Genomic DNA, 117303 nt, shown 5'->3' with positions numbered 1-117303 from the left:
TCAACCTCTCCTGGAAGTTATGTAAACATGATGCTCTGCTCCCTCTGCCACCTCCCTTCCCTGAGGACACCTGTGGACCTGCTCAGAACTTTGTGGCCGGTTGATGTACATTCCAACGTACCATCAAGGACAGTGGTCTCTGGGACAGTGCTTCATGGACTTACTTGAACACACTCACTTGCACACACACATGCTCAAGATAAACATGTGCACCCCTCACACCACCTTCACCGTTCCCGGCATGATGTTGTTTTGTCAACTTGTTGCTTCTTTGTACAGAGGTTTTTTGCAATCTCAAACTGTATCCTGCGAAGGATAAAGTGTGAAATATGATTTATTCCCTCTACTTACCTAATGTGGCCTCTTTTCTCATCTAACAAGGGCAGCGCCTGTGAGTGGGCAGCAAAGCCTCGGTGACCCGTCCCCCCCTTGTCTTGTGTCATGATGTATGTTTGGATGGGTTGTACAGGAATTCTAATTTCCCCTCGGGGATCAATAAAGTATCTTTGAATTGAATTGAATTGAAGTCAAAATGCCCAAATTGCGCCCAAATAGTCATTTTCCCTCCCTGGTGTCATGTGATTTGCTAGTGTTACAACGTCTAAGGTGTGAATGGGGAGTAGAAGTGTTAGCTTTGGTGTTATTGCTCTTTTACTCTCTTATTCTGGTCCCTGGACGTTCATCATGCCACCTCTTGGCAAAACAACGGTGCTGGACTGGCCAAGAATGTCTCCAGACCTAAACCCTGTTAAGCATCTGTGAGGCATCCTCAAATCAAACCTGGAGGAGCGCAATATCTCTAACATGCACCAGCTTCATGATGTCATCATGAAGGGTTGAAAGATGATTTCTGTGGAAACCTGTGAAGCTCTAGTGAACTCCATGCACAAGACAGTGAAAGCAGTGCTGGGAAATAATGGTGGCCACACAAAATATTGACACTTTGGACACAATTTGGGCATTTTTTACTAAGGGGTGTACTCACTTTTGTTGTCAGTGGTTTAGGCAATGACTGTGTTATTTTGAGGGCACAGGCGATTTTTATTGTTATTCAAGCTGTACACTGACTGCTTTACACTGTATCAAAGTGTTATATTTTCAGTGTTGTCCCACAGAGATAATACATTTGTGCTTAGTAAAATATTTACAAACATATGAGGGGTGCACTCACTTTTGTGAGATACTGTAAATGCAAAAACATAAACGATCTTGACTTTATTAGGTTCTTAAATTATTACATTTTGCCTTCAACGGCAAGGAAAGGCAAGGCAAGTTTATTTATATAGCACATTTCAGCAATAAGACAATTCAAAGTGTTTTACATGTTGAAAAAAAGTACATTGCAGTGACAAGAAAACATAAAAAATACATTACAGTGGCATGATAAAGGAAAGTGAGAATAGTAAAGAAACATTGGACTCGTACTCGTACTTGTCGTCTTCCGCTTTATCCGGGACCGGGTTGCGGGGGCAGCAGACTCAGCAGAGACGCCCAGACGTCCCTCTCCCCAGACACCTCCTCCAGCTCCTCCGGGGGGAGCCCACCTCAACTGGCTCCTCTCGATGTGGAGGAGCAGCGGCTCTACTCCGAGCCCCTCCCGGATGGCCGAGCTCCTCACCCTATCTCTAAGGCCACTCTACGGAGAAAGCTCATTTCAGCCGCTTGTATCCGGGATCTCGTTCTTTCGGTCATGACCCAAAGTTCATGGCCATAGGTGAGGGTAGGAACGTAGACCGACCGGTAAATCGAGAGCTTCGCTTTTCGGCTCAGCTCTCTCTTCACCACAACGGAGCGGCACAGCGCCCCCATTACTGTGGCAGCCACACCGATCCGTCTGTCGATCTCTCGCTCCATTCTTCCCTCCCTCGTGAACAAGACCCCGAGATACTTAAACTCCTCCACTTGAGGCAGGAACTTCCCTCCAACCTGAAGAGGACAAGCCACCCTTTTTCGGCCGAGAACCATGGAAGAGACGAAATCCTCTGGTCCCCAAACCAGACCCCCTCCGGCCCTTGGCTGCGCCTAGAAATCCTGTCCATAAAAGTTATGAACAGGACCGGTGACAAAGGGCAGCCCTGCCGGAGTCCAACATGCACCTGGAACAGGTCCAACTTAGTGCCGGCAATGCGAACCAAACTCCTGCTCCGCTTGTACAGAGACCGGAGGGCCCCTTCTAAAGGGCCCCCGATTCCATACTCCTGGAGCACCCCCAACACGGCATCACGAGGGACACAGTCGAATGCCTTCTGCAGGTCCACAAAACACATGTGAACCGGTTGGGCAAACTCCCATGAACCCTAGAGGGTATAGAGCTGGTCCAGTGTTCCACGGCCGGGACGAAAACCACACTGCTCCTCCTGAAGCTGGGGTTTGACTATCGGCCGGACTCTCCTCTCCAATACCCTGGCGTAGGCTTTACCAGGGAGGCTGAGGAGTGTGATCCCCTGTAGTTGGAACACACCCTCCGGTCCCCCTTCTTATGCAGGGGGACCACCACCCCAGTCTGCCAATCCAGAGGCACTGTCCCCATCCGCCACGCAATGTTGAAGAAGCGTGTCAACCATGACAGCCCCACAACATCCAAAGACTTGAGGTACTCAGGGCGGATCTCATCCACCCCCAAAGCCCTGCCACCGCGGAGCTTTTTAACCACCTCGGTGACTTCAGCCTGGGTGATGAAAGAGTCCAACCCCGAGTCCCCAGCCTCTGTTTCCACCAGGGAATGCGTGATGGCAGGATTGAGGAGATCCTCATAGTACTCCTTCCACCGCCCGATAATGTCCCCGGTCGAGGTCAGCAGCTCCCCACCCCCACTGTAAACAGTGTTGACGAAGCACTGCTTCCCCCTCCTGAGGCGGTTTGCCAGAATCGCTTCAGGGCCAACCGGTAGTCCTTCTCCATGGCCTCACCGAACTCTTCCCAGGTCCGAGTTTTTGTTTCTGCCACCGCCCAGGCTGCGGCAGGCTTGGCCCCACGGTACCCGTCAGCCGCCTCAGGAGTCCCACAAGCCACCCAAAGCTGATAGGACTCCTTCTTCAGCTTGACAGCGTCCCTTACTGCCGGTGTCCACCACCGGGTTCGGGGATTGCCGCTGCGACAGGCACCGCAGACCTTACGGCCGCAGCTACGGGTGGCAGCATCAACAATAGATGCGGAGAACATGGTCCACTCGGACTCTATGTCTCCAACATCCCTCGGAATGTGGTCAACGCTCTCCCAGAGGTGAGAGTTGAATACATCCCTGGCCAAGGGCTTTGCCAGACGTTCCCAGCAGACCCTCACTATGCGCTTGGGCCTGCCAAGTCTGTCCGGCTTTCTCCTCCCCCAGTGGATCCAACTCACCACCAGGTGGTGATCAGTGGACAGCTCAGCCCCTCTCTTCACCCGAGTGTCCAAAACATGCGGCCGAAGGTCTGATGATATGACAACAAAGTCAATCATTGACCTCCTGCCTAGGATGTCCTGGTGCCAAGTGCACTGATGGACACCCTTATGTTTGAACATGGTGTTCATTATGGACAATCTGTGACTAGCACAGAAGTCCAATAATAAAACACTGCTCGGATTCAGATCGGGGAGGCCATTCCTCCCGAACACGCCTCTCCAGGTGTCACTGTCGTTTCCCACGTGGGCGTTGAAGTCCCCCAGCAGAATAATGGAGTCCCCGGGAGGGGCACTATCCAGCACCCCCGACAGGGACGCCAAGAAGGCCGGGTACTCCGAACTACCACTCAGCCCATAGGCTGAAATGATAATGAGAGACCTCTCCCCAACCCAAAGGCGCAGGGATGCAACCCTCTCATCCATTGGGGTAAACCACAACACTAGATGGCTGAGCTGGGGGGGCGACAAGCAAACCCACCCCAGCCCGCCACCTCTCCCCGTGGGCCACTCCAGAGGAGAGAGTCCAGCCCCTCTCAAGGAGATGGGTTCCAGAGCCCACGCTGTGCGTGGAGGTGATCCTGACTATTTCTTGTCGATATCTCTCGACCTCCCGCACAAGCTCAGGCTCCTTCTCCCCCAGCGAGGTGACATTCTACAACCCAGCCACCAGGCGCTCTCCAACGAGTCCCGACCCCAGGCCTGGCTCCAGGGTGGGACCCTGTCTCTGCCGTACCGGGCGACGTCACGTGCCTTACTGACGTTGGACTACAGATTGAAATTAATTAATTTTAAATTTTTTTGGGGGGGTGGGAATATTCCTTTTAAAACTTGTCCATGTCTGGAACAAGAGTCAGATATCTTCTGGTGCTCTATACCTTCCTCCTAACTTGTTCTAGGTGAGCCCAGCTCAGCCATGGTCTGTTGGGGAAGGGTCTTTTACAGTGAACTGCTTCTCATTGCGACAGCGAGGTCCTTGTCACCGTCTATTCCAAGGGGAAAATCCTAATTAACCTTTATCTCCTGTATAATCTTTTACCAACATGTTTTATTAAATAGTTTAAATAGAACAATCAAAAGTAAAAATCAAACAAATCTAAACAAATGAGTTTTTAACCTTGATTTAAAAGAACTAAAGTATTCAGCCTATATGCAGCTTTCTGGTAGTTTGCTCCAGATTAGTGGAGCGTAACTCAATGCAGCTTCTCCATGTTTGGTTCTGATTCTGGGGATGTATCGTAGACTTGAACCAGAAGACCTGAGTGGACTGAAAGTTGATACAACAAATCTTTAATGTACTTTGGTGCTAAGCCACGCAGTAATTTATAAACTAACAGAATTATTTTAAAATCTATTCTCTGTGATACACCCCCCCCCCCACCCCCCCCCCCCCCCCCCCCCCCCCCCCCCCCCCCCCAACTGTTACTTTTTATGAAAGCACTTTCAAATATTTTAATTTACAATGAAGTGCAGACGCCCAGGACCTGTGGTTGCAAAACAAGTCCAAACCACTGACCCCCCCACCTCTGTGCTCTATATAGTTGTATGTAGTGTTGATACCCCATGTTTGTTTTCATTTTAGCTAAACATGGAGCTGTGCACCCAGTCCGGATGTAGTGAGAAAGAACAGATGAAGAGCAGGAAATTAAGATTAACACAAGTTTAAGTTGGAAGATAATAAGTCCAATGATTTCCAATGCAAAATGAAAATATACAGAATAACACACAGAAAGAAAATTACGTAAGGCCTTACGGAGAGATTGCAGGTTTCAGCAAAGCATGGCTGTCTCTACCCAGATGTCTCTCTCATCACAGTTGCAAGAACATTTTTATACCATCTACCTCAAAGCTTACTGACTTGTGCCTTCCCCTTATGCAGTCTGGTGTTGTAAATCAGCCCCTTGTGGTATCTATACCATGCCCAAAAGTTGACATTTATTGCTTTATTGTCCCTACAGCCAACTTTTACTGCTTGCAGCTGTTGAGAAGTTCCTAACTCTGTTTCAACCTTGTTCCATCCTGACTCCTGCTGTGATCTCTCCTCAAGGCTCACTCGTGTTAAATCTCAGTTTAATGTTCCCACATGCAAACTAAACTAATAGCATGAAAGTACATGATTTTAATTCTCAACACTTCCAAACAAGCCACACTAGTTAATTTTTTTTAAACTGTGATGTCATGAACTTCAACATTTACCATTCTAGCTGAGGCTCACAGTCTGAGAAAGATCTCTGGTGTATTTTGCAATCTCTCAAAGCACTGCATGGTCAGACCTTGTGATTTCCCCTTCTGGAATGAATGACAACACTCTTAAATATTTTAAACTTGTGTTTAATCTTTCTCAGTGCAGAAAGATGGACTTCAAATAGTTTAGTAATGGAATGGCTTTATAGATTGATAGGCAGTAACAAAATCACTGGTGATATCTACAGGTCCTTCTCAAAATATTAGCATATTGTGATAAAGTTCATTATTTTCCATAATGTCATGATGAAAATTTAACATTCATATATTTTAGATTCATTGCACACTAACTGAAATATTTCAGGTCTTTTATTGTCTTAATACGGATGATTGTGGCATACAGCTCATGAAAACCCAAAATTCATATCTCACAACATTAGCATATCATTAAAAGGGTCTCTAAACGAGCTATGAACCTAATCATCTGAATCAACGAGTTAACTCTAAACACCTGCAAAAGATTCCTGAGGCCTTTAAAACTCCCAGCCTGGTTCATCACTCAAAACCCCAATCACGGGTAAGACTGCCGACCTGACTGCTGTCCAGAAGGCCACTATTGACACCCTCAAGCAAGAGGGTAAGACACAGAAAGAAATTTCTGTATGAATAGGCTGTTCCCAGAGTGCTGTATCAAGGCACCTCAGTGGGAAGTCTGTGGGAAGGAAAAAGTGTGGCAGAAAACGCTGCACAACGAGAAGAGGTGACCGGACCCTGAGGAAGATTGTGGTGAAGGGCCGATTCCAGACCTTGGGGGACCTGCGGAAGCAGTGGACTGAGTCTGGAGTAGAAACATCCAGAGCCACCGTGCACAGGCGTGTGCAGGAAATGGGCTACAGGTGCCGCATTCCCCAGACCTGGGCTACAGAGAAGCAGCACTGGACTGTTGCTCAGTGGTCCAAAGTACTTTTTTCGGATGAAAGCAAATTCTGCATGTCATTCGGAAATCAAGGTGCCAGAGTCTGGAGGAAGACTGGGGAAAAGGAAATGCCAAAATGCCAGAAGTCCAGTGTCAAGTACCCACAGTCAGTGATGGTCTGGGTGCCGTGTCAGCTGCTGCTGTTGGTCCACTGTGTTTTATCAAGGGCAGGGTCAATGCAGCTAGCTATCAGGAGATTTTGGAGAACTTCATGCTTCAATCGGCTGAAAAGCTTTATGGAGATGAAGATTTCATTTTTCAGCACGACCTGGCACCTGCTCACAGTGCCAAAACCACTGGTAAATGGTTTACTGACCATGGTATCACTGTGCTCAATTGGCCTGCCAACTCTCCTGACCTGAACCCCATAGAGAATCTGTGGGATATTGTGAAGAGAACCTTGAGAGACTCAAGACCCAACACTCTGGATGAGCTAAAGGCCGCTATCGAAGCATCCTGGGCCTCCATAAGACCTCAGCAGTGCCACAGGCTGATTGCCTCCATGCCACGCCGCATTGAAGCAGTCATTTCTGCAAAAGGATTCCCGACCAAGTATTGAGTGCATAACTGTACATGATTATTTGAAGGTTGACGTTTTTTGTATTAAAAACACTTTTCTTTTATTGGTCGGATGAAATATGCTAATTTTGTGAAATAGGAATTTTGGGTTTTCATGAGCTGTATGCCACAATCATCCGCATTAAGACAATAAAAGACCTGAAATATTTCAGTTAGTGTGCAATGAATCTAAAATATATGAATGTTAAATTTTCATCATGACATTATGGAAAATAATGAACTTTATCACAATATGCTAATATTTTGAGAAGGACCTGTATCCTCCTTGACATTGTGTTACACATGTCTGAACAGCAAACTGACAGAAGTGCAGCTTTTAATGAGGTGCTTTCACTTGTTGATGATAAGTTAACCGAATGTATTTGATCAGCAGGACCTAGATGCTGCTTCCTCTCTAAAATCCAAAAAAAGGCAGCAAGGAGATACTTTTTATACAGTTTTTGCACATACCTGAACTGAACTGCTTAGTTACTTCGACACTTCAGTTTTGCTACAGTTTGACTGTTCATGCATTTTTTTAAAGTCATCCATTGATTACCTGAAAATTATTCTATGCCAACAAAAAATATCAAGCTAAGACTTGAATGTTATTATTAAAAATTTATTTCAAAACTGTGGCCAGCAGAGTAGACATTTTGTGTTTAATTTGTAACCAAAATTGTCTTATTTTAAGATACTTTAAAAAGTACTGGAAACTTTATTAATCATTTGCACAAAATACATGAGGCAGTGTTTCATCAGAACAGCTGTTTTAAGTAGGGCGATCCTGCCCATCAGGCACCCACTGTCTCCATCATAAACTTGCGGCTGAACTCATAAGCTAGGAAGAGCGCTCCGTTGGCAGGGAAGGTGCGTATCATGGTAGGAGTCAAACCAGAGTATAGAGCAGTGAACCCTGTGGGGAAGACACAGTCAAACAGTTACACAGGCCATTCCCTAAAGATGAGTAGGTCTTCTCCTTGGGTCACTTGCAAACAACATGTATCCACAATGTGCGTCACAATCACGAGGTATATCAAGTCAAGTTCTGCTGTTAAGTTCAGCTAACATAGTGGCAGGGTAAACATTGGATTCATCAATTACATTAACTCTATCGGGGATCTGGTTTGTTGATTGGGTAAACTTTGACAGTGGTTCAGTAGACTACAAAAGAAGTATTTGGGAAATACTTAACATCCATGTGTTTTAGATTATTCTTGGTATTTTCAAACATTCATTTGACGCTACATAAGCGTAGCCAACATTAGACAGGTTATGCTGAAATTCAAAACTGTCTGACCAACAATGCAACCTATAGTAGTATCCCTATGACTCCAGTAAAAGTGCAGGAAGATGTTTGAAATGAGCTCTATCAGTTATTTGGTCTGCAGGTTAACTTTGCAGTGGGATAGAAAAACATTGATACAGTTGTATGTTTGCGATTGAGGACAACATGCCTATATGACATTTTGCACATGCAAATGTTTGACATTTTTCTTTTTATTCTCAAACATTCATTAAAACTAACATAAGCTAGGCCAACATTAGCGAGGTTATGCATAAATGCTAAATGATTAGCATTGATGCTAAGAGTTTAACAGTTTTATTTCTTATTCTTCTGTGTTACAGCAACTGAATGCATTTTTCATATCTCCACAATTCCAGTAAAAGAGCAAGATAGCGTGTGACATTGGCTCTATCGGAGATTAGCTCTGAGAGTTACTGGTACCCATGGTTCAGTAAGCTACAACTGGTAAATTGATTGGTATGAAATAATGCATCTGAAGAGGCTGTAGATTGTTTGGATATTCAAACATATGACTACACTGACATCACTTAACAATATTATCAGTGTTACTGCTAAGAGTTTTTGGTTATGTCAATAATGCGTTGTGACCAAATGTGTCGGTTTATGGATACAGAAGGCTAGAACAGCTAAATGCATTCGTCTGGCACCAGTTCATCCTGAATATCTTTATTTTTTTTTCAAAGATATTTTTTCAGCACTAGAGGCCTTTATTTTTGAGAGTAGGTAGTCAGGAAAGAGGGGGAGACATTCGGCAAAGGTCGCCAGGTCCAGGACTCGAACCGGGGACGCCCGCTTCGAGGACTATAGCCTCTATATGTGGTTGTGCGCTTAACCCCTACACCAGTGTGACGCCCTGAATATCATATTTGAGTTATTGAAATCTAACATATTTAAACCCCCCTTGATTATAAGGAGTATTAAGTACAGATCAATAATAAATAATAAGATTTATTTTTCCAGACAAAGAAAGTGCAGAATCTACTTTTTTCAATGATTTAGGAACATCTGTTACTTTAAAGAACATACCAACTGAGATAATCTCTCGGTTTTGGATAAAAGGATTCTACATTTCAGCAATAGATCTCTTTTTATTTTTTAATGTTTAAAGTAAAAAAAAAGCCTTAATACAGTTTGTCTTTTTTATTTGAAGCTCATCTTTCAATAAGATGTTTTATCTGCGAGTTCACTGCATTTATGGTGAACTTTTCAAATGAGTCATTTTGTAAATGCAGCACTAATAATTGCATCACTAATAAAAAAGGAAATTGACATTAAGATCTTCTTGTTTGTTACCCTGAGAAATAAGAAATCTCTATATCGTTCCCCGCAGCCGTTTAACCGTGCTGTTACAATTATTACATAATATTTTAATAGTTTTTTTGAAGAATTGACCAAAATCTAGTAATAAGTCAGTGATGTGATCCTGAAAAATGTTCTATAATTCAGCAGTAAGGTCATCATTACCTAGGGCATTATTATTCTTTAGTTAACTGAGACAACGTTGTTCTGAAAGCAAACTCACGTAGTTCCAGAGCCTCCACGGGCCGCTGACCCGGTAGGGGTAATTCCTGAACACTGACATTAACATGATTTGTTTTGCATTTAAGTACAGCCTGGATAATGTTAGCTTAGCATAGATTAAGTCTGATAAACATTTGATAATACAAAGAAGATGTAAGACATCTTCATGGCTAATATTTTGGAAATCCAGTTCATCTTAAAAAGGTACCATCAAAGCAGTTGTAGCCTACTCAACAGTTCATGAAACTAACCCCTGAGCCAATTCCCAGATAGAGATTATATCACAAACTTGTTCTGCAGTTGTGGCGATAAGAGATTCCTGAAACATGATTGGATAGTTGCAAAACTGATAAAGAAGAAAAAAAAAAATAAAAGCTCAAACCAATTTGGCAATCATAGAGTGCACAATACAGAAACAGCTTGAATTTTTTTAATTAACAATGCATATTGTAAACTTACCCTCAGTACGTATAATACCCAAGAAGGTCTTCATGAAACCCTCCTGCCTCCCAGCTAAAGAGTAGACCTGAATCCTAGACTTCACACAGTCTATTGGATAGACCACCAGCCAAAGACAAGCTCCTCCAAATCCACCGCTGAACATAAGTGGAAGAATGCCTGCAAACAAAGATGTAAGATTGCTTAAAGGTAGCTTAAAAGACAGACATGAACATCAAAATTTTATGAACATACCTATACCGTCTTTGTCCGTGTCCATATGGTGTGCAAAGGTTGTTCGACACAGTTCATAGGCACCAAAGAAGCAGAAGTAACCTGGTATCTCCCTCACAATGGTTGAGGTTAGTCCCTGGTAGAATCCCAAAGGACCATTTGTCCTTAGCACAGTCTTAACCACAGACCAGACAGTGCTGATGTCCCACAACAAATACAAAAACAAAAGGCGAAGTCAGATGGAACCGAGGATGCTTTGTTTAGACCAACAACTCTGGTGAAGCTGACCTTCTCTGTCCTTTTGCTACCTTGCCCGCTGCCTCCATTTCATGCATGGCCTGCAGGCGACATTTCACCAGCTCTGTGGGGCACAAGGCCATGGAGGAGAAGATGGAGGCTAAAGACCCTGCAGATGCTTTCTGTATATCACTGAACACAAATGACATAAGGTTAAATGAAACATTTGAAAATGGGAAACTGGTTTCAACGTGTATACAGACAAGTAACAATCTTTAGACTTCATCACCCAAATAATAAAAGAATAAAACAGCAACTTCACATCAACCTACTCAGGTATCATCTAATGTGCTTTAAGTCTTGCTCTCTCTCGTTTTGTAGCAGCCAGTATGATCTGCAGACATTTTTCAACATCTTGCAGAAAATAGCTTCCTTGGTTTCTGTGCTTCTTCTGACTTATTTTAAACACTTTAGTGCTACTGAAAACAGCTAACTTTAATTCCTTTTCTCTTTAGCATCAGTAATTATCAGCTAAGCTGGTAGTGTTTACGTATGGTGCATTCACTAATTCAAAATCTAATTTTTGAGTGAATCGCCAGTTATTTACAGTCACCTTTCTAATAAAAACTAGTCAATTATTTTTCCAAAGTACATTACAATTCAGATGGGTTCTTTAGCAAAAAAAAACCCCACTTTTTAGCTAATTTAGCTTCTTTTCCAAAACTAATTTCTGGAAATATAACGTCAAGATTTTGGTGATGTTTGGTGATAAACACAGCTAGAGAAGGCTTGCAGTCACAGCGTTCAAGCTAAATTCACACAAAAATTATTATTAGCTTTTATTATGTAGTAAATACACGGTTTTGAGGACATTAGTGTTTTTTAAAGACATGAAGACAGCAGGAAGAAGAGGATGGAGAGGAGCAGAGTGAATCCTCTTCTATAAGCTCAGACTGAGATAAGAATCCCATTAGCTTGTCTATGCTTCATGAGGCAGAAGTGCAGAGTGAAAATGACTTACAGATGAGAGGAGTGCCATAATGCCTGATATAAGATGAGGGCATCAGGCAATGAGATCCTCTAAAAGGCACATTTTATGCAATGCAGTTCTATCCTCTTGCTCAAATACATAGGTTTTAATTTCCTCCTTATCCTTCAAATTCCTTCTTAATGATTTGTTTTTAGGTTCAATTTAGAGAAAAAATGAAGTGAAGATTAAATGGTGCTTTAGTTCTGTGATGGTTCTGTTAGAAAAGTTGGGATGTTTCTGCATCATATCAGAGTCAAGATAGAACATCTGTTAAAACCTTAAGTACAAGTCAGTGAAAACCTCAGAGGGACCATCTTTATTTTTGTTGGTAAAGAAATATGAACAGTAAATGAACAGTGTGTTCTGGATATAAAATGCATTAGACGTTTTAGTTAAGGTACCCTCCTATGATTTTTCAAGAGGTGCTCACCCAGTTAAATATATAGCCAAACTGTGGACTTCACAACTGTTCAAAAAAGACCATTTGAAGGGGTTTTGTATATATTACATGGAAAAGGAAACTTCGGGAGCAGCCCTTTACTTCAGCTGCTACTAGCTGCCAGCGACTAATGTTGTGTAAATAAACATTTAGCTGGATAGTCTGGTTTGTCCTTTTACTGGTTACCAGGTCATCAGATATACTGGACTGCCATAATTGTCTCTAAGGGTCTGATTAAACTCTGCAGAGTAGCCAAAAACAATAACACGAAGGTCTATGCCTCTATTTATATAGTCGATACTGCAAACCTTCACAATAAAAGCTTAATTAAAGTAGAAAGCACTCTGAACTTCAAATACAATAAAGTTAATTTAAACCGCTTACAGTATCCTCTGTGCTGATAAAAACACAACCGTCTGAATGCTGGGTCGCTCTATGTTCAGGATGCAGGCTGTAATATATCCCTGACAGATACATTTATAACAGAGGACTACGACTACTGAGATTAATAATGGTGCCACAGCTGATAAAGTTAAACTGATAACTGTTAAGAATTTGCACACAATGATCAAGATACAATATGTTTATACAGTTATATGTTTAGCAGGCAGCATGAGTGAACTTTATCCAGCTGGCAAAACTTCACTCAGTTGGTAGCACTGTTGCCTTTCACCAAGAAGGTCCAGGGTACGACTCCCGACCGGGGGTCTTTCCGCATGGAGTTTGCATGTTCTCCCCGTGCATGCGTGGGTTCTCACCGGGTACTCTGGCTTCCTCCCACAGTCCAAAGACATGCCTGTTAGGTTAATTGGTCTCTCTAAATTGCCCTTAGGTGTGAATGAGTGTGTGTCATATTGCCAACTAGGGTTATGGGAAAAACATCCCAAAATTATGGAGCAAACAAAAAAACATCATAATAATAAATAATAAAAATCATAATTAGATGGCCTTACAGTTCAGTTTCAGTGTAAAATATCATTTCTTTTAAAAATACATACCTTCTGTTATTACTGAGGTAATTATTTAGTCCGACATTTCCATAAAAACAGAGCACTTCTCTCTCAGACTGCAGATTTGCTGGTGGTTCCTAGAGGTTCTAAAAGTAGAATGGGAGGCCGGTCCTTTATTTATCAGGCTCCTCTCCTGTAGAACCGGCTCCTAGTTTTAGTCTGTGAGGCAGACATACTGTCTACTTTCAAGACAGAGTGGCTTACATTATACTGAGCTATCTCGGTAGTCATGCTGCTAAATGCTTAGGCTGCTGGGGGACATAATGACCACTTTTCCTCACTCTGCTACACTCTCCTACTACTCTCTAATTTTGCATTATTTGTTGTTATTTTAGCTTTAACTTTATGTACACTCTGTTTTTTCGCTTCATGAAAGCTACATTCGGGGTTCTGTTTAGCTGTGATCTTACTGGAGGGGTCATCGGCTGAGCTACTTTTTAAGCTGTAACTGTTTTTTTTTAACCCTTTTAAAAACAGTAATATCGATGGCCTGATTGATGAATTGACTGACTGATGAATGAACTGTTTTTGGTCCAGGATGAAACTTTTCGTTGTAACAACTCAAATAGAAATCTTCATCAGCATCAAACCTGAGCTCTTTTCCTTTATCCATCCTTAACAAAAGGCGGACAGTGTCCTGGCACAGGCCGTAACTCAAGAAGAGAACCGCATTCTCACTGATGTTGGCAAGGAGGGCTGGCGTTGTGCCTTTGTAGAGACCACGGAGTCCCACCTGTTTGAAAGTTGAAACGAAGCAGTGGATGAAGCCACGGTACATGGTGGGAAATGTCTGCATCTTCACCTTGGCGGTGTCAAATGGCTGACCACTTAACACGCAGGCTATACCCCCTAAAGTAGGACAGCAAGACAATTTATATAAGTTTGAGATTTTATGTGAAAGATCAACACACAAATTGTTTTAGCAAATAAAAATTTGAAAAGTGTGGCAAGCATTTATATTTAGCTACCCTGAGTTAATACTTTGTAGAACCACCTTTTGTTAAGATTAAAGACTGAGGTTTTTGCCCATTCTTCTTTCCAAAATACCTCAAGTTCAGTCAGACTGGATAGAGAGCATATGTGAACGTACATTTTTAAGTCTTGCCCCAGATTCCCAATCAGATTTAGATCTCAACTCTAACTGGCCCAGTGTACCACATGAATATGGTTTGATCTAAACCCTTCCATTGTAGCTCCGGTTGGATGCTTAGGGTCCTAATGGAGAGTGAACCTCCACCCCAGTGTCACCCAGTGTCAAATATTATAAAGTCTTAAACAGGTTTTCTTTCAGGATTGCCCTGCATTTATTTCCATCTATCTTCCAATCAACTCCTACCAGCTTCCTTATCCCCGTTTTAAGAAAATAATCTCTACAGTATGATACTGCCACCACATTGTTTCAGATTAGGCATCGTGTGATCAGGGTGATGTGCAGTTTTAAGTTTCCTAAAAGCTGTAGATCTCTGCAGGACCTACATAATGACCATGGACCTCTGGGTACCCCACACACAAATGCTCTCGCCCTCCTTGTCTGGTCTGTCACATTAGGTGAACAGGCTTGTTTTTGCAGGTTCGTAACCATACCATACTTTTTCCATTTCCAAATGAAGGATTGAACTGTGATCGATGAGAAGTTTAAAGCTTTGGATATGTTTTAGATAATCTAACCATGCTTCAAACTTCTAGCGTTTGCCGTGGGTTGTATTTGTAAAAGATTTGTAAAAACTTTGCATTCGTTTCCCTCCATTTTACAATTATGTACTACTTTGTGAAAGTTTTGGTTGTAACGTGAAAACATTGAAAGATTCGGGGAGTGTGAATTTTTACAAATCACTGTATTTTTTGTGTCATTTGACTGATTTCCTTTTAATGGAACTAATGAATGTTGAAGAATATGAACGTACCTGCTGCTCCTGCTGAAAAGTCAATGAGTGCCTGTATTAGAGGATGTGGGGCCATAATGATGACGCCTGTAGCCTATACATATAAACACAACTGAGGGTTAAATCTATTTTACTTCTTAAAAGAAAAGTCACAAACCTAGGAGCCTCTGTAACCTTAGAGTAACTGACTAAGAGGACGACAATTAATTAGAGACCTTTGTATTTAACACTCACCTGTCCTGTAGTCCACTTAACGCGTTTTAGAGTATCACAGCTGGTATTCTTTTATTTGGTAAAGAGTTACTTTATTTCATGTGGGCAATACATTCTCACATGAGCCTCTCAAGTAAAGCAGGCTAATTCAACTTCCAGCAACGGACGACAGATGTCTCAACCAGTCAACAGTCCCGAAGATACTGAAACTAACTAACGAACTTCCGTCACTCTTGAACCCTGAAGATGTGGCGCACACCCTACGTAAGCGCGTAAAGACTGAAATCAGACAGAAATTAGACGCTCTCTGTTGGTAACATTGTAACTGTTTAGACTTGACAACAAACGTTTGTTGTAGAGAGGTGGTATATGTTTTATATTAAACTTACAAAACCCCAACTCAGAATGTTCAAAAGTATATCTACTAATCCCTATGCGTTGCACTTTATGGTGCCAGAGTGGATAATACGAGCTCAGTTGAGGCTGTAATACCCAATATTATCCACAAGATGTCAGCAGACTCCACAGATGCCTTTCAGTTCCTTACTCTGCATGAATCTATCTATCTATCTATCTATCTATCTATCTATCTATCTATCTATCTATCTATCTATCTATCTATCTATCTATCTATCTATCTATCTATCTATCTATCTATCTATCTATCTATCTATCTATCTATCTATCTATCTATCTATCTATCTATCTATCTATCTATCTATCTATCTATCTATCTATCTATCTATCTATCTATCTATCTATCTATCTATCTATCTATCTATCTATCTATCTATCTATCATCTATCTTGTGCCTCTTATATGTGTCATAAGCACAACAAATGAGCATCTCGAGGATTTGAGTGACTGACAGGCACCTCCAAACTGCAACTCTCTCTCTTTCTCTCTCTCTCTCTCTATATATATATATATACACATCATCCACAATCTAATATATAACCTATGTACAATATAGCTGAGAATATTTTTGAGTCTCTAAATTTTCCTCTGCATTTTAGTGCTAAATGAGTGTAGAAAAACTTTCTTGCTTAAAAAACAAACTCTATTTTAGGAGTAAGCTGCTATGATGATGCGATGATTCACAAGGGAATGAATAAAATGCAATCCATGCAAAAAACACAGTTGCACAATAAATTCTGCTTTTGTTGTTGCTTCTTTCTTCTCAGTTTAAGGTTCCTAGCTGACATCCGGATCCATAATGTTCTAAAGTTCACAGAAATCCAGAAATATTTGCTGAATTTTGCTGAATCTTATTTTTGGGTAAAATAACAATATTCTATTTTATAATATTCTGTTAAAACACACACATACACAACAACAGAGAGAGAAGAAAATCAAAATAACTTTATGTTGTCCAGATGTTGCAAAAGGGGCTTTTTTGATAACTAACTACAGTATGTGCATCATCACTGCACTGCACATTTTATCTGTTTATAACATGTCTTCTTTTGTTGCCCTTAATTATTATGGGGCCCAGCTAACATGAACTGTTACTTGGGAATGTTCTTGGTCTACCGTTTAAGTATTTCCCCAAATAACATTTTAATTATTTGTTTACTTTCTAAATCTAAGAACAATCTGATCACTTTTGCAGGCTTCAAATTGTTTTATTACATAGTCTAAATTTGCCAGATTAGAAAAAGATTTTTTTTTTAATAGTATTTAGAATTACTTGCCACAGATGTTTAGTTGGATTTAGGTCTGGACTTTGGCTGGGCCATTCTAACACATACAAATATATTTTTACCTAAACCATTTCACCCACACTGACCAGCTTTCTTGTCCCTGCTTGGTCATAATACATAGGCTTTGATTTAAACCATTCTGTTATGGCTCTGGCTTTGCGTTCTGCTAGAAAGTAACCACTGCCCTATACTCAAATCTTTTGCAGGTTTTCCTCCTGCTCTAGGGACTGACATAGTTTGTTTTAAAATTAACATCTGTAAAAATGGCTTTGGTTGTCTTTTACATAGCAGAAAGGTAAATATTTAACTTTTAGTTGTGAAGCTTCAGCAAAACTTTGCACCGTGATGCAGTTGGTAGCGCTGTTGCCTTGCAGCCAGAGGGTCCTGTGCTCCAATCCAGTCCTGGGATCTTTCTGTGTGGAGTTTTCTTGTCCTCCCCTTGCATCTGTGATTTTTCTCCAGGTAATCCAGCTCCCTTCCACTGTTGACGTTAGGTTGATTCGTCTCTCTAAATTAAGTGTGTTTGTTAATGGTTGTGTTTCTGTGATGGACTGGGAGGATGGACACTTCTGCTTCCAGCCCAATGACTGCTGGAGATAGGCAACAACAGCCGCACGCCCCTCTTTTCAATAATTTTCGAATTTATTGAGTTGGTCTGTATATAATATAATATAATATAATATAATCGGGCAAAAAACTGTTCAGAAACCCAAATTAGTTAAAACCTTTTTAAAACTAGCATTTTAGCAGTAAACTGGAAGATAAAGGACGTCCTTCTCAAAATAAAAACAGAGCAGCTTTTTGAATAGCATTCATTGGTGGCGTTGTGCTGTCAGTCAAATGTGGGTGGTATCAGTTGACAAATGAGACTTCCAGTAAGTCCTCTTCACATGCTGTACAACATAGTCAACAGGCGTTACGGAACATCAGACGGAACATCACCACGACTGGACAACATAAACAAACCAGCGCTCCAGCAGATCCGACCCACCAGCTCCACTTTATTCCCCTGGAAAGATCACTCGGATGCAGACTTTTTAAAACTGTTTCACAGGTTTCCTCCGGGTTGGGATGTGAGTTCCAGGCAGGATTTTGCGCCCAGGCGGAGCACTGAGACTTTTCTTGAGTTTCTTAACATTTCAGAAACGAATTTTTTACCTTTAAAAGACGCGTCACCCTTATATGACATTGTAACAACACTCGGTCACATCTTGACACCATGGCGGAAGCGGCCCAGCAGCCACACCTGGTTGAGATCGACCCGGATTTCGAGCCCCTCTCGCGGCCCCGGTCGTGCACTTGGCCCCTGCCGCGGCCGGAGTTCATCAATCCAGGAGACTCCAACACTTCGTCGCCGGTGCCATCCGTGAAACAGGAACCCGGCGTTGGCAATGCTGAGTTCATCAACAACCTGAGCCTGCTGGAGGAGAATGAAGACTTCACGGAGCAGAAGCCGGTCATCCTGTGCAACGAGTTTCAGTGTCAAGAAAACTGCGCCCACCAGCAAGCTCAACATCATCATCAGCAGCAGCAGCAGCAGCAGCACCCAAACCCGCAACTGCCGCATCAGCAGCAGGTGCCTCTGCTCTCCACCCCGGTGGGCTCTTCACCTTCGGCGGCCGCCGCAGCCGCCGCAGCCGCTGCACAGAGGAAGAGCAGCTCCTCTCGGCGGAACGCATGGGGGAATATGTCATATGCAGACCTCATAACCAAAGCTATCGAAAGTTCTCCAGAGAACAGACTAACTCTGTCTCAGATTTATGACTGGATGGTGAAGAGTGTGCCTTACTTCAAGGACAAGGGAGACAGTAACAGCTCGGCAGGCTGGAAGGTACGTCTGACGCTTTTTATACTTGTTTCTTGGTGTTTAGGTAGGTACAAAACATAAGAGATGCACCGAACATGTTTTTTTCCTGGCCGATACCGATTTCCGATTTTCATTTAGAGAGTACTAGTTTTGACTGCACATTTTGAATTAGGGTTAGTTAAAGCCTTTTTTCGAAAGTGCAATTTAGATTTACTCACAATTTAGTCATCTGTTGACATTTTAGTTGTAGTTGACAATAAAATGAGGCTATACAAGAATTTTTTTAAGTCCTCTCGCATCTTTTATGATTTTTGTTTTACACTGAGGTGAAATATTTTTTTAGGATGGAATTGAAATAAACAATTCCACAATACAGAATAACTTTTTTGAATTTCAAGCAACTTTAGATTTATTGTCATTGGCTATTTTTCCAACTCATCATGTCTATTCTACAACTAAAATTAGATGTTGGTTCTGACAAAATTTGTCAGTAACATTTGCTGTAGCTTTACTTAATCTGCACATGTTTTTATTAGGCTTAAAATAATTAAAATAATTTTTGCCGTGACAAAATTTTATCGTCAACAACATTGACACTGCTTTGAGCTCTGACCTGCTGATTCCAGTTTAAACATTGTTTGTTCGAATACCTATTGCACATAAAATATATATAAAAAAACAACAACAACAAAAACGAAATGTGCCGCCAGTTCTTTGATAGTAGTATTAGGTTGTAGTTTTGAGTCAAGGATAGTCACAAGAAATCTGATCTATTTATGTACCAACACATGCTGTTGGTTGATGCATTTGTAGACTGAAAGTGGAGGGAGTTCTTAGCTTTATTTTTATTGCATTTAAGGATTAGAAAAAATCTAGTGCCAATCAAGTGAAGATTGACCAGTTGCGATTTGTGCCTATTGATTGGTGCATCTACAAGTTTTCATATTGGGAGTGTTTGCTGCTTAAGCTCGATAAAGCAACGGCCTAAGCAAGTTCCTGTACAAAGTTATTCACTGGGGAATATTGGTGTGTCTGTGGTATTTCACAGTGGGTTTTAAGGGACTTCATTGTGTTTTATGCTGTTTTTATCTCATGTGGTATCACTGTAATATCCCCTCTAGGGAGATTTGGCTTCTCTGTGGTGTTTAAAAGACTAGGCAGTTTATTACAATACCTTTTCGACAGAGTTGTTTACTTTTCTATCTCCACTGTGTTGTCGCTCTTACTGGACTCTTATCTATTGGCCTATATTTTCACAAGTGATTCATCGATCAGGAAAGAAATTGGCCTAAACCGATTCCTGGCTGATTGATTAGTACATCTCAAATTTTTCAAAATGTTCTGACAAAACATGCAAGAACATTTAAATCCCAATGAAGTTGTTTAATATCTCCTGCCTTACATCCAGTTCATGGTAATTTTGCAGACTTGCCAGTTTCTGCCATCACTTTAGTCATCTGACTTCTTAATACAGAATGTGACTTATTTGAGTCTCCTGACTGAACAGGATTTTTTCCTTTCAGTTTGCCATTTTTATCATTGGCAATAGTAATTGTTACATAATTGAGTTCTGACTGTACAGTTGGGGCATCTCTTCTCTGTTTTTTCTTGTCCTTTGAAAATGTTGTATATTATCAGGCTGAATCCCAGTTTTCCACATTAGACTGTTTAACTTGAATGCAGCCCATGTCGTAAGGCGACACCAGAGCTGATTATGTGTCCTAGAAACATAATCCTAGAAACTGTCCCAAAACATTACACAAGAGCAGACTCAAAATTTCTGATGTGGTGTGAAAGAAGGCCCGCCTACTGAGGACTATTGAAGGGCGTAAACCATTCTTTCATTTATTTTTTGGAGATGCATAGTTGCTGCGGTGTCTGAAAAGAAATTAATGACAGTCTGCTCTCCCAGTAGGAAATCATAGTAAGCCTCTAGCCGCACACTGAAAGATTTATCGTGGCTGCCCTCTGTTGTAATCTGTCTGGGTTGCTATTGAAATTTAAAGCAGTTGTGGACTATATTTTGAAATTAGATCGTTAAGGCCTGGTCTATCTCAGCAGGGTCATGTGTTTGACACGTGTTGAAATTTGACATGTTTGTCAGTCAGAAAGTTTGGAGATAATTTTCTTTTTTAGTGCTTATGCTCAATCTGACACATAGTTGGATGTAAACAATACTGATTTACTTGCATCCTTAGTATTTCCATGCATTTTTTTCCCCAAATGGTTTGCTCTGTACTCAGATTTTTTTGTAAATATGCTTAAATCTCACACTGAGCTGTCAGATGTTATCCCATCAGTGGAAAAACCCTTCCAGTGTAGTGGAATAATCTCAATAAACAAAGCCGTTAGTGGACAGATGTGTTGCTAGGGGGGTTGATATTGTTCAAGTAGACTTTTGCCTGAATGCAATTACCCACCGTTTATTCTGCATGTGCATTTGTGCTTCAAAATGTTCTGTCAGCGCTTCCCTATAAGATTTTTTTCCACTATTTGTGGGCTTTTAGTAAGAGATTTGATTTTCTTACTGATAATGAGCATGCATTATGCTCTGACTGTACTATGTGTTTCTGTGAGTGAGCGTGTGTGTGTGTGTGTTAGGAATAAACTGAACTGTGAGTCACTGGATAGTGGACTATGCGTAATGCAATAATTCTGTTCAATTATCAAAATAAAAGTAACAAATAAGCCTTAATGTGGCGGGGTGATATTAGATCCAGGTTATCCTGTTTGTGAGAAAGTAGGTACCTATAAATACAAACACTAACAAGGTGTTAAGCAGGATTCATTCTATTTACTTGAGATGCATAATGATTGAGTACATGGTTATTTAAACCACACAGACAGATTTGCATGCAAAAAAGCTACCTGCCTTTGGCAGTTGATTGATGAAAACTAGCTAAATTCATGTTCGATTACAACCTTTATTCTGTTTTTTATAATTTAATGACCATTTTAATGACTGTTTGTAAAAGGGAGTAGCCAGTATGAGGGTCTTACTCTGGCTTCATATTAGAATGGTATTTGCACAAAAATGTAAAACAAAAATCTACAAAAATGATTTAATTGCCAGTATTGAAAACAAAAAAGCCTCACTTATTCCCACTTCTGCTTCAATAATATTAGAACTAGGGACACTCCGCTCAGGTTTTATGCTGCCGATTCCGTTACGATCACCCATGGGTGCAAATCACCAATACCGATCACATCAGAATCAGAATCAGCTTTATTGCCAAGTTCGTACATACAAACAAGGAATTTGACTCCGGTACACTTTGCTCTTTTGTTTTGTTTTTGCATTACAGAATATACAAATTTACAATTTACAATGTACAATATACACTTATCTAATAAAAGGTGCATTTGCAACATCTGTATGCTGTTGTTCTGTACTCTATTGAATGTTCAACAGAGAAACAGCCTGGGGGAAGAAACTGTCTCTGTGGCGGCTGGTTTTAGTGAACAGTGCTCTGTAGCGGCGGCCTGAAGGTAAAGCTCTGAACAGTTTATGTGCAGGGTGTGTGGGGTCTGCAGAGATTTTAGCAGCTCTTTTCCTGACCCTAGACCTGTATAAGTCCTGGATGGAGGGAAGGTCAGCCCTGATTATTCTCTCTGCATTCCTGATTATTCCTGATCACAAATGCTACTGGCTATGTGATCTGGAAAAAAAGGAACCATAAAATCACCTTAATTTAGACAAAAACATGTTTTCATCTACTTTTTCAAAAACAAAATACAAAATACGTGCAGCCACAATGCAACAACTACTCAGTCAAAATGACAACTGACAAACCTATTAGTAATACAATCTTTAACAGATTCAAAACATTAAGGCTCTCAACAGGCTAAATATTGCAGGGCTACGTTTGTGAAATACAGGTCCTTCTCAAAATATTAGCATATTGTGATAAAGTTCATTATTTTCCGTAATGTCATGATGAAAATTTAACATTCATATATTTTAGATTCATTGCACACTAACTGAAATATTTCAGGTCTTTTATTGTCTTAATACGGATGATTTTGGCATACAGCTCATGAAAACCCAAAATTCCTATCTCACAAAATTAGCATATTTCATCCGACCAATAAAAGAAAAGTGTTTTTAATACAACAAACGTCAACCTTCAAATAATCATGTACAGTTATGCACTCAATACTTGGTCTGGAATCCTTTTGCAGAAATGACTGCTTCAATGCGGCGTGGCATGGAGGCAATAAGCCTGTGGCACTGCTGAGGTCTTATGGAGGCCCAGGATGCTTCGATAGCGGCCTTTAGCTCATCCAGAGTGTTGGGTCTTGAGTCTCTCAACGTTCTCTTCACAATATCCCACAGATTCTCTATGGGGTTCAGGTCAGGAGAGTTGGCAGGCCAATTGAGCACAGTGATACCATGGTCAGTAAACCATTTACCAGTGGTTTTGGCACTGTGAGCAGATGCCAGGTCGTGCTGAAAAATGAAATCTTCATCTCCATAAAGCTTTTCAGCAGATGGAAGCATGAAGTGCTCCAAAATCTCCTGCTAGCTAGCTGCATTGACCCTGCCCTTGATAAAACACAGTGGACCAACAGCAGCAGCTGACACGGCACCCCAGACCATCACTGACTGTGGGTACTTGACACTGGACTTCTGGCATTTTGGCATTTCCTTCTCCCCAGTCTTCCTCCAGACTCTGGCACCTTGATTTCCGAATGACATGCAGAATTTGCTTTCATCCGAAAAAAGTACTTTGGACCACTGAGCAACAGTCCAGTGCTGCTTCTCTGTAGCCCAGGTCTGGGGAATGCGGCACCTGTAGCCCATTTCCTGCACACGCCTGTGCACGGTGGCTCTGGATGTTTCTACTCCAGACTCAGTCCACTGCTTCCGCAGGTCCCCCAAGGTCTGGAATCTGCCCTTCTCCACAATCTTCCTCAGGGTCCGGTCACCTCTTCTCGTTGTGCAGCGTTTTCTGCCACACCTTTTCCTTCCCACAGACTTCCCACTGAGGTGCCTTGATACAGCACACTGGGAACAGCCTATTCGTTCAGAAATGTCTTTCTGTGTCTTACCCTCTTGCTTGAGGGTGTCAATAGTGGCCTTCTGGACAACAGTCAGGTCGGCAGTCTTACCCATGATTGGGGTTTTGAGTGATGAACCAGGCTGGGAGTTTTAAAGGCCTCAGGAATCTTTTGCAGGTGTTTAGAGTTAACTCGTTGATTCAGATGATTAGGTTCATAGCTCGTTTAGAGACCCTTTTAATGATATGCTAATTTTGTGAGATAGAAATTTTGGGTTTTCATGAGCTGTATGCCAAAATCATCCGTATTAAGACAATAAAAGACCTGAAATATTTCAGTTAGTGTGCAATGAATCTAAAATATATGAATGTTAAATTTTCATCATGACATTATGGAAAATAATGAACTTTATCACAATATGCTAATATTTTGAGAAGGACCTGTATTTATGTCCTGCTAGGACGTAGCAGGGCTGAGAAAACCTGTTCATCTAGCCCGATGAATTCAGTTATTTTTCAAGTTATTTGCTTAGCCTTCTGACTGTCATGCTCATACAGGTGAGTGCTGACAATTGTGTGCTGCATTAACTGCCATCTCACTGCTCCAGGTGTCTTCTTTTCATTCTCTGCAGCGAACCTCAAAAGCTCACCATACTCCGCCAAGTGCTTTTCCTTTAAATGTTGTTTTAAATTCGTTGTGTTGAAGCATCTTGACGTGCATTATTCCATTGCATGACGCAAACTCAACATCACTCTCACGAACAGTCTAAAAGTTCCAAATGGCAGACATGTTTGTTTAGGATTTGCTGCCGCGAGCTTGTGCTGTCTGAAGGAAACAGGGAGATACATTGCACTGCACACAGGGCCTCTGCAGGCTGCAAAGTATGAGGTAACAAAAGACATTGATCGGCATACACTGATCATATAACTTTTCACAGAATTGGTAAATGGACTGAATTTATATAGCGCCTTTCCAGTCATACAGACCGCTCAAAGCGCTTTACACTAGAGCCACATTCACCCAATCGCACTCACTCACACATTCATACACCGATACGCAGATTGGTAGGCAACTTGAGGTTAAGTGCCTTGCACAGGGGCACATCGACATACAGCCGGAGGAAGCTGGAATCAAACCCACAACATTCCGATTGCAAGACAACTACTCTTCCTACTGAGCCACAGTCGCCTCCTTATCAGCAGATAATGATCGGTGGCCGATCGACCGGAACGCCAGTAAATATAACTTACTGTTTATCACATTTAGAAGTTAGTAATCTCTAAATTTTATATATTATTATGCTAATTTGGATACACAGACCTAAGCAAAAATAAATGAATAAATAAAAACCTGGGACATTTTAGTAGTAGCTGAGTCGTAGTTTTGAGTAATTTTCAAAATAGTGCACCTTTTTGTTTGGCTTTTTATACAGCAACACAAGCATAACAAGCTCATATTAGCTGGTTAATTATTCAGGCTCTCTGTTCTGGTTGGGCCTGCAGTCAGATGCTTAGCAAAAAGAGTCACATTAATAAGAGTGATTGATGCTGCTCCTTTAGTTTCCATGCCATGACTATTCTTGTTTTTCATGACCAGAAATATTTTCAAACATCTCAATTTAGCAGCCTTCTTTTGCCTAGCTGACCTGCGGTAGGTTTTTTAAACTTTGGTACACGTTAACCCTGGGAGCCAGTCCATGCTTGGTATGTAATAATAGCAGGGAACTAGTAGAAAGGATCAGCCACGGATCATTATATGCCTGTATTCCTGCATAATGATAGTTTTTCTATATTATACAAACAAACAAAACTGCCTTCAATTCAAAAACCGATGGAACTGTTTTAAATAAAGTTAAATTAAAATGTGAATTAATAATATTTGTTGGCATTGACCAGAAAAATTAAGTGCTGCATGTAAAGTTTTTGATAGCATAATAAAGAAACAAACTTGCATCTATGTATTAGAAGGGAAATTATTAAACTGCTTATACCTCACAGCTTCTGGGATTATCTCTTTTACTAATATTTCTTTAAATTATGTGAAAAAGTGTCTTCTTTTGGTATATGAATCTTGCCACTGTGTCAACACCTTCTTTTATCACGGTGTTATTTCAACTTGGACAGACTCACAAAGTGAATGTTTATTCCTTTGGGGCTCGGACCCCAGTGGAAGACGTGAATGCTGAGAATGACATGCACTTGAATGAACATCTTAATATTAGATTTAGAGATGTCTTCCGCCCTGAGATTTGATCCTGGTGGTGGAGTGGAGGCCTGAGGAGATTTGGACAGAGTTTGGAAGCCAAATGGTGGAGATGGGGTTGAGGAGGGTCAAAGTTCAGCTGTAGAACAGAGGGTTCCGTGGATGAAGATCTTTTAAAGCGGAGCCTTGAAGGATGATTGGCCAGGGAGAAATGCAGACTTGACGCTGATTGGTGGAGCAGAGCGGCATTGAGGAGTAATTAGACGAAGCTGGAGGTGATGGTGAGTCTTCTATGTTGAATTTTTGTTCAAACTCCTTTTTATAAGTGGTGAAACAACAGCATGTTGTTACAAAAAGTCACTGCTGGTTAATTGATCATACAGCACTATGATCTGCAACAGTCTCACTGACGGAAACTTAGCATGTTTTTTTGTCTAGTTTACTGCAACTAAATTAACAGCTTTCCTCACTGTTGACCCAGCAGGCATGTAGCAGTTTTTGTGTGACTGGCAGCACGGTTAGGGGTGCTCAGCTACCGCCTGGGCTTGCCGCTTATCCTGCCATGTTGGGGGTGTTTCAACTGAGTAATACTGTTGGAAAGCAAAGTGCCGTTCGGTGCTGGCGAGGGAATTTATTCATAGAGCTTGGTTCTACACAGGGGGCCCGTCACACATTGTCTCTTCAGCGCAAACTCACTTATAAGGCAGGCCAAACTCAAGAGTGAACTTTTATGTTGTGATTCTGAAGATGAAAATGTTGCTTTATTTGTTTCTTACAAAGCCATTGCCTTTAATGCAAAATATTGCAAGAAAGACTAATTATTAATTTAATTCGCTCCCTTTGAATTTTGACAATTCAATGATAAATGTTTATGGAGTGACAGAATTTTGTGGTTGATTTCCGATCGAAGATTTTTGTTAAAAGACTGGCTGATACTGTTTTAGCCAATTCCAATTAGTTAAGAGCTTTGAAAAATGATTTGAATTTTTTATATTAGTGGCAGCGAGTCACCTTGTTGTGTCAGAGCAGTTGTTGTGAGGTTGAAAGTTCAAAAGAATAGTACAGGGCGGTTTTACTGCATTCCGTTGACCCTTCTTGTTTTTTGCAGAAGTCTTGCTCTCTCTGCAGAAAATATAGTTTTCTTTTCAATGGCTTCTTACATATTTGCACTCTGTTTGACTTATAAAAATACCTACTGATACTGAAATAAGCTGTCATGTCTTTAAAGCTTCTACTTTGAAAATAGTTGTTGTCATTGCAACCTGGTAGCACTTAGTATGGTAAGTTCATTGATCAGAAAATGATCGGAGTTTCTGATTGTCCGGTCAATGTCTAGGGCTAATCAAGCAAAATGTTGGTCAGTTCTTTTCTGCAGTCTATTTCTTAATGCATCTCTAAGCCACACCCACATTATTTATCAGCACTTTAATAACAGCAAAACCGACCAGTGCTGAACAGATATATAAAAGTATTAAAACACAAATTTAAAAAAACACACAAAAGATGTTACAAAACAACTTGAACAAGTTTTAATAAGCTCTCTCATGCTGGGACAAAAGCCAATGAAAAAAGAGTTTTCAGAGCAAATTCAAAAATACACAGTGAAGAGGCCTGTGCACTGCCAGTGATTAAAAGCCTCGGAGCTACCCCACAAAAAGCTCTGTCCCCTCACAGCTTCCGCCACATCCTCGGCACCTCCAGGAAAAGCTGGTCTGCTGACCCGAGTGAACGGGAGGGGCAAGTTGTAAAAGCTCAGAGACGTAGGGCGGATCAAGACCATTTAAAGACTTAAAAACAAACAGAAAAAAATCTTAAATCCTAAAACCAGCAGGCAGCCAGTGCAGTGAGGTTAAAACAGGAGTTATGTGCCTCTTAGGTTCTAACCTTTTTGCATCATTGGTTTGTGTTGTTGCTCTGCTACGTTTTGTCTTTTACCCATATTCTGCCTCAAATGGGGTAAAATAACTTATTGGAAATTGAAAAACATGTTGGGTTCATGTGTTGGAGGCCCATAGTCGGTTACTCCAGAGAGCAACAGAAAAGGAATTTTGATAAAAGCACCAAATCCAAAATACCTTAACTGAACACAAATCACTCTGAATCAAAAATAATATGCGATTTGTGTTGATTCACTGGTTGAGTAAGTCTTTGGCTGACAGTGGTTTCTGTGTGAGCTACTGTGAACCTCACTGACAACATGTCAGAAATGCTTGGTTTCCATAACACCTTCAGATATTAATTGTAATTAATTTGAGGATGGTTTATTGCTCTAACTAACTACTCTTAGCAAAGAAAGCACATACAGTTCTCATTAATGTCTAATTAGGGTTGTCTGCGCTGTAATTATTTGATGCAGAGCTTGTTTTGGAGCACCACTAATCTTCCACAGTCAGTCTAGTCTAAGCTGAGTCATGACAGCCTCCAGACTTCTCAGGCCGTCTGTGACAGTGTGAATTTTGAGGGCAGTTGTGTCAGGTGGGACCGGCTGGTCTGGGCTATAGCCCAAGCTCAGGATGCCACCTAATGGGAAAGAGACCAGATGGCAAAAATAATGACCTCTGTTGTTTAATTGTCTGTATCATTGTAATGTTTTTCCTTATGTACAGCGCCTTGAGTGCCTTGTTGCTGAAAAGCGCTATATAAATAAACTTGACTTGACTTGACCACAGCGGAGCTACAGGCTCCATTCCACACATCACTGATGCTGTAATTCATGCAAAAGGAGCCCAAACCAGGCACTGAGGAAATATACTGTACATTACATGGACAGACCTTTAAGTAAGCGAAAATGTCTATATTGGTTTGAAATATGTTTGTAATTTCCTGGATAACTGCAGGGTTTTTATTAGATGTAAGCCATAATCATGAAAATGAACAGAAATAAATGCTTGGCTGATATCATTCTGACATAAATAAAGTCACACATTAAAATATCACGAGATACACAGGCATTCATACCTGCCAAAAATCTGTTCTTTTTCTCCTTTTACGTCACTGCAGGATAAATATTTGCTTTCAGCTGGTGGAGCTTGATGTTTCAGGTACGCTTTGATGTCAGTATCAGGATCAGTTCAGTCGGAGGTTTCCTCCGTACACGCCGCTCTTTTGACCTGAAATTCCTCAACCTTCGCTGGTAAATACTCCCACGGATCTCAAAACAAACTGTCGCAGCGGACAAACACATCTGTCCGAGCAGATTGTACAGCTAGCGACACAAGGGTCATTACCATGTCAATGTACCTATTGACTCCCATCCCACTCAGTCTTACTGTAAACACTGTGACTATGACAGAAGAAATGTTCTGCTCTGGCCTTTTAACAGAATAACTCTCAAGCACCTGGAACTACTGAAATTATTAAAAAATTTATTTGTCCTTTAAATCGCCACAAACGTCACAGGGCAAAGTGTGAGAAGTTGATACTTCTCTTTAAATATCAAACTTTTTTTGCTTGTTTCCTGTTCCAGTCCACAAATTGTGAACCAGCAAATTACACTTTAAAACCAGTAATGGTAAAAACTTACTCTGGTTCATTTAAACTCTAGCCCTCTTTGTTTTGTACTGGTTTTTGTTGATTACTTACATTACATTACCAGTTGCTTGTTTGTGCATTTTGTAATACACCTTTGACATCTAAATGCAGTTATGCAATACTGTGGAACACAATTAAACATCACCTTAAAAAAAAAAATCATTGCATTAGGCAAAACATTTTTCATTGGAAATTACTCAGAGTTGAACTGAATCATTTTGTAATTGCTCAGTTGCACATTGGCTGAATCATCCCCAGGCTTCACTGTGGGTCTGTGAATTGATGTTTTATTTAATTTCTAAAAGCTATTGTTAAGAGTTATTTAAACTGCTGAGATTTCATCAAATACAATCAAAGTTTGTTTTAAAACCGGTCATTCTTTGTACATCTAGAACATGAATAAGTCCCCTCAAATTCTGAGAAAGCAGCTCTTCCGAGGAAGGAGCACAAAAAGACAGAACAACCAAACTTTGATGAAATGTAAACACCAAAATAGCTTTTGTGTTTAACATTTTAAAGGACAGGGAAATAGGGTAAATGATCCAGAAATGAGAAACTGTGTTTTAAAGAATCTTTAATCAGTCACAGACTAGTCTTGGTGCAACTATTCTGTGTTGTGGTGTTTATGCTTGTCTAATTCTAGACTAAAGCACTGAAAATGCTCCCTTTTTGCATCTCTTAGTAGTACAATAAGTTTACAAAAATCTTCCACTTTTAAGTATCTTAGATTGTGAACTACAGATAATGAAATGCAGTCTGGACTCATTCAAAAAACTTTAATTCAGTGGTAATAGGAAGCTCCAAATCAGATGCTAACCATAGGCTCAATTTCATAATTTTCACAGTACTTTCAAATATTTCATATCTTTCCTGTCACTTGTCACTTTTTCCTTTTCTAGCAAGTATCGACTGCGTACCTGTACTGCTACACATGATTTAAAAAAAGTTCTAATTCAAGGGGTAGGTATTGGCACTGTTAGCAGCTAGCAATTAGCTAGTTTTGGTATTTTCACAGTGCCTAAAAATGGTTTGTGTAGACTGTTCGAATCCGGTCATTCATTTTCATCACTTTTTTTCTCTACAGAGTACCTAAAAAGCTGTAATGCAAATTACTTCAAAGTATCGGAGGCTTCTTTAATGCTTTTGTAACTGAGTTTGTCTGCTTGTTTGATAAAAAAGTGGAGAAGTTGTTACGGTGTGGTCCCTTTGTAGTAAGAACTTGGATTTTGAGACACATGCAGATGTGCCTCTGGACAAGGCACTTAACTTCAAGTTGCTCACCGATCTGTGTATCAGTGTGTGAATGTGTGCATGTTTGTCAGTGCGATTGTATGAATGTGGCTCTAATGTGCTTTGAGTTCCCAGTTGGTACAACTGGATTCCTCCCTGTTCTGGGAATTTCAACTGGAAAAGTCAGAGGTCACAGAGCAGCCCTCAGACTGAGATCAGTATTCAGAATTGCTTCAGTGAATATAAAACAGTTCATGTCTTTATTAGCACCTCTGATGTTTTTGTATCACATTAAACCAGTGGCATGCATGGCACTGTTCAATATGTTTGTATACATGTTTTGTTCAGTGTTTGAATGCCTAAAATGGAGAGAAGTACATTGGGTATTATGTTGTGTTGCTAATAGTATTTAGCAGAACAATAGCTAGAAAATCCCACTGGTTTTCCAATCTCTAACAAGTATGTGTTCTACAGTCTGTTGTAGCCACAATTAAAGCCCTTTAAATAAAATATCCCTCAAAGGGAGGAATGATGAAGACCCTTCAGTTGGATAAAGGCAGTTAATAAGATCTCTTGTATGGTTTAACTCATTGTTTCTGTGGACGCAGAAAGCTATTTAATTGTGGAGTGTTTGGCCTATAAACCTCTAAAATATGGCTTAAAGTCAACTAGAAACTACAACTGAAGGTGTCATGATCCTGAGTAAGCACAAAGCCAGTTGAACTTTGTCACAACTCTAAGAATGTTAGTTTCCTTGAATGTGTATTAGAGAGCTAGATAGAACAGCAATCCTCTTGTTTCAGCTGGTTAAAACGCACACACAAACACATGCACGCAGACACACAGACACGCACACACCTTATCCCTCTGAAGCTGTTAAAGAGTCCAGCCTTGGCTTTGCCCCAAGACATGAGGGGCAGCTGTGTTTCTCAGGCAAAAAGAACTGAAGGAGCTCTCCTTACCCTCCTCCTCATTTCCTGCCTGTGCTACTTCCCTCTCCATTCCTGGTTTTTAGCCTCAGCATAAAGCGGGTCACACTTCATTTTTTTAAAGGTTACTAGACCCTCCCCTCCCTTCTTGTTCCTCTGTATTCGTCCGCCCATGCCATCGTCAAACCTTCAGCTACACCAAGGGCTTCCATTCCTTGTACAAAAACAAAGAGGTAAAGATTAAGGGAAGGATAGTCCCAGAAAGCTCCCAAGTTCAGTCTGGGTGACACTTATGAGGAGTTGCATAACAAGACATTTACTGGAATCAGGGAGCCGCAGGCCAAAGTCTGGTGCCACTGGTTAGTCAGCGGAACTGTGAGGCACTGTGTTGGAGATATGTGGGACACTAGTCTTCTGTGTGTGTGTGTGTGTGTGTGTGTGTGTGTGTGCATGTGTAAAGGTGGGTGTATGTATGTGCACACATAACCTGGGCCTCATAATTAAAGCCCTTCTGCTGGCAGATGCACAATCACGATGGCAGACAGACAGGCAGACACAGGGAACATTCCAGCACATGCTTTTATATCCTTGTCTTTACTGCAGAGGAATACTCTGTTTCTTTTTTTCTTCCCACCTGATTTCAATGTAGCCACTTTTTTATAGCTGTCTTTTCTCTTCACTTACAGAATCGGGGCACACATGGGGTGTTAAACGATGTAGGTTTACACATAGAAACTGACTTTTGAGAACCATCGGATTGGATGGAAAATATCTGTAAACATATATATTTTTTAAATCTTGCAACAGATACTCAGTTGAACTTTGGCTGGGCCATACTAACACATAAATATGCTTTGACCGAAACCATTATGCCCACACTGGGCCTTACATGGGCTGTGGCAATCTGTAAACAGGACTTCTTATGGCTTATTTTCAACAATGGCTTCTTCTCCCACCTGAGCTTTGGATCTCTCCATCTTCTCAGGAGTTACATAGGCCTTCTTCTAAGTGTTCACCTTCAGTTTTGGTGCACTGCTATGTCTGGGTGGGTTTGCATGTGTGCCATACTAATTTGATTGTTGGATGATGGATTGAACAATGCGCAATTGGAGCTTTGGACATTGCTTTGATTTTGCTTGTAGCTTCTCTAGAAATATACAGGGGTTGGACAATGAAACTGAAACACCTGTCATTTTAGTGTGGGAGGTTTCATGGCTAAATTGGACCAGCCTGGTAGCCAGTCTTCATTGATTGCACATTGCACCAGTAAGAGCAGAGTGTGAAGGTTCAACTAGCAGGGTAAGAGCACAGTTTTGCTCAAAATATTGAAATGCACACAACATTATGGGTGACATACCAGAGTTTAAAAGAGGACAAATTGTTGGTGCACGTCTTGCTGGCGCATCTGTGACCAAGACAGCAAGTCTTTGTGATGTATCAAGAGCCACGGTATCCATGGTAATGTCAGCATACCACCAAGAAGGACGAACCACACCCAACAGGATTAACTGTGGACCCAAGAGGAAGCTGTCTGAAAGGGATGTTCGGGTGCTAACCCGGATTGTATCCAAAAAACATAAAACCACGGCTGCCCAAATCACGGCAGAATTAAATGTGCACCTCATCTCTCCTGTTTCCACCAGAACTGTCCGTCGGGAGCTTCACAGGGTCAAAATACACGGCTGGGCTGCTATAGCCAAACCTTTGGTCACTCGTGCCAATGCCAAACGTCGGTTTCAATGGTGCAAGGAGCACAAATCTTGGGCTGTGGACAATGTGAAACATGTATTGTTCTCTGATGAGTCCACCTTTACTGTTTTCCCCACATTCGGGAGAGTTACGGTGTGGAGAAGCCCCAAAGAAGCGTACCATCCAGACTGTTGCATGCCCAGAGTGAAGCATGCTTCACTCTGGGCATGCAACAGTCTGGGTGGGAGTGGATCAGTGATGGCTTGGGCTGCCATATCATGGCATTCCCTTGGCCCAATACTTGTGCTAGATGGGCGCGTCACTGTCAAGTACTACCGAAACATTCTTGAGGACCATGTTCATCCAATGGTTCAAACATTGTATCCTGAAGGCGGTGCCGTGTATCAGGATGACAATGCACCAATACACACAGCAAGACTAGTAAAAAATTGGTTTGATGAACATGAAAGTTAAGTTGAACATCTCCCATGGCCTGCATAGTCACCAGATCTAAATATTATTGAGCCACTTTGGGGTGTTTTGGAGGAGCGAGTCAGTAACCGTTTTCCTCCACCAGTATCACGTATTGACCTGGCCACTATCCTGCAAGAAGAATGGCTTAAAATCCCTCTGACCACTGTGCAGGACTTGTATATGTCATTCCCAAGACGAATTGACGCTGTATTGACCACAAAAGGAGGCCCTACACCATACTATAAATTATCGTGGTCTAAAACCAGGTGTTTCAGTTTCATTGTCCAACCCCTGTATATCTGACCAAAATGGTGTTGTTCACATAAATCTGAAGGTGTTCAAGTTTGTGATGGTAACATGACAAAAGTGTGAAAAAGTTTAAGTGGGGTGAATACTGCAAAGCATTGTATTGGTCTTTTTTGGATTGTCTTTGCTTATTGGGATTATTTAGATAATTGTATGGCATTTTTAATTAATAATTTTTTTATTTATCTATTTAAGTTAACTGTTATTTCTAAGGCTAGAAAAGAAGTTCATAATTTGTCATGTTGAAGAAGAGTCAAGAGGTAAATGTGTCCAATAAAATCAGGTAATTAAATCATCCATGTATCATGTTCACATGATCAGTTTTTTATATGTTCCTTTAAGCACAAGTTGATCCACTTGTTTTGATGTAACGTTGTGACGTAACTGTGCTGGTCCACGCTGATCCGATGGAGCAACAGCATGACATTAGCAGCCCCACAGACGATTTCACGTCATCTTTTCCCTTCTATCCTGCACCAGATTTGTTTACCTCAGTTCAGGAACTACTATTACTCTCGGCAGTCTTTCATTCCTTTTTTGCCAAGAAGGGTTTTAGGGGATTTAATCAAACTTCAGCACATTGAGTCAGTAAACAGGCAGAAAAGCAGGGCAGAGTAATGGTGCAGCGCAGCTATCAAATGATGTTTGCATGTTTTTTGTCTGAGTGTGGGACACGTGTTTATTTATGGATGCAGCCATTCTGATGCTATGACATCACTTTAACTTCAACTGAATGTTTCTAATTTATCTCCTGACTTCTTTTTAGCTGTCCCATCTCGTTTGGTGCATATTTTCTGAAAATAAATCTTTCTTTTTATTATATTTTTTTTGCTGTAGAACTCTCATTTTCTATTTTTTATAGATTAATTTAAAGCTTTTTTTACACCAGAATTTAAGTTTTAAAGGTCTTTAGGGCTTGGAGATTTTTCAAATTTGTCACATCAAAACCACAAACTTCAATGTATGATATTACGAATTTATGTTCTAGACCACTTCTCAGTAGCAAATAATTGTGTGGAAGGAAAAGGACAAGGTTTTCAGTGTTTCCAAAAAATATCTGAAAAGTGTGGCACCCTCACCTATGTGCATGAAGTTTGAGTCATGGCTGGAAGAACGAGATCCTGGATACAAGTGTCTGATATTAGCTTCCTCTGCAGGGTGGAGTTAGAGAAAGAGGGTGAGGAGCTCGGCCTTCTGAAGGAGCTCCGAGTAGAGCCACTGCTCCTACACATCGAGAGGAGTCAGTTGAGGTGGCTCTGGCATCTGTTTCGGATGCCTCCTTGACTCCTCCCCCGGGAGACAGTGTGAGCACACAATAACCACATGGTGGTGGAAGCATCATGCTGCGGGGATGCCTTTTGGTCAGTTGATGTGATCCTGGTGGAAAACCTGCTAAAGGTTATAGAATTGAGGCTGAGGCAGATGTTCACCTTCCAACAAAACTACAACCCTAAAAATACATTCAGAACTACAAAGTTCTGAGTTAGAGCTGTACATGATTTTTAAACTATCCACAATAGTTTGTTCAGGTATTAGGCTCCCAATATTGGGCTTTATTGTACAATTCAATTCAGTTGAGTTTTGTTATATACTGTTGATGTATAGCAAATGTCGTCTCAAGGCACTTTAAAAGAAAAAGAGATACAATTTATAAAGAGAAATATATATAGTCAATTCAATCCAATCATAGAGACAAATTTAATGTCAGTTACATATATTCCAATTCAATCCTATTAATTAATGCACCAGAGTTCAGTTTATAATACAAATTAGTTTTTTATCTAAGGAAACCCAGCTGATTGCACTGAGTCACTGACTTTGCAGCAATCCCTCCATCTAACAGGCCATGTAGCTTTGTGTAAAATGTAAAATAGAAAATAAATGTGTTTATCTTCAATTTAACCATAAAACTATCAGATTATTTATACAGTATGTACTTTTTATAGAGCTTGAAACATTTTATTCTAAGGGTCATGTAAGTTTTGAGGCAGTTTTTTGTGTGTGTGAGGATAAATATGGCTCTATTGCTGACCCCTGGTCTGTCAGATAAAACCCAATAAAATATCTTAAAGTTTGTGGTTGTAACATTAATTAGTCAGTCAGTCAGTCAGTCAATTACAGTCAGTTACAGTCAATGTTACTGACTGTAACATTAATTAATACATGTGAAAATCTTAAAGGGTGTAAATCATTTTGCAGCACACAGCATTAAACCACAAGACAACTTCTCTAAAAGTAGGCCAAACATAGTCAATCAGAGTAGTTTCTGCTTATCCTGCATGTGTTCTGAGCTGTGGAGTAATTGCTAGTTTTTTTTACTTTATTTAGCAAAATATCAGATGCTGCTGCTGGCATATTAACACTTACTGAATCTTCATCTAACAGGAATGAACTGTGGAAAATCCCTTAATGTGGCCTCAACATCTTCAAACAAATCAGGTGGAATGTGTACATGGGTGATTCCACCCACCTCAGACGCTGCCTGGCTGGGAGCAGCCATGCAACACTCCTGCCAGTGTTTTGTTTTGTCAGTCCCTTTTCCTGGCTGCAGCCCAGAGGACAGATCATTCAGTACCCTGACCGTCCCCTAACTTCACAGTGAGTGTAAGGGCTATATGTAGAGTTAAAAACAAAGAGCTATGTCTTCATTCAACAAGAGAGTAAAGGGTCAGCAAAGCTAGGAGCTTGACATTAAGAGTGAAAATATGGAGTAGAGATCAGGTAAGGTTGTGAGGGAGATAGTCATTTGGGATGAGTCACAATATTTTGTTTTTCTCAGTGTGGGTTTGGTAATAGCGGGACAGGAACATGTGATGCTTTGTTTTGGTCGGGGGTTTGCCCAGGTTTGGCACAGAGCATGCTTTTACCCTGCGTGCTGTCACAGTTTCTCATCTTTCACACAAGCTGGAGAAAACAAAACCAAAAAATCTCCTGATTCTTTTTGCAGGAAGACCTCGGCATTGTTTAATGGTGCGAGAAGAGGAACTGTTAACGTTTTAACCTTAAAATGAGAAATGAAAGTCGCCAGTACTTCTTCACATGTGAAAATCCGGTTCAGCAGATTTCTGAACTAAACTGCAGACTCACGGGGAGTGCAACACTTTAAGGGGACTGCTCGCCCCCGGCCCCAAACCACAGGCATTACCAAAACCCACATTGTTGTGCAATTTCTGCCCTAAAGCAATTATACACGGTGACTGTCCGGCTGGCCTGGCATTATCACACCATCACACATTCATTCGACCCTCTCTGCCACACTCATCAATGCGCAACAGTGGAAATTTAAATCCACAATTAATTCTGAGTGCAATTAAGAGCATAGTTTTAAGAAAGATCTCTTGATGTCCACTGTGTTTCCTCTGGAAGGCCTCCTCTGACATTTGCAGAGGGAGTAGTGCCATTCAGGCTGATTTTTTGTGCAGCCACGTTTAGACTCATTTGTTTCCTAATGATTCATTCCAATTCTAGCTGCAAGTAATTGACGCAAGCGATCAAAATTAATCATCCACTTAACCTAAAAAAAACCGTCTACACTTACCTAAGTAAATATGAAGTGATATTTTTAGATGACAGCCGTAATGTGAGAAAGGTCAGGTGATGTTATGTGCCATATGAGTCAGATAAAAAGGTTTCTATTCAGCCTTTTTTTGCTTCCTTAACTATGCAGTATTACTTTAAATGATATGTGAACCAGCACTTGGCTGTTATTAAATCCATATACAGTGTTTTTCTCTTTTCCCCTTTGAACGTTTCAGCATTTTCTCACATTACTATCACAAACTCCAATGCACTTTATTCAGATTTTACACGATAGATTAGTGCATAATTATTATAATATTGATGGAAAATGACAGATAATTAAGAAAAAAAAAAATTTACTAAAAAACCTCATTCATTTGTATTCAACCCCTACTTTGTAAAACCATCTGTTAACTGTTGTATATCTTGACTAGCTTGAACATCTGCAGATTGAGATTTTTGCCTGTTCTTTGCAAAATGCCTTAACCTCAGTCAGACAGGATGTAGAACATCAATCAGCATCAATTTTCAGAAGTTTGTTAATCACCTATTTATGTTAGTCAGTTGTGTGGCAGCAGTCCAGGCCTATCCTGTCCTGCATGGGTTTAAGAATCACAGATCTAAATCATTCTAATGTAGATCTGTCTCTATATTTAGGATGGTTGTCCTGCTGAAAGGCAAATTGGTCTTTTCAGCCTTTAAGATATTTACTTCCAGGACTGCCCTATAGCTCCATCCGTTTTTCCCATTAATACTGACCGGGTTCCCTGTCCCTGCCAGAGAAAAGCATCTGCACTACATGATGCTGCCAACATCAGGTTTCATGTTATAATGATGTTTCTAGAGTGATCTGCAGGGTTTCCTCCACAAAAAGCATTTGTGCATGTAGGACAAAGTTTTCCGTTTTGGTCTTCTCTGACCACAAAACCATTTTCACATGGTTGCTGTTTCCCTTTCATGGATTCTGGCAAACTGCAAAATTAACATATTGTAATGAAAATACGGTGAATTAATAAGACGCTGATGATTACCATAAATGGAAACAGTGTTCCCTCGCCCGGACATGGGCCCCACTCTGGAGCCAGGCCTGGAGGTGGGGCACGCTAGTGAGCACCCATGTAGCCCGGCCGGGCACAGCCTCAGGAGGAAAGTGGGTCCCCCTTCCGATGGGCTCACCCCCCGTGGGAGGGGCCAAAGGGGTCGGGTGCAATGTAATATGGGTGGCGGCCGAAGGCGGAGAACTTGGCGGTTCTTATCCTCGGCTGCAGAAGCTGGCTCTTGGGACATAGAATGTCACCTCTCAGGCTCCTGCCTGAGTTGGTGTGCGAGGTAGAGAGGCTAGAAATAGTCGGGCTCACCTTGACGCACAGCTCTGGCTCTGGAACCAGTCTCCTTGAGAGGGGTTGGACACTTCCACTCTGGAGTTGCCCTTGGTGATAGGCGCCAAGCTGGGGTGGGTATACTTGTTGCCCCACATCTGTACATTGGGGTTCCCCCCGGTGAACGAGAGGGTAGCCTCCCTCTGCCTACAGGTGGGGGGACGGGTTCTGACTATTGTTTGTGCTTATGTACCAAACAGCAGTTCAGATTACCCACCCTTTTTGGAGCCCTTGGAAGGGGTGTTGGAGAGCGCCCCTCCGGGGGACTCCTTTGTTCTGCCTCCGGGAGAGCTGAGCTTCAAACACATTCCGGGGGAGGTCGGGGACATTGCCGAGGCGGCTTACCGGAGCTGTGGTCGCAAGGTTGTCACGACGGGAAGGAGGGATGGAGGTTAGGCTTAAGACAGAATTTCTAGGCGCAGCCAAGATGTTGAGGGGATCCCTTTTGGTGGCCTTAGGATAGTGTCTCTGCTTTTTGCGGATTATGTGGTCCTATTGGCTTCATCAGCTTGTGATCTACAGCTCTCACTGGAGCAGTTCACAGCCGAGTGTGAAGCGGCCGGGATGAGAATCAGTGCCTCCAAGTCCGGGGCCATGGTCTTGAGCTGGAAAGGGTAGAGTGCCTTCTCAGGGGGGAGGTCCTGCCTCAAGTGGAGGAGTTGAAGTATCTTGGGGTCTTGTTCACGAATGAGGGAAAAATGGAAAGGGAGATCGATAGTACCGGTCCGCTGTACCGGTCTGTCGTGGTGAAGAGAGAGCTGAGTCAAAAAACGAAGCTCTCGATTTACCGCTTTGGGTCGTGACCGAAAGAACGAGATCACGGATACAAGCAGCCAAAATCAATTTCCTCCGCAGGGTGTGTGGGCTTTCCCTTATAAATAGGGTGAAGCTCAGTCATTTGGGAGGGACTCAGAGTAGAGCCACTGCTTCTCCACGTCGAGAGGAGCCAGTTGAGGTGGCTCGGGCATCTGGTTCGGATGCCTCCTGGACGCCTCCCTGGTGAGGTGTTCCGGGGACATGTCCTACTGGGAGGAGGCCCAGAGGAAGACCCAGGACACCCTAAGTTTTATCATCATGATTTACACATTTCACAATTCAGTTTAAATTTCATCATCAGTTAATTTCTCTCCATTGATTGCTAGGAGTGCATTTGTTCTATATATTTATTTTGTTTATCTTTTGCAACAACCAATCACAGCTCTTAGAAGACAGTGTCACACCTAGCAACAGGGTCGACCAGGTCTTTGTAGGTTAGCAGTTGTGCCATACTCTTCCCATTTTCTGATGACAGTGCTCTGTGAGATTTTTAAAGCATGGGATATTGCTTCATAACCTTAACCTGTTTCTCTATTCTGTAAGATGTGCAAAACTTGTAATTTCTGGTTGCATTTGATTTTATTTAGGGGTATCAGAATAAAGGGGACCAGGTCTTTGTAGGTTAGCAGTTGTGCCATACTCTTCCCATTTTCTGATGACAGTGCTCTGTGAGATTTTTAAAGCATGGGATATTGCTTCATAACCTTAACCTGTTTCTCTATTCTGTAAGATGTGCAAAACTTGTAATTTCTGGTTGCATTTGATTTTATTTAGGGGTATCAGAATAAAGGGGACTGAATAGAATGCACACCATACTTTCTTATTTGTAAAAATATTGAAAACAATATATCATATTCCTTCCACTTCATAATTAGACACTATTTTGAGTTGGCTATTACATGAATGTAGCTGTAATATGACAAAATTTAACGTTTCATGGGTGCGAATACATATGTAAGGTGCTGTATTTCTTTGTTTTTATCTTTCGAAATAGACTCTGAACAGCAGAAGAAAGAAGGAGAAAAGTGACTTAAAGCCCCCCAGTCTGAGTCTATCAGGTTATTTTCAACCCCTGTGTTTTCATCAGCTCACGGGTGCAATATCAATGTCTTTTCTAGAATTTATTATTGCTCCGCCTGCTCATCTTTCTTTTTGAGGATGCAAGTTTCAAACCCCTTGCTGACAGGAAGCGGGCTCTTTTGAAAACAGCTTAAGGTATGCGGCATGAGCGCAGTGATGTCATGTGCAGAGGAAGCAACAGGGAGCATGATGCCAGATTCAGTGTCTTCTTCCTCTTCCAGTATTTCCTTCATTTTTCAACATCCTTCCTTTGAACTCTACTCAGAGCAGGAAGTGAATCACTCTTGCTGATTAAATTCTCACACTAAATCGTCACGTTAAAATATTCTACTTCACACGTAATAATTCTCTGAATAAAAGCATATGGACTTCAGTTAAATAAAATAAATGAAAGGAGGATTGCACTGCTATGAAAATTTGGGCCAATTTTAATATTCTATATTAATATTGCTTTTATGGCCAATACCCAATTTTTTCTGGATATTAGCTATATATATTATATATATTTCCCTACCCTTTTGACATTGTAAAATAAGACCACACGTCTGACATTACTTCCCTGCTTCAGTTAAACACCCCACAATCTTGCGTTGCATCACTATCACTGTCACATGCTGAAACAAATAACACATGGCCAACCCCCTCCAGAAACCCATACACAAACATCAACAAGATGGAAATAAACATTGGTTATTAATTTTTGGCCCAGTTTTACATATTGTACTAATGCCAATATGTTAAAAATGTAAAAAAACAGCCTAAAACTATTTCAAGCTTCCTGCCAGAATTGGTGCTAATTTATATTTGACAAAGGCCTCATTGACCAGTAACTATCTTTTGTCCAGCCATATGTAATGGGGAGCCTATTGCACTCCCAAAGGCTGACCCAAGACTTTGTTGAATCAAGCATTTACAATAACACAACTATGGGGTATCCCTAGGTTTGCCAGTCTAAACAAGGGTTGCAAGCTAATGACTATCTTATAGATATAAATACGTCCACAACAAAAAAACCCTCAGGATGCAGTTTGTATGGACCACAGCTTTTAGCAGTAGTCCATACAAACTGCATCTTTATCCAGGGAGAGCAGGCTGCAGCCCAGCCCAGGGGCTGTGCTGATCACAGGCAAAAAATATCCCCACTCCACAGACACAGCTCTGTGCATTTTACAGACTCACATTATGTGGCACATAGCAACAACACATGCACATATTTTACCATGGCAAGCTTAGCCAGCACAACCCAGTCCCTGTCTATACACATGAGCTGCATGCTGCTCCAGTCTGAGTCAGATAATTAACAAGCACAAGAGAGAGCCCAACATGTGAACAGAGAGTTCACATTGCTGCTGAGACATTGCTTACAAAGAATTTGTCAGTAACAATACTCTCAAAAATATCATAAATGCAACAAAAAGCATTTTTGCAGCTATTAAACAATGTCAAATGTTTTTTGTGATCTTGTATTACTGAAGGTGGAGTTTAGATTAAGAATTAAAATTATTCATGTTGTGAACAACAATGTTACTTGTAACATCTTATATTATATTATATCAATGTGATTGCATTTAGAAAAAAATCATAAATGGAAATGATTGAACTGTTTGTATCCATCAAACAGATATGTAGCGATGAAGTTGCATCTTGCAAAAAATTAATTACGTATTTCAACGACAAGAAAACCTGTTAGAAGCTGGAGAAGCAGAAGTTGTCCTGCTGGACAACGACCACTGCCATGCCGCCTCAGCCAAGTTTTCTTTTGAATATATTTCCAGTCTGTCAAACTCAAAAGAACAAACATGACTTATTATTGTTTGTTTTGAATCCTAGTGGGGTCAAGTCTTGAGTAAAGAATGGTTTCAGGGATGTACAGTAATGCCTGATCCATTGTAACCCCTCCATGAAAAGGCCTACCTGGACCATGCACCACTCTTTCCTTTTTCCTCTTGTTTTCCCCGGTCAGACTGGAGTTTTGATTAGGAAGTTATGGCTCATGAACCCACTGTTTTCTCCAGCTGGTCCCCCTGGCTCTGCACCTAGCAGGGTCTCATTTTGTCATGTTTTACAAGTAAACCAGAGGCATTGGTGGGATCAGTATCAGGACCAGCCAGCTCTTCCTGTGTGGACACAATGAAGCAGGAAGTTCGCTAATAGCCAATCTGCGCCTTGTATGACACTGCAGCAGTCACAGCGATGATAGATCGAGTATTGCCAGTAGCCATGCCGATCTTCATCATTTGCAAAAACTACTTGCAAGTTATCTGCAGAGTGTGTGTGAATAATCACTTCTCATCCTTATCAGTCAGTGTCCTCTGTGGCTTCCAAGTTTAGTTGACTGTGTGTAGGCTTGAGGAGAAAGGGAGTTCGGTTGCTCTGAGATTGCTTAGAGAGGATTGTGAGAAGGTAATCCTGCCAAGAGTGCAGTTGGTAAATACATTTGCAGACAGATTTGCTTCTGCATGACTTGTATTTTCTGTCTTTCCATCTGTTCTTTACAATGGTCATATATCTCACCATCTGCTAATGGCTGTTGTAAAGAAGTACTTTCCTGGAAGTCATTGACTACTATTTAGGCTAATAGAACTGTAAAGTCAATTTGAGAGACTGCACAGTGTTTCTATTATTTTTGCACTTATACAGTGCCGGATAGAAATTTAAATTCATTCATCACTGACTTGTCTTTTTAGGTTTTGGGTTTTTAACAATGCTATTCATTTTCCAAAGTGGAATGATGATACAACAAACATAGGACTGAGATGACAATTTCAGTTAGTTCCAGATTTTCACTAATCCACTCAGATTCAACATTATATACAGACTCAAATATATATACATACACCCACTAAAATTTAGATACATTTTCCTTGGCAAGTTGCAGAGAAACCACTGTCTTTTTGTAGCCAGCTGCATACTTCTGGCAACATTTTGACTGGATATTTAACTGCTTTTCTTTTTAGAAATGGCAGAGCTAATTTAAACTGGTTGGTTTCCTGCCACCGAACCAGCTTTTAGGCATAGTCTAAATTTTAATGCTGACTTGATTTATCCCTTCCAAAACTAGTTTTAAATCTTTGTCTATTTGGATCACCCAACCGTGTCAAAGCTTTACTCATCTGACCCAAATTGTCCTCTCAGATGAAAGGCTATTGGTCGAGATATTAAAGAACAACCCAGTAAATACAAATCTGTCACAAATTGGGAGTTGCTAGAACCAGCGTTACCTTTTACAGCAGAGCCAGTTTAACATCAAAAGAGACCTTCAAACACATCTGAAATGTGCAGCTGCCCACATAGAGATCCCAAATGCTTTTTGGAATGTGATATGGTCAGTCAAGACAAAATCAGCCATTTAGCCACAACGACAAGACATGTACTTGGAGGAGTCAAGGTCAGGCTCTCAAACCCATGACAGGTTTACCAACACTCAAGCATGACGGAGGCAGCATCATGCTGTGGGATTGACTTGCTATCGGTGTTACTGGTGCTTTGCACAAGTTGGACAACTTTTCTCATCAGAGTGATCAAATATTAGAAATTTTCCCAGACCTTGTTAATGGCTAGACGAGGCATGTTTTCTCTATGAAAGTTGCTAAGGGACTATTAGCTGTGGTATATGTATATACTAAAGCCTGTCTGTATAATTTTGAACCGTTTTGGATTTGAGAAAATCCAATCATTTCAAACTGTAAACCAGTTGTTTTTATCAAGTGCAGTTGCTTGTAGCAAAACTCAAAAACCCATTAAAAAATAATTCAAATAAATCTGTAAAAGCCCAAAATAATTTAGGACATTAATACCAATGGCATTTAAACCTCTGATTGGAACTTGTAGTCAACAGAAGTGAGAAAGAAACCTTTTTCAAAGCAGCAGGAGCATTCAGTCAGGTGCAGCAAGTAGTGATCTTTAACGAAGGAGCCTGAAAGAGCAACTGAAAATGATAAGGGTGTTAGGCTTTGAGCAACAGAGGAACCCAGAATGCAGACTAGCAGGCAGCATTACGGTAAGTGCAAAAGGATTTAATTAACAAAAAACTCACTCATAGAAGAGGCAGGGACTAAACAATAAACGGGCAGGCAAGACAGGCTTGGCATGATCCCTAAAAAAAAAAAAACTAGACATGAGCATGATCCAGTAAACAAGACTTGAGCATGATTAGAAAATGTTTCTGCAAGGAATAAACAGAACAGGTGTGTATATATGGAGTGTGAATCAGGTGAAGCAAGACAGATTAACTAGGTGCAGCTGAACCGAATAAACTTAATTGACAGGAAAGAACAAACGTGACTGGAGCAAAACAGGAATTCAAGAATACAAAGTAATAGAAACATAACTAGAAAAACATTAAACGAAAGCATAACCAGATCGAAAAAGTTGACAACACATGAACTAGAAGACAAAAACTAAAGCATGACTTGGAAAATAATAAACAGAAACATGATTGAAAACCTTAACTGTGAAACAGACCAACAAAACCCCAATACACCCACAAATCATAATAAAGGGATGGATGAGCAGAGAGGAGGTAGGATGGAGAAGACAGAAACAGTCTATTTTTGGTTACCCATATCCTAGGGTCAATTTCCATTTTTATTCCAAAAACCTTTTTTTCTAAAGGAAATTGTGGCAAAACAAGCTTTGCTAACAGTGACACATTTATGCTCTGTTCACCAGACAGACCTGGGGCGCTCTACTTTTGCTGCCTGCTGCTACGCAACATTAATGACAACAATCATTTCCTTTTTTCAGACTGTACTTTTTTTGTTTTCAATCTGAGGATGTAAATAATAAAAAAAATAAGACCCAAGGCTGTACATTTCCTGTTCTTAGCCTTTCATTTCCACTGCCTTTTTTATAATCATCGCCATATTGACTTTGGTAAACAGGCCAGTGATTACCAGTGGACAGTTCAATATTGGTGCTGATGATAACCTATTAAACTGCAAACACATGAAGTCATTGCTGTGTGTTGAGATTGGTTTGTAAGTGAGGTAATGGTATTGTGCATTATTTCACTTTTTGAAACTCCATTTGAGAGAGAGAGAAATAAATTGGATTTACATTAAACCATTTTGTAGAATGTCCTTTGGCAACTTTTAGTTCAGTTTAAGCAATGAACTGAATTATTACTGGGTGATATACTATATATTTATTTATGATGTTAATTTCTTTGAAGGATTCCCCCAATATAAAAATGGAAGTCATTATATTTTGATTAAGATTTATTATATTTGGTTACAAGATATTTTCACAGCGAACCTTTTAATGGTTGAAGCAGTAGCATGTAGTTTGGATGTGTATTGAGTTCTAGATTAGATAAATGAAGACCTAATGTGGTTCTCTATATTTTGTTCCATTTACTACAACCGCCATGTTCTAACATTCAGCCTCATTAAGGCAAACTACACCACTCTAGTAAAAATGTCTGATTCTTTATGAAGTTTTAAAACTTTCTTTGTATGTTAAAGCTCTGCAGTGTGAAGTTGGACAAAGAAGAAAAATATTCTGTCCCTTAGAAGCTTTTTTCTACGCTGTATTTAGGAAAACCTCAGCAAAACACATGGTCATTATACCTGCCTAATAGATAGTTTGGGACACCTAAGGACTGGACTCTAATAATCATCACAATGTACAAATGGGTAGCTATTATATTCATTCAAGTGTAAAACATTTATGGTTTGCATGCCAATGTTATAATTAGCCTGTTGTACTAATTATAGTCCCAATTATGCTTAAGATTATTATTCATTGCGCTATTTAAAAACAAATATCAGTCGCTTAAAATTAGAAATGCACCAATCAGAAATTGGTGCAAGATTTCTGCTCTCCTGTTTTTCATCTGCCATTCCAATTTTAGGTAATTATCTTTCAGAGTTACAACACAACCAAACACAGGAAAATATTTTTTCCAGTCTTCCTGCTTTAGAAGATAATACTTATTTTTGGAGCTCAAGGAGTTAGGGTTAGGGTTACAATGATCTCCAGAGGACCCAGAGGACTCCCCGGACCCAGCCTTCTTTATTAACTTCTTGAGCTTTTTAAGTCCCTTGTTCTGGTGCTGCTACCCCAGCAGATGATGGCATAAAAGATCACACTCTCCACAACAGACTTATAGAAGATATGCAGCATCTTGCTGGATACAATGAAGGACCCAAGCTTTCTCAAGAAGTACAGTCTGCTCTGTCCCTTCTTGTAGATGGCTTCACAGTTGCATCTCCACTGCAGTCTGTTGTCCAGGTGAACACCAAGGTATTTATACTCCTCCACCACCCTTACTTCTCCCATGATGGAAATAGTGTTTGACTTATTCATGTTCCTCTTAAAATCCATCATTTCCTTTGTTTTATTCTCGTTCAAGACAAGATGATTGTTTCCACACCATGCCACAAAGCGGTCCACCAGCTCCCTGTACTCAGCTTCTTGTCCATCTCTGATACATCCTACAAATGCAGAATCATCTGACTATTTCTGCAGATGACAGGACAGTACTCTTATACCGGAGGTCGGAATAACCCCAGGACACCCACACTTACAGTCTGAGATCCTTTAAAGAATCCAAAACACAACAAAACAATCATACGAGCTAAAAGTAATTAGTTTGTTAGGAGTTTGTTTCTTGAGCAAACACTTAAGCAATGAGTTTTAAAATGCCCCTTTCTACAACCAGTAGATTGAAACTATGCATTGAAGTCAAGTGTGTTTGTATTTATTACATAGATGTCACACTGTGTGAGAGAGAGGAGCCAGGGTTCTACTATTGTTGAAAAACAAAGACTGAATAGTTTTAGGATCAACATTTTTAAACTGGCTAAAGTGTTGTCTAGTTATTAGCATTACTAACGCAGCAGTCTCTCTATGTGTATTGAAAAGAGAAAGTACACCCTTACCTTTACTCTTAGATTTCCAAAAAGTTCCCTACGTTTTTTATGTTCAGGATGCTTCATGATAGACAGTGATTGACACCTCAAAACGATAAAACAGAACAACCTTTATGTACTTTTTTCAGCCTTCCTGTTATCGCATTAAAGTTTGGTTCTCTTACTCTCTAACTACCCAAATAAACCACAGACATGTCTTAACTGTTTACATATTTGCATTTTTTCTCAATTCATATGTAAATACCTTACATATACTGAAAATAACTAACTTTAAGTCTTCTTTAGTCAGTAACAGTGTCCACACTGAAGATTGTTGTCATCAGTGCAACCTGGTAGTCTTAGATACTGTGCAATGATCAGGTACAGTCATGGTGAAAATACTGTAACCAGACAAAACGTTTTAAACAGAATGGCACAAAAGGTGCAGGAGCAAAGCATAACTTGGGGAAAAAAAAAAACAGTTTTACAACAGTGAAAGTCATTGGCTACTTTGGCTAACATTATGAACCTGTTAAAGAACAAATATGTTCTTATTAGGAACAGCATCGCAATTTACTTTTCACCACCTTTTTTTGATATGTCTTAAAATCTATGATATCCATCTATAAAGCACCAACTCACAGCAAACATTTTCTCAAGACACTTTAAAAGACAAGCAGGTCAAATTGAATTATGTTGAGATCTGTCAAAAATTGTTTTTTTCAGTCCAATTCAATAAAATACTATCTAATCAAATACAGTTAGTCAAGTTTAGTTGGATCCAGTTTATAACATTATAGTCAGATTCAGTTGATCATACAGTACCAATTAGGAATAAGTCTACTAAAAAACCATCAGACTGCATGGAATCTTTACTTTGTTGGACTGCCTTATCCTAGGCAAGCACATGGAAATGATGTATGACTCGCTTTTAACATAAGGAAACTTCCATCAGAGCCAGGCTCAGGATGAGCTGCACTGGGGCAGATGTCAATAATGATTCATGTGAGTTTACAGAAGAGGTGACTGATAGCTCAGATTTGACCAGATGCTAGTGTTTTGTGCATTGTGGCATTTGATGCTCTGCACAGAAAAAAGCACTGAGCATAGAAACCTAATGCAACTCTTATCATTTGATGACCTTGTAATCTTTGTGAGACGTAGTTTGCTGTCACTTACCATCTCACCTGCACCAATGTGCGCAACCACATACTGTTGTTAGGACAGACATGCTGAGCCACTGTTAAACTAATGACAAGTTTGGATGTTTTCTGTCTCAACCGCACGGCTCTAAATGAGCCAGACTCAGCACAAACCTCCAGACATGACCAGACTGAAGCTTTACGGTTACTTACTTAGGTGGTTAGAAATGGTTCTCATGCCCTATATGTCAGCTATCATAGTCACAGACATTACACAGAAAATAGGTAGTTCCAATGCAAAAGCACACCTACTGTTAAGGCTGAGACACTTGCAGCAAAAGAGGAAAATGTCTTCTCAGGACAGCACCGTTTCTCTAATGACTTCAGTGGAAATAGTGCAGAGAAACCACAGTTTTCACTTTCATCTCTTTCATATCTCTGGGTAAATGTGTGCAAAGCTGCATCTGCTGGTGTGTGACATTGTACCTGCTCGCACGCTTTCACTCAGTGAGGAAGGGAGCACCGCTGCTCTTACCCATAACTGTATAGGCTTTGCAGCTGAGGTTTCACATGTGGCTTCAACTGATTCAAAGCAGCACAGCATGTAGGTGGTGTTGCACTTTCCTCTGGGGATTTTTTTCATTAGACAAGTTGACATTTGAGCAGTCCTGAGAGTGTCAGCACCCAGGTCACTGTGCCAACAGCTTTCTCTGGTGCATTGCAGCCAGTTCTCTTTAAGTACATGGCTCCACACTGGAAGAGAAGGTGGGGAGGAAGAGAAAAGCGAGTGAATAAGTAGAGGTAGAGATTACTGTGCCTTGCAGAAATACACCCCTTGCATCTTTCCTCATCTTCTTAAGTTACAACCACAACTTTAATGTATTTTATTTGAATATCTTGTGACAGCCTGACACGAAGTAACACATAACTGCAGACAGGTCAGTGAAAAGATGTTTAGAAGCTCCTTAGGTTATAAAATAATGTCCTAAGCTTGAACAGTGCACTGTTTAATTCATCGACTGAAAGTGGATAGAGTATGGCACAACTGCAAACCTACCTGCAAACTATGGCTGCCTACCTAAACTGACAGTGTGGCAAAGGAGTCTTATCAGAGAAGCAGCCAAGAGGCCTATTGTAACTATGGAGGATCTTCAGAGATCCACATCTCAGTTGGAAAAATTTGTTAACTGGAAAACCTTAAGTCAAGAACTCCACAAATCTGGCCTTTATAGAGAAGTGGCAAGAAGAAAGTCATTGGTGAAGGAGTGCCATAAGAAGTCAAGTTTCCAGTTTGAGGACACAGCAGGCATGTGGAGGAGTGTGATCTGGTCATATGAGACCAAAATTAAAAAACCAAATTTCATGCATACATAGCAGAACACCAACTGCACAATACGCTGAACACATCATCCCAACTGTGATACGTGGTGGTTGCATCATGCTGTTGGGATGCTTTTCTTTAGCAAGGACAGGCAAACTGGTCAGAGTTGATGAGATGATAGATTCATCTACAGACAGAGCAGTTCAGAAAGGAATACATTCAGTTGAGAATCTATGACCCAAAATTTGATGTTTTGACACCCTCCATTCAAACTCACTGAATGGAAGGGGGGGCAAGAAGAATAAACGTAAGTCCAAGGTGATGTACCAAACAGTGTAGCCTTTCACTACTTCTGCCAATTGGGCAGGTTAAGTTTGGACAGTGTGTGCTTTAAGTATCCAAGCCCACTCGGTTATACACAGCCCACTCTGTCTCCTTTTCTTCAACATCTACCACCCGGATAATCCCTTACTACAGCCGCTTGTTGGGTCATGATGCATCCACTCATGTAAATTACTTTCAGCCCCGCCTCGGCATAGTGAACATTACTTTCTTTTAATGCATGTGGTCTGACAACAGCCCTTAGTGCCTGTTGCTAAACATAAACTCCTTTGGCTGATGGAAGGGGGATTAAATTGAATTTGCGGTGTCCATTTGGCCCGAGGCCTCTGTGGCTTCACATTCCATGCCTTCTTTTCTGCTTACTGACCGCCATGTTTCCTGTGAGGCAGGAAGTCAGCTCTGTTTCCTGTCACAGTCCTCTTTCATGTGGTCACTTCCTTGTGTTTTGCCAGTATGCCTCTGTTGTATTGACTCAGAGAAGAGGAGGTGGTGCTCCTCACGGTGGGGTCTGGAACAACAGGGAGAGGTTTTATCTGCGGCTGTATAAGTGAGCTTTCACAAAGACAGTAATGTCAGCTTACTCCCTGCTTATTATGGCTGCGTATCTCAGTCCAAAATTACTTTTGGGTGTTTTGATTAAACATTTAGCCTTTTCTATTTTTTTTTTTATAAACTCTTCCTAATTTGTTTTATTTTTTGTATTACTACTTTTAGGACGTCCTCCAGCGACAGTAATCAAAGTTCAGAGAAATTGTGGGTTTTGTAACCTTGCACAGGAATGTTGATTGTGATGACTGCCTGGCTGGGAATCCTGCATTTACTGTTTCCTAAAAGATACTAGCACGTTGGCGGAGATTACAATTGAACTTTGCACACAGTGATTAGCTGGAATGTTTAGATTCCTGTGTACTGCAGCCAGAGATAAATCTGTTTCACAAAGCATCTCTGGTTCTAAAAGCAAGGCACTCTTTATTTCCTGCACAAAATGTTCTCAGACTTTTACAGTCCCCCTTAAAATTCATATTTAGTCACGTTGCAAACATAAATCTTTATGAATTTTATTGGAATTTCATGTGATAGGCTAACACAATATATTTTCAAATAAAAATCTAAAAGTGTGTCACCTCCCTTTATCCTGAAATTCAGTAAAACTACTTGCTTTCAAACCACAATTTTTTCCAAATGGAATAAAGTACAATGTGGATTGAAGGCACAACTGTGAGCTTACAAAGAAATGCTTGTCCCCCTAAACTGACAGGCTGGGTAAAAACAGCATTAAATAGAGAAGCAGCCAAGAGGCCCTCTTGAGGAGCTACCGAGATTCACAGCTCATTGTTAAAATTTGTTGACAGGACAACCATTAAATTTGCACTCCATAAATCTACTCTTTATACAAGAGTAGCAAAAAAAAAAAAACCAAAAGAAGTCAAGTATGCAGTTTGCCACAAGCCATGTAGGGGACGGATTAACATGTGGACAGAAAAACCTTATTTCTTCACATACAAGCAAAGGGCTTTTGCAGAAAACTAATGCTGCATAACACCCTTAAAACACTTTCCCCATGGTGAAACATGGTGGTGGCAGAATCATGCTGTGGACATGGTTTTCTTCAGCTGGAACAGGGAGGTTGGTCAGAGTTGATAGAAAGATGGATGGAGCTAAATACAAGGCAATCTTGAAAGAAAGCCTGTTAGAGGTTACAAAACTTGTTTGGAGTGGAGGTTCACTTTTGAGCAGGAAAACAATCCCATAAATGTACAGCCAATGCTACAATGGAACAGTTTAGATCACAGCAAATTCATGTGCTAGAATAGCCTAGTCAAAGTGCAGATGTGACTGAGCTTAAATTATTGTGTATTTAAAGCAATTTATGAGGGAATATATGCCACTCCTACCTTGTTATATTGTAAAAATACTTTTTACTTTACTTTTATGCACTACCTAGTGTTGGTCTATCATACAATTTTGGTGTAACAGAATAATAAAAAGTTGAAGCAGTATGAATATTTTTGCAAAACACTGTAGTAGGAGGGGGTTTGATTCATACACGTGGGTGGCTGTGTGTGTTCATGTTTATCCCCAGTTGCGTATTTTTTTCTACCCGCCATCACTGGCTAAGGCAGACTGTGGTGCAGAATCAAAACCATACAGAGCTGCTGTTTGTTGTAGTGCAATTCCTGTGAAACACACACACACACACACACACACACACACACACACACACAGGGGGGAGAGTACGAGACTTTTCCACTGGCCACACCAGACACCCTTACCCACACTCCCCACACAGCACACCAAGTTCTGTTGAGTTCTGGTATTTCCCATCAGAGCACTTTTATGTCCCCTCGCATCTGCTTGCTCTATTGCTCCATTCCTTCTGGACTAAATGTTCTAGATCATCACACCCTGCATTTTAACTGTGACACAAGCCGTAATAGATTTCTCCAAAGCCAAGACTTTCTCTCCCTATCCTGTCATCAGGATGATGGAAGGGACGTAACAGGACATCCCGGCGTCCGCAAACACATTGCATTCATTCCTTATTCCAGCACAGCTGAATAAAGCAGCACGCTTAACAGTCATGGGAAGATGAGGCTCATGACTAGACTTTTTCTCTTTGCCTTTGTCATAACTACTGATATGCAGCAGGAGGGGGAGGAGAAAGGGGAGAGCAGCATTTGCGAGACTAATCAGGGAACGGCTGTCACATACAGATCATGCAAACTAGCCCAAGACTATTGGCTGAAGCAGTCAGGTCATTTGATTGCATTAATTTATAAAGAACCAGTGTTATGTGCCCTTGGAGGTTGTTAGGAATAACAAGAATTGGACAGAAGGGAATGAAAGCATAAATAATGTTTGCTGATCAGTTTTGCTGTGCATAGAGTGTAACAGGCTAATACTGTTAATTAATCAGACTATCTGCTCAGGTAGATGTTTTTGGACTGTGGGAGGAAGCCAGAGTACCCGGTGAGAACAGTGTGCATGTTGCACAGAACATGCAAACTCTATGCAGAAAGACCCCTGGCTGGGAGTCCAACCCAGGACATTCTTGCTGCAAGGCAACAGTGCTACCAACTGTGCCACTATGCAGCCCACATATAGTTATATTCAACAAATTACAATATTATTCAAAAGTTCATTTTAGTATCTCAATTCAATAGGTGAAAAACATATATATTAATTATACACAGGCTGTTTCAAGCTTTCAGTTTTGTTAATTATGATAATTTCCTGCTTACAGCTAATGAAAATGCCACATTTTAGATAAGACTATAACATCAGACCAATAAAAAACATTTTAATACGGAAATATGGGCTTAATAAAAAGTATGCTTAATACCTTCTTAAAGGTTTTTATTTTCAAAATGTAATTTAATCTGACAAACAATCCTCATTGGAATGCATATTCTAATTTATTGAACATGACTATAGATACGGGACTGTCCAACTGAGATGAAAGTTTCAATCCAAACATTCTTTATCAGCTGCAGACGAAAAGCAAGACCTTGTAAAGAGGCTGCCCGAGGGTCATAAGCGAGTGTCATTACCCACAGTGAAATGACTTGAATGGCCACTCAGATAGGAAGAAGCCATTACTCCAAAAGCAGCAGAAACCCTACAAACTTGAGTCATTTACTCCAGTTCATTTAGGAAGAATGGGTAAAAATACTGGGAAATATAGTGAGAAGCTTGTGGAAAGATTCACAAAACAATTTACCCATTCAGTGATACAGTTCGAAATTCAATTTAACCAAATATGAAGGACAGGTATGTATGTAAACTGCTAAATTCGAAAGAAGTAATTTGAAAATGTCTCAAAAATTATCTCGCTGGTTATTCTGGCATGTAGCAAATTGACATATTTTGGTAATCCTAAAATGAGGAAACATGAAAGGTTTTGTCCTATTTGAGCTCAGAGAATGAGGAAAAAAAGTTATGTTTGTTTGTATTTTTTCTAAAAGTTTCTTCTCTTTATTAAATCATTAAAATATGTGTTATTTACTCAATAAATGCATCGACAGTGACACAAACTTGTGGCCCGAGTCTTATTTTAGAGTTCAAAAGTAGAAGTAATGGCTGAGATGAGTAGAACCAGAGATGATGGCTGCGCGAAGAGTGCAGACTGCAAACCAGATGTGAAGCCGTGACTCACGGTGGGCAACAGGCTTGATGACGCTGGCTGCTATGCACGCTAAGCTCTGCGTGCGAGTGCGTGTGTGTTTGTGTGTGTGTGTATGTGTATGTGTGTGTGTGGTTGTGTGTCTGTGTGTGTGCCGGGACTTCCAGCTTTTCCTCCAAAACAACAAGCTTTACGCACACACTTTAATTTCTGGGCAAGGCTCATTACTTCATGTTGAAATGTGGACAAAAAATTATGCGAAGGCAGAGATGAAACTATTTTCTGAGGTTAAACAGTTACTTTAACAGCACTTTCAGCCAATACATAGTTTAAAATCAAACAAACAGGTGAAATCCTGAGTGTTCTGTGACTCAGGCGTCAGAGTGCAGTGGAAGAGAAAGGGTGTCTCGCTTTTTGCGGTTTGCTCAACAGACATTTACCCAATATTCTCGCTCTTTTGTTTGCCCTGTTTTTATAACGCTTCACTAGCTTCCTGCTCAAAAATTAGTTTTTCCACTGGTAGTGTCACTAAGCAACGTCAAAGCTTAGCATTAATGTGTCTGTAAGGAGGAAAGATTAGTCTGTTTCCTCCCTTTGAATTCGTGCTGGTTCAGACAAGACGCAGAGTTAAGTGGAATGTGACTGCTGTTTTTTTTTGTTTTGTTTTTTTGTTTTTGTTCAATAGCCTTCTATGTTTTTCTGTGAGCCCACATTCATTCAGGATGTGTTGCCCATGGAGTAAACCCACTGACATCTATTGAGTGTGTGCACGTGCGTTTTCTTTGGAAAGCATGGGATCGTTGAGTGACCTTAAAAACCTCTCTTCCCTCCTCATAAGTCAATTGTCAAGGTGAGCATGTTTTCAAGGGCCGCCACCTGTACACGCGGATTTGCACTTCTGTGATAAAGGACATCTAAGGTGTTTTGGGAAAAGGGCAAATGTCCCTGTTTGTTTGCTCCTCATCCCTTTTTTCCTCTTTCTCCTTCTCCTCCAGAACTCCATTAGACACAACCTCTCTCTGCACAGCCGCTTCATCCGCGTCCAGAACGAAGGGACAGGGAAGAGCTCATGGTGGATGTTGAACCCGGAAGGTGGGAAAAGTGGAAAGTCCCCACGACGCAGAGCAGCCTCTATGGACAACAACAGCAAGTTCACAAAGAGCAGGGGAAGAGCAGCAAAGAAAAAGGTACCAGAGTCAGGGACTGTTCTGTTTGTAAAATGTTCATGTACTTTGTCCCTCAGAAACCTTTTGTTTTCTGAGAGTTTTACTACACTTGTAGAGATTGGATACGTTAAATAACCAGAAAATATATTTCAAGGCACATGTACCGCTTTGGATGAAGCCACAGCCAAGTGCACCCGATTCTATCTCTCTTTGATATACAATGGAAAACAAATATTCCTTTGTATGACAAAACAAAATTATACGTCAGAGGTATTTTTAGACCTATCTACAATAGAGATACTATAATAAGCCAGAGATTACAATTGGCCAATTTTCAATCGATCAGCTCCAATCATTGATTGGCAGGTCAAAAAACGAATAAATCATATTAATTGTTTCCTGTTCATTCAACCCAACAGTGCTAAAAACCACCATCAGCTTTGATCTTTAAAAATTTTCTGTTGGATTAGAACACCATTTGCTCTTATATGCTATAGTCCCTAGAAAACAAGTCAGAATCAGCAGTTCTGGCCCAAACAAAACCAGAAATGTCATCTAGCAGGAAAGGTTTGACTTGTGCATCTCTGATCTGAAGTATTTGGTCATGTAGAACGTGGCCTTCTATTATACTCTGAAAAATATAGGCTTTAGTGAATTGATTTTGAAACTACCTGACAGAATCCAGTTTGTGTCTAAGGGCCTGATCTTCAAAAGGTTTGCGTGTATAAAAACAAAGGCAAACTAGATTGCATGCACATATATGATCTACAAACCAGGTCTAAATCAATTTTTGGTGTTAAATGAGCAGAACAGCGGGCACAAACCTTTTAGAGTGTTTGCCTTCAGGAATATGCAAAGCATATGCTGATCACTAGAACTCGCAAATATATGGGAGGAAGATAGGCTAATGTAATTCCTTACCACCCGGAGTGCAATTTATCAAACCTGTAACGCATTAAGGGGGCAGCATATTTTGACTGTCAGAAATAAAAATAGTAGAGAATTCATCACCCAGTGATGGCATTTAGGAGTTGCGGCCCTTATAAATCCAGTGTGCCACTACTTGGTTTCACAAGAGGGAAGCCTCCATACAGCCTAAAAAAGGTGCACCAGATTATAGTTCACTGTTGCATGTTTGCAGCGGGACTGCAGTCAATCCTTATGCAATCAAAACAAGACCAAAACACCATGACTGAACCTAAATATTGTGGCATATTTCTAAACAAACAAATCTGAACATCAACAGCCACCAGACACCTTGAAATAAAAACTTTAAAAAAAACTCTCCCTGGGCGCTCCTGAAATGGTGCACTCCTATCTTGTGTGGAATAAGGTGGTCCAAACTGCTTTTACACCTATTATCCTTTGCGCACGCAATACTTGTAGACCGCCTGCAACAAGCCCAATATGCCATTTTGTTTTTGCACAAGCAATTTGGCACTCTTCATTTGGAATCTTTGAAGATCAGCCCCTAAGGGTGTTCCTCAATGATCAATCTTGGTACCACTTCTTTTTTTTATTCATATGAATAATAAAATGTTTACATCCAGCTATAGTTCTCTTCTATGCCGATGATATAATTATTTATACTGTTTACTAGTAGCAATAGATTTTGTTTAGCTTAACTTTTTTCAAAGGTCTTTACTCAGATTAAAAATTGGTACCGACCCCCATAAAGACAAAATATACAGTTTTTACACCTGCTCAATATATTTGAGCCTCTGGAGAGTGTCTTCACATCTTGTTTGAGGATAATTAAATCACTGATGTCCATATTAATTGTCTGAGATCAAAAATGGGTTTTTGTTTTTGTTTAAAAGAGTGCTTTCCTTTTTTTGGTAGGAAAAGATTAGCCAAGAGCACATTCTTATTAGTTTTAGACTTTGTTCATACCATTTATATTCTCTTTAACACACTAGTGGGCATGATGTATATCGTATATCAAGCTGTTTGCACTTTGTTATAGGCACAAAAGAGAAGTTTTTCTGATAGTTCAGATATAGACAAAACTGCTTTACAATCATATGATAATTTGTGCAATTATCTTCACAACATACAGTACTTAGATTCATTTACTGTACTCAGTAATTTAATGACCTTTAAAAACATGTTTAGCAGAATAGTGTTACTTTTTTGTATGTGAGATATTTCCAAGTTTTCCTTTTTTATAACTTGTATGGATGTTAAAATAATAAATAAAAATTTCAACTAATTTCTGTATTTTAATGCTGTAACACTGATAATCTCCATGTGGTTTTTCTCTAACAGCTGTCTCTACAGGGTGGCCCCGAAGGCAGTGCAGACAGCCCAGGCTCCTACTCCAAGTGGCCTGGCAGCCCAAACTCCCACAGCAACGACGACTACGACGCCTGGAATGGCTTCAGGCCTCGGACCAGCTCCAACGCCAGCACTGTTAGCGGCCGCCTCTCACCCTTTGTGTCTGAGGATGACCTGGGGGAATCCGATGTGCACATGGGTTACCCAGGAGCTCCGGGATCAAAGATGACAGCCACGCTACCCAGTCTCACAGAGATGACTGGATCTCTGGGACACAGTTCTGAGAATGTCATGGAGAACCTCCTGGACAACCTGAACTTGCTGTCGCCTAACAACGCACAGGTTGGAGGGGGGGCCACAACCCCCGGCTCCTCCCAGTCATCTCCCTCACCGATGATGCAGCAGAGCCCAGGTTACCCAGCCTACAGCTCCCCGAGCATGGGCTCACAGTCGCAGCAGGAGTTCCACGAGTGTGTCTATGGACAAGCCGGGATGAACACTATATCATCCATGTCTCTGCAGACTCTATCAGAAAGTAAACCTGGCTTTGTGCCCAGCATGGGGCAGTACAGCTGCCCCGCAGGGCTCCTGAAGGAACTGCTGACGTCAGACACCGACCAGCACAGCGAGCTGATGCCGTCAGTGGACACAGTGGTGTCTCAGACAAGCGGGGGCTGCATGCTGCCACCATACAGCAGTAGCCAGCATGCAGCCAAACTAATGGCTGGAGGGAACGCTCACCCGCACGGTCTCTCTCACTCCCACCCCCACAACATGCACAGCCAAGGCCCGGCCACATCACCGGCTATGAATGGCCGCTTGCTCATGTCACTGAGCTACAACGGGGGAAGCATGCGTTTACCTGTCGCCAAAAGCCCCATGCAGATGCCTTACGGCCTCCCAGGGCACCTCAGTGGGGGAGCCATGCCCGGCAGCTTCTGTCCTCTTAACACCAACGGGTACGGCCGAGCAGGCATGTCTGTACCCTCGCACATGGAGAAACTTCCCAGTGACCTGGATGACATGTCCATCGAAAAGTTTGAGATCGACGTAGAGAGGGTTCTCCATGAAACTCTCATGGACGGGGACTCTCTGGACTTTAACTTTGAGCCAGTTGTGACCCAACAAGGTTTCCCACATGGAGTGAAGACCACCACGCACAGCTGGGTGTCTGGGTAGAAAGTGAAGGCAATCAGTGATTTATTCAACTGACACAATGCTGTTTGGGCAAAGAAAGAAAATCAAATGATATGAGACAAAGGTTCTCATCCGAAAAAACATTCCTGCTCCAAAATGATACCATGTCTGTAGAACTCTGGGGACATGTCAACCTTAGAGCCCATGAAGAGGAGATCAGGATTTTTTTCAAGTGCCAAACATTTTGCCTTAACAGGAGAGCCGAATCCAAACAGGTACAGTGTCTTGAAAAGTATTAAAACCCCTAAAAGTTTACATATTTTATCACATTGCAATCACAAACTTCATTGTTTTTTCCTAGGATTTTATGCGATAGACCAATCTAATATTAGTGTGAGAATAATACCTGTTTAAGATTTTTTACAACTAACAATCTGAGCCAGATTGAAGAACCACCTTTCACTGCGATTACAGCTCCAAGTGTTTTAGGGTCTTTTAGGTTATGCCATATTTGCACATTTCGAGACTGACAAATTTGACCATAATTAGAGACCAATATTTAGATACAATAATATTTACCAATTACTCTTTGCTAAATAGCCTAAGCTCAGTCATACTGGATGGAGAACATCTGTAAACAGAAATTTTCAAATGTTGCCACAGACTCTCAGATTTAGAGCTGCACTTTGACTGGGACATTCTAACACATGAATATGCTTTGATCTAAACAATTCCATATTAGCTGTTACAGCAGATTTAGGTTTGTTTTTTTACTGCTGCTAGGTGAACCCCCACCCCAGCCTCAAGTCGTCTGCAGTCTCCAACAGTATTCCTTCCAGTATTGCCCTGAATTTTCCCTATCCATTTCCCCATCAAATCCCAGTCAAAAAACACATCCCCACAGCATGACGCTGCCACCACCATATTTCAGCATGCATATGGTGGGCTCAGGGTGATTTGCAGTATTAGTTTTCCTACTTAAATAATGTTATGTGTGTACTTCAAGAAGTTTAAATTTAGTTTTAGTCTTATCTGACCAGAGCAACATCTTCCACATGTTTGCTGTGCCCCCTACCTTACTTGTCACAAATTCCTAACAACACATCTTATTGCTGCCTTTCAACTATGACATTATTACTTCCATTTAACCATAAAGGCTAGATCTGTGCGGTTTTTGACTAACAGATATCCTGGTAATGAAATCCTCGGGATGGCATTTTATAAATTAACGCTGCTTCAAAACTCTCTACATCCTTATCCATGACTTGTCTGGTGTGTTCTATGATATTTATGCTATAAATAAACACAGATTAAGTCTGTTTAGGAATTAGGTGAAAGCATTTGGTTGCATACCACACTTTTCAGATTTTTATTTGTAAAACAATTTTGAAACTATGTGGGATTTTCATTCCACTTCACAATTATATTGTATTGGTCTATCACATAAAATTCCATAAAGTTTGTTTTTGTAACTTGACAAAAAGTGGGAAAAGGTAAGGGGAGTATAAATACATTTGCAAGGCACTGTCTTTCCAGTTTACACACAAAAGCTTACAGACAATGCCAAATACATCTCATTATCAGCAGCACAGCAATCAGAAGATGGCCACACACTCAAACAGTTTGCTGTGTTTCATCAGTCAAGCTTTTTGTACTGAATAACTGATTTCTGCTTCTGACAAATGATGAAGGTAACGTGTTGTGTGCGTTTTGGGACTGAAAAGCTTAAAAATTTGAGAGTTCTCAGAGGACTCCGAATGACTTTACACGAGAACATACTTCTTGTCTGAGTGTACATAATGTAATCGAAGAGTCTGTAATATTTGGTTTCTTGTTTTGTTCTGTTTTTATTGAGTTTGTAAATACCGTTTACAGAAAAGAAACAAAAATCAAACCAGCAGAAATGAGATCAAAAATAAAAATAAAAACTGGATCTTTTAATTACACGTTAGGTGAACAGGTCAGTCAGGCTGATTTCTTGTACATACTTTGCAAATGTATATTAAAATGATGCAGTACATGTTTACTAGATATAGTATATATTTGTGAGCTAAGTTATTTGAGGTTAATATAGATTTATGCTGGTGCACAAACTGCACTCGGACGAGTTATTCGTCACTCTGAACCTTAATACCACAGGGGCCTATTTGTTGTGCCTAAAAATATAGATTTTTGACTGCAGGCTCAGGCTCAGAATATATTGTAAATGTCTACGGTCCAGAAGATGCTCAAAATAGCAGTCTTGAAGAGAAAAAAAAAATCTTTATTTTTAATATCCGTTGGCTTTTCTGGTGGTCGAAAAAAAGGTTGTAAAATGATGTTGCCGTGGTTTACTGAACACACGCTGGTGCTGTGAATGTTACCAGTTCTAGACAGTTTGGATGAAATAAATTTCTCAGCGCTGCTGTCGTTTTTCACACAAATAACCAGCATCTGCCAGGGCTTTTGGTGTTTTCTTTCTGGTCTCAAAGGTTAGATTTGATCCAAAGGAGTGCTCTGATGCTGTCTGAAAGAACAGCCTTGCTTCTCTAACTCTGCCCTCTCCTACCTCTGCTTATGATTGTCTCTTCAAACATTTACACCTCTTGATAGTACCTAATTTTTGTTTCTTAAAACGTTTACTAAATTTATTGTCCCTAAAAAATGCCACTAAGTGTTAGATGTCTGATCTTAGCTTGTATATTTTCGCATTTTCTATCCGTTTGCTGTACCATCAGACGTTTCATCCTATGTAGAGTCAAAAATGTGAATATGTGTCTGAAAACACGACTTCATCTGATGAAGTCTGCTCATCTCATGGCAAAAAAGTTAAGTGGATCAGAAATAAAAAGCTATGTTTGACATGTTTACTGTGGGATTTACAGCACACCCCATAATAATTGGCAACCCCTGGCAAAACAGTGTGTAAAAAACATCAAAAGGATTTTTTCTTTTTTTTTTGCAGCATTATTTTATAGCGATTGTTTTAAATTCAACCTTTAATTTATGTACATTTATTCAATGTCATTAAAGTAAAGTGAATTTAGGAAGATCTTAATATGTCCCTTTTCAAAATGTTAAAGACAAAAGTAATTAGACTTATTTCTCATGGCCACTCTTCAGGAGGGGATATACAAGAGAACATGCCACTATAGTAAGGCTGATATGTAGTGAATGTTATAAGTCAGCAAATTACAATAAAATAATATGTATTTTCCTGAATGAGCCCATATTTCAGAGGAAAAGAAAAAAAAAATCAAAATAACTGGCACTGTGTCAAACATTGCTGGAAGAGAACCCCAGTTTATATTGTTGTCACACACAGTATGGAGGATTGGAAGCTCACTGTCCAACAACTTTGCAGCCTTACTGGTGAAGACTTGTGTTCCTCAAGGCTCAACTTTGGGACTAATTGTGTTTTTTTTTCTTTTTTTTTATATAGATTATCTTTTGATACATCTACATACAGCTATGGTTTGCTTCTACGCATATTATATATTTAAACAGTTCTAACCTGTTTTCTTAGTTGCAACAGATTCTGTTAACTCTAAACAAAATCTTCAATAATCATAAATGAATTTTCTTTTCTGGCAGGTTAAAATTGATACTTAATGGCAAAAGGATCAAATGTAGAATTTACATGGAATCATCTAAAAGTTACTGCACTAGATGGCACTCCTATGGATAGAGTTATGTTTTATAAGTATCTTGGTAACTTAACCTTTGATTCCCATAGTTATAATGTTCTGAAAAACTAAAGTATGCTTTTCATTTTTCTTGAAAAATAAAAGCTTTCCTTTTGTTGCTTGCAAAAGATTAGTCTAGAGGACATTCCTATCTGTTTTAGATATCATTTTAAGGCTTTTTTTGCACAGCTTTACCAGGGTTGTAAAAATTTGGGGGTGCTGTATCTGGAGCATAATAATAGTTAATCTCATTTTCTTGAGGACTCTGTGGATGCATTTTTTTTTCTAACCTTTTTTGACATGACTTCACTTTTAAAACATAGATAGATGTTTTGTGAAAACTTCAATTTTTTGTATTTAGCATGAAAATGGTTAGATAGATTTCAATACAGCCAGAGAGTAATCAAATCAAAGAAGAATAAAACTAAATTGTTAACCCTTTGAAAAAGCAGAGAAGCCCTCAAACAAGCTGCTGTTTGGCTTTTGTGCCAGGTAATGCCTTTTCTTACCAAACATGCCATTATTTGTACTATAGCCAAATTTGCCTTTAAAGTCGAAGCGACATATTCAACGTTTTTATCATGTGATGTGCTCAGAACTATATATATATATATATATATATATATATATATATAAACATATATAAATGTGTAATTATATTTGTGCCGGTCACTCATGTCAGGATTAACCGTAATAAATCTATGTAGATTTACTCTAAAAGCTAAAGAGCTGTACTAAGTAAATTATATCTCTACATTTTCTCTACATTTTGAATCTATGCATTGTATTGCTTAATTTTATGTTGCTGTTGTAATATTTTCTTTTTCTTTTCTTGAACTTTTAACAAAGATATTTCAATGTAACATAACGCTGTGATGTTATGGTGTTGTTCTTGTCAAAACTCTATGTTCCTGGTAGTTATATGGGGGAAAAAAAATGAAGTTTATTTAGAAAATAGATGATGCAGTGATCGATATGCTAAGCTTTTGTCAACAATGCTGTTTTTATTGAAATTATCTAAGGTTTTTAGAAAATAGCAACAGAAAGCAAATTACTTTTAAATAATGTAAAGTTATATTGCATTTTTAAAATTAAATACAAAATATTTATTCATCAGAGAAGTCCTGCTCAAGAGGCATGTTTTGGACCAATTTAGATATTGCACTTTTACTTACATTTATTACAAAGGGCTCCTCATAACAAGAGTTCCCACGACATAGTTTAGAGTCAAAATCTGTTACATTTACTTAATTCAAAAAATAAACTGAAATTGTGAAGTCTGATTTGCAATGATAAGAAAATGTAATATTGTTTGATATCAATGTTTTCAGATCTAAATAAATGTACTTCTGTGTAAAAGATGGATCAGAATTGTCATTCAGTTCGAAAGACACTGTGCACAAAAGGATTTAAAATCTTGTTTTGGTTTGGTGCAGCCAGACTGTTGCTGTCCTTGAAGTCCCTGAGATGAGGCAAAAGGCTCCCAAAACTGGTCCTTCTAATCTACAGTGCTTCGAAAAAGTATTAAAATCACTTGGAACTTTTTCACATTTTTGTCAGGTTACAACCAAATGCTTCTGTCATTGGGGTTTTATGTGACAGACTAGAGCAATTCCGTGATTACTCTGGAGGAGCTGCAGATCCACAGAGTGTTAATTTGTTGAAAGGGCAAGTTTTGGTTATGCACCCCACAATTCTGGCAGTGTGGAAAGAAGAAAGCCACTGTTGAAACAAAGCTATAAGACATTTGCACAGTTTGCAGTTTTCCACAAGCCATGTATGGGATACAAAAAACATATGGGAGAAGGTAGTCAGGTCAGATGAGGACAAAATTAAATGTGCAAATCATGTGTGGAGAAAAACTATACTGCACTTCAGGCTATTCCCACCAACTCCATGGTGGTGACAGCATCATGCTGTTGGGACAGGAAAGCTGGTCAGTACATTCCTGGAAGAACGCCTGTTGCAAAGAGCTACTGGGGAGACAACAAACTGAAGATACAGCCAGAGCTAAAATGTAATGCTTTAACTTACTAATTTCCCACTCCAGTCCTTGAAGTCGATTATCCTGCAACTTCTAGATGCGTCTGTTTCAACACACCTGAGCTATTTTGTAAAGAAAAATCAACTAAAAAGATTAGTCTTTAGAAGGGCAAAAGTGGTTCTACAAAGTATTAACTTGGGGAGGCTGAATACTAATACTACACACTTCACTATCTTTTTATAATTTTTAAAACTATGTATCATTTTCCTCCACTTCATCATTATGTGCCACTTTGCGGTTGCCCATTACATACAGTAAAACTTTATGTGTAAAAATACACTGAATTGTTACTTTTTTTGAAAAAGTTTAAGGGCTAGATAATTTTTGAATACACCATATAATTCTAGTCTGGTAATTGCATGGAAAGTTGCTGGGGTCTTAAGATTTTTAGGAAACTAGAACTAAGTCAGTGTCACACAGGGATAAAATATCCCCCTGAAAATGGAAGATTTAACCCATATGCAGTGACTTCTTTTTCCTAAAACACACAAAATTTAGTAATTGTGCTTTGCTCCAAGATCTGGCGTCGCATTTCTTCCCTATAATGATTCCTCCTGGATTTTTCTTACAGCCACATTCCGCACCATGCACCCCTACCCATGAACTCAGTTACCCCACACAGCAAACTGCACAGCCTTTGTGGACCCATTGCCTTTGACTTTGACTTGTGAGTAATAGATAAGCTTAAACCACACAAGCCACTGGGGACTAGTCATCTGTAAGGCTTTTCAGATGATAGCCCACAGAAAAAAGAAAAACATATTTCTATGCTGCTTTTATTGCTTTTTTTCCAACAAAACAAAACTAAGTATGGGCATCTACTGCATTCCCGAAGTGTGACAGAAGTTTCAAAAACATTTGCAACCCTTTATGAGTTGGTTTGGGCAGCAACTTTTGGAGAGATGGCAAAATTCGTGCTTCACCTCCCATTAGTCCCGGAAATAAGATGGTGTTTGTATTTCTTTATAGTGCAAAGAAATGTGAGCCAAGTTTTGGTGTCAGAGCAAAGTGGGAGGAAGGTTGAAGCAAAGAAAATACTTGTGAGCACATAACTGAGGAATGTGGGTGTGGACTCCTGCCAACGGCATATGTGATCCCTATATCCCCATGGGTGCCAGGAGGCAAAATGCGGTTACACGGCTGGGGCTGTCTCAGGACACAGACGTAATGTGAGGATTCATGATGACACGGAGCTCAAACTCTTTCTGCTTCGGGTGAATTGTTCCATTTGCTTCCAACAAACATTTCCTTCAGCTCCTGATTGAATTGAAAAAAAAAATCAATAAAAGGGTGTTCTTTTATTTTGCAATGTGGTAAATTATGGCTATTAGAAGATTTCCAGTAAATAAATCTCTCATCTTCAAGCACCGATGCCGTGACTATCTGCTCAGTTTAGTTTCTACGCCATGTCAGCTCTGAATTTTTATAAGTGCATATCAGTGGCTGTTTAAAACGGCAACTTTAAATTGAACGTATGAATTCACTGTTAAAACCATTTTATTACACTAAGAATCCTCTTTATGTACCACCCGATGGATGGATTGATGAATGGAGGGATGGATGGATGGACCTAAACTGTATCTAGTTTAGGTCTAAATAGTCTAAGACTTTAAGATTTTGATGTTTTATAGTAGTCTTAATCTCTTTTTGTCTTCTACAGGTCCTTTTCAAAATATTAGCATATTGTGATAAAGTTCATTATTTTCCATAATGTAATGATGAAAATTTAACATTCATATATTTTAGATTCATTGCACACTAACTGAAATATTTCAGGTCTTTTATTGTCTTAATACAGATGATTTTGGCATACAGCTCATGAAAACCCAAAATTCCTATCTCACAAAATTAGCATAACATTAAAAGGGTCTCTAAACGAGCTATGAACCTAATCATCTGAATCAACGAGTTAACTCTAAACACCTGCAAAAGCTTCCTGAGGCCTTTAAAACTCCCAGCCTGGTTCATCACTCAAAACCCCAATCATGGGTAAGACTGCCGACCTGACTGTTGTCCAGAAGGCCACTATTGACACCCTCAAGCAAGAGGGTAAGACACAGAAAGAAATTTCTGAACGAATAGGCTGTTCCCAGAGTGCTGAATCAAGGCACCTCAGTGGGAAGTCTGTGGGAAGGAAAAGGTGTGGCAGAAAACGCTGCACAACGAGAAGAGGTGACCGGACCCTGAGGAAGATTGTGGAGAAGGGCCGATTCCAGACCTTGGGGGACCTGCGGAAGCAGTGGACTGAGTCTGGAGTAGAAACATCCAGAGCCACCGTGCACAGGCGTGTGCAGGAAATGGGCTACAGGTGCCGCATTCCCCAGGTCAAGTCACTTTTGAACCAGAAACAGCGGCAGAAGCGCCTGACCTGGGCTACAGAGAAGCAGCACTGGACTGTTGCTCAGTGGTCCAAAGTACTTTTTTCGGATGAAAGCAAATTCTGCATGTCATTCGGAAATCAAGGTGCCAGAGTCTGGAGGAAGACTGGGGAGAAGGAAATGCCAAAATGCCAGATGTCCAGTGTCAAGTACCCACAGTCAGTGATGGTCTGGGGTGCCGTGTCAGCTGCTGGTGTTGGTCCACTGTGTTTTATCAAGGGCAGGGTCAATGCAGCTAGCTATCAGGAGATTTTGGAGAACTTCATGCTTCCATCGGCTGAAAAGCTTTATGGAGATGAAGATTTCATTTTTCAGCACGACCTGGCACCTGCTCACAGTGCCAAAACCACTGGTAAATGGTTTACTGACCATGGTATCACTGTGCTCAATTGGCCTGCCAACTCTCCTGACCTGAACCCCATAGAGAATCTGTGGGATATTGTGAAGAGAACGTTGAGAGACTCAAGACCCAACACTCTGGATGAGCTAAAGGCCGCTATTGAAGCATCCTGGGCCTCCATAAGACCTCAGCAGTGCCACAGGCTGATTGCCTCCATGCCACGCCGCATTGAAGCAGTCATTTCTGCAAAAGGATTTCCGACCAAGTATTGAGTGCATAACTGTACATGATTATTTGAAGGTTGACGTTTTTTGTATTAAAAACACTTTTCTTTAATTGGTCGGATGAAATATGCTAATTTTGTGAGATAGGAATTTTGGGTTTTCATGAGCTGTATGCCACAATCATCCATATTAAGACAATAAAAGACCTGAAATATGTCAGTTAGTGTGCAATGAATCTAAAATATGTGAATGTTAAATTTTCATCATGACATTATGGAAAATAATGAACTTTATCACAATATGCTAATATTTTGAGAAGGACCTGTATGTGCCATTGTATGAATATAAACCTGCGGGGGATTTTTGTATGCTTCTCCAGACTGATATCTTTGTACAATGAGATTGCTTTGACCCTTGGTCACCTCTCTGCAAATTATGGCTTTGATTAAAGAATGCAGATGAGCAAATGTCAGAAAGAGCCTAAAATGACAGATGAATTTTTTATTCGGGTTAAACAGATTCAACATAATTAATACTTGTTGGACAAGTTCAAGGGTGTGCACATTTATGCAAGCAAGCTGTGACACTTTTTCATTTCTTAACATTTTTGAATACTAACAGAGTTTGCATGTTCTTCCTGTGCATGCAGGTACTCCTGCATGCAGGGTACTTCGGCTTCCTCCCACAGTCCAAAAACATGACTGTTAAGTAATTTGGTCTCTCTAAATTGCCCTTAGTGTCATGGTATGACATCCTTGGACTTGGTTTGTGTTTTTGTATTAACCGTGCTTAGGTCTATGGTTTCCTTTATTGTTAATTAGTTCCACATGTCCCTTATGCCTCCATGTCTCCTTGCCACACCTGTTCTTAGTTCTTGTGATTACCTGCCTTTCTTTTCTCCCTGTATATTAGTTGGTCTGTGTTCTTTGTTCCCCGCTGGTTCCTCCGTCACTATTCCTCATTCACTACTCCTGTTTATGCTCAGTTTTGCTACGTTACAGAACTATGTACACATGTACGTTTTTGGCTCGACTCATGTTTGTACTTGCTGGATTATGTTACGTTTTGGAGACCTTTAATTAAAGAAAAGTCTTCCTCTCATCATGCGGCTGCCAAGCTCTTATCTGCACTTTGGTCTGATCCAAACCCAGAATGTGACACTTAGGTGTTTGAATGAGTGTGTGCATGTTTATTTGTGTGTTGCCCTGCGATGGACTGGCAACGTGTCCAGGATGAACCCTGCCTCCTACCTGTAGACTCTTTCAGATAGGCACCAGCTTCCCCGTGACCCACTATGGAAGAAGCGGTATAGAAAATGACTGACTGTTTGGTCGCAAGTAGGCTAAATGCAAAATAATTTTTTGTCTATTTCTATAGTTTTCTATTGTATGAAAATCAGATTAAAATCCTGTTCTGCATTATCTATGTGCAGCATCCGGCCATAACAGGTTAAAATATGAAAACACAAAACATCCTTTTGCAACTCACTGTGTTTTCTGTTCTACACAGTATGTCACACTATCTTTTCGAGGTCTTGTACAAGCCTGAGCGTGCATAAGTCTATGTACTCCTGGTGATCCGTTGGGGATGACACAAATAAGTCTCTCAGAGACCTCAGGCCCAAAAGACATGGAGCAAATGGGGGCATGTTACCAGCAAAATGCCAGTGTTGGTGACAGACATTATCACCTTTAAAAGACCCATGCATGATTTATAGTCAAATTTATTGAGCAGAATTTTTTACTTTTTGTTTACTTCACAAAAATGTGGCATTTAATAGTATTATATAATTGCACTCATGATGCACAAGTAATTTGTCAATTTTCTTCCTTTTTTCAGACACTGCACACTGGTTTGGAGCAGGCGACACAAAAAGGTGCTGCAATAAGACTGAAATTATTTTTCAAATTATGTGATATGTTGTAACATCACATGAAGTCATAAATAGCTCCAGGCAGAGAAAGCAATCCCTAGATGGTTCTTTTTAGGATGAAAAATAGGAGTGGCTCACTTCAAAATTCAGCAGTCTTTGGTAAAGACACATTTTCTAATGTCTGCGTTAATATGACAGACTGGATAGCAGAAGTGGTTGAACTGGTTTAAACATTGAAGAGCTTGGAATTTATTCAAGACTTTTACAACTGTACATAGAGTAAAAAATATACACATAGGCTCATAAATATTTGGATTAATGTCCTTGAGCAAGTTGCAGAGAAACCATACACTTGTAGGGATCAACAACCAATCAGGAGAACAGAAGACCGCCTCCAAATACTTCACCTGAAAATCAACAGCTAGATGTTTAAAACTTGGACAAAATTAGGTGTTCCAGCAGGACATCAGTTCCAGCCTCACATCTGGGATGGATACATTTAACTGGCATTATGCTTCTGGAATGACCCTTACCTAAACCCTGTTGCAAACATATGGATTATGCCTGAAAGTAATTGATTTAATTGAAAACTACCAACTCTGTCAAGAAGGGTGGTGAAATGTTCAACCAGAATTATGCCAGAAATATGTTAATGCACACACACTGGACACCATTGACAGAAATAAAAACAAGAATGAACAGATGCAAAACTTGGTTTTATGTTAGAGTGGAGGCCTCGACCACCCCAACATTCATCACATCACCCACTTGAAGGTATACATATACAGTCATAATCAGTAAATGAGTATGTGTTCCAACAAGGCTTGTTTGTCAGATTAAATAGACCTTTTAAAAATGACTGTAATGATCTGCACCCGTTTGTGTTCCTGTTAATTGGACCCATTTATTTTTCATGTTGTTCCTTTCACCTCAGCTGGATTTAAGTTCCTGTTTTCTGTCTCTTTGTGGTTGGGTCGTCTGTTGTAATCGCTGTTGTCATCCCTGGATTCCTCTGCTTTCTTTCTTGTCCTGTGAGTTTTTTTCATTAAAAGTTATTCATCCACTGCACACCTGTGATGTCCTGTTGCTGCTGCGGTCCTTCACCCGACAAACCATGACAGTAACTGTTCTTCCCTCAGTGAAATGGGTTTAATAAATAAGGTTAAAAAACTTAAATAAGTAAAAAATATTTCATGATTAATTGTTTGCAATTCATAGGAAAAGTATCAGCTAAAAATGTTATGCAGCTTGTATTTGTTTACCTGTGTTTTATTTTGAAGCATAAATTATAGTCACAATGCGCCATTTTTTTGGTGCTTTGAGCAGAGAAGAAGGCAGCGGCAGTTTACACGTCCTGAGCGGGCTTAAAACGTTATGTGGTGAGTAATAAGTTGATTTCAAAGGTGGTGCCTGTGGCACCACCTTTGAAAATATGGATATAGGATGGTCTATGGTAGAAAATAGAAGGGGGGGAGGGGGAAAAGATAAGGTTAAAAGGGGACTAAATACTGGTAAAATATATCTTGATGAGGAAGAAAGAGATGAAATAAGAAAGAAAATAATGATGGAAAACTTTAAAATTATATTAAAGTTTAAGGCTGGACAGGATATGATTGGAATAAGTCCTATCAGTTTGTCAAATGGATTAAAGAAAGTTGTTGGAGATGTAGAATTAGCTAAAATCTTAAGGGATGGAAGCCTACTTATCATTTGTAAAAATGCTGAGCAAAAGAATAAGGCCCTAAAAATACAAATGATATGTAAAAGAGAAGTATTGGAAAGAAAGGTAGTTGGGGAAGAAAGAGGAATAAAAGGAGTAATATCAGGAATTCCTGTTGGAGAAAACTTGGAGGAGCTAAAGAAAATAATAAAAGGAGGAGAGATCACAGGGATCAAACGATTACAGGCTTTCAGGAGTGGGGAGAAAATGGACGGTACATCTGTACTACTGGATTTCAAAGATAAAGTTCTGCCTGATAAGGTGAGGATTGGTTATATGAGCTTTAATGTAAGAGCTTATATTCCACCACCTCTCAGATGTTATAAATGTCAAAGGTATGGACATATTGCGAACGTTTGTAAAGGGAAACAGAGATGTGGTAGATGTGGAGGTGAACATCCTTATGGCAAGAGTGGAAATAATCCAGTTAAATGTTGTAACTGTGGAGGAAGTCATACTGCAGCATATGCAGGGTGCATGGTAAGAAAAGAAGCAGCTAAAATTCAAAAAGTTAAAACTGATAAGAGAATTACTTATGCTGAAGCAGTGAAAGAAGTAAAAAATAGTGATAATGATCCAAATGCATATTTTGAAAGGAAAAGAGTGGAAGACAATAATCAGTGTAATATTACATTGGAAAAATGTATTCTTTTTCTTGCATATGTCATAAATTGCTCAGAACAAGCCAGAACTAAAACTGAGAAAATAAAAATCATAGTTAAGGCAGCTACAAAGTTTTTTAATGTCAAAGATTTACCATGGGAAAAAATTCATGATGAACTTAGACATGGGGAAGGATCATCTGAAGCTGAGGCTTCTCAAATTGTTACATAATTCTAATATTACAATGGAACGCTCGTAGTCTAATAGCAAATGGTCCGGAATTTAAAGGCTTCATTAATAATTTAAATACAAAACCAGACATAATATGCATTCAAGAAACATGGCTCAAGCGGTCATTGCAGTTTAGTGTTCATGGTTACTCAGTCTTACGTAAAGATAGAATAAATGGGAATGGAGGAGGTTGTGCCATATTCTTAAAGGAAAACATACAATTTATTCAGCTCCAAATAATAACAGACTTAGAACTTATTGCTGTAGAAATTTGGACAAATAATGGGAATATTGCAATAATAAATTATTACAATCCTTTCAAACAATTAGTAAAGTTAAAACTATCCCAGAACACTGGAGAGGGAAAATAGTTTGGTGTGGGGACTTCAATGCACATAGCACTTTATGGGGAGATCAAGATGATTATAATGGAGGAATTTTAGAAGAGATGATTGAAGAAAAATAATTGGTAATATTAAATAATGGAGCAGGCACTCAGGTTGACTTGGTAAGAGGTAAAGAATCAGCTATTGATTTGACCTCAGTTTCTCAATCTTTTGCTGATAGTTGCAGCTGGAGAGTATGTAAAAAAAGAACAATGGGGAGTAATCATTATCCAATTTTTGTCAGGATGGGAATAGATTCAGAAGAAGACCAGGTAGAAATTGAGGAGAGATGGAAATTTGGGAAAGCAAATTGGGATAATTTTAAAGTGATGAGTGAGGTTAATATGAAAAATATAGATACAAGTAAGCCGATAAATGAATTAAATTCAGAAATTAGTAAATGTATTATTAATACAGCCAAAATATTAATTCCTAGAAGTAGTGTTATTAAAAAAAAAGAAGATAGTTCCTTGGTGGACACCAGAATGTTCAACAGCAATTAAACACCGGAATAAGGCTTTTAAAACACTTAAGAAAATTATTTGTTTCCAAAATCTGATAAATTACAAAAAGAAACAGGCAGAATTTAGGAAAACTATAGGAAATGCTATATGGGATTATTGGAGGGAATATTGTGAGTCTTCGGGGAAAAATACTGCATTAGACAGGATTTGGAATACTATTAAAAAAATGTCTGGAAATTCAAAATAATATTTTTTGACAGTAATAAAAGATAAGGGTAATATTATAATAGATAATAAAAATAAAGCTGAATTATTAGCAAAAGTGTTTGCAAAGATACATAGTACAGATAATCTAAATAATAAAGAAAAAAATGGATGTGTAATAACATTACAGAGAAATATTGAATTATTACATAATGATGAAGATTATGAGAATTTTTTAATATGAAGTTTTTTTTAATAGAGTTAAATAAAGCACTGAAGAATTCCAGTAAATCAACTCCGGGGGGTGATCAAATCGGTTATAGTATGTTAAACAATCTTAGTGATGTGAGTAAAGTAATATTATTAGAATTGTATAATAAGGTGTGGGAGGAAGGGATATTACCTGATAAATGGAAGGAAGCCATCATTATACCTATTGTTGACCTGGTAAAGATCCTAATTCTGCTGAAAGTTATAGACCAATAGCTCTAACATCATGTATAGGTAAAATTATGGAAAAACTGGTAAATAACAGATTAATTTATTTTTTTGAATCTAAGAAGAAGATTAAGTGTTATCAATTTGGATTTAGAAAAGGCAGAAGTACAATAGATCCTGCATTATGTCTGGAACATGAAATTAGACGGGCTCAGATTAATAAGGAGAATATAATAGCAGTTTTCTTAGATGTGGAAAAAGCTTATGACATGTTATGCAAAGAAGGGCTGTTGATTAAAATAAAACAAATAGGTATAAGGGGTAAAATATATAGATGGATAAAAAAATGCTATTTATTATAATGAAAAATGATATTTTTAGTAGTATAGATAAATCGTTTGGTGTTTCATTATTTGCAGATGATGGTATTATTTGGAAGTGGGGAAGAAATATAGAATTTATAAATATGAAATTACAAGAGGCCTTAAATAGTGTAGAAGCTTGGGCTTTAGAATGGGGATTTAGGTTCTCAACATCCAAATTTAAAGTTGTTGTTTTTACAAATAGGAAATTAAATAGTGATGTAAATCTCAAATTATATGGGAATGTTATAGAAAGGATAGATCAAATGAAATATTTGGGTATCTGGTTTGATAAAAAACTTACACGGAAGATACATGTTGATAAAATAGTTGGAAAAAGTAAAAAACAATTAACTATAATGAGATGTTTGAGAGGTAAAGAATGGGGAGCAGATAGGAAAGCATTAAAAACAATTTTTATTGGACTAATTAGATCAATATTTGATTATGGATGTATTTTATACAATTCAGCTTCAAATAGTTTATTAAAAAAAATAGATAGAATACAATATCAGGCATTAAGACTTTGTTGCGGAGCGATGAAAAGTACTCCAGTTTCAGCTCCAAAAGTTGAGATGGGGGAGATGCCACTGGAGCTCAGGATAGAACAATTAGCCATAATTTACTGGACAAATATTAAAGGACATAATGAAGGTCATCTTCCATATGTTACGCTGCAACCTTGTCAAGAAAAAGAAAAGATGGATAATAATAAATAAAATAAAAGATGTAGGAATAGATAACTTTTTCGTTAGTCCTGTGGTTGTTATTCCTGTTATTCCATCATGGGTCTTTGGACAGGCTGAAGTTGATATAAACTTACTGAAAAAAGGGAGACAGTTAGGAAAGAAAGAGGTGGAAAGTTATATAGAAAAAGAATATTCAGAATATATACAAATATATACAGATGCTTCTAAAATGTTAAATGATAAAGTAGGTATAGCATTTGTAATTCCGGATTTAAATATTATGAGAAATAAAAGAATAACAGATAAATTGACAGTGTATACAGGTGAATTAATGGCTATTTAAATGGCTTTAGAATGGATTGAGGAAACAAAAGAGAGGGAGGTTTTAATTTGTTCAGATTCAAGTAGTGCATTAATAAGTATTCTAGAGTTAAATTCAGAATCAAGGCAAGATATTAAAGTGGATATAATTTACTCAATTTGTAGGATTAAAAATTATGGTTCTCATGTTAAGCTAGTTTGGATTCCTGCCCACATTGATGTGGCAGGAAATGAGTTGGCTGATAGTTTTGCTAAGAGTGCAGCAAAAAAGAATATGGTTGATTTAAATATTAAAATAAGCAAAAATGAGGTAAAGAATATTATTAAAATGTATATCAAGAAGAAATGGCAAGAACAGTGGGATAGAGGAGGCAATGCTAGATTTTATTATAGCATCCAAAAAAAAGTTGGGGAATTTAGGAAATGCAATAGAAGTAAAAAAGAATGCACCTAAAAGTTGTTTGCAAACCGAAGAATAGGAGCCCAGTCTGATATAAATGTGTAGCCAGTGCCACAGTGTTTGTTGCCAGGAAATAGACATAGCACATTGCATCTCGTTAGCTTGTGGTACTGAATTAGCATATCAATGCAGCTATTTACGCATTTTAGCAATCTAATTAGCATACCTCCAGTATTGATTTATATTTTTTTCTATTTCTGTTTGTATATTTCAGTTTCACTCGACCTTTTAGAGCCACAATATCACATTGTAAGCTGTCTTAAGAAGACTTAATAAAGGGAGCAAGATGCTCTGATCCTGGCTCATAAAAACAAGTTTGGCTTGCTGTTTATCTGTGTTCACATACAGAGTATTAACACGTAGTGGTAACAGTACAGTAACAACCTTTAAGCAGGTATTAAACATACATTTCATTAAGCCGACATTTCTGTATTGAACATGTTTTTATTAGTCCAATGTAATATTTGATTAATCTAAGAAATTAAAAGTTGTGATTTTATTGGCTGTAAGTGGAAATTCATCATATGAAAAGAAATAAAGTCTTGAGAACATCATTCTGTGTGTAATTCTTCTACAGTACATAATGTGATTGAATTAGTGAATTGTATTACTGAAATGAATATTCTTTTTAATAATATTCTAATTTCTTGAATGTTTCTGAACAAACAAAATGACACTGAATACAGGTCATTACACTTTCCAACGAGTAAAAACTGTAAAATGATGCGATTCTTCTCTTCTAACACTCTAATTATATGCAGATTTAATTAATTTAGTGTCTATTCTGTTTTTTTTTGTGTTGATATTTTTATTGTAAGAAAAAGCCATCATCATTTCATTGTACTTTGTATAATAAAAATTGTATTCATTCATTCATTCAATCATTCACACCTCAAAAACATTCTCTGCTTCTTTCCAACTTTGCTAAAGGTGTATGCATATATCTGCAATGAGTTCAAACTTGTTTGGGTTTAGGGTGATTGTAAAATAACCAATAGATGTAATATAAAACAACTTGAAAAAAAAGTTTAAAATGCATAATTAAAATCCTGAAATCAATAACCTTAATTAACCTTAATCCCATTAGTGTATGTAAACTACTGGCCAGCACTGTAACTTCCAATGACAAGTTAAACATCAAAGCAAAGCAAAGTCAGATACAAGACAACAAAAGACCCATGTTACAATAAATGTGCCATAATTTGAAATTATAGCACCGAGAAAATAAAGAAGAGGCTGCAGTATATTTATACCATATGCAAATGACAACTTCTTGGGACTATAGGGACAGATTTGGGATTTCTCTTTCTGACTCAATAAACACACAACATGCCCTTTGATGTTTCCCAATCTTATCAGGTGACCATCACCTCAATATATTTTTTATTGAAGCCAGGTAATCTTTTATTTGGCACATGTGCTTCTTTAGTTTGGATAAATTGGACAAGTATGTCACATTCTTTCACATTATAAACACAAATAACAAAGTATCTTATTGGAATCAGACTAGATGGAGAGCATCTAAGAGCAATTTCAAGTAAGTCTTGCACCAGATTCTGAATCAGATTTGTCTAGGCTTTGACTGAGCCATACTAAAACATGAACGCGCACTGATTAAAACCATTCTATTGTGATTCTGGCTGTATGTTTAGGATACTTGCCTCTAACAGGTTCCCTTCCAGGAGGTTCCTATATTTAGCTCTATCCATCTTCCTATCAACTTTAATCACTTCCCTATCACTGCTGAAGAAAAGCTCCCTCACAGCATGATGCTCCCACCACTGTTTTGCTCTGTGGGGGTTATATATCCAGGACGCTGGCAGTGTTATGACCCACATAGTGTTTTGCATGTAGGCCAAAAAGCCAAATTTGACCCCTACATGGCTTTTGCTGGATATTATTTAGATTTATTGAAGTAAAGGGTGGAATTCAAAAGCACTCCACACTTTTCAGCTTTTAATTACAAGAAGCTTTTAAATCATGTTTCATTTTCCTTTAACTTCAAAATTACTGACACTGCATTACAATACGTCGGTCAGTCCAACAGCAAAGGCTATGTTGTACCAATTGTTGTCTAAGTTAGTTTGAAGACTAGTTTAACTGCACTTCCGGATTCTTCAAGATAATCCTTGGTTTTCAAACATAAGCTGTTATTTAAGTTGCTCTATCAAATAAAAACCCAATAAAATACACAGACATTTGTGGTTGTAACGTGACAATACCTGAAAATATTAATGGAGTAGAAATACTTTTGCAAAGCAATTTAGCAGATTTTTTTGTTCCTTACTGTATATAGCACTGTAGAAGATTGACACTGCATTACAATACATCGGTCAGTCCAACAGCAAAGGCTATGGAGCCAACAAATCGTATAAAAAGTCAGAAACTCCCAGAACTCGTAAAAAAGAAAAAGAGAAACAGATGTAGTTCCACTGTTTAAAGTTAAAAGGAGACAGCACAACATGGGGGTGTGATTTGGTTCTTATTCAAAATAATATTTCCTTAAATATTATTTTACTATTTCCTTAATATTTCTTTAAATATTATTTTAATAAATAAAGGCAGCTACTTAAACACCGTTGAGAATTGGTCATCCAGAAGGTTGGTTTTATTCATCAAATCATTCTTAAAATGTTGTTTTATTAAAATAATGTTTTATCTGATCTTGCATTGTGAATGGTTGTTTGAAGATATACCAATTGTTGTCTAAGTTAGTTCGAAGACTAATTTAACTGCACTTCCAGATTCTTCAAGATAATCCTTGGTTTTCAAACATAAGTTTTTTTTTAGTTGCTCTATCAAATAAAAACCTAATAAAATACATATATGTTTGTGGTTGTGAAGTGACAATACCTGAAAATATTAATGGAGTAGAAATACTTTTGCAAAGCACTTTAGCATATTTTTTTGTTCCTTACTGTATATAGCACTGTAGAAGATTGACACTGCATTACAATACATCGGTCAGTCCAACAGCAAAGGCTATGGAGCCAACACATCATATAAAAAGTCAGAAACTCCCAGAACTTGGAAAAAAGAAAAAGAGAAACAGATGTAGTTCCACTGTTTAAAGTTAAAAGGAGACAGCACAACATGGGGGTGTGATTTGTGTCCCAACTTGACCTCTCCAGCAGCACAGATAAAATGACAAACGCATACTGATCTCATTCTGTCTCCTTCGCTCTCACTTTTTTATCTTTACAATTTCTGACCACGGTGCCCACCATTGCTGTTCTCCCTTTGTAATTTATGCTTCGCTGGAACTGATTAGCCCCATATGAGTCAAGCTTCCAGGTTGGTTACATTCCACATCAGTCTTAGCTCCTTGCTGCCTTTGTACTGTGCCACACTCCTCCTTAAAGAGCCCCTGTTAAATACCTCAGACATTATTTCAGTATCTATCATCAAGGCAGAAGATATACATCCCAGAGAGCTTTGTTTATGTCGTGTGATGCACGCAGTGCCGGGGAATGGTGCCAGACAGAGCAGAGTCTGTGCGTGTCTCGCTGAGGACCAAAATATGTCAAAGCCAGCCCGCTGACATCTCAAGCAGGGTTCATTAAGGGAGTTTCTGTCTCACTTGAAAACTCGGTGGTGCTGAGAAGAAGAGGGACAGAAGGGAATTTAAACTCTTCATATCTGATGGATTCAATTTGACAGTCTGGGAATATTTTATGACTAAGCCAGCATTGCACAGAGACAATGAGAGCCCTTTTTCTCCAGCTATACCACAGGCGATGGTTGCTAAAGTCCGTCTTTGTGTTGCTAAAGGGTGCTACTACATGCAATAGGTGTCTATTTGTGTCAGTTTGCTCAGCCTGCCAAAGGATTACGCACTCCCCATTTCCATGATTTATATAAAAATGCCCCTCTCCACCCAAGCCTGTTTGTGGTTAGCTGTGACTGGCACGCGACTCATGGCATTTCCTGCAGAGTGATAGTAGGAGAGTAAAGCTAGTCACACACTGGCTATGTCAAAAACAAACAAAATCTTGAAAAGCAAGCAGAATGTAACACTGAAAACTTTGTCATAAATCAGCAAAAAAAAAAAAAAAAACGAAAAGTAGGAAAATCCATGACTTTTCTATCCAGACCACATCTTTACACTTAAACACAATGTAAAACACACCAGATTTCGAGACAGCAGCATGTCTTGTCATAACTTGTGGTTTAGTGAATGGAATTTGACGAAAAGCCACTTATTTTGCATTTTAATCCCAACCTAATTCACATACGCTAACAAAGAGTGTTGTCAGTCTTTTTTTCAACCATGAGAAGTTTAGACTGACAACCATCAGCTGTGGTTTTCGGGTTTTTCACTAAAGGCTGTTTATTCTCACCAAAATAGAACAGCTACTTAAGCTTAAGTTTTTAACATTTCTTTCTTTTGCTTTTGGCCCACTTGTATCATTGTGGGATGATAGACCGCTACTATAACAGCCAATCTGAGACATAATCTGAGCATCTAAGATATGCACATACCAGGCCATGCATCTTATTTGTTGTTGTGCAACAGAGCCTGGCAAACATCAACCAAAAGTCACCAAATGGTTCCAAGAAGGATAGTGTGTATTAATATAATATAATATAATATAATATAATATAATATAATATAATATAAGTGATTGTGTTTGAATTGATCAGGGATTTATTATAGTATTTCTTGAATATTTGATGCATTAATGAGCCCTTTGCAACGATGCCATGGGTTGCAGACGATGTGGACCATAATTTGTTCTTCATATTGCATGTTGTTAAAGTTTGGTTAAATGAACGTTGTGTCTTTATCAATTTACCAATATGAGCAATATATTTCAGCATTCTATTCAAGTCTTTTAACGTGAATGAGATATCACATTTTTAAACCTTTGGAGTCAGATTCATTAAAAAAATGGCAAAAAACATTTGTACATGACATCTCTTTAAACAGACACTCATGAGGATGAATCATTGCCAGGAAAAAAAGGGAGATTCCTGTACACTCTTCATTTTTTTAAAACACTTTGGTCCTTCATCAGGCAAACACATTGCAATTAATAGATGATATCCTAATAATTCGGTCTCTGACCAATTACATTTAGATGTCAAAAGGGAATAAAAGTACAAGACATTACAGGGCAATAAAGGTGGTGCAGAATGAGCAAAAGAAAGTAAACAGCTAAACAGTCAAATAGGGAGCTGTCTTGAGCAACTCCCTATACTCAATACATCTTTATTTGGACCCCAGCCTTGGGTTACAACATTAAAGCCCAGTAAGAACTTTGCTGGAACTTTCAAAATAAATCACATAAACCTACTTCCAGCACAGCCAGGAACGGGAACTAGAAGGCAGTAACAGCAGACTTCCCCTGACGTCTCTGTTTGAATAAAAACACCGCATCCCAACAAACAGACCTCTTCCACGCAGGTCCCCAGCGGAACTGGAAGGAGAGACACAGTGCGCTAAGATCTCTTTGGTGGCAAACACACATAACTCTTCAAACTGGATCCAAGAGTGTCATACAGTCACGTGATTGTATGCACTAAGTTAAGTAGGAATGAATTGGTGTTTGTGTATCCGGTATTCATTCATGAACGGGGTAATTAAGGTACAAGTGTGGCTTGACTTTTCTCTCTGAGAAGCAAACTGTGTTCCAGAGAGTTCCCAGCAGAGACCCTGTCTCTACAACGCAGAGTGGAGCAGTTTTTCCCGGTCTGAAAGAAGGACAACGGGACCGCATCACCGTACAGCAGTAATGTGCAGTTCAGCCGGCCCGGCATAACGAGCCGCCCCAGCCCACAGCTATGGAGGTTAGCTGCAAGACAACACTTTTTTCATGCTTTCCTCAACTTCGTCGCCCTGGACATCTTCTCTTCAGCACGGTTATGTAAGAGGTTGTGTTTTGGGCAGCGAGAAGTAGTTTAGAATGAAATAATCTAAACAAGGTTTGTTTTATGACATTTGGTTTTGTTTGTGTTGAGAACTCAGCTATCTTAGTGCTAGCAGATGCTGCTAGCACGACAAGATGACACTGCTCAGCGCATGTGCTCAGTTTATTTGTTCTGAGTTTGTGTTTTTTTGAGGTTAAAGCGACCTTTATTTAAAGGGTGATTTTAAACACAAAAGATTGGCCATAACGTGCCGTCCACAGTTATTCATTTTCACCCTTTTAATTAGTGGTATTTTAAAGGTATGTGTTTGATTCTGATGATAAGCTACAAGTTTCTTTTGTTAGCCCCAACAACTAACAGCTAAGAACACGTGCTTACCTACTTTGAATCAGCTAAAGATCATTTACCCAAAAAGGTTGTTAGTTTCAATCTAGGAAATAATATTTCCCTAAATATTATTTTACTAAACTTGATAACTAAATAAACACCATTAAGACCCATTTATCCAGAAAGATTTGGTTCTTATTCAAAATAATATTTTCTTAAATATTATTTTACTATTTCCTTAATAATATTTCTTTATATATTATTTTAACAAATAAAGGCAGCTACTTAAACACCATTGAGTATTGGTCATCCAGAAGGTTGGTTTTATTCATCAAATCATTCTTAAAATGTCGTTTTATTGAAATAATGTTTTATCTGATCTTGCATTGTGAATGGTTGTTTGAAGGTATACCAATTGTTGTCTAAGTTAGTTCGAAGGCTAATTTAACTGCACTTCCAGATTCTTCAAGATAATCCTTGGTTTTCAAACATAAATATTCCATGTTAATATTGCATCACTCTTTTGGTCATGGTTTTCAACCATCTTTGATTCACTTGTTTATATTGTACATAGCCTAGTCTTTCTTATTCTTTCATTCTGCTTGGTAGTTTAGTAGGGTTGTTTTAGCACAGTAAAGTGTTTGTTGATTGAAATATGTTTGACTTTGAGTTGACTTATTTTTGTAAATAAAATCTTGTATTTTAAGAAATTGTATGAATTCATTCTGTGCGTATACAGAGTTTTGCTGTTCAATAATGCCAAAGCTTGGCACATCCCTTTCAATTTTGTCCTAATAACACCGCCTTTTTGAACTGGTATTCACAGGACAACCCTTAACAGACCGAAATATTATATTATAAAATATTAAAGTATTAATATTAAATAATATATTCATAATCACAACATCCTCAACCCAACATTTCCATCAATGGATGAATCTACTTTTTGGTATGCCCAGTTCTGATCCAATATGGTGGGAAAACATACATGACATAGTAAAAATTGCAGGAATAAACTGTTTATTTCCCTTTCAGATGTTTTTTTTTTTTTTTTTACCACATTAAAGCAAATGCAAACATAAACAAGAAGTTTGTAAGTGTAAAAAATGGGAAAAAATATGTTTATATTGGCTCGTATTGTAAATAGTAGTTAACACTACAAAAAATACTGAATTATAACTAGAATGGGTGCAACTTGGGTATGACATCAATTGATTTCTCAGTCCAAACTAGTCCAGCTTGACAAACTGCAAAAAGTGCCAGAATTATGCATACAACCCTTTGATTTTCACCAGTCACCAAAATACATTTTCTCTAATCATTTACCACAAATGATGGGATTTCAAGTGTCTTCAAGAAGCTGACACCTCCTAACTTTTTACATTTTGTCCTATTTCAGCCACACACTTAATGTATTTTAATGAGATTTTCTGTAATAAAACAACACGAGCTAGCATATACAAGTTATTGTGAATAAGAACAAAAATGACTGTGGTTTTCAAATGAAAACCTGAAAAGCATCCCAATGGTATTATGCTGCCATCATGTTATACAGTTGGTATGGTGAATCAGGTTTAAGTGCAGTATTAGTGTTTTTTGCCATTCTGTGTTTTTCTATTCAGGCCAATAAGTTCAGTTTTTGCCTCATCTGTCCACAGCACTTTCTTAAACTAAAGCAACCGGTTGCTCAGAAGTATCGAGCCAGGTTTTCTCTGGGCTGGATACAAATGAACACCAAGCCTTTCAGGTTTTTATTCGAAAATAAAAAAAGGTTCCTCCTTGAACCGCCACCTTAACACGGTGGAGGGGTTTGAGTGCTCGAATGATCCAAGAGGCTACGTTGTCTGGGGCCCAAATGCTCCTGGTAGGGTCTCTGATGGCAAACAGGCTCTGGGTGACAGGTCAGACAAAGAGTGGTGCAAGACACCTTCATGAGGACCACACAATCGAGGCCTGCGACGTTGCCCAGTACGGCGGAGCCGGGGTTCCATCCCGGAGCCAGGCCTGTGGTTCTCCGCATCTATTGTCGATGCTGCCGCCTGTAGCTGCGGCCATAAGGTCTGCTCCCACAGAAAATGTCTTGTACCATCCCAATCCAGGCCAGCATAAAAAAATTAAAAACAAATCCTGTCCCGTCGCACTCCTGGTAAATTGACTCCCACTCCCATCCCACTCCCATTTAGAACGACTCCCACTCCTGTGCCACTCCCATTTAGAACAACTCGCACTCCTGTGCCACTCCCATTTAGAACAACTCGCACTCCTGTGCCACTCCCATTTTTGTTTAATTCATTTAGTCTTTTGGTAATTTCTTTGAAAGACCAGTTAGATCCCTGTTTTTAGCTGTAGTAAAGGCCAGTTAAAGTAAAAAGAATAATAATCAAGAAATAAAATATCAAACAAGGAAACAGACCATGTCTATCTTAGTTGAATAAACAAAATGTACATAGTTGTATTTTACTCATTTATTAAGTGATTGTTTCCTTTGAACAATGACATTACGTTTATGTTTCAAGTTGCTGAAATGAAAGAAAAATGCACCTAGCAAGAGAACTGTACTTGGTGAACAAAAGTGCAAAAAGACAATACCTTCACAATTTAGAAACTGTACCTCAATGGTTCACAGCCCTGGTCCTCAGGGACCCTTTCCTGCAAGTTTTAGATGTGCGTCTGCTCCAGCACACCTGATTCAAATTCTGACATGACCTCCTATACAGGCATCAAGAATGGAGGGTCAAACTGGACAAAATTAATACAATAAAATCATCATTAAATATTAAGTGTACCGCTAATTACGTCATGTCATCTTTAAAATTATACTTAATTATTCAGTGGCTTTGCCCTGCGATGGACTGGCGACCTGTCCAGGGTGTATCCTGCCTCTCGCCCATAGACTGCTGGAGATAGGCACCAGCTCTCCCGTGACCCACTATGGAATAAGCGGTAGAAAATGACTGACTGACTATTCAGTGGCACATTTAATGGTACATTACATTTTTTTCTATTTCACAATGTATTTATTTAATATCTTCCCTTTATAAAGCCTTTCCCCTCTACTGTGGTAAAGGCTCTTAAATCTTTAGTGCACATGCGAGCAATTTTGTTGGTCAGATGAGACTTGACATGTGATGGTACTTTCGTTTGACGAATTAAGAGATTCAGGGCTGATTCACTCCAGAATCTGCCTAACGAGTGTGCCTTAATCACTGGTGTACATGATTACGACTAAACACGTTTTACAAGCAGCATACTGCGTGTTAAAACCGCTACATTCAACTCTCCTGAAGTTCGGTAATATTTGCGACTTTCCTGTCAGCTCTATAAGTTTAATACTTTAGTTTGATATAAGTTCCTTTTTTTTTTTCCTAATTTCAAGTATGAACTCTGACAGCGAATCAAGCATGTTCAAATCTTTGTAAACAGATAACAGTACCGTTGTGAAAATGAGAGGAATAGGCATGTAAATGCCAAGTGTTACAAAGTATTAGAACCTAAATACTCAAATATAATTTTACCTGGAGTTGTAACAGTTGTAAAGCTGTGTACTTTTTGTTTGTTTTTTTTCTTGTTTTGCCTTCCGTTTTTGGTCATTAGATGTAATAAGCAAAAGAAGAGTGTGGAACTCTCTTATACAACTTTAAAACCTAAACGCATGAAGCAAAACCAAAGAGCATGAATAATACATACAAACCAGAACTCGAGGACCTCCCACAATCATTAGTCTGCTGTTTGTTGATTGATTGTTTTTCAGCCATACACAATATTGTAGAAAGAAAGGTGGTTTAATTAAAGTTGAGACCAGCATTGTTGAACAAAGATAAGGTGAGTAGCTGGCTCTATGTTGAACTTAATTTCCCCCGTTGGACTGGTATAACTCGACTAAATGTAACTGGTATAAAGAAAAAAACAAACTTAAGTACAAATCCAGCTGCTTGTGGCATTCAAGTAGTCCTTTGCTAACAATTCAGACCATATCATACCAAACCAAACCATACCAAAGCCATAACAAATGCTTTGAGAATCTTTATAGCTGTAGATGTGGAACGTAACTTTGTGGACCTAACCAGGTGTAAACCATCTGCAAAGCATGAAAATGAACAGAAACATAAAAAGAAAAGCTGAGGTGGTAAAAATCAGGTTTATAGGAAGGTCCACTTCATCTTGCCAACATAAAAGTCCGTTTTTTACTTACCCAGAATGCATTGCACCTGCTTTCAACTCCGTTCTTTTGTTTAGGACATTCAGCTTTAATCCCTACTATGGTCTCTCTGAACCCTTATACTTTATATAATTGAGATCAGATGGCCTTGCTCTATCACACCAGGGAGACTAGTTAAGTCTTGAAGTGTAACAATTGCTTTCACCAGGACTAATTTGGCTAGCTGGTTTGGTGACCACTGGGCAATTTCTGAGCTTTCATTCAAGAAGCAGGTCTGAGCTCACACCTTTCTGTTAAGTTTTTTCACCTTGTTAAAGTGGCTATGCACTACAGGTCCTTCTCAAAATATTAGCATATTGTGATAAAGTTCATTATTTTCCATAATGTCATGATGAAAATTTAACATTCATATATTTTAGATTCATTGCACACTAACTGAAATATTTCAGGTCTTTTATTGTCTTAATACGGATGATTGTGGCATACAGCTCATAAAAACCCAAAATTCCTATCTCACAAAATTAGCATATTTCATCCGACCAATAAAAGAAAAGGGTTTTTAATACAAAAAACGTCAACCTTCAAATAATCATGTACAGTTATGCACTCAATACTTGGTCGGGAATCCTTTGGCAGAAATGACTGCTTCAATGCGGCGTGGCATGGAGGCAATCAGCCTGTGGCACTGCTGAGGTCTTATGGAGGCCCAGGATGCTTCAATAGCGGCCTTTAGCTCATCCAGAGTGTTGGGTCTTGAGTCTCTCAACGTTCTCTTCACAATATCCCACAGATTCTCTATGGGGTTCAGGTCAGGAGAGTTGGCAGGCCAATTGAGCACAGTGATACCATGGTCAGTAAACCATTCCCCAGTCTTCCTCCAGACTCTGGCACCTTGATTTCTGAATGACATGCAATAATACAAAACGGAGTTGAAAGCAGGTGCAATGCATTCTGGGTAAGTAAAAAACGGACTTTTATGTTGGCAAGATGAAGTGGACCTTCCTATAAACCTGATTTTTACCACCTCAGCTTTTCTTTTTATGTTTCTGTTCATTTTCATGTTTTGCAGATGGTTTACACCTGGTTAGGTTCACAAAGTTATGTTCCACATCTACAGCTATAAAGATTCTCAAAGCATTTGTTATGGCTTTGGTATGGTTTGGTTTGGTATGGTATGGTCTGAATTGTTAGCAAAGGACTACTTGAATGCCACAAGCAGCTGGATTTGTACTTAAGTTTGTTTTTTTCTTTATACCAGTTACATTTAGTCGAGTTATACCAGTCCAAGGGGGGAAATTAAGTTCAACATAGAGCCAGCTACTCACCTTATCTTTGTTCAACAATGCCGGTCTCAACTTTAATACCACCTTTTAAACCACCTTTCTTTCTACAATATTGTGTATGGCTGAAAAACAATCAATCAACAAACAGCAGACTAATGATTGTGGGAGGTCCTCGAGTTCTGGTTTGTATGTATTATTCATGCTCTTTGGTTTTGCTTCATGCGTTTAGGTTTTAAAGTTGTATAAGAGAGTTCCACACTCTTCTTTTGCTTATTACATCTAATGACCAAAAACGGAAGGCAAAACAAGAAAAAAACAAAAAAAAAAACAAACAAAAAGTACACAGCTTTACAACTGTTACAACTCCAGGTACAATTATATTTGAGTATTTAGGTTCTATTACTTTGTAACACTTGGCATTTACATGCCTATTCCTCTCATTTTCACAACGATACTGTTATCTGTTTACAAAGATTTGAACATGCTTGATTCGGTGTCAGAGTTCATACTTGAAATTAGAAAAAAAAAAAAGGAACTTATATCAAACTAATCTATTAAACTTATAGAGCTGACAGGAAAGTCGCAAATATTACCGAACTTCAGGAGAGTTGAATGTAGCGGTGTCAACACGCAGAATGCTGCTTGTAAAACGTGTTTAGTCGTAATCATGTACACCAGTGATTAAGGCACACTCGTTAGGCAGATTCTGGATTGAATCAGCCCTGAATCTCTTAATTCGTCTAACGAAAGTACCATCACATGTCAAGTCTCATCTGACCAACAAAATTGCTCGCATGTGCACTAAAGATTTAAGAGCCTTTGCCACAGTAGAGGGGAAAGGCTTTATAAAGGGAAGATATTAAATAAATACGTTGTGAAATAGAAAAAAATGTAATGTACCATTAAATGTGCCACTGAATAATTAAGTATAATTTTAAAGATGACATGACGTAATTTTATTGTTTTAATTTTGTGCAGTTTGACCCTCCATTCTTGATGCCTGTATAGGAGGTCATGTCAGAATTTGAATCAGGTGTGCTGGAGCAGACGCACATCTAAAACTTGCAGGGAAGGGGTCCCTGAGGACCAGGGCTGTGAACCATTGTTCTAAATGGGAGTGGCACAGGAGTGCGAGTGTTCTAAATGGGAGTGGCACAGGAGTGCGAGTTGTTCTAAATGGGAGTGGCACAGGAGTGCGAGTTGTTCTAAATGGGAGTGGCACAGGAGTGCGAGTGTTCTAAATGGGAGTGGCACAGGAGTGCGAGTTGTTCTAAATGGGAGTGGCACAGGAGTGGGAGTCGTTCTCAATTTTCAAAGTTTTATTTGTTCTTTTCAAAACCACAATACAATCAAAAAGGATGACAGATTACAACAATAGAGAACAGAAAGCTCTCATTGAACAATGTTATATACAATTGTTCCAATACATTTCAGGTATCTTCCATAGTCTGCATCTTTCCTCATGATTTTTGCTGTCGAAGTCTTTCAACATGTAATCACTTAAAGTTATTACGCCTTTAACCACAGTTTTTTCTGGTATCTCATATTTTCTAAAGACTAAAACATTCCTTGCCTTCCATAACATATCTTTGATACAGTTAACTAGAGCCCACCAGCGATGATCGTTTAATGTCCAGTTTTCGTCCAGTGATCCGTAAATAATCCTTTCACATGATAAATATCTGTTTAAGTCATACAACCAAGGGGATAACAGTCCCCACACCCTTTGGGCAAAAACACATTTCCAAAAAAGATGTTGGACCGACTCTTCATCCCCACAATATCTTCTTGGGCATTGTGAACTCTTTGTACAATTTCTGTTTTTAAGGAACACTCTGATCGGTAAGCATTCGTGTACAATTTGCCACGCGAGATCTTTATGCTTGTTGAGAAGAAACCTATTACTCACATTACTCCAGATCTTTTTTTGGGACTCCTCATTATATCTTCCAACTGTAGACAAAACATTAGGGGGCGATAGTCTTTCCTCTACTATCATATGTGACAATTTCTCTGTGGGGAAGTGCTGCAAGCCGACATCCAAGGCCTGAATAACTTTTTCATAAATTGGAGGACATGTATCAGAAAAAGGAGTATTTAAAGGGACTCGCTGACCCCAAGCTCTTAGTATTGTGCGACCAACCCAGAATCTGGCAAAGAAAGGCCATATGGATTCTGATGGTTTCTCTAGACATGCCTTTATAATCGGTGTTACGAACATAGCTTTTAGTTTTCCTTCAATGTTGGGGACTGCTTTCCCTCCATTTTTCAGGGATCTATATAAAATCTTCCTGTTTAACCTCTCATGTTGGCCACTCCAAAAAAAGGCAAACATGGTTTTCCAAAGTGATACAAGTACTTTAAAGGGGACTGGGAGAGTAGTAGCTAAGTGAGCCAGGGAGCTAATAACTTCCGCTTTTAACACTAATACTTTACCACTGAAAGAGAGATCTCTGTCCTTCCACTGGAGGAGTTTCGCTTGGATATTAGGCAATTTTGTTTTCCAGTTCTTTTCCTCCATATCTTTTCCTATATACACACCTAAGATTTTTATTGTTTCACTTTGTTCCAAGAGCCCCCACTGCTCTTTTTTCTCTCTCCAATTAAGGTATAAGATTTCGCTTTTCTGGTTGTTAACTCTCATTCCAGAAGCACAAGTAAAAACATCACAAGTCTTCAAAACACTATTAATAGATCTATTATCTGAGAGGGTCATAGTCAAATCATCCATATACATTGTAAATTTTCCCTCTTGGCCGTTACTACCAGGGGGGGGGAGGGTCCCACAATATAGGGATTTTGTCGCAACGAACATGCCAGAGGTTCCATAGCTAAAATAAACAAAATCAGGGACAAGGGGCAACCTTGTCTCACCCCCGATTTGATCTTGATTGGAGGTGTAAGCTTGCCGTTTACCAATACAGCGCTGGCACAATTATTGTATAGGAGATGAATCCATTTTTGAAAATTCCCACCAAACCATAATCTTAAAACTTCTTTTAAATAAGTGTGACTTACACTATCAAAGGCTTTTTCCAAGTCAATCCCCAAAATACATAGAGGATGCTTCCGTTCTTTACAATAAAGATAGCTGTCTCTTAAAAACCCTAGGCTATCTGTTATTTTACGCCCTACTACTCCACAAGTTTGTTCCATCCCAATTAAGTTTCCCACAACTGACTGTAGTCGAAAGTATAAAGCTTTGGACAATATTTTAACATCAACCCCAAGCAGAGTTAATGGTCTCCAATTTTTCAAATCTTTCTTAGAACCTTTTTTGAATAAAAGTGAGATCATACATTTATTAACCGATATTGGTAGTTCTCCCTTCTCAAAAGTTTCCTTATAGAATCGAAGGAGTGGGCCCTTAAGTTGCTCCCAGAAAGTGTGATAGTATTCTTTAGGTAGTCCGTCAAGACCTGGTGATTTGTTCCTCTGCATACTTAACATGGCTGTTGTTATCTCAGAGAGGGTCAAGTCAGTGTCTAAGCATTCTTTATCTATTATTTCTAATCTGGAATTAACTTTAGAGAGCAAAAAGAACATCTCCTCATTTGAGATGTTTTGGTTCTCATACAATTTCTCATAGAAGGAAAAAACCTCCGTGACAATTTGCTGGGAGTCTTTTAGCTCTACACTGTCCTCGTTAACTATTCTATCTATAAGAGTTTTGGATTTTATTATCTTCCTAAAAAAATATCGAGTGCATTTTTCATTCTCTTCAAAATGTTTCACTCTACTCTTAATTAAAAGCCCCTTGCTTCTTTCATTCAGCGCCATCATCATTTCCTTCTTAAGTTTGGCAATCTCCTCACTCACTTGAAAACCTGCTTTGAACAGTTGATAATACCTTTGTAGTCTTGCTTGTTTCCTCTTTTGCCACTGTCTTCTCACCCCTGCCATTCTTTTCCCTTCCTTAGTGAAGAAAAACTTGGTTCTCTGTTTTAAGTCTTCCCACCATTCACCAACTGAGTCATATAATGAGATTAAAGTGACCCATTGTTGTAACTTGTGTTTATACTTTGACACCACACTAGCGTTACTCAGTAAACTGGTGTTCAATTTCCATATTCCGGGATCAAGTCGTATGGGATTTGCTATATTAAGAACACAAGTCAGCATGTGATGGTCGGAAAAAGGGAAGGGATTCACCGTGCATGAGCCCGGTATGATCTTATGAGATGTAAACACAAAATCTATTCTAGAAAAAGATCTTCCATTCGACCAGGTATACCCTGGTTGCGATGAGTGGAGATGTTTATACACATCAGTGAGCCTACAATCATCAATAAGGTTCCTCAACACCTGAGATCTAATATCAGGTTTTGTTGCTGTGCTGTCCCCTAATATCGTAGCTCTTTTTTCCAAGATGCAGTTGAAATCACCTGCGAGTATTACATGTCTTCTGTTACATAGAAAGGATTGAAGGGATTGCAATAAAGACACCTGTTCATGTATGTCAGCATGGCCATAAACGTTGAGCAGTCTGATTTCATACCCATTTTTGTTCACATCAATTAATAAAACTCTACCTTCTATAACGGTCTCAACCCTCTCTACTTGGAAAGATCTGTTGTTAAACAACACTATGACCCCTGAGGATCTGTTGTAATTATCACCTGACCAAAAAGATTGGCCATAAGGCCAGCGTTGTTGAAACTGGACATAGTTCTCCATGAAGGGTAAAGCACATTCTTGTAACAAAAAAATGTCACCTCCGCTATTGTGTAAGTAATCAAATACGGATTGACATTTAACCCTGTTAATTAAGCCTCGAGTATTAATTGACGATACTTGAAGTGAAACCATTCCCACTTAAGAGATAAAAGGGGAACCAATAGTCCAAAAGCATGACCACCAGCTCAACACCATGCCACACAATTTTACCTTTTTTTCTTTTTTTGTGTTTTCCAAGTCTCAGATAAGTCTCTGGCCGTGTCTTTTTCATCTTCTACCTTCATTATCTGGGTGACTCCAGAGAAGGTTGCCAGACCTTGCTCCTCCAGGAAGGGTGTGGGGTTCTGCGAAACAGCTGGCCAACTTCCTTTTTCTGTCGTCCTCCCCGGAGGATCTGGGGGTGGAGGCTTCTCCAAAAAGAGTGGAGCAGTCCTCCCTTGCGAAGTCTCGTCTGGACCTTGTTCAGACTGAGTTGGTAGAAGGTCAGATAATATGAGGTCTAGCATGTCACCACAGTCTTTTGTTGTTACAACAGGTGCAGTAGCGTGTCCATGTAGTAAAGGAGCTCCCTCCTCTTCTTCCTTGCTTCTAGACTGAGCTCCTACTGAGATTTCCAGAGGAAGATTCTCCTCAGGGGGTTTTTCCAAGCACTTGCTCTGGTCTGTTCTGCTTGCAGTATGCTCCCCAGCCTGTAGCTCCTCTTTCCCATCCATAGGGGCCTCTCCTTGGGCAGGGGAGGGCGATGACTGGTACCAGTCGTTCTCTCCACTCGATTCCACTAGCTGTCGCTCGTCAGCTGCTCCCAGCTGTTGGCCATTGACTTGATTATCACCTAAGTCCATTGTACTTTCAGTCACCTGTTTATCTACGTTGGGGCCCTCTCTTAGCTGCTGGAGTGTGGATGTTTTAACTCTATTAGCATAGGATTGTGGACAAGTTCTGAACGTGTGGTCCTCTTTTCCACAGAGATTGCACTTCATCGGGTGGGGGCATTGTCTGGTTAAGTGCTCATTGCTTTTACAATTTTTACATTGCAAAACCTGACAGTCTGCAGAAAGATGATCTTGAGAGTCGCACTTCCGGCAGGTCTTTGGTTGTCCTGGGTAGAAGACATGGCCCCTAATAGCTCCCAATTGTATTATTGGTGGCAGGTGTGTGATTTCTCCAGTTTTTCCATCCCTCCTCAATTGAACAAAGAAGCGTCTTGCTCCATTCCGAATGCCATCTTCGTCTTTTAACTCCACTCCCCTTATAACAGCGCATTTGAAAGGCAGCCACGTCTTAACATCTTCCATTTTAACTTGTTCCGAGTACATTATGACAGTAACTGATTTAGGTTCACTTTCCGATAGGGAAACCATCTCAATATTTCTCAAATGAGGTCTGGACTCTTTCAGTCTCTTAAAAGTTCGAAGACATGTTTCACAGCTAGTATTTGTAGCAAAGATCACTTCAAAAGTCTTTTTACCCAGGAGGCCAAAGATGTAATCAATCTGCATCGGTGAAAATCCAAGTTCTTTCTGTATGATCAGTCTGCTGAATTGTAGTCGATCCATTTCCAAGTTTCCTTTTAGTTCAAAGCGAACTGCATTCCTTCTGGAACCAGTCACGGCAGGTGTTGGAGCCATGCTGGGAAAAAGGCTAGGCTAGGTGAAACCACAAGGTGAACCACCTTCTTGATCATGGTATCTCCCCTGCCAGGTAAGTATTACCAAAAGACTAAATGAATTAAACAAAAATGGGAGTGGCACAGGAGTGCGAGTTGTTCTAAATGGGAGTGGCACAGGAGTGCGAGTTGTTCTAAATGGGAGTGGCACAGGAGTGCGAGTTGTTCTAAATGGGAGTGGCACAGGAGTGCGAGTTGTTCTAAATGGGAGTGGCACAGGAGTGGGAGTCGTTCTAAATGGGAGTGGGATGGGAGTGGGAGTCAATTTACCAGGAGTGGGACGGGACAGGATTTATTTTTTAATTATTTTATGCTGGCCTGGATTGGGATGGTACAAGAAATTTTCTGTGGGAACGGGATGGGACAGGAGAGAAAATCCATTCCCGTGTCACCCTCTAGTCCTCACTAAAAGTTAGAAAGTGAAGCACATCACCCCAGTTCTAAAGTCATTACATTGGCTCCCCATATATCAAAGAATAGACTTTAAAATACTTCTGTTATTCAGTAAATCAATAAATAAATGTCAGTCCATTATTTTTTTTTATCAATCATATTATCATTATTTTTTTATTTTGTCCAGTTTGACCCTCCATTCTTGATGCCTGTATAGGAGGTCATGTCAGAATTTGAATCAGGTGTGCTGGAGCAGACGCACATCTAAAACTTGCAGGAAAGGGTCCCTGAGGACCAGGGCTGTGAACCATTGAGGTACAGTTTCTAAATTGTGAAGGTATTGTCTTTTTGCACTTTTGTTCACCAAGTACAGTTCTCTTGCTAGGTGCATTTTTCTTTCATTTCAGCAACTTGAAACATAAAAGTAATGTCATTGTTCAAAGGAAACAATCACTTAATAAATGAGTAAAATACAACTATGTACATTTTGTTTATTCAACTAAGATAGACATGGTCTGTTTCCTTGTTTGATATTTTATTTCTTGATTATTATTCTTTTTACTTTAACTGGCCTTTACTACAGCTAAAAACAGGGATCTAACTGGTCTTTCAAAGAAATTACCAAAAGACTAAATGAATTAAACAAAAATGGGAGTGGCACAGGAGTGCGAGTTGTTCTAAATGGGAGTGGCACAGGAGTGGGAGTCGTTCTAAATGGGAGTGGCACAGGAGTGGGAGTCGTTCTAAATGGGAGTGGGATGGGAGTGGGAGTCAATTTACCAGGAGTGGGACGGGACAGGATTTGTTTTTAATTTTTTTATGCTGGCCTGGATTGGGATGGTACAAGACATTTTCTGTGGGAGCGGGATGGGACAGGAGAGAAAATCCACTCCCGTGTCACCCTCTAGTCCTCACTAAAAGTTAGAAAGTGAAGCACATCACCCCAGTTCTAAAGTCATTACATTGGCTCCCCATATCTCAAAGAATAGACTTTAAAATACTTGTTATTCAGTAAATCAATAAATAAATTTCAGTCCATTCATTTTTTATCAATCATATTATCATTAATTTTTAATTTTTTATGTTTTTTATCATCTTATTGTTTTAATTATTTTTATTCTCTTTAATTATTTGAATCAGTTGTATCTCAATAGATTGAATCAGTAGATGGTGTATTTTCTCCTGGAGGAAAAATGCAAAATTAGTCTGTAGAGATTGAATAACAGAAAAAGCAAGAGATGCCAAATGAAATAATTATTAAATGAAATATCAAATCTTGAATAATTTAATATGAGGCTGATGATAAAGAGTAAAGTTTATAATAGTAGTGGAAGTTTTTTGAAGAAGTAAAAAGAGAACCAGGTGTTTTATTACCCATCATGCATTCACTAGTCATGTCATATTGACTGTGCTAAACTGTGGCTTAATCCTGTGTTTACTTTAAATTTAATTGGATTGAAAGAAATTTCGCAGGTGTCTCTAAAGTGATCAGTGAGGAACCAAACCCATCCCCAATTCACGGCAAAGATATTTAAAAGTCATGTTAATGAAACCCCGGCTCCCTATTACAACAAGTACAAAAGACTTGCTCAGGTGCCTTGAGGAAAGGAAATGACAGCAATTTTTAAGTGTCCTTTTTTTTTTCTTTTTCCTGGGAGGTTTAGAGAGAAGCGCTTATCTGTAAGCAAGACATATTTTAGATAGTCTGCCAGCATGACAGAGAATGACGACTGTTAGCACTAATGGGCAAAAAATATGAAATTAAATCAACAGAGAATGACTGACGGAAAGATGATCAGACAAAGGCAGGAAAAAATGCATTTATTTCAAATATTTGTTATTTGACAGTTAAGCTGACAAATCCTCTCTCCTATTCCCTTAATCAGAATCAACTGTATTGCCAAGTTCGTATGTACAAACAAGGAATTTGACTCCGGTACACTTTGCTCTTTGGTTTTTTTTTTTTTTTTTTTTTTTTCGCATTAAAGAATATACACACAGCTCCCGAGACACCTCCGCAAAACCGCAGACACCTTAATTCAATAAACAGTGACTGAGGATTTTATAACCTTTATTTTTTATTTTTTCAATTCATCTCTACAACAGAAGCCAATTCATCCGTCTTTTCTAAATAGCATCTAAATAACCCCCTGTGTTAAAACAAAATGAATTTACAATCTGTCAGGTTCTCTCTTTTTATCAGAATTTCGTGTGATGTGCCTGCATTAAATTGAGTGACCTTTTAAAGTGGAGAAACTACATGTTTTGTTTTTAGATGTAAAAAACATCTAAAAACATACAATTAGAAAGATTCGCTTCCTTGTAATGACAACTTCCGGTTAATGACAACATCCGATTAATGATGATATCCGGCTAATGACAACATCCGATTAATGATGATATCCGGTTACGTCACAGGAAGCCCCAGCCACCGGAAGTCCCGCCCTAGGATGTCCCAGCCACCGGAAGTCCCGCCCACCTGTCAAAATTTTCACACCTTGTTTGATTGAAGGATGTCCTTAATGTCTCTCTGGCAGTGAGGGATGCTGTCAAGCTGAAGAAGAAGTCCTATCAGCTGTGGTTGGCTTGTGGAACCCCTGAGGTGGCTGACAGGTACCGTGAGGCCAAGCGTGCCAGAGGCAAAAAGTCGGGCCTGGGAGGAGTTCGGTGAGGCCATGGAGAAGGACTACCGGTTGGCCTCGAAGCGATTCTGGCAAACCGTCCAGCGCCTCAGGAGGGGGAAGCATTGCTTTGTCAACACTGTTTACAGTGGGGGTGGGGAGCTGCTGACCTCAACTGGGGATGGACGGGCAGTGGAATGAGTACTTCAAGGATCTCCTCAATCCTGCCATCACGCATTTCCTGGTGGAAGCAGAGGTTGGGGACTTGAGGTTGGACTCTGTCATCACCCAGGCTGAAGTCAGCGAGGTGGTTAAAAAGCTCCACGGTGGCAGGGCTTCAGGATGAGATCCGCCCTGAGTACCTCAAGTCTCTGGATGTGGTGGTCATGGTTGACACACCTCTTCAACATTGTGTGGCGGTCGGGGCCAGTGCCTCTGGACTGGCAGACTGAGGTGGTGGTCCCCCTTCATAAGAAGGGTGACCGGAGGGTGTGTTCCAACTATACGGGGGATCACACTCCTCAGCCTCCCTGGTAAGGCCTATGCTAGGGCATTGGACAGGAGAGTCCGGCTGAGAGTTGAACTTCGGTTTCAGGAGGAGGAGTGTGGTTTTCATCCCGGCCGTGGAACACTGGACCAGCTCTACACCCTCTGCAGGATACTCGAGGGTTAATGGGAGTTTACCCAACTGGTCTACATGTGTTTTGTGGACCTGGAGAAGACTTTCGACTGTGTCCCTCGTGGTGCCCTGTGGGAGGCGCTCCAGGAGTATGGAATCGGGGGCCCTTTATTAGGGGCCATCCTGTCTCTGTACAAGCGGAGCAGGAGTTTGGTCCACATTGCTGCCCTTTGTTACCGGTCCTGTTCATAACTTTTATGGACAGGATTTCTAGGTGCAGCCAAGGACTGGAGGGGGTCTGGTTTGGGGACCAGTGGATTTTGTCTCTTCTTTTTGCAGATGACATGGTCCGACATGACAAACGAGATGACAAACACATAAAAAAAAGGACATCCCTTTTCCTTTCACTTTATTATTATGCACAATATTGTGTTAGTCTATCAAATAATTGATATAAATTGAGATAAAAAGCATTAATATTTGTGATTGTAATATGATAAAATGTAAAATAGTTCAATGGATATGAATACTTTGTCAACACCATCTCTTAAGGAAGTCAGGATAATGTGATATTTTAAATCAAGACACGATGTACAGGACACTTAAGAAGCTACATAGGAGCTGAAAGACTACTTCAATGAGTTTAACATGTATCAATTGAAATTAAAAACATCCCTTGGGTGTTATCTAACAGGTCCTATATTTTGTCTATTTTCTTGCACTAGTCTTGCCTTGTTTGCCATATTTAATGTGTTTCAGTAGTCAGTGACAGTTTCCTGCTGCTTCAGTGGCTCATTCAACCACTGATGAAATTATTCATGACAGCATTTAATTCTGTGTCCCTACTACTCATCTGTGTCATCAGGTGTTTCGGGCTTGTTTACGTTTTATCCAGGAACATATCGCTTACCTGAGCACTGACCTAATAATATGCATTCAGGGTACGTGTGGGCAAGCAGCTAGTATCAGCAGGACATTCAAAAACAACACCATCAACAACATTGAGAGCGGCCGACAAACACTCACCGCTCATCCTGACAAAGCTGGTTTCTCGTATGGGAGGCCTGGCACCGAGCTGTGAGTCTAAGCAGTTGATCGGGTTTCAACCACAGAATTTATCTCAATGCTGTTGTGGTTCAAGATTCTAACAAGAGAAAACATCAGACAGTTCAGAATGAAGGTTCATCCTGAAGACTGCCCTTTCACCTTGTATGTATTCACTTAGGGTATCCGTTTACATGTGCTTATTAGGAATGTGTGTTCTAAGAATACAAGCTTGTGCAACAGAAGTTCCTTGGGCTAGTTTCCTAAATTCCCACAAGCAAAAGTGATTCATCATCATCCGTCTTTTTTCATGTTTATGTGTATTGTACATATGTCATTTACATGACAGGAAACTTCATTAAACTTTATTATATAAGGTAATTCTCTCTAAAATGTGTTTTTCTTCCACATACACAAACATTTTGTCACAATGGTTTATGTCTGGTATACAGTTTCCAACTGCAAAATGTGACTTTATGTCTTATAAAACGTCTAAAAAGAGTAACAATGCTGCTTAAAATGTAAACAAAATCTAAAATGACTTATTTTTTCCTAAGCTGAACAGGGTTGGACAAATTTGGTCTAACCCTGCTTTTTTGTGGTTTAAGAATTAGTGTTAAGCAATGTAGGATGTTAAAGTTTACACAAACTTAGCATGGGTATGAATGTTATAATAAATATGTATTTATTCATTGCAAAGTCAGAAAAGGATTTCACAAGCTTCAATTTATCGCAGGCTTTCTTCACTCTATATCCCGTCAAAATTATACATACAGGCTAATTTTTTTTAAACTGGGTGTTTTCCTGGTGTAGACCTGGCTTGTCAATATAACTCACATAATTTCCAAATGGTTTGTGTAGGGACCATTCCATAAGCTTAAAGTCAGTCAGCTTTGCCAATTCCAAACCTGTTTGGATGAGTTTTGGTCGGTGTTGTCTTTTTGCAACTCCCATCATCTGGCCCAATGACAGTTATGCTTGGATGAAAGGAAATTTGTTTAGGATGTTCAAGAACAATAGAACAAACTGGGGCTCACGCCCATCATAATGTCGAAACTCCTGGAACATCTGTGTCCCTGTTCATAGTGAGTCTAGAAAGGACCAGTCCTTGGTAAAAAATGGATTCCTTCAAGCTCGACTGAAACTTATGGCTTGCCAAATGCACAAACCAAAAGCCTCCACTAGAATAATTTCACTGTTAGATAGGACAAAGGTTGAGATATTTGACCACAATGCAAGGAGTATGCTTGGACGAGTCAACATTACACCAAAGCACACTGTCTGTACTGTCAAGCATGGTCATGGTGGCATCATGTGGAGGGTGCATTTAGCAATACCAGTGGTACTGGTGCAGTACTGGTGCATAAGAATGGTCAAATGTCCAGTCAAAATTATGCCACAAGCGTATTAACAGATACAAAGAGTATGTAGTTTTTCTGCAACTCCCTTAAAGGACATTCAACCTAAATATTAGATGTGGTGTATGCAAATATTTGAATGTGTATGCATAATTTTAAACTTTTGTGGAACAGAAACAAATGTGATGAATGTAACTTTTTGTAACCACGTCTGGTTTTTCAAAATTATTGCAGTTGTTTGTTGTATTATTTTTTCATTCTGGTCAAAGGGCAGTTCAAAATTTTATGTCATTCAAACCCATGATGAGTGAATGCAAAGATTTCAACAGCACAGTAGCTGAACTTCAAATCACTGGAACCCCTTTACCCAACAGCTTTACGTTTTTTTTCAAAAATCTTGTTTAGTCAAAAATTGCCAGTTCTAATATTTTCCTTGTCTCATCTAATATGTACCAATAAGACATCCTTCACTTCTATTGGAAGAGGGGCGTCCACAAAATCTGAGATGCTGAACGAAAATTACAGGGGTTGGACAATGAAACTGAAACACCTTGTTTTAGACCACAATAATTTATTAGTACCGTGTAGGGCTTCCTTTTGCGGCAAATACAGCGTCAATTCGTCTTAGGAATGACATATACAAGTCCTGCACAGTGGTCAGATGGATTTTAAGCCATTCTTCTTGCAGGATAGTGGCCAGGTCACTACGTGATACTGGTGGAGGAAAACGTTTCCAGACCCCAGACTTCGAACATCCCTTTCAGACAGCTTCCACTTGCGTCCACAGTTAATCCTGTTGGGTGTGGTTTGTCCTTCTTGGTTCTTGGTATGCTGACATTACCCTGGATACCGTGGCTCTTGATACATCACAAAGACTTGGTGTCTTGGTCACAGATGCGCCAGCAAGACGTGCACCAACAATTTGTCCTCTTTTGAACTCTGGTATGTCACCCATAATGTTGTGTGCATTTCAATATTTTGAGCAAAACTGTGCTCTTACCCTGCTAATTGAACCTTCACACTCTGCTCTTACTGGTGCAATGTGCAATCAATGAAGACTGGCTACCAGGCTGGTCCAATTTAGCCATGAAACCTCCCACACTAAAATGACAGGTGTTTCAGTTTCATTGTCCAATCCCTGTACATCTGATGTGTTTATATGTGAATAAAAACAAAAACACTACCTGAATGGGACTTTTATGACTTGAGTGTAGTTTGGACCAAAATAGCATTTTACAAATGCAGTCTAGTTATCCAGAGAATCTAATTCAAGAAATGCACAGTGCATCCTAAAGGAGATTAACCATTGAGAGCTTGGACTTTCAATTCTCTTTCTCTGTGGTAACAAGTGGACACAAAAAACCCTCCTGCAGCTCCAAGCTCTTTAACTACTGCCTTTGACAATCAGGTTAACCCTCATTTGGCTGGCTGAATGCATGCGCTCTGAGACTCAGTTATTGACTCTGAGTCCAGGGAGGGGCTCCATGTCAATAAGCTGGCCTGCCCCATGCTGGCTACGCTACATGGAGGCCTGGTTGTAATTCGAGGGACTGGCCAGGGCATAGTGCCAGGGAATTAGAGAGGTGGGTGGCAGGAGATGTTTTAATTTGTGCTGCCATGTGCAAAGGCATGCACCTCTAGCCTGGGTCGGTTCCTGTGATTAGGTTGGCCAGAGTATTCCAGGAAGAGGAGGAGGTTAGAGGGGGTGGGTAGCAAAACAAGGGGAAATGAAACGAGACCCAGGAAATGCTATTGAAAGCTTGTCATGATGTATCTTAATATGATGACATAAAGTGGTCTTAGATCAACACCTCACCTCCTTCAAAACAAAACATTTTATAGGAAAATTATAATCACATAAATTGCTTTATTGAGTTAGTTATTTCAACAGGGACCATGTGTAGGAACATTAATCTCATATACTTCATGCCAGATAATAGCTCTCAGAGGTCCTGACACAAAAACATATAAACGACACACTGACCACAACAAAAAACAATACTGAGCATATATACAAGTACAATGATAAAATAAACTATATAATAAATGTCCCATGAATTATACTCTAACTCTAATTTAAGTTCAGCCTCACATCTTAAAGTTCACATTAGGGCCTTAATAGTACAAGCCAAACAATTCCATAATTTACCACAAGGGAAATGATCTTATAAAATTCTTTAGTCTTCAAGATTTAAGAGATAAAAACATACTGAGTATGGTAAATCATTATGTTTGAAAAGCCTCTAAGCGGAGTCAGTGTATTGGATGAGAAAATAAATCTCACAGTAAAAAATATTCTTACTTAATCCCAGGTGGCACAGTAATTTTATAAAATATTATTGACTTTTGTTATTTTATCAGAGCATCTAGGAACATTTAAAAAGCAATTAAAGAGTTCTGTTTACCTGGCGTATAAACATGAGGTTACACAAAGGCCCCTTGGTCTTAGCCACTCTTCAAAACGTTCAACAAACAAAGCTGGATGATAATTGTAGTTTGTCTTGGCACTACTGACAGTGAGGAGGATGGTAAGGGAAGTAAAAAAATATATATCTAAAACTATATGATTATATTGCATCTTAAAACCACAAAGTCTTCAAAACAACTATTAGACACCATCTACATGACAAGCAGTTGTTTAGGAGGCATATCATGAGAAAGACCTTTGTTTCCTACTATCACAAATATACACAAGTAGATTCTGCTAAACTCCAGTGAGAAGTTAACTGGAACCATGTGGCATAGCCAGATGGGACTAAGATTGAGCTTTTTGGCAGCAAAAATTCCAGGTGGGGGTAATGTGAAACAAAGATAGAATAAGTCACAAAGCACCCCATTCTCACTGGTCTGTGTGTTGGAGGATCTGTAAAGTTGTGGGCAGGTTTCTCTTCCAAAGGGTCTGGGATCCTTGTTAGAATACAGTACAGGCCAAAATTTTGGACACACTCTCATTCAAAGAGCTGTCTTTATTTTCATGACTATGAATATTGTAGCTTCATACTGAAGGCATCAAAACTATGAATTAACACATGTGGAATTATATACTGAACAAAAAAGTGTGAAACAACTGAAAATATGTCTTATATTCTAGGTTCTTCAAAGTAGCCACCTTTTGCTTTGATTACTGCTCTGCACACTCTTGGCATTCTGTTGATGAGCTTCAAGAGGTAGTCACCTGAAATGGTTTTCACTTCACAGGTGTGCCCCGTCAGGTTTAATAAGTGGGATTTGAAGCCTTATAAATGGGATTGGGACCATCAGTTGTGTTGTACAGGAGGTGGATACAGTACACAGCTGATAGTCCTACTGAATAGACTGTTAGAATTTGTATTATGGCAAGAAAAAAGCAGCTAAGTAAAGAAAAACAAGTGGCCATCATTACTTTAAGAAATGAAGGTCAGTCAGTTCAAACAATTGGGAAAACTTTGAAAGTGTCCCCAAGTGCAGTTGCAAAAACCATCAAGCGCTACAAAGAAACTGGCTCACATGAGGACCGCCCCAGGAAAGGAAGACCAAGAGTTGCCTCTGCTGCGGACGATAAGTTCATCCGAGTCACCAGCCTCAGAAATCGCAGGTTAACAGCAACTCAGATTAGAGAACAGGTCAATGCCACACAGAGTTCTAGCAGCAGACACATCTCTAGAACAACTGTTAAGAGGAGACTGTGTGAATCAGGCCTTCATGGTAAAATAGCTGCTAGGAAACCACTGCCGAGGACAGGCAACAAGCAGAAGAGACTTGTTTGGGCTAAAGAACACAAGGAATGGACATTAGACCAGTGGAAATCTGTGCTTTGGTCTGATGAGTCCAAGTTTGAGATCTTTGGTTCCAACCACCGTGTCTTTGTGCAGCGCAGAAGAGGTGAACGGATGGACTCTACATGCCTGGATCCCACCGTGAAGCATGGAGGAGGAGGTGTGATGTTGTGGGGGTACTTTGCTGGCGGCATGCTATTCCATCCGGTTTGCGTTTAGTTGGACCATCATTTATTTTTCAACAGGACAATGACCCCAAACACACCTCCAGGCTGTGTAAGGGCTATTTGACCAAGAAGGAGAGTGATGGCTTGCTGCGCCAGAATACCTGGCCTCCACAGTCATCGGACCTGAACCCAATCGAGATGGTTTGGGGTGAGCTGGACCGCAGAGTGAAGGCAAAAGGGCCAACAAGTGCTAAGCATCTCTGGGAACTCCTTCAAGACTGTTGGAAAACCATTTCAGGTGACTACCTCTTGAAGCTCATCAACAGAATGCCAAGAGTGTGCGGAGCAGTAATCAAAATAAAAGGTGGCCACTTTGAAGAACCTAGAATATAAGACATATTTTCAGTTGTTTCCCACTTTTTTGTTCAGTATATAATTCCACATGTGTTAATTCATAGTTTTGATGCCTTCAGTGTGAAGCTACAATATTCATAGTCATGAAAATAAAAAACTCTTTGAATGAGAAGGTTTGTCCAAACATTTGGCCTGTACTGTAAATAAAATCATGGAGTCTTTGAAATAGAAGATTTGTAATAAAAACTCGGCGTGATCGGCCAAAAAACTAAAAATGAGAGGATAATAGCAGGATAATAATCCAAAGCACAGAAATGCTTCATTAGATGTGAAATCAATCTTCACTGTTATAATGTTTTGTGCATATATTCTACAATTAAGATGCAAAAGTGTATTATATCATCATTTTGAGTTCCTCGGTACCTGGTGTAGATTAAATTAACTCTACTGAACTAAAATACATTAGTGCACTGAAAAACATCAGCTGTATCTTATGGTTAGGGTAAAGTTCATTTTGCATAACATAAAACAACATTTATTTGGGATGATTTACCCTCTCACAGCTGTTAAACAGTTAAGTCCTTGCTTGATTAGCTCATCACTGGATGAGTTTGGTCCAGTGGGATAAGCTGCAGTGTCTCCTGGCTCTGACAGAGAGGGAAAACGTTCACATCTCCACGGTTACAGACTCTCTTGAAACATGGAGACTAGCACTGTTACATTTGCAGTAAAATATATTTGTGTAATTTTTAATAGGACAAACAAATGCAAACATTTCTATATAAATAAAATGTAACAGATCTTGGCTGTGCAATTGGTTCTTAACTGTGATAGATGTTAAGTAATCCTGTGTAGCAACTGAGAGCTGACAGAATTCACAGGAGGAATCACAAATGCAAAGCCGCACAAAAAAAATCCAGTGTTTCCTAGACGATGGGATTATGGGATTTAGACAGTGAGATGTTTCAGAACAGCCTTGGTGTAAGGGATAACCTTATGCTCATTAGTGAGGTGGGAAGAAGGTAGCAATTACCTGTTTGAGTCCCTAAGGAAGTCTGTGGCAACTCTAATGGGTCTTGTTAGATGTATGAAACACTCTGTATGTCATCGTTTTTAAGGCCGATTTGACCAACATGCAGAGCACACTCAAACAGAGAAACATTTAAAGAATTTAACAATTTGTGAAATGTACAAGGAGCGTAGTTTCCAGGAAGGCTGTCTGACTGGAAGGGAAAACAACAAGGCGAGTTCAGATCGGGATACAGACTTGCTAATTCAGTGGTTAGGCTTACTATTCGGGCGGGGCGGTCCGTCAGGGGGGAAATGGTTGCCAGTCTGGGACAGTGAGGTAGTGCTGATTCCGTTGGGGCTTCTTGATTATCCAGGAGGAACCGTAGAAGGGTGGACAGAGTTCGCTTAACCAGACAGAGAGGTATCCAGGGCGACCCGCTGCATGGAATGAATCCAGACTGTGATCAGAGGTTTTCTTGAGATCTCCAACAAGGAGCAAGGCTGAGGTGCCTAAGACAAGGTAAACAGACTGTTAGTAAAAATCATCATAAAACAATCACAAGATACAAGGTATATGGCCAAGGAGTACTACCACAAAGGGCAAAAACACTCAGGTGCAGAAGTGCAGGTGAGCTGCCCTCATATAGTCCTCTGAACTGATGAGTCAATGAAGAACACCTGTCACACCGTCGGTCCTCCAGCTCCGCGGCCCCTAGAGGTGGATTAGGAAGCAGCAGGCATGGAGACAACCAGACTCTGACACTGTAAAGTCATACATCTTTCCAAGTAAGGAGAAGAACTCCAGTGTCCTAGAAACGTATTTATGTCCATGGAACTTTTTACTAAATAATTGTTTTTCAATATTTTATGAATGGAAATCTTTAAAAAACATGGCATGCATTTGTATTCAGCTTTACTTTGATACCACTAAACAAATCCAGTGCATTGTCCCTTAGTTAATAAATAGAGGATCTTTGTTGGAAAAGTAACACTCAACATTACCATGGACCATTTCTTCAGCAGGAACAGAAAAGCTGGTGGGAGTTCATGGGAAAAGCTGAATATATTAGAAAAAAAACCTGTTAAGAGATGGCAAAACACCTGCGGTTGGTTCACCTTTCAAAAGGACAACAAGCTAACTGGCATGCAACTTTGTTTGGATTGGTTGAAGAAGGTGCTCTGATCTGGTTGAGTCCAAAATTGAAACTAGACACTGTTCATCACCTTGAGCAAACAATTCCCATCATTAAATATGGTAGCGGCTGCATTGTGTTGTGGTGGATACTCTTTCTCAACAAGGTCAGTATAACTGGGAAGAATTGATGGAAAGATGGATCAAACTAGGTAGATTTGAGACAAGAGGCGGATATTCAGTCTCTAGATGCACAAATCTTGTAGGGACTACTTGCATCTTAACTCCTGTGTTGTTTTTTTTTTTTGGGGGGGGGCTACTTCAGCTTTTTGCCAACAACCAAAAACATGCATGTTTTGTTGATTAGCCACTGAAAATTTTAGTTTAGATGTGAGTTTGTGTGCGTGTGCATCCATTGCTGTCAGTGGATACCAGCATGGAAAATGCATTGATACATTTTACCAGCAGCAATAAGAACACAGACTCCAACACAATTTTAAAAAGTTTTCATTTAACAGCATTCAAATTGGGAATTTCTGTGTACAATGCAATATACATTTTTGGTATTTCAGTTTGTTGCTGTTAGAAATTAACACAATAAGACTGACAAGAAGAGTGTATAATTCAAAAGAGACCTACAACAGTTATAGAGCTGAGATACGAAATGTGTGTCTGTGTGTGTATGCCTTGAGAGAAGCTGTGCATGTGTGTGAGAGCCAATTCAGTGTTGCTAATGACCGCCTTCCACCAAGCGTAATCAAAGATTTGTACATTTAATTGCTGTCAAGTCAGCGCTCACCACCTGCCATAGCATGCCACACGTGTTCACCCCCTCTCTGGGAGCATTTCCAGCTTCATCTATCATCCCTGGCTGAAGGCTGAGACAACACAGCCTGCTGGGCAACCTGTACTCAGCCGTCCAGCAGGGCCCAGCCAGACCTGCACAGCATGTATCCAGAGAGCCTTACTCAGCTTGGAGGGAGGTCTGTCAGCACCTGGGCTTTAGGGTTCCAAGCCATTCCTAATAGTATTGGAAACAGACTCGCCTAACACAGACTCTGAATGAAGTCAGTGAGACGTATGTTTTTGTTTTCATCCTTCGCAAAGGCATTCACATGGCCGCATGCAACCTGGTCGCAACATGAGATGTATATCAAAGCAGAGGAGTTGTGTGAGACGCCGCCAACCCTCAGCCTCTGCAGGCCTCACACTTGCACCAAAGCTTACAGCTTTCAGTGCATGAAAAAAAATGGTGGTCTGCTTTGGCCCTCAGCATGGTTCAGGAGGGAATGTGGGCCTGATCTGTTATCAGTCTCTACTTGTTTCCCCAGCTGATGCCTACAGTGCTGCCTGTAGAGCAGCCACTCCAGAGCGATCTGTTCAAGAATTTGTCAGGAGTGTTCACTAATGCCTCTGTTGGATTTATGAGATGATTACAATATGTATGACAAATATTATTAGTCCCCAAAGGATTGTGCATACCAAGAAGTTGTAGTGCAACACAATAAACTGAATCAGAGGAATTTAGAAAACATACGGAGGATAACTCTAGAATGTAGAGGAGGTTTTCATGTTTTTGGTTTTGATTTAATTTAGAGATCGCATTTACAACCATCAGATATGCAAGTATTGTCTTAATGATACCCCACCATTGATGGATTATCAGCAATCATACGGTTCAATGCTTTAGGCTGCAAGGAATCCCCAGTTTATTTTCTGTTTATTAATCTACTTAAAAAGTATGATGACCAACCAACACTATAAAAATACGTTTTGGAGTCAGAAATTAGCACATAAAACAATTCTACTAATAGTAGAAACTTTCTCGTGGTTAAAAAATCCTTCTTAAACATTTTGATTTGAAATAAACTGAAGATGTTGGCTTAGACAAAGTATTCTCGTTTGCCATGTGTGATTTCCAGCAGATTAAGACAAATATGTAAACTTATTAGAAATTACGAATTTTCTTAAGACTTGTGATCAAGAAAATTTCCAAAGAATTTAAGTTTGTATCCAGTTTAAAGTGATTTAGGTTATGCTAATAGTAAAATCAGAATTACTAGCAAGCTGAGCTCCTTGACCTTGAGGCAGTTGTTGCTAACGAAGGTACATTTTAGCTGTATTTGTCAGAGTAACGGTATACATGCCACCTCATTAGAGGATATTTTGAAAGTGTGTTACCACTTCAGCCCCACTATTCCTTGACTTTGTGTAAATGCTAAAGCCAAACCCTGAGGCAGTGTTCACCAAGGAACTGTATATTTTAGCTGGTAGTCAGGGAAAAAGTTAACATAACATCATGATTTAAAATGTTATTTGCTATTTCATTCACAATTTAACTTTTTTTGTTTTTATAATTAAAGACATATTAAATACATACTCTTATTTGTTGTTGGTGAACTGTTTGATTATCCTCCATGTGTTCAATAAATTAAAAACATACAAATATTGTTTTTCAAGTGTGTCACTATTTGGTTGGAACTTTATTTAGGTATCTTTTAACTGTTAAACTTACATAATTTCTACTACTTCTACAATTACTACTACTACTAATAATAATAATATAAATAAATAAATAAAAATGTAGACAAGTCATTTTTTTTTGGTTAGGTTTAAACAGTTATTCACTGTATATTTTATTATAACCAGAATTAATAACAATAATAATAAGTTGAAAAAAGCAGAAAAGTAGCCTTAAAGCAGTTTTATACAGACATTAAACAGTTTTTACACATAACCAAAACGAAACCCTTTACTGTGGAGGCTCAGGTGTTACACCTAATCCAATGGTTCACCCATCCTTGAGAGTTTGCTAATTATCCCACATAAGGCTGCAGGCTAGATACGGGAAAACAGGCCTGACTTGTAGGGTGGGATTCGATTCTACTGTCTGGCAAGTCTGGACAAGGCTTTCTGTGGCCTGATGTCTCATGGGGCTGGAGCGCTTTAGGCAATATGTAATGCAAACCTGCTCCCTGAGGTTCCTGTGCCAGCAAGCCGGTGGAAAGGCTACAGGGCTCCCTTCTTTTTACTCCCTGAGCTTGTTACACCCACAGACATTTGTCAGAGGAGAGGATAAAAGGCTTCAAAACATGTTCTTATTTCTGAACACATTCTTTGAAGAGGACTTGAATTTGTGGAAAAATCTATTATATCTAACTAAAGAAAGTGAATTCTGGTAATAGCTGCTCTTTCAAAGTATTTTTGTACAAAAGTAGATTTATATCCTTCAACCAGCCAAAATTCTTAGAACTTGTTAAGTTCCATAGATGCTTGAATGAGGGAATTCCCTACACTTGATCCAACCATCTTAACCAGGCCCCTGTAAATGAATAGTTCTTGCTGGCTCAATTGGCAGTTTGGGAGTCAGACAGGTTTCGTTTCTCTCATGTAAAATACTAGCATTAAAGGACAGGAGTTTTATACAATTAAGGTCTTGCAAGCTCTGACCTAATAGTGTTTACTTAATTACTATGGTCACTTACTGGTTCGGCCAGTCCATTCCTCTTTTTAGCCCATTTGTTTTTAAACTGGGCTTTCTTCAGTGTTTTAACAACATTTTGGTATATTACTGGGGAATGCAACTTTGTCTTTTTAATTAAATTTTGCTTGGGGGGACCTTGATACAGAAGTCCCGATCATAACTTTTTGTCACTCAGTGACCAAGAACAGGTCTTTTCCAATGCCTAAAATGAGTCCCAGACTGACACCCCACTGAAAAACAGTGACCTGTACAGTCATGAGAAAAAGAAAGGACACCCCATAAAGGCCTGTGTTTTTCTAAAACATTGGTACATGTGGATACGTTCTGTTCATTGTAACAACATTGAGCATTTCAGTTATATAAATGAACCATAAAAATGATTGGAATATTTTCCATATTATGTAAATTACAAACTGCAATTTCTAGAGAGAAATAAAATAGAAGACCTCCACATTACAATTATTTAGCATTTTGAAGTAAGTCTGTTTAAATCTCAGCCATTTAGTTTGTTCTGCTCCTGACTTAAGTAAGATTGAACTTCATGGAAATATAGATTGGTGCAGTTTATGAGTCTTGTAAGGGAATTAAAGAGATCTCAAAAGAATCTGAAGTCAGTCATTACTACAAGTGTAGGACATTCAAAATAACTGCAAACATCTCCATGATTGGCCACCATGCAAGTTCACCCTGAAAGCAAAGGCAAGATGCTAAAAGAACCCTCCAAAAATCTTAAAAATATCATCAAATGACCAACAGCAGGCTCTTGCTACTGTTGAAGAGAAGGCACATATCTGAAAAATAACAAAGATGATTTAAACCTTTAACTTTTATGAGAGGTGTTCAAGGAGAAAACATTTGCTCTCTAAGAAAAAAATCAAGGTCAGACTAAAGTTTGCCAGGGAGAACACAGACAAAATCCAGGACTGCATGAATAATGTTCTTTGAACAGATGAGTCTAAAAGGGAATTATTTGGACAACAAAACAGAGGACATGTTGTCATAATTTAAATACAGCATTCCAAGAAAAGAACTTCATACCAACTGTGAATTCAAATTAAAAAATACTTTAATAATCCCTAAAAAGGTTAAGGTTAAAAGGTGAAGGTTAGAGCTGGAAGTGCCATGATTTGGTCATGCTCTGCTGCAATATGACAATGGCCCAAAACAAATGAGTAAATCGACAGAGGATTGGCTTGGGATTTAGAACTGGAATATTCTGGGCTTAGTAAAAGGACAGATCTTGTTCTCATTAGGATGCTGTTGGGTAATTTGAAATGGGCTGTATATGCCAGAAACCCCTAAAACATATTACGACTGAAAGTGGGGAGTGGGACAAACTTTTTTCAGACCAATGTCAGAGATTGGTAGATGGCTATAAGAAGCATCTTAATGGAGTTATTTTAATCAAAGAGGATAACTCTAGTCTTTAGGGGATAGGGTGTCCTAAATTTCCCTCAGTTAGAATACATGTTATGATATATTTTGTCTAATGAGCAAAACAAGGCTATTTCCCACTGTTTACCTGAAATTAAACCATAAATTTTTCTAGATATTATATAAAAAAGTTACATTAGACAGATGTTTAAGCTTTTTTTGAAATGGTTTAAACATTTTTTACATGAATGTGTATGCTTGAAAAAGCAGCTTTAAAATGCAGTACTGGTCTACAATAGTACTGTGATTGTGTCCCATTTAAACCATTTTTAAATTTATTCACCAATTCGGATTCATCCGAGCCATTTTTTATGACACTGATAGATATTTTTTCCCAAAATAGGTTTGTCTTTACAGGATAGCATTTTGTTTCTAAAAAATATATCTGTGTCAACACAGAATTTACAGTCCTCATTAAACTCACATCTTGCTTCTATGAAAATGCTTCTTTCAGAGCAGTTTGCTAGGGTGCTGGTCTTAAGCCAGCATGTTTACTTTAAATCATGGTCTGGTTAATCATGCAAGGACATAAACTCACAAAATGTTTTGTTAAAAAAAACATAAGTTTTGCTTTGAACGGTGTAAAATCTAATGAATTCTGTTTCAGCTGTTCTTTGTGCAACACCTACCACCTATGCCACTTAAGCCTATACGGATGCTGTAGGAGGGATAAATAATGTTCTAGAAGTGACAGAAAGCGAATAATATCACTCAAATGTTTACAACTACAAATAAACTTCCCAAATTGGTTTTCGACCTTGTGGTCCACTTGGAAGCCTCCAAAGAGTCATAGGAAAACGTGAACATTCATTTTCTTTGCGGCATTGGTGGCCTTGTTTTTGTTATTTTTCCAAAGTCCGCAGACAGAAAATGGACCGAAGAAAGAGGAATACATGCAGCATAATTCAGTTCAGTTTCAATTCAGTTTATTTATATAGCGCCAAATCACAACACATGTCGTCTCAAGGCACTTCACAAAAGTCAGGTACATACATTCCAATTAATCCTAACCATTGAACAGTGCAGTCAGATTCAGTTATTTGTTCAAATTGGATAAAACGTTTTTCTATCTAAGGAAACCCAGCATATTGCATCGAGTCAGAGACTTGCAGCATTCACTCCTCCTGGATGATCATGTAGAGACAGTGGACAGTCACTAGCGTTGACTTTGCAGAAATCCCTCATACTGAGCATGCATGTAGCGAAAGCGGAAAGGAAAATCTCCCTTTTAACAGGAAGAAACCTCCAGCAGAACCAGGCTCAGTGTGAGCGGCCATCTGCCACGACCGACTGGGGGTTTGAGAGAACAGAGCAGAGACACAAAGAGAACAAAGAAGCACTTAGCATTTCATAGCACTTTCTATGGGAAGGAAAAGTAAATGATAATGGATGTAGCTCCTTTAGTCGTTTCATCTAGAAAGAAAGAACAGATAAACTCTGAGCCAGTTTTCAAGGTTAGAGTCTGAAAGAAAGCACACAGAGTTAGTCACAGTAGAAGCTCAGTCAGTAGCTATGTCTAGGAGAGAGAAAGGGTTAAACACTGAAAGACAGGGCCAGGGCTATGTGGATCATCGGTAGAGGGTGAGCATTAAGTTGTTGCCAGCACAAGCTTGGACGATGCCCCCCTCAGGAAAGGTGTCACAGGTAGACACAGAGTCAGGCCAGGTGTAGCTTCTAGAAAGAAAAAAGAGAGAGAACATAAAGTTAGAAGCTGAAATAACAGCAAATAATGCAAAATTGGAGAGTACTGTGAGACTGTAGCACAGAGGGTGAAAGTGGTCATTGTGTCCTCCAGCACCCTACGTCTATAGCAGCATAACTACAGAGATAGCTCAGGATAGCCTAAGTCACTCTAACTATAAGCTTTATCAAATAGGAAAGTTTTAAGCCTAGTAAAAGTAGACAGTTTGTTCATTTAGAGGCCACTGATGGCCATTGTTATACTAAAAATTACAACGATTGGGATACCTCTGTCAGATTGACCATAACCATTGGACAAGAGTGGGGCTCATACAGGTAGCAGATATGGAGGGTGTGTTTGCACCTCAACCATAACTGAGCCGGTTTAGGCTAAACCTGACTCACCCTTACTCCATCCAACAGGGAGGGAAGAAGATGGAGGAAGATAGCTCGGATAACCTAAGCCATTCTAACTATAAGCTTTATCAAAAAGGAAGGTTTTAAGCCTAGCCTTAAAAGTAGACAGGGTGTCTGCCTCACGGACTAAAACTGGGAGCTGGTTCCACAGGAGAGGAGCTGATAACTAAAGGATCTGCCTCCCATTGTACTTCTAGAGACTCTAGGAACCACCAGTAAACCTGCAGTCTGACAACGAAGTGCTCTGTTAGGAACATATGGAACAATCACATCTCTGATGTATGATGGAGTTAAATAATTAAGGGCTTTATATGTGAGGAGGAGAATTTTAAATTCTATTCTAAATTTAACAGGGAGCCAATGAAGGGAAGATAAAATAAGAGAAATATGATCTCTCTTTTTAATTTTCATCAGAACTCTTGCTGCAGCATTTTGGATCAGCTGAAGGCTTTTAACTGCATTTTGTGGACATCCTGATAGTAAAGAATTACAATAGTCCTGCCTTGAAGTAACAAATGCATGGACTAGTTTTTCAGCGTCACTCCTGGTTAGGATATTTCTAATTTTGGCAATGTTCTGGAGGTGAAAGAAAGAAATCCTAGAAACCTGTTTAATATGGGATTTAAATGACATGTCCTGGTCAAAAATAACACCAAGGTTTTTTACTTTATTACCGGAGGTCAATTTAATGCCATCCAGTTTAAGTGATTGACTAAGCAGTTTCTTTTTTAAAGACTCCAGTCCAAAGACGACAACTTCTGTCTTGTCTGAATTTAGAAGCAGAAAATTTAAAGTCATTCAAGTTTTTATGTCTTCAAGACATGCTTGTAGTCTATCTAACTGGTTGGGCTCATCAGGATTTATAGATAAGTAAAGCTGAGTATCATCAGCGTAACAGTGAAAATGTATCCTATGCTGCCTGATAATTTTACCTATTGGAAGCATATATATATAGTAAAGAGAATTGGCCCAAATACTGAACTCTGTGACCCTGGAGTTTAAAGATGATTTATCATTTACATGAACAAACTGGAATCTGTCAGACAGATAAGATTTAAACCAGCCTAGCGCTGTTCCCCTGATCCCTACAACATATTCCAGCCTTTCTAAGAGAATATTGTGATCGACTGTATCAAATGCAGCACTGAGATCTAATAGAACCAGTACCGACACAAGTCCATTATCTGAGGCCATAAGAATATCATTAGTGACTTTCAGCAGAGGTGTTTCAGTGCTATGATGAGCTCTGAAACCCGACTGAAACTCTTCAAACAGGTCATTGCTGTGTAAATGCTCACACATTTGATTAGCAGCTATTTTCTCAAGAATTTTAGATAAGAATGGAAGATTGGATATAGGTGTGTAATTTTTCAAGTCATCTTGATCAAGCGAAGGTTTCTTAAGTAAAGGTTTAATTGCAGCTACCTTAAAAGCCTGTGGTACATATTCATTTACTAAGGATAGATTAATCATATCTAAAATGGGTCTGGTAATCAGAGGGAACACTTCCGTAAATAATTTGGTTGGGATTGGGTGTAACATACAAGTTGAAGGTTAGATGAAGCTAATATTTCTAATAATGCAGGAAGCTCCACAGGATCAAAACAGTCCAAACACAGATCAGGTTCTACAGTTACTTTCAATGTTGTCTCACTTGCTGAGGATGAAGTAATCATCTTCGGGAGTATGTCAAAGATTTTATTTTTAATAGAATCAATTTTATTTAAGAAGAATCCCATAAAGTCATGACTGCTGAGAGCTAAGGGAATGGATGGCTCAACAGAGCTATGACTGTGTGTAAGTTTATCAACTGTACTAAAGAGAAACCTAGGATTATTCTTGTTTTCTTCTATTAATGATGAGAAATAAGCTGTTCTGGCTTGGTGAAGTGTCTTTTTATACAACAGTAGGCTATTTTTCCAGATTAAGTAGGAATCCTCTGGGTGTGTAGAGTGCCATTTTCTCTCCAATTTTCTAACATTGTGCTTTAAAGTACGCAGCTCTGAATTAAACCAAGGAGCTAGCCTCCTATGAATAATTACCTTCTTTTTCAAGGGGGCTGCATTGTCTAATGCACCACGCAATGATGAATTAATACTATGAACAAGAGAATCACTTTGTGAAGGGGAAGAAACAAAATTATTTCCCTCCACTGTGTTTTTCTGTGATAATGAGGAAATTAAAAGTGGAACAGATTCTTTAAAGGTTGTTACAGCATTTTCTGATAATGATCTACTATAATGAAATTTTCTTTCAGGTGTGGAGTACTCGGTTAAATTAAACTCAAAGGTTATTAAGAAATGGTCAGAAAGGACAGGGTTATGAGAAAATATTGTTATGTCTTTACACTCAATGCCATATGTCAGCACAAGGTCCAGAGAATGAAGACAAAGGTGGGTAGGTTTGTTAATGTTTTGAGCAAAGCCAATTGAGTCTAAGATAGCATTAAAGGCTATATTTGGGCTATCACTTTCAGTGTCAACATGAATGTTAAAATCCCCCACTATAATAACCTTATCTGTATTTAACACTAAATCAGATAAAAGGTCTGAAAACTGATCTAAAAATTGAGAGTAAGAGCCTGGTGGACGGTACAAAACAACAAACAGAAGTGGTTTTAGTGCTTTGCAATTTGGATGAGGAAAACTAAGGATTAAATGTTCAAAAGAGTTGTAGCTATTGATTGGTCTGGGACTAATCAATAAATCGGACTGAAAGATGGTTGCTACTCCTCCTCCTCGCCCAGTATTTCGAGGAATGTGAAAATTTAAATAATTAGTAGGAGTTGACTCATTTATAGGAACATAATCCTCTTGCTGCAGCCAGGTTTCTGTGAGGCAAAATAAATCAATCTGATTGTCACAAATCAGGTCACTAACTAGCAAAGTCTTTGAAAAAAGAGATCTTATGTTCAGTAAGCCACATTTAATTGGTTTTTTTTTTCTTCTCAGTCTGAGTTGTGTTTATTTTTATGAGATTTTCATGATTTCCTCCTTTTAGATTATTTTTTAATTTATTCAATTTTGGCTGTGGGCGAGACACTGTCTTAATAGGGTAATGGGTGGGTAACAGTACAGAAGCTGCAGAGAGGAGTATTAAACTATGACCCTGCTTCTTGGTCTGAACCCTGGGGTGTCAGAGTTTTGGAGAACTAATAAATTGGGTCAGATTCCTAGAAAGAAGAGCTGCTCCATCCAGCATAGGTGTCCAAGGTCGGGACTCGAACGCCAGACGGCTGTGTCGAGGACTGAGGCCTCCGTATATGGGTAGTGCTGGTACAGCTACACCACTCGCTGTGCCTAAGAACATTTTAAACTTGTATGTATACAATCAACACTGACAATAAAAATGGATAAATAGAAAATAGAACTGCAGTGATTTTTTTGTAGTTCAGTTACTAGTTGAGAAAAATAAAATCTTACATTCCTATTTGCCCTGATGGTAAGGGGATCAGGGGTGCCTTCTTGATGAGGAGGAGTGAACATCTCCTGTTCTGACTGCAACTAGGAGGGTCCATACTTCGAGGACAGGGCCTCCCGTGAGTATTTTGGGACAGGAGAGGGGTACACAACAACACTCATTGCTTTATTGAGAAAGGTAAGATTGAGCTTTCTTGTCAAAATCTCTAAAAGGTTCTTGTAATACAGAAAAAGATTTTTCATACTTGCTATGTATTGTGACAAAAAAGCTGAGTGGCAACAGTTCTAAACAATGTTGGTAGCAAGCAACATTGCGCAGCCAATAAGAGGGATGCAGCAGCCAACACAGTCCGTCTTAAATTCTGAATGTCATTGTAAAGCATGAACAACACTTTGATTATTTGGAATAACCCACATTTAGGTTTACAAAATTATGTGTATGGCTATGCAGATACACATACACACAAAATGTACACAGCTCACTGTGGGTTCTGTTTCTAATCAGGGACTTTGATACCGATTTGATACTGATTATTTAAAAATACTATGATGGACCTTAGGCTGATACTAGGGATCAATATTCAGCCCC

At 39.4% G+C, this 117303-nt stretch overlaps 2 protein-coding genes across 4 annotated transcripts; one reads left to right on the top strand and one right to left on the bottom strand.

Moving 5' to 3' along the window:
• Positions 1 to 7705: 7705 nt before the first annotated feature.
• On the bottom strand, positions 7706 to 93861 carry slc25a15a (solute carrier family 25 member 15a). 3 transcript variants are annotated; one of them, XM_047390977.1, is made up of 7 exons: positions 15435 to 16006; positions 15222 to 15294; positions 13908 to 14166; positions 10890 to 11030; positions 10623 to 10798; positions 10389 to 10547; positions 7706 to 8015 (listed from the first exon to the last, which is right to left on the bottom strand). In XM_047390977.1, the coding sequence occupies exons 2-7, from the start codon at positions 15274 to 15276 to the stop codon at positions 7894 to 7896; spliced, it is 912 nt and encodes a 303-aa protein (XP_047246933.1). In that variant the 5' UTR covers positions 15277 to 15294; positions 15435 to 16006; the 3' UTR covers positions 7706 to 7893. The 3 variants fall into 3 exon arrangements, with proteins under 3 accessions (XP_047246933.1, XP_047246934.1, XP_047246932.1); XM_047390978.1 differs by lacking the exon at positions 15222 to 15294 and having other exon boundaries at positions 15435 to 16005; XM_047390976.1 differs by lacking the exons at positions 13908 to 14166; positions 15222 to 15294; positions 15435 to 16006 and adding an exon at positions 92371 to 93861.
• foxo1a (forkhead box O1 a) lies at positions 16262 to 64471 on the top strand. Its single transcript, XM_047390979.1, has 3 exons — positions 16262 to 18947; positions 55857 to 56048; positions 58296 to 64471. Exons 1-3 carry the CDS (start codon positions 18336 to 18338, stop codon positions 59481 to 59483), a joined length of 1992 nt encoding a protein of 663 aa, XP_047246935.1. The 5' UTR covers positions 16262 to 18335; the 3' UTR covers positions 59484 to 64471.
• Positions 93862 to 117303: the final 23442 nt, after the last annotated feature.

This window comes from Girardinichthys multiradiatus, chromosome 18 (genome assembly GCF_021462225.1).
Source record: "Girardinichthys multiradiatus isolate DD_20200921_A chromosome 18, DD_fGirMul_XY1, whole genome shotgun sequence".
Taxonomy (NCBI): domain Eukaryota; kingdom Metazoa; phylum Chordata; class Actinopteri; order Cyprinodontiformes; family Goodeidae; genus Girardinichthys; species Girardinichthys multiradiatus.
Note: the sequence above shows the minus strand (reverse complement) of the source record. Positions and strands in the feature narration are given on the sequence as shown.

Bases quoted from the DNA above. Each gene is read 5' to 3' on its own strand.
- foxo1a (XM_047390979.1), top strand. From the start codon at position 18,336: ATGGCGGAAGCGGCCCAGCAGCCACACCTGGTTGAGATCGACCCGGAT. The intron at 18,948-55,856 runs GTACGTCTGACG...CTTCTCCTCCAG, and splicing joins ACAGCTCGGCAGGCTGGAAG to AACTCCATTAGACACAACCT. The intron at 56,049-58,295 runs GTACCAGAGTCA...TTTCTCTAACAG, and splicing joins GAAGAGCAGCAAAGAAAAAG to CTGTCTCTACAGGGTGGCCC.
- slc25a15a (XM_047390976.1), bottom strand. From the start codon at position 93,788: ATGGCTCCAACACCTGCCGTGACTGGTTCCAGAAGGAATGCAGTTCGC. The intron at 10,548-10,622 runs GTATGTTCATAA...CTTTGTTTGCAG, and splicing joins CACGGACAAAGACGGTATAG to GCATTCTTCCACTTATGTTC. The intron at 8,016-10,388 runs GTAAGTTTACAA...TCTTCCCCACAG, and splicing joins GGGTATTATACGTACTGAGG to GGTTCACTGCTCTATACTCT.